General features: G+C 42.4%; 8 protein-coding genes across 12 annotated transcripts; 2 read left to right on the top strand and 6 right to left on the bottom strand.

Moving 5' to 3' along the window:
* Positions 1-15,929: 15,929 nt before the first annotated feature.
* tada3l (transcriptional adaptor 3 (NGG1 homolog, yeast)-like) lies at positions 15,930-20,029 on the bottom strand. The gene is made up of 9 exons (XM_041955650.1): positions 19,737-20,029; positions 19,132-19,370; positions 18,697-18,944; positions 18,370-18,475; positions 18,087-18,222; positions 17,872-17,975; positions 17,624-17,730; positions 16,565-16,756; positions 15,930-16,452 (listed from the first exon to the last, which is right to left on the bottom strand). Exons 1-9 carry the CDS (start codon positions 19,750-19,752, stop codon positions 16,260-16,262), a joined length of 1,341 nt encoding a protein of 446 aa, XP_041811584.1. The 5' UTR covers positions 19,753-20,029; the 3' UTR covers positions 15,930-16,259.
* A 202-nt stretch (positions 20,030-20,231) lies between these two features.
* On the top strand, positions 20,232-23,043 carry LOC121619774 (actin-related protein 2/3 complex subunit 4). Its single transcript, XM_041955663.1, has 6 exons — positions 20,232-20,377; positions 21,078-21,196; positions 21,596-21,707; positions 21,817-21,912; positions 22,177-22,347; positions 22,509-23,043. The coding sequence occupies exons 1-6, from the start codon at positions 20,375-20,377 to the stop codon at positions 22,512-22,514; spliced, it is 507 nt and encodes a 168-aa protein (XP_041811597.1). The 5' UTR covers positions 20,232-20,374; the 3' UTR covers positions 22,515-23,043.
* Positions 23,044-23,990: 947 nt separating this feature from the next.
* Positions 23,991-38,984, bottom strand: pfkfb4a (6-phosphofructo-2-kinase/fructose-2,6-biphosphatase 4a). Of its 5 annotated transcripts, none has more exons than XM_041947706.1 (14): positions 38,891-38,984; positions 32,961-33,077; positions 32,686-32,782; positions 32,540-32,606; positions 32,374-32,448; positions 32,224-32,280; positions 32,020-32,141; positions 31,340-31,547; positions 31,085-31,231; positions 30,887-30,991; positions 28,775-28,904; positions 27,842-27,904; positions 27,657-27,721; positions 23,991-24,762 (listed from the first exon to the last, which is right to left on the bottom strand). In XM_041947706.1, exons 2-14 carry the CDS (start codon positions 33,070-33,072, stop codon positions 24,703-24,705), a joined length of 1,308 nt encoding a protein of 435 aa, XP_041803640.1. In that variant the 5' UTR covers positions 33,073-33,077; positions 38,891-38,984; the 3' UTR covers positions 23,991-24,702. The 5 variants fall into 5 exon arrangements, with proteins under 5 accessions (XP_041803640.1, XP_041803622.1, XP_041803607.1 ...); XM_041947688.1 differs by lacking the exon at positions 38,891-38,984 and adding an exon at positions 38,409-38,623; XM_041947673.1 differs by lacking the exon at positions 38,891-38,984 and adding an exon at positions 34,383-34,623.
* A 2,091-nt stretch (positions 38,985-41,075) lies between these two features.
* On the bottom strand, positions 41,076-56,041 carry mapkapk3 (MAPK activated protein kinase 3). The gene is made up of 10 exons (XM_041957772.1): positions 55,310-56,041; positions 49,949-50,088; positions 47,607-47,671; positions 47,362-47,441; positions 47,125-47,251; positions 46,900-46,975; positions 46,635-46,759; positions 44,795-44,880; positions 44,584-44,664; positions 41,076-42,271 (listed from the first exon to the last, which is right to left on the bottom strand). The coding sequence occupies exons 1-10, from the start codon at positions 55,586-55,588 to the stop codon at positions 42,116-42,118; spliced, it is 1,215 nt and encodes a 404-aa protein (XP_041813706.1). The 5' UTR covers positions 55,589-56,041; the 3' UTR covers positions 41,076-42,115.
* Positions 56,042-56,447: 406 nt separating this feature from the next.
* On the bottom strand, positions 56,448-87,993 carry dnah1 (dynein, axonemal, heavy chain 1). The gene is made up of 79 exons (XM_041944978.1): positions 87,955-87,993; positions 87,253-87,429; positions 87,047-87,128; positions 86,706-86,880; positions 86,303-86,453; positions 86,053-86,185; positions 85,792-85,962; positions 85,415-85,670; positions 85,143-85,300; positions 84,822-85,033; positions 84,270-84,568; positions 83,871-84,021; positions 83,502-83,695; positions 83,151-83,376; positions 82,761-82,880; positions 82,580-82,662; positions 82,325-82,466; positions 81,519-81,674; positions 81,161-81,359; positions 80,090-80,343; positions 79,602-79,814; positions 79,322-79,486; positions 79,071-79,192; positions 78,608-78,713; positions 78,326-78,505; positions 78,085-78,225; positions 77,771-77,934; positions 77,523-77,636; positions 77,248-77,436; positions 77,025-77,130; positions 76,112-76,225; positions 75,874-76,023; positions 75,672-75,758; positions 75,357-75,543; positions 75,171-75,262; positions 74,891-75,045; positions 74,624-74,801; positions 74,342-74,536; positions 74,097-74,216; positions 73,583-73,741; positions 73,364-73,465; positions 73,123-73,263; positions 72,827-72,987; positions 72,564-72,721; positions 71,684-71,857; positions 71,532-71,561; positions 71,025-71,203; positions 70,588-70,818; positions 70,201-70,397; positions 69,566-69,701; positions 69,171-69,379; positions 68,880-69,051; positions 67,969-68,160; positions 67,769-67,879; positions 67,391-67,576; positions 67,100-67,291; positions 66,714-66,881; positions 66,401-66,592; positions 65,791-65,922; positions 65,305-65,430; positions 65,032-65,151; positions 64,511-64,660; positions 64,239-64,399; positions 63,890-64,115; positions 63,522-63,717; positions 63,191-63,342; positions 62,886-63,082; positions 62,629-62,773; positions 62,169-62,327; positions 61,345-61,476; positions 61,037-61,207; positions 60,718-60,897; positions 60,156-60,332; positions 59,646-59,816; positions 59,316-59,446; positions 58,171-58,315; positions 57,412-57,618; positions 56,968-57,202; positions 56,448-56,569 (listed from the first exon to the last, which is right to left on the bottom strand). The coding sequence occupies exons 1-79, from the start codon at positions 87,991-87,993 to the stop codon at positions 56,448-56,450; spliced, it is 12,681 nt and encodes a 4,226-aa protein (XP_041800912.1).
* Positions 87,994-95,765: 7,772 nt separating this feature from the next.
* Positions 95,766-100,145, top strand: si:dkey-202e22.2 (netrin-4). Its single transcript, XM_041960398.1, has 10 exons — positions 95,766-95,886; positions 96,388-96,863; positions 96,950-97,270; positions 97,549-97,675; positions 97,926-98,114; positions 98,373-98,589; positions 98,692-98,819; positions 98,972-99,040; positions 99,171-99,341; positions 99,887-100,145. Exons 1-10 carry the CDS (start codon positions 95,766-95,768, stop codon positions 100,021-100,023), a joined length of 1,956 nt encoding a protein of 651 aa, XP_041816332.1. The 3' UTR covers positions 100,024-100,145.
* Positions 100,146-101,030: 885 nt separating this feature from the next.
* On the bottom strand, positions 101,031-103,093 carry chchd4a (coiled-coil-helix-coiled-coil-helix domain containing 4a). Its single transcript, XM_041958916.1, has 3 exons — positions 102,943-103,093; positions 102,351-102,449; positions 101,031-102,240 (listed from the first exon to the last, which is right to left on the bottom strand). The coding sequence occupies exons 1-3, from the start codon at positions 102,962-102,964 to the stop codon at positions 101,885-101,887; spliced, it is 477 nt and encodes a 158-aa protein (XP_041814850.1). The 5' UTR covers positions 102,965-103,093; the 3' UTR covers positions 101,031-101,884.
* A 1,102-nt stretch (positions 103,094-104,195) lies between these two features.
* On the bottom strand, positions 104,196-109,047 carry LOC121612490 (protein transport protein Sec61 subunit alpha-like 1). Its single transcript, XM_041945399.1, has 12 exons — positions 108,938-109,047; positions 107,989-108,056; positions 107,807-107,872; positions 107,612-107,690; positions 107,255-107,386; positions 106,961-107,070; positions 106,375-106,528; positions 106,120-106,280; positions 105,801-105,998; positions 105,446-105,637; positions 105,277-105,353; positions 104,196-105,174 (listed from the first exon to the last, which is right to left on the bottom strand). Exons 1-12 carry the CDS (start codon positions 108,942-108,944, stop codon positions 104,988-104,990), a joined length of 1,431 nt encoding a protein of 476 aa, XP_041801333.1. The 5' UTR covers positions 108,945-109,047; the 3' UTR covers positions 104,196-104,987.
* Positions 109,048-115,203: the final 6,156 nt, after the last annotated feature.

Raw genomic sequence — 115,203 nt, 5'->3', positions numbered from 1 at the left:
CTGGGTGTTCCCTCAGGCCAACACGCTCGCTTTCGTTCTTCCTCGCTGCAAGTTTTTTGTAAGGAAAAAAAACCAGAAGGAAAAGTGGTTTGAAGCCACGTTACACAGAGCTGCAAGCAACACTTTATTCCCCACTCTGTTAAACAAGCTCAGCTACTTCTGTTTCCCAGCAGCGTCTCTACATGTTTGTGCTTACATCAGCTACTTTAGAAGATGTCACTTCTAAACCCCACTTAGGCCTGGAGAACAAAACACAGGCATGGCTGTTAGAAACAAAAACACATGCATTATCTTTTTGTCCTTACACAGGGTGTAATTATTCCACCCAGTAATGATTTACAACATGGGCTTGAGTTCAATAGATGTTTTTGCTCTGCTTTGTTTTGATTGAAATCCATTCAGACCTTATTTACTCAGGAAGTTCTGCGCGTATATATACGAACACCCTGCCTTTTGCATGTTGTTCAGTGAGTTTCAGTTCACAGGATTGTACCCTGATCCCTCATGGCTATGTTCTCGTTCACACATGTCCTAAGTTTATTTCTCCTGCAATTTAGTATCGTGCTTCTACTAAGACGAAGGCAAGTTAGAAGAGAGACTCTACAGTCAAATTAGCGGCTTCCGAGGTTGTACATGGGCACAGCAGTACCTTGAGCTAAATGCTAATGTCAACATGCTAACATGCTCACAATGTCAAAAACAAACATGCTGATGTTTACAAGTATAATCTGTTGAGCAGCTAATATTTGCTAATTACAACTAAATACTCACAGCTGAGGCTAATGGGGGTCGCATTAGTTGGACTGAGTGACCAACATGCTCATCCATAGAGAGTTAGTATGGCTGATAGGAATGTCCTATTTAAAACAGCAGAGGCCAGGATGTCCTGACATTTCTGCCTCCGTGACATAATTTGGGATGGCAGAGATCATAATGATGCCCATGTTTGCAGGCTGATGAGCCTTCATGGCGTGGACAACTCAAAATGAGAAGGATGTTTACTGTTTGGAAATACCACTACAATTCCCACAATGCAACTAGGTGTATTGGTTGCATTGTGGGAATTGTTTTGGAAAGGCTGTCCTGGTAAATGCCCACATCTTTTTAACTCCACACCTCCAGTTTGTCATGCATGCTGTCTTTCAGAGACGCCCTCCAGGACACGATAGAACTGTTCACGCAGGCTGAGTGAGCGTGATGAATGAACTGACTCACACAGAAACTGGTGGAGTGCTCCTTTAACAGATTCAGCCAAAAACATCAGCTTTTTGTTTTTCCAGTGATGACAGCGGGGTGTGTTTGTGTTCAGGGGCTGTGTCTAAGAACATGATGTGGTTACACAGTAAAGTGTAAGCCTTGATAGAAGCCAGTGTGTGAGGAAGTGCAAGCTGTAGTTTGTGTAGTTGAATCATGTGTGTTAAACACACTGGCGCTGAGCTGAACTGATGTCCTTGCTGTTGCTGTGTTTACTGGTTGTTACTGTGGTGCGGCAGCTCTGGTCCTCCTCTCTCCTCCTCACGCTGTCACTGTTTATCTCTCGCTATCTCGCCTCCCTCCTCTCTGTTTGCGATCTCACTCACACGTTTATTTACTCAACTTTTCTGCTTGTCATTCGTGTTTTCGCTTCGCCTAACATGTCCTCTTGTCTTCCCCACTTCAGCCACCGCGGTCCTGTTTCTCCTCACACGCCATTGTTTCTCTCTCCCTTCTTCTTCCTTGCCCCCCCTTCTCTCTATCTTTTCCTCCTTCGCGCTTTCTCCTTGTGAATCACACCAGAGAGGAGCAGAAACGGAGCCGGGTGTCAGCTTGATGAACGAGGTCATACAGGCCCAGCAGACCTTGTTATGCTGAGTCACCATAAGGCCTCTCTCTCTCAGTCTCTCTCTCAGTCTCTCTCTCTCAGTCTCTCTTTCACATGCACATACAAAGTAGAGTCAGTCAAATCTCACTCGTCGCACGCTCCTCACTCTGTCGTGCAACTCTGACGTCAAGGGATTCCTCAGAACTATCAGAAAAACAGCCCCACCTCATCAGACCTCAGCTCAACTTTTAGTGTTTTCAGTCTCAGCAGCATGTAGGACAACCTTTAGTCAGCCTGAGGAAGCATCATGTAAAAAATTTATTCTAGTTACACCTAATCTAATCAAGCATGTGATCAGAAACCAAATGAGTACACAAACTTCAGGACAGCAAAGAAAGAACATGAACCTACATATGGTTGAATCAGCAGCGACGCTTTGTCAGGCAGAAATATTGAACCTACACTGATGCCTGACATTGACACCAAATTGAAAACACTAATTGATTAAATGTGTGTATATAAAGTGAAATATAACAGTGAATTACTCACAGAACTTGGAGAACACTGTTGATTTTTCTGCTAGTCAACCACAGTCACAAAGTGGACAGAATAACTTCAAGCTGTCATCATTTTTAAGCAGCAAACATGAGGACATTTCAAGAGTTAATTCAATAACCAGTTACAACATTAGGCAACTTGAAAAGAATGCAAGGTAATGGCACCAGTTAAGATGATAAAAAAAAAAAAAATTAACTAACAAGACGCTGCAAACAAGCCGGAGAACTCTGCTCTACTAACATGTTGTTGTTGTTGTTGTTGTTATTGTTGGTTTTAATAAGCATACTGTGCCAATGCTTACTTGCTTGCTTCCTGTCAGATCACCATCAAATATTGTAAGTATTACAAATAATGGACCAATTTGCCATCCAGTATTGTAGTTTTGAGTTAATCAAGCGATGTCCTTAATTAATTAAAACACTGGAACTTGGCTCCTTCTCTGCAGGCTGGTGAGAGTTGAATCAACTTCTAGATGTTTTCCTCACCACACTGACATTACTTAGTTTTCTTTATCTTGTTTTGTCTTTCTTTCTTTTCTTTGCTTTATTTTAATTAGATGTGTCCCACACCCTCCTAAAATTGTTGTCCCCCAGTCCCCATTTCATTTAAGATATTTACACATTGAGACAATGTTGATTAAAATATTTCAGTGTTGAAGTCATGGCCCAAATACAATATTCATTCAGCAGATTTTTTTTGTAACATAAATACTTGTGGCTGCTGTTGAAATGTTGATTTAGATTTTTCAGCCTCATCAATATCAATGTTGAATTAGCAACTTCTGCTATCGGGGTATCTTGCTAGCTAGCTAGCTTGGTGGGTAGCTAGCTAAATGTTGCAAGATAAACAGCAGTTAACTAAGCTAGTTGGCTAACTTGATAATTTCAGATAGTTAATGTAGTGCCTTTTAAAAAGGTGTGTCTACATTTAAAGTGAACTGAATCTAGACGTAGATGAAGATGTACTTTTGTATGACAGCATGCAGCACATCATTTGGGATGCTTAGTTGGTTATTAGTGATCAGTAACGTGGCTAAAGGCCACCAAGGCACGATAAATGTCTCTACAAAATACCATCCATTATCTATACACCGCTGAATCCTTTGCAGGGTCACGGGGGGGCTGGAGCCTATCCCAGCCGTCTCTCGGGCGAAGGCAGGGGACACCCTGGGCAGGTCGCCAGCCTACCACAAGGCTACACATATAGACAGACAACCATGCACACCACTCATTCACACCTACGGACAATTTAGAATTATCAGTTAACCTCAGCATGTTTTTGGACTGTGGGAGGAAGCCGGAGAACCCGGTGAAAACCCACGCTGCACAGGGAGAACATGCAAACTCCACACAGAAAGATCACAGGCGGGCTCGAACCGTGGATGTTCTAGCTGTGAGGCGCCGCTGCTAACCACCAAGCCACCTCTACAAAATACCGTAAAAATATAATTTTTATTTTCTATATACATACATGCAAACTGTGGTGCAGCATTTGGTATCATTTCAAGGCTTAACTGGCAAAACTACAATGCTAAATAAAAGCTTTGGACCTTTGCTTTGTTTGTCTTGCTGCAGGCTATACAGCATGATTAATTACCTCTAAACAATGTGGAGTAGTACCATTTAATTTAAGATACATAAAATAGAAGAGATAGTCATGAGCACTCAGGAAGCCCCGCTTGTTTAACCTGTGTTGGAGGTTAGGCCTAATGCTTCACAGAGAATCAGAAATAGCAACTTTATGAGCTCCTAATTTTGTAATGGGCCATGATCAGACATTATTTCACACAAATGCTCGCTTATTAAATGGCCTCTAAAACCCAAGCCAAGTACCTTACACCTGACTGAGCCTGTCTCTAGAGCCGCTCTTCAGAGGCCAGTCCCACATGGGTCTGTTTGGGCCTGGGGAGCGTTGGCCTGGTGGAATCAGATAAGTCTCAGATACTGGCTATATTTACCCAGGCGCTTAGAAAAAGTGACCAGACCACAGAAACCCATCAGATGGTCTTTCCTCTGGCCTTTTTCTTGCACCAGTAACCCATTCAGATAAGACGGTCTGGTCTGGAGAGAGTCAGGTTTGAAAGAGAAGTAGAGACAGACAGTTGAAGGAAAAAGTCCCTGTTAGTGATGTACAGGATGTGGTCATTTGTCATACACCTTACTCAGAGGGGCAATACCTATTGCATAGTCTGCTAGTTTTCACTTGATGTTTTAGTATTGTTTGTATATTACACCTCAGGCTAACTAGGAACAACTGTGTATAAAAGAGATTAACTGTCAGCAAAGGCAACTGGAGCTCAGAGCAGGAGTTGATAGACTCACCAACAAGCCTGTGCTGTGATCAGCTATGATCCCGGCCTGATACGAATAGCTATAGAAGGTATTGTTTACCTTGATGACATGTTGGAGGAAACACAGATGCTACCAACATGAAGAAAGATTTATAAGATGAAGAAGGATGAGGAAATACAGACTGAAAGCAGTCCAACGGGGTGAAAAGCTGCCAGTAACCTCCAACAAGCTGAGAACCTGGTTCAGCCAGTAAGACTGGGCACAAATGCCACAGCTCATTCGAGAACTCAGTCTATGATGTAAAGGCTTGATAATCTGAGTTTGTTGTGAACAACCAACACACCAACACACCCCAAGTGAAAAAAAAACAAATTACAAAAATGAACTTCCACAGATCAAAAGTAAATTAATTTTATGCTGTCATGACTAACTCAAAAGTATATTTTTACTTGCTAATCTGTATATATCTATTAGCCATTCAGTGTAGCACATACAGATACACAAAAGCATGTCCACACAAGGCCGACCTCATACATAAACTTATGTCCCACAGCTGTCACAGCAACAGACAATAATAGTAAGAGTCACATTTTTAAACCTTGTTTTATTCTCATCTTAAGATCAAACATCCAGAAAGCTCTGTAGAAGCCTGTTTGGTGGGTCCAGCAGGGCACAAACTGTGTGCATTAACTTAGCAACGGATGACAAACTGACAGACACAGTGGCAGGACATCCTGTTTAACATGCAAACCCTTAGTGGACAACAATTGTGGACTTGCAGAATTTGTGGAGGGCATTACGAATATGAAAAAAAGTTCACTAGAGCTGTCTCTGCTGACATTTCACGTAGTTGTACTGGTGGAGTTCCCATATATGCCGAGCCCTCACTGGCTGCTTTCCCTTCACTCTGTGGTCCAGTTCATCCCAAACCACCTCATTTGGGTTTAAGTCAGGTGGCTGGAGAGGTCAGGTGATCTGATGCGGCACACCATCACCTTCTTTCTTGGTCAAATAGCTCTTACATAGCCTGGAGGTGTGTTTGGGTCAGTGTCCTGTTGAAAAACAAATATTGGGCTCATGAAGCTGGAAATCAGATGGGATGGCATGTGGATGCAGAATGCTGTGGCAGCCCTGCTGGTTAACTGTGCATTGAATTTTGAATAAATCACTGTCAGTGTGACCAGCAAAGCATCCCCACACCATCACACCTCCTCCTCCTCCATGCTTCACGGGGGAACCACACATGCAGATGCCATTCGTTCACCTTCTCTCTCTTTCCACTAGTTTAATGTCCAGTATGGTCATGAAGACCTCAACGGTTGATGTTGCAATGTGGCTGCTGCTTGATCTCTGTGACGCGAGAGAACTGTAACAAACCAGCATTCAAACTTGATTTTTTCTGGACTGACAGACTTTCATGTATAACAGTAATGATGGGCTGTCATTTGTCTTTACGTAGGTGAGCGGTTCTTGCCATAATATGGATTACTACAGATTAGTACAGTTGTCATGTTGGGCTAATGGTCTCACACACATTAGGAAGTCAAGAAATTCCACTAATCAGCTTTTGACAAGAACACACCTGTTAACTGAAAACCATGCCACCTCATGAAGCTGGTTAAGATGACGCGAGTGTTGTATGAGCTGTCATCAAGGCAAACAGTGGCTGCTTTGAAGAATCTGAAATATAAAACATATTTTGCACAGTCAAACAATTTTTGGTTGACTATGTTATGCCATATGTGTTATTTCATTGATGTGATGTCTTCAGTACTAATGTACAATGTTGAAAACAGTAAGTGATAAAAATAGAGAAAAAACATTGAATTAGTGCTACAGTATTTCCAAACAATTGAAAGTCAAGCTGAACAGTGGCAACTGTAGCCACTGAGCAAAGGTAGGACAATGATTATCTTCTTCCAATGGAGGACAAACACTTTCAGAGCGAGAGAGAGTTTTTCTGGCCATCAAAAGAATGCAGTTGCACTTAATCCCTCATGATGAAGCAATGTGCCTTCGTCTTATATTCAGTGGAGTCAGAAAGTGATGTTGCTGCCAAAACTGAAAAGGTATTCATTAATCTATATAACATTCATCAATATTTATTACTTGCATTGAGAAATGATCTGAAATACTGCACATACTCTATTGACCTAACTTACAATGCCTGCACATTTCAAGGAGCGAGGAGCTCTATAGCTTTTATAAGTCAATAACAGTGTTACTAGAAACTGATGAAAGTGAGCAATCAGGACTGTGAAGTCTGGGTGTGATAAAGACGGAGATATTTCTGGATTTCAGAGTGAGTTTTCAGGGCTGTGGTAAAAACAAGTGCTTATTCAACAGCAGGCCTGTATCATATCAGCCGGTCTGATGGCCCTACATGTCACTCCTCCTGCTCCTTCTGGCACTTCTACCAGGGCTGCGAATAATGAGATGAGCCGGAGGACATAGTCCCATTCAGGACTGATATTTGGGGCAAAGTTTATCAAAGTTTATGGGAATTAAGAGGGCAAGACAGAAAAAGACAGATGCAGCAACAGCTGGAACAGGTTGCACTTTGACTGAAGTGAAGTGATCTCAATGGACTGGGCAGCTGTACATGTGTGGGTTGTAGTTAATATATTTAATCTGTATGCAAGTGTCATAAATGTGTCTCCCATTAGCGCAGCGCTACTTGTCTTCTTCAAGAATCAAGAATCCTTTATTATCATTGAACATGTCAACGAAATTTGCATTGCAACTACTCGGCATCTTTCCTCTGAGCATCCGAGTCTCCAGTTCTGTAATGTGATCGGAGTTTGTCTCAGTCAAACAGGACCTGGGGAGGTCCACCAGAGCTGCGCTGCAATCAAAGCCCCCGCCACCCCCCACACTCCTTTCACCAACAGCCTCCATCCCACCCCCACGTCCCCCAACGGCGCCACAGACGCTCACAGCCTCACATCCTCTCCTCATGTCCATTTCAGGCTACGCCACGCCACGCCAGTCTGGCAGTGTCAGCACGCACACACTCAGAAATTGTTTTTCCGCCACCCAACGTGGAGCGAGCCTTTCAGAGAGAGGCTGTTTGTCCTGTGTCATTCTGCACAAGAGCAGCTAATGTAGCATGAGTAACATCCCGCACGGGGTGAGGCAGAGCGGTGCAAAAAGTGCAAGAAGACAAGTAGGAAAGAAGTGCTAAATCCAGGGGTGAGGCCGGGTCAGAGTTCATAATATCAGTGCCACATACCGCAGGATAAATGCCTTGACCTCCGGCCACAGTATGACTTCTGAGCTGTATGTGTGTGTGTTCCTCGTATGTTCAGCCCACAGGGAGGTTTGTTGGTCCTGTGCCACATTTCCTTATCTCTGGCCAACATGCTCGCACAAACGAGCGCCTCCACCTCGACCTCAAACCCAGACAGCCTCTGTTGGGGGGCAGAAAAGGGGAGGAAGGGAGAAAATGAAAGCCAGGGTGTGAGGGGGGGTTAACTACAACAGGATTAGAAAAGAAAGAGAGAGAAGGAGAGGCCCAGTGCCTGACAGCTACTGACAGCTGAGCTTCCTCTCTCAGCGGGGCTTTCACGACCACAAACTGACACAGTCAAACACACACACACACAGATCGATCCACCTCAGCCGCACACATAGCAACTGAGTGGTCATGCACGAATTATACCCATTTTCTCCCTCATGCAGCCTTTGACATTGACTCTGTCAGACTGTGCAGCGGAGTTGTCTGTCTGGAAGAGGAGCTCTTACGTAACAAGTGCTGAGGTTCAGTGTGTGAGTCTGTGTGTGTGTGATGTTATTCTGGTTTGTCTGTGCTTGCCTTTGGTGCACGGTCTCAGCTCGGGCAGCCGCAGTAAAACCACTTTTTGTGTGCGTGTGTCCACAAGCGCCTCACTGTGTGGCCACAAACGCACACACACCGCAGGGGACAGTAAGCAACAGGTGTAAAAGTGGATCTGAAAACACACACTGAACCTTTTTTCCCGTTTGACTTTTGAACTTTTGCTGTCACCGCTGGCACATGAGGACAGCTGAGAAAATGACCTCTTGTTTGCTTCACACAGAGCGTAGCAAACATCATATCTGTGCCTCTGTGTGAATGAGTGACCTGCTTCTACGTCTCCTGTTGAAACACTTCGGTCTGCTCCCTGTGTCAACCAGGGAATGACCTGTACGTAACGTATGTTGTTATTTAATAGCAGAGGGCAGCTGTCGATGTCACAGACCACAAAAGCAGAAAACAGAAGAGGCCGTCACTGATAACTGCACTTCAGACAGACAGCAGCAGTGTGTGGGATATGGGAGTAAATCACATTAGCTGCTTACACTGATGATGCAGCTGTTGGATCTGTTAATTTGCCACGAGGATGAGGGTCATGAAGGGAGGCGAAGAGGTCACGTTTATGTTGATGACTGCAGCCTGATCATTTACAACTGATGGGGCGCTTTCTCTTTCGAGTGGTGGAGATCTTCAGCTTATTTTCGCATTCACGCATTATTTCAAGATGGTTACTGGTCAGCCTCACTGCTGGCCTTGTAGTCGAATCAATTAAATCACCTAAACAAGCAACTTTTTTCAGTTATTCACTTATATGGGTTCATGAACAAGTGAGACCAGGTACAAACAGTGGATTGCTCCTAATTAGCTAAGTGTTTTCTATTACTGTTAATGTTGGACTTCATTCAAACATAGCAGCTACGGACAGAAGGAGATCACCAAGCAGGAGACATCGCAGCTGTCAGAAATGTTGTAGTTTTGACTCAGAGGCTGACGTAAACTTTTTTACAACTCGGCTGCTCCTAATTACATGACAATATGACATGATTGCTGCAATGTGAAAGGAGAAATAAGACAGCAACCACAACGCTGCAGGCTTGAATCTGACTGAGGACCATCGTTGCATGTAATTTCCCTCATCTCTGTCTACCTTCTCTTCCTTTCATCTCTCTACTGTCATCTCAAATAAAGACATAAAAAATGCCTTAAACATCTATTTTTTTAAAAAACTGAGCTTTGCAGATTCTTGAAAGGGGAATTTGTTACATTTGGAAAGAGCCAGGCTGTTTCCAGCCTTTATGCTAAGCTAAGCTATTTATTTAACCTTTATTTAACCAGGTAAAAGACCCATTGAGATCATGATCTCTTTTACAAGGGGGACCTGACCAAGAGGTCAGCAGCACACGTCACAATGAATAACAGACAGTAATTAAAATGAAAGAGCAGCAATAACTAGGTTAAAAGTAAACATATAAAGTGCAAAGTAATGTGCACTGTTCCTGGGTCTCGCAATGACTATCAGTCAGTAGGGAGCGAAAGTTCTCCAAAGGTATGAGCTCCGACATTTTAAAATCAGACTGGAGGGTATTCCAGGCTGATGGGGCGGCAAATCTGAAGGCTCTTTTCCCCTGTTCAGTCCTGACACGAGGGACAATCAGGTGAATGATATCACTAGAGCGTAAGGCGTAGTGGCTTTTAGCTCTTTGCATAAGTGAACACAAGCTATGTGGCTGCTGGTTGCAGCATCATATTTGCTGTGCAGATGTAAGAGTGGCATTGATTTTCTCTCCTAACTCACAGCAAGAAGGCGAATAAGCATATTTCCCAAAATGTCAAACTATTCCTTTAAAGACAGAGTCAAATTTAGAAGACAGGGCTCTCTTTACAAAAACATAATAACTATAAGTGAGACAGGATTAGTGAAGTAAAAGAGCCAAAAAAGGGGGCATCTTCGGACGGAAGCGTGTGTTGATATAAATTTAAATGTATAATCCATCCTTCAAGATATTTTTGGCCATAAATTCATCTGTATCTTCTTTCCTAATCTCCTTCACCTCCCCCCATCACTCACTTCTCCCATCGTTTCTCTTTGGAGTTTCCTCAAACCTCTCCTATTTTAGTATGTTCCTCCGAACATGATTTGCCCTCTTGTGTAAAGAAAAAAAACCTCAGTAAGCTCCCTGTCCTCTCTCTTTCATAAAACAACGTAGCCCTGTGTGTTTGTGTGCAAGAGTGTGGGTTTCCACGCACCAACAGTTACGGTTCCCATCCTGGAGGGAGAGATCAGCTCTCGGTACAGCGAGGCAGATCGTCCACCCGGATTCACCAGCAGCTCTTTATAAGGACAAGGGAAAAAAGGCATTGCTGCCTCTATATTTAGATGGACTTTATTGGGCCTCTTGTCTTCGTTTTTCTCCCCCCCTCCTCCTGTGCTGCCGCTGTTAGAAATCTCTCACCAAAGCCATGTGGGCGGCAGGCCCTCCTCCCCATCCCAGCGACGGGAGAGTGAGCCTGATAATGATCTGGGTGATAATAACAGAGCAGAGGAAACGAAAGAGAGATGGGGAGAGGATGGAGGGAGGATGGCAGAGAAGTGGTGGGTGGTGAGAGAAGTGTTTTTCATTGTGTCTCCTTCGCTCCTCAATGACTATTATCCGCAGAGCCGGCGATGTCTTCTGCCCACCACCCTACCTTCCCAGGAAAGGGGCATGTTATCCATCCAGCCCCATGGGGAGGAGACTGACGGCCCTGTGATGTCCCACAACCACCTGATGGGTCTCCTCCAGTCTAATTGCTCCTCCACAAAATGGAGAGGCTGTGGTGGCAGACACTGTTGCATTGAATCTGTATGGAAATATGTGTATATGTATATCCATACATAGTCCCCTTGTAGGTCTCCTCTACATACCTCTGCTATCTGCCCTTATCTCCAAAGAGAAGCATATTTCTCAAGAGCTTTGACCTCTGCTGTCCAAACTTACTGCCAATGACAAAACAGCACTCTAACATGGCGCACTCTTATCCACCTACCTCTTTCTGTCTTATCTTGCCTGGTGATTCTAACAAAGTATAGTCAAACACTAAAGGCACCAAGCCAGCTCCCAGGAGACTTTGCTACTGAGGGAGACATGAAAAAGAGAAAAAATGCTTTGGATGAGGGCTGGTTGTGGACTTGGCATGACATGAGACTGTAAAGAGGACTGACTCAAGGCTCATAAAGCCATAAGCAAACATGGGCTGAGAACTGCCCTTGTGAGTATTAACGACTCATTATAGGGAGTTGTAGAGCTTGGGTGTAACAGTAATCGAACCTCGCGCTCGTCTCCAGGTCCCTAATCCTTTTTAGCATAGCAAATTGCTCACAACTTATTGACATTTAAAAGCTGTGATTTCAACCATGGCCACCATCTTAGTTTAGCATGCTAGCATGCTAATATTTACTAATAAGTGTTAAACACACAGCTGAGGCTGATGGGAATGCATTAGTAGTGCATTGTCAACAGTGTGGGACACAGTAAAGTTTTGACTGGATAATGGCGCTAAAGGAAAAGTCTGGGGATCATCAAACTCATGGGGATGCATCCTGCGGGGGACATGAATGGCTGCAGAATTTTATGGAAATCCATCTTATATTTGTCACATTATTTCACTTAGAACATAAATATCATCCTCGTGGTTGATTCTGGCACTATAGGGGTAAAGTCAGGGGTTCAACAAAAGCTGTTGGATTCATCCTCTGGGGACTATGAATGCCTCCACAAAATGTCAAACCACGGAGCATGGCTCATAATGCCCTCACAGCTCACAGACTGCACTTGTCCTGCTGCGTTTGTTGCCGCTAATGCTGTAAGTGAATGGCTTGTCTGCGTCTGATTGTGCTTATCTTGTACAAAATACCCTGGAGGCATGACAGGCTGAAAAGGGGGCCCAAGAATCTTTATCTTCACCTCGTCGATGAGCAAAGCCCAGGCAGGAGGGGCTAAATGAGGCAAAAAGATTTGCATATGAGCTGCCAAATTCGGGAGTCACACAAGAAAAGCATCAACTGCCATGCAAATAGGTAGCAAATGAGATTCAAACCAGTCCAGGGCAAAGGAGGGGTCGAACAGGTGAGAGCACAGGAGAGGTTTTGTGTATGCGATACTTGCGACTGCCTCACCATGCATCTGACTTGCAGGCGAAAAGGTCTGTCAAGTTTCACCACAACAGCAACAGCAGCCCTCTGGGGAAGGACAAACCATGACATCAGAATGGTGGAAGCAGCGCTGAAGACAATAGTTCTCTGTGCGGGAGCAGAGCCGAGGCGTGGCCTGACTGGACAGAGGGTCTTCTCACTGGACCAGCCGTCCTCAGCAGCTGTCTCAACCTCTGTCTGTATCTCTGTCACACACGCAATTTCAATTCAGCATGAAAGCTTACATAGCATTAGGACAAAGGATCGACAGATTTATGTTAAATCCCTGTACCCCTATACGTCTATGCGTGTGTGTGTGTGTGTGTGTGTGTGTGTGTGTGTGTGTCAGCCTCTTTCTGTCCATGCTCAGGAACGCAGAGACGGAGGTGGAGTAGGAGGAGAGCCCCGGAGAAAGAAACACAGTTCGTACAAACTGGCAAAACAAAGAGCCAATGGACAGAGAGGCCCCCACCGACCGGAGATCAGGAGTGATAGTAGCATAGATGAGTGTGTGTGTGTGTGTGTGTGTGCCCATGTAAACACATAACACACAACACACAGCCTGCCCACATGATAGCACTGTATTTACACTCTAATTGTCTTCTCGTAATTGCCTGAGGAGACATAGGAAAAAGCTTCCAGATATGCAGCCGCTGCACATCCTGTGCCACAGCAGTGAAGTTCAAGTTGCCCAGTTACCCAGACCCTCCAGTGGAGAGCCCTCTTCTTAGACGGCTGCAAAGGTTTACAGGCCATGACAGAGAGGAGTGAAGAAGCTCACCACGCAGCTGAATTTCACACGGGGAGAGGAGAGAGAGCTACGTGACCAAGTGGCGCTGAGGCTAACGTTAGATCCTCGCAGATCCCCGAGGGACACGCCACCTGGGTCGTCAAAAGGAGTCTAGCCTTTAATAAACAGCTCAGTGCGTGATGTGCAAACAGCGGGCGAGCATCGTTGAGCGTGTATGAGCAGCCCATGAACAAAACCCACCTGCCCTTCAGTTTAGGTCTAAAGACAACAAATGCAACAAAAGCGGCGTGCGATACGCCCAGCCTCGAGGGGCTGCCACAGCCATCCATTCAGCCTCTCATTCACCTGTGAGGAGGATTCAATAGGTCTGCATGTTATTAAAAGCTTTCATACACATGGGCTGATGGCTTTATGAATTTGCATAGGGCCATGGGGCCATTGTCGGAGCCTCCAGCCTGGCTGTAAGCTCTGAGCTCTGCTCAAGGACACAGAACTCGAGCTTTCTATTTTAAACCAGTCTACTACATTTCTGAAAAGATGTTTAGCTGTATTATTCTTGCCATTACAGCATTTTCTGCATATACACATCTGTATAAAGACATGCAGGGAGTCATACCTGTCTGGCTAGTTAAAAATAACCTTGTTCTTAAGGTTAGTAGTGTCTTAGGTGATATTATCATATTTCAAAGACATGTATTTTCTCAGCAACATGTATGTGACAATAACTAGCATCCTGGTAGCATCCTGTCTCTACACTTCAGTTTGTAATGCCGAAGCCTTGTGATTTAGAAAGTCGCATAATAGTAACACAATGAGATGAAAATCAACTTCTATCCATTATCTATACACCGCTGAATCCTTTGCAGGGTCACGGGGGGGCTGGAGCCTATCCCAGCCGTCTCTCGGGCGAAGGCAGGGGACACCCTGGGCAGGTCGCCAGCCTACCACAAGGCTACACATCTAGACAGACAACCATGCACACCACTCATTCACACCTACGGACAATTTAGAATTATCAGTTAACCTCAGCATGTTTTTGGACTGTGGGAGGAAGCCGGAGAACCCGGTGAAAACCCACGCTGCACAGGGAGAACATGCAAACTCCACACAGAAAGATCACAAGCGGGATCGAAACCAGGGATCTTCTAGCTGTGAGGCGACGCTGCTAACCACCGAGCCACCGTAATCAACTTAACATACAAAAATACTTGTGGGAAAAGATTCTGAAGTACTAACATTGCTGTTAAAACTCTGACATCAGGGATCATGTCCTCTGACCTCTCAGTGCGTTCTGAATGTACATCCTGAATCCAGCGGTGTGCTGGTTGTGATAGCTGGTCGAAGAAGAGTGTGTCTGTCTGTTGTGTTGTGATGTGAAGCCTCGCACAAAGCCGCACGCTGTGAGTCACACAGTCTCCTGCTTTGTCCTGAAATCAGCATCAGGGAGCATATCTACAAGTGGACAATGTGTTGGGCTCATATCGACCACAGGCCCTGTGCTGTGTAAATCCTGTGGGCCTGTTCAGTCAGAAGACAATGACTGCCATCTAGTGGTGACTCAGAGCTTTGCATATATTGCATATTTGCAGATTGAATTTTGTGGTTTTGTAAGTAAAATCACTTGAGGACAACAAAATAGCAATGACAAGTTACAAAATATGTATTGCTGGAAAATGGGTCTAAAATATGCAACACCACCAACAGAAAGTAGGTGTCCACAGATGACAAATACGCTGCATAGCTGAAAGCAGTTGCCTTAGGATTGCATCTCTAGATGCTCCTTCATTTTGCTGTAATAATATATCTGTAATATTAATAGACGTTGTTCTAATGGCAATGAATAAACTGTGGAGCAAGGTGAACATTTGACTCAGTGTTGCCCATATCCACTAATTGAGAAAATTGTTCTCCATGCAACTATAAAAATTATATAGGGTTTGAGATCTTGGTCAAATATAAACATTTAGTGCACATGGCTTTAAATGTAGATACATACGCAGAGAGAAGAGCCAAAATATTTTTGTGGCTCTAAGTTTTTTGTTCATCACTTCTCCTCACATGGCCGTTCCATTAGAGAATTACAAAAGGGTTGAAATCAATTTTCAGTCACATGGACAATGAGTGCAGTGGCGTAGCGCATCAACCCATGTTGCAGAGTTATAAGAAAAGGTCAATTTGTTGTTTATGGTCCAGAAAAAACTGAAACTGTCATTACTGACATTTTAGCAAACACTTGCTCTTATGATGAGCAAATTAGAGTCCAACATTGCGTTGTGTTCAGGAAACAGGACCATGTCACAACCTCACTAATGAAAGACTAAGAGCAAAAAACGTTAGTTAAATCTTACTGTGTGTCTATGCCCTGTGGTAGTTATGGAAAATGCTCAACAATAAACATTGAAACACAAGAAATCATAATATTAATCCATATTTTAACTATCATTTAAATCATCAGCAGCAGCAGCGTATTTTCAGATCTTCTGTTTGTAATGCTGCTAATCGTCTGACCACAGTACACACTGTAATGATGCATCTCCTTTGATCTGTGCATTTCATACACATATACGTACATGTAGGTCTTTAAGTCAGACTGATTTATTCAAACATTCATGTGTATTTTTTCATAACATAACAAAGGTAAACAAAATAAAAAGCAACATAAAAATTCAACTGACAGAAAAAAATCCAACATTAAAAGAGATGACGTCTCTGATGTTACTGATCAGATGAGCTATCTGCTGTACATGATGTGAAAACTACTACAGAAACATCCCTAACTGTATCATACACCATCATGGATACAGCTGTTCACTGACCACGTAACAGCCGTCACAGCTGCTTTAATCCGTGTCAATCTACTTTCTTCCAACAGTTTTTCCTGCATAAAATCCAGACACAAACTGTTTCTTCCACTATCCATCCAGGAGCTTGAGGATGCTTTCCCTTTCCTTCAGTGCTTTCCAGGCCTGGTCCTTCTCCTTCTTAGTCGGAGTGCGTTTCTTCTGCCTGGCTGCCATGATTCGTCGAAATCCCTCCATGACCTCATTGTCAGACACCCTGACTCTCTGCCTCAGCTCCTGCTTGCGCATCTCCTCTTTGGCCAACCTGTGAGGCAGCGGCAAAGTTAACAGCTGATCATGGATCAGAGTTTATTTGTATATGTATATTTGCAGCTTATATCATGGTAAATCTATTAATAGCTGGCCTGTGTCCTCACCGGAGCAGCTCCTGCTTACGGGCTCTGTTGTGAGCACTCAGGGCTTTGAGCTCTGCTTGTCTCTTCTGCAGCTCTGCCAGCACCTCGTCCTCAGAGTCTCCTCCTGGTCCAGGTCGCTCCTCAGAGTCCAGCAGCCCCTGAGCCACCAGCTCCTCTTTGATCCGAGCCTCCAGAGAGCGTGTGTGAGGAACACTGGAGGGGCGACATGTGGCATCGAAAGTCAAAGACGTTCAGGAGCTTGAGAACTACAATAGACTTTAGTTGAGTACTGCTGAGGACATGAATGAACCACACTCACAACCAACGTCCACAATTAAAATAATCATAATTCTGACCAATTTTCGAGCGGTCTGGATTGTTACAAATGAAAGACATATTTATGATACAAGATACTGGATTAAACTAAAAAGTGCTTTATCTTATCTAGATACTAACAGTATCATTTCTTTAAAATAATCATTATGATTAACTTGCCCAATGTGATTCATTTCTAGATATTTTTGTTTTTCTTATTGCATGGAAACACCATCACGTCTTAGTTGTGAAGTTTGGAAACACATTTTGAAATACATGCTAATTTACATTTTAAGTCACACATTATGCATAAAATCTATATCCAGTGCATCAGCAGAGATGTGCTGACTTGCAATGTAACAGTTACAGATTCTGATAGAAGAACTTCACAGTTTGGCTCCAGTCTTATAAATGTATGAGACTGATGCTGATTGTCAGCATCTTACTGATATATGACTTTACTCTTCTAATATCTTTTTTTGTCCTTACCTGACATAAATTAGCTTAATTTAGTATCAGGACAGGAACTTTATGTTATCTTAATTAAAGGATAACTTATTATGATATATCAAATTCATGTTCATAACTTCACCTGTGAAATGTTATTCTCTGTTGGTTGGTTTTGGCATTTCTTTCCTTAGCATCACAAAAACCTGGCATTTTCTACTATTTGAGCTCTGCAAGATGGTGGCTCACAAGCTCAAAGGCAGCATCTACTGTATATATCTACGGGTGGATACCATTAATCAAGTGTTGCACAAATACCTAAAAGCTTTTCCTTGGCTTCGAGGAGAAGTCCCAGCACCATCAGTAGCATCCTTCCCTGAAATGTCGGGTATCGGAGAATCCTCCATGGGGGATATAATGTTCTCCTAGAAGACAACAGAAACATGAATATTTCACATAGCATATCTCACTCATCACTCACGTGCATTTTCAAAAGCCACGATGCATTGTTGCAAGTTTTATCAATGTACATGCTTGACAAAGTTCTAAGTCTCCAACATACTGACCTCTACAAGGGCCTGGAGCAGACGCTGTGTGAGAGGGCCGAAGGGGCATCCATCTTCTGGAGATTCATGCTGAGACTCTGACTTTTTTAACAGGGAGTCCACGTCTACAGCAGTCAAACATGAAGAGGAGTATCAAGGTGGATACATGCTTGAGCAGTAACTACAGTCTGGCCCATGTGCAGTCATATACGTCACAGGCTACAGCCTTCCCTCACCTTTTGCATCCAGCTCAGACAGTGGGCCCCCCATGAGGTTCTTCTTCTTGTCGTTGGCTCGTGCCCCCTCCCTCTGCTCCTCCAGCAGATCCTCCTGAGCCCACCGCTGAGAGTAGTGTTTCCCCAGTGCTGGAGTCTATAGTTAACACAGACACTATCAAAGCTCAGAACACACTTAAAAGGATGCATTTTATTTTACACAATATAAACATTCAGAAGTTTGGCCATTCTTTGAGTGTTTTAGTATAAGACAACAACAAGGAAATGGCTTTTTCTCTCATACTTTGAAATACTCTGCTTCATCCTCCGGGGGTTTCAAAAGCTCCTCTAGCAAACGGATCTCTTCATTTGTGATATCAGCACAATATGGCTCGACTGATGCCCAAAATCTGGAAAAGCAAAACAAAAGCCCAAACATTTCAAATAAAGATACCGTGCCAGAACAAAACTCAAGTTTGCTACCTTAATTCTTACTACAGCACACTTATGTCAGACTAGCCTTACCAATAATTAATAAAGTCTGACTTGACTTGAGGAGCAAAGAGGAACAACACAGAGGCAAAGCAACTACAGTATAACAGAGATATCATGAGGAGCTGTTGCTGCTGACCTGTTGGGTGCATCATTTTTAGGAGTGCGGGGAATGTCTTGTGGATCGCCTGTAAATTCATACTCTTGGACCTTAGGCTGCAGGTTTTTGGACTTGGGCCTGCCAGGTCCGGGACCGGGCCCGTGGCCGCCTTTACCGTCCAACTTCTGCTTCTTTGGTTTGTGGCGAGAAGACGCAGCAGGGTCCGGGTCTTTTCCCATCTTCAGAAAGCGCTTGTCTCCCTTCTTGTCCTGCCAGTCGGTGAGGATCTGACAGGCAGCACAGAGGAGGAGTTACAAATGGCAACCAGCGAGGGAGGTGATGTAAACAGTGGAGTTTGGGGGAATGTGTTTTCATTTGAGGTTCAGTCACAGGCAGCTGACTTGGGATGAAAGCCTGATATCTTGCAAACCAGTTCCATGAAGAAGTGGGGAAGGATCCCAAACTTTTTCCTACCTGTCTCTGCTCCTCCAGGGCTCGGAGGCGGCGGCTGGCTGAGGAAAGGAGCGTCTCCAGCTCCAGCTGCAGGGTGTCCAGCTCCTCAATGCCGATGCCATCGTCCTCTGAGCGGCCGAGCACAGCAGTGTAGCGGGGGCACACTTTCACATGCTCGACGGGCTTGAAGTCGTAGTATTTCAGCGGGGGGCAGTCCTTTAACTCACTCATGATGCTGTGTGGCAGAGACCTGGCAGTGTCTGAATGGCCCGACACATATAGATGGACAGCGTGGATAACAAAAGAAAATGAGACTCACACGCAGTGGTGTCCAGCTGTTATTCTTACTCTTTTTCTGTTCGTGTGTCTCTCTATCGCATTCACAACCTAAACACACACTCGAGCCAGCACGCACGCACCCAAAAGCACGCACACGCAGGTCTGCTTCATAGAGCGCGAGCTCGCTGGGCCCAAACGACTCTTAAACCGTAATAACGTTCGCTATGATTTCATGGTTTTACACACAAACGTTTTACCTCAAGGATTTTTTACATTACAAAAGTTGAATGGTGCAAACCCAAAGCACAGATAAACATCTCTGAACGTTTAAGAGGACCGAAATTTACCGTCAGTGAATGGCATCCATGATGGAAAAAACCACTGTGCTTAGAAGGGGGGTTGCCAAATACATTTAAATTGTATTATGGCCTATTATTGAGAACAAAACCATTCAAAAATAAAATCTGAATTACACAACTTTACAAAAAAAGGCGGAGAATTTTCGAGTCTTTTCCAGTGAAAAAAATTGAAGACTTGGGAATACGTTAACCTTATGCTAGAATGGCATCATCGGAACAAACCATATTATGTCAGGATGCATTAAAAATGATTAACACTAAACCCGAAATTTATCAATCTAACCGGACAATATATTGATTATGACGCTATTGTTTAACATATAGTATTAGAGATACAGGTTGCAAAAGTTTTAATTACTCCTGGACCAAAGTTAACTGAGTAAAATGTCTCCTGTCTCCAGAGAAGAATGGAAGCATCGGAGGGTACGCTCGTTTTGACGAAAATATACTCCGCCTGGGCGGAGTAATCCCCGCAAACAACAGCACTTCTGTTGTGTGTAGAAATCCGCTTCTTCAAACGAAGAGCTACGAAAAATCTAGCGCACCCTAGTTGTACTCGACTATAGAATTTACGGAAGAGGAGTCCCAGGCGTGGCTGAGGAACTTCCGTCTTTTACAGCACTAAAATGGTAAGTCTCTTACACTTATAACTCTTTATATTTTATTATTTAGCCATTTACCTCCGCTAACTATGACTACATTCGAGGCGAGATTAGCTAGCTAGCTCCGCGTTTCTCATAGACGGGGTTTCTGGTTGGCTGCTGTGAAATGAGAGGACGGGCATCCTTGATACCGTTTGCAGAAACTAAAGTGATTGAGCTGAGCTGTCTTTTCCTCTCAGCCCGTTTTCAAACATTCTTGTGTCATTAGACGGTGGGAAAGCTGTCTGTGTACACCTTTGGCACAGGCAGCGCGAATTAGATAGACTGAAATAATTTGGACGAGTTTAAATCTCGGTCACCTGAAAGCATCATATTAAAGCAAAATCATTCATGACCCTCACATCTATATAGAGATAATTTGCATCAAGTGGCAACAGATTACCGCCATGTTTTTTCGTCTAAAATGGATTCTGTCCCAAAAATATAAAAACAGTAAACTGTACGTGGGCTGTAATGCAGCAGTAGCCGCTGCATCCCCGCACACAGCTCATTTTCAGTTCCTGATCAAACATGACCTCATAGGTTAACCCTGCTGGTTGAGTCACTAGACTGGGAGGTTCAGTTTGCCCATGTGCCCCTTATCTAAATAACAAATGCATCATCCAACAAGATCTCCTCTCCCCGTGGGACCCACCCAGACATTGATCTCATTCAATTTCTCCTCTAGACAGCGACTCTGCGCCCCTACTTAAATGCTGTGAGGGCCACCCTGCAGGCGGCCCTCTGTCTGGAGAACTTCTCCTCTCAGGTGGTGGAGCGCCACAACAAGCCAGAGGTGGAGGTCAGGTATGTTCGATGGCATGCGTGTGGAGTCGGCAGTCTCACTTGTTGTCCCCCTACTATGCTTACTCCTGTTTCTCCAGCCCTTGAGCTGTTTGCGGATCATCCACAGCTGTCACACATGTATGGACTTGTGCAAGCTTGCATAAGAAAATGTAGCAGGGAAAAAAAATGACACAAGCAAGGGCAAGCTGTAAAATTGGCCAGCATGGACTTGCAGCCTATTTGCAGGTGTTTTCCCTATACAATGCAAAAAGTTTTTCAACATGTCAGTATAGCTTCTATTGTTACATGCAGAGCTGCAAGCAAAATAATGACTTTCAATATCCCGTAAATACAGTGGTTTAAAACTGAGCAAGCCTGCTTTTATTTGCAATAGATGGACTGATTGTGCTGTGGTTACAGGAGCAGTAAGGAGCTGCTGCTTCAGCCTGTGGTGATCAGCCGTAATGACAAGGAGAAGGTTCTCATCGAGGGATCTATCAACTCTGTCAGAGTCAGCATCGCTGTCAAACAGGTGATTAAAAACAGCAGGACTTTGCCTGGTTTTGGTTACTGAGCTATTCACATTTCCTAACTTTCTCACACGGTAATGTGCATTGAAAAAAAAAACTGATTCACTGCAGGCTGATGAGATTGAGAAGATCCTTTGCCACAAGTTCATGCGCTTCATGATGATGAGAGCAGAGAACTTCTTCATTCTGAGGAGGAAACCAGTAGAGGTAAGAGTGGTGGAGGGGTCATCTGGGTTAAAAAGGAGAACTTAAAAAAAGTGAGTGACAATAGAGGACTCAATATACAGTGACAGACAGTGTGATAAGAAGAATTAAAATGAATAATGAGAAACAGTGTGAACATGTTAAATCTTAAACATCATAGGCTCTTCATGCTCACATTTACAATATTTCCAATGATTATTTTCATGAATACAGTTAAACAAGTGATATTTTTGTCTAATTTGTCTAAAAACGTGTATCTGATTTCAGGGATATGATATTAGCTTCTTGATTACCAACTTCCACACGGAGCAGATGTACAAACACAAGCTGGTGGACTTTGTCATCCACTTCATGGAGGAGATCGACAAGGAGATCAGCGAGATGAAACTGTCTGTTAACGCCAGGGCCCGTATCGTCGCCGAGGAATTCCTCAAGAACGTAAGAAACTTGTTCTCTGCTGTTGGCATGTTATTTTGTGTTGGGTTTTTTCATATAACATATAACAGTCAGGCTCAAGGCTGCAATTGTGTACAAATGTTGTTTCTTATAAAAGACAGAAATAAGCACATGGAAAATAAATTGACTTCTCCTGTCAACAGTTCTGATCACAGTGTTGTCCATGGTCCCACACGAGATGGGATAACGCTGCAAGGGCCAATCAGCACAAGAGTGGAGACCTAAAGGAGTAAACAGCCAATCAGCGAGGAGACGAGGGGAACATGACCAATCTGGCGATAACACTCTTTGCACCCATCTCAAGTATTTCCCTGTAGTCGTGAATATCAATGAGTGTATATAATGAAATATTTACCAGTTTCATTTTCAGCCACTGAGAACAAATCCCCAAACAAAGGCGGGTCCTTAAGTATTAATCAGTTGATATCCATGAATACAGGGGCACTGAGAACGTGTTGTTGCAAATCAAATGGCCAGGTTTTTGTGTATGTGAGTCTGTATGTTCTGTCACTGTTGTTTCAAATTTGTCTCCAAAATTTCTCTGTTCAGGAAACCCATGTTTGAGGAAAATGGTCTGTGTGGGGTTTAATCACGGACATGGAGCGAGAGCAGTCTGTAAAGAAGCCACCAAAGCCCATGTGTTGAAAAAAATGAGATAATAAAGCTCTGTTGTTTATACCTTTGGTGTTCATTCTGTCATTCACGGTGAGCACGCTGTGCCTATAAATGGGTTTGCTCTGCTTGAGAGGAAGTTGTTTTTAGTCAGCACTTTGGCCACATTATGCACAGCTACTGTTATTTCAGCTGTGAGGAAGAGGAAGTCACACCTCGACGCTGCAGATGGTGTGAATAGTTTTTGTTGCACAACTAAATCGAAATAATTGAATCTTAGATTATATAGTCCACAGAGATGAACATGCCGTTTTCAAAATAAGATTAAATGCTTTTTAAATTCACTTCTCTGTCCTTGTGCATATTTGCTGGACATGCAATACATCCCTGTAGTGAAACACCTGCTACACAAGGCCTGTTCTGCTACTTGCTCAACTGCACTGATATAATAATCATTGAAAAAGGGTTTTATTTAAGACACTTTGGAAATTCAGAGAAGCTTTATGACCTAATTTTGGCTGATGAAAATAGCAAGATAGATAATAGTTATCTCCTGGACACTCCCTGCATTTCAGCGTGCCATCCCAGTTCACCGTCCTGATTCTGATCATGCAGCCTCCACCTCCTCGTGCTCCACCAGTCCTGAGTTTCGAGAGGCGAAAGAGTCTGGATTCTGTGGTCTCCATTCAGCTTCAGTGAGCTGACACATGTCAGTTACTGAACATTAAATTAATAGGCAACAACTTTGACACTTTTTATAAAAAAGTAAAAATGCCCTGAATCGACTGGTTCTAGCTTCTCAAATGTGAGTAGTTGCTTGTTTATTGAGTGAACACCTTTGGGTTTTGCTAAGACAAAACAATATTGTTGAACATGTCAACTTGGCCTCAGACAATGTGATGGCCATTTTTGTCACCTATTTTTTATTGACTGAAAATTAAAGGATTAGGTGAGAAAGTACTGACGGATTAATGGAAAATGACAATAATCATCAGTGCAGCCCTTATAAATAATGAAACCCACAATGAGAGAGGTAATGACAGGTTGGTTTATAAAAATAACACATCTTTATTATAGTGAAGCTGGGACGTACATTTTGGAGTCAATACTTCACTTTCACATTTCCAGTAGGCCTACTTCATGTGCTCAGATGTGTTCTTCACAAAACAGTATTAAGGGTGTATTTAAATTTCACTGAAGGTCTGTGTGTAGAATCATCACCTGACAAAAAGTTTAAGTGACCCAGTCCACCCGTCCATTCAGTCATTGAATCACCAGTCCAAATAGTATGCTTTTTAGGTTTGAAACCTTCAAATTGCACATGATCACTGAAGACACCTTCACATAAAGCAATGATTGCACAATACAGTAACACATCAAACATGTAGCAGAAAGTCATATGATCATTGGATGAAACCACGTGAATACTTTAAAATATATACATATACTATGTAGCTTTCAAAGATGAACACTGAGGCCCAAACGTATGATGTGTTCAGGCTGAGCTCCTTCAAATCCCTTAGAAAGACAGATGTGTTTTAGAAAGAGGTGCGTGTGTGTGTGTGTGTGTGTGTGGGGCAGGGGTGTTGAAGGAGGAGGCACATCACCCAGACGGTCACCACTTGCGAGCAGGATATGCAAGGTGGAAAAGTGAAATAACCACAGGAGTCCGTCAAAAGGGAGCGAGCGAACGAGACTGCGGCCTCGCTGGGTGACAGCAGGCGGTCAGAGGTGAGGAGGGACGGTTTGCAGGGCGTCTTCAGGTGTGCGATGGATGTTCACATTCTGGAAAGAGGAACGCATCAGTGTCAGATGCCTTCTGAACAAATACGCCCGCGTACGAACACTTTCACAGGGAGTCACAAGACCAAAGCTTTGCAGTTGTGATTTAGCTGCCACACTGTTCGTCTGTTGTATTTAACTTGTGATAACTTATTGTTGGTGCAGATATATATATGGCAGATCAGTCGGTTTTCAAGAGTTTGCTATATTAGGAAAGTTTAGATTTTTTTTAATAATGCACCCACAGAAGACTTGACCTTGTTAAACCAGTGCTGATGCTTCAAGGTTCCTCTGAAAAGTCATTATAGTGCATTTTACCAGACCTATTTCATAGCTGACATGCTGCCATCAACATAAAATGAGCCATTTGTCATTTACCTCATGATTTGTGCATTTTTTTCATGATGGGTTTATTTTCATGTACACAGAAGCAGGTCTGAAGTGCTCATGTTATTGTTAGTTGTGAATGACATGCGTACATTTTGTTATGACACTGAATCTGGACAGAAAGAAATCTGTGTGACACACTGTGTGTTTTGTGCAGGCTGATGAATGGCAGCACTTTCTTATGCACCCCAGTGCAGCCTTTGCATATGAATGAATGGGGAGATCTCACTCTTCAGTTTGCATGGCAGAGAAAGCAGGAAGGGCACTGCCCCGGACATCTGATCTGTAGATAGTCAGAATAGGAAGGAAGTAGTCGGCCTCTTTTGATCTCCATGTAGCATGAGTACAAATATTCAGCTTTAGCTCAAGATTAACCTTCAAAGTGAAGCATATGACCCAGGATCCTAACTTTCAGAAAACAGTTTTCATGTCAAACTTTCTAAAATGAAGGACAAGAGTGTGGTAAGCATGCGTGAAATAATTGAGTGGAGTTTATTTGGAAACATTAAACAGGAATATCTTCTGAATTCTGACCAGTGATATGAATATAATATACTCATTGAACAAAAACAATAAAACAAACTATGTCTATACTTCCAGGATCTTCATTAGACAGTGTTAGACATTCCAAAAGTAGAGACTAACTATAATAGAGGACATTAAAAAGGTATGCTATGCAGCAGTGTTACTATTATTATTACTGTTTTTCGACACTGTTTCCGTCATTTTTGTAGATTCCTCATTGACACACGCTGCTTACGGTCTGACACCTGGTCGCTACCTTTTCATGAAGTCCCAACCTCACCTGCGCGCTGTTACTGGCTGGGGGTTACATTACGGTTGCCCAAAGGTTGCAGAAACACAGCAAAATAAGAATATAATAAAAACGGGCAGATATAGACACCGCCACACACTTCTAGTAGGGAATTCTTTTGTATGAGTATACATGTTTTTAGGGAAATGCTGCATAGTATACCTTTAATAAGGAGATAGACAGAGTTGATTTCCATGTGCAAAATATAAAAAAGCACAACCTTGTTTTGTGTTGTGCAATGCTGTAAAACTAAGATTAGAGTGTCTTGACTTCTACCAACAGAAATGTAAAGTGATGAGACACTGGAAAATATTAAAACTGTTAAATCAGTTCAACAGATTAAGATCAATGAGGAAAAAAACTACATGTAATCAATGCTTCAACAAAAAAGGTGCTGAGGTTTCATTACTTCACAGTTGAGATCACAGCGTCAGTTCAAAAAGAAAAAACTTTCATCGGCCTTTCATTCATTCATTCTCCAAAAAATTGGAGAACGTGCACGACACAGGATCCATGTCATAGGATTAATAACCAAAATCAGAAACTGGATTCCAGTCAACTACCACCATCATCATGTCGTAGAATACAAGTGGAGGAAATACAGATGATAAGATCGGTGAAGAGTGGAGAGTAATTCAATCGAAGAAGGTGGAGAAGAGAGGCAAGAGGCTGTTGAGTTTTGCAGGTACATTGTGCATCTGAATGGTAGTGTGTGCGTAAGGAAGGGTAAAGGAGGGTGGGGTGGGGGGTGAGGGGTACTGCCTCATTGGTGAGCTGGCACTGTTAGCAAAGCCTCCTCTGACATCCGCGACACTTCTACGTTCTGTTTGATGAAAAAAAAAAAAAAAACACAAAGAGGGGGAGGGATCAAAACACGTGGGAGATCCAAATCCACTGCGCACACACACACTGGGCGAAGACTCGGACAGACGGATTAAATTCAGAGGTACGTTTCCCACATGGTTGAGGTTTTTGTTTGTCTTCATCACCAGTGTCTTCGTCAGTTTTGTGTCAGCAGTGCAAGAACTAGAGAAATTAAACCTCGGCATGCATGCTTTCCTTATGCTCATCTAATGCTTTTTCTTCTGATTTCTCAGCTACACAAACATGAAAAACCTAACATCACACAAAGGAGCTTAATGGGTGATGAACATTAGTAAACTTCACCTGTAAGTGGAGGTTTCTAAGCATTATATCACATCACATTACTTATATGCAGTACATTTATTCACATGATACTTGTCGTACTAATACTTGGTGTATTTCACTCAGAATCATTGTGTGACTACTTTTATCAGTGTTTTTCAGCATCAAACCCTGTAAGAAACTGTAACATCATCCACTCAGAGGCATGTTTATAGAAGGGGTGTGGGGGTGAAAAGCAATACCAGCCTCAGTCACCGTTTCTGCTGTGTCCTGATAACATATAATCCAAACACAATCAAACACAAAAACCTGCTCTGAGCTCATAACCATTTCATGCTGCTGCATATACAAACATGTGCATCAGAATGGACTGCAGATAAAGAAATCTGTGTTGTGTTTCAACACTGTGGTGAAATATCAGGCAACACCGTGACGTTCAGCACATGAGGCTATCAAACGAACCTACGTGTGAACCATCCTACCTTGCAACAAGTGGGTCACTTGTACTGTGTGTGTGTGTGTGTGTGTGATTGCATTTGGTCATACCCACCTCTGGTCTTTCTCGGTGCGTGTTGACTGCGTCCACATTTAAGCTGATGGACTCCACCTTACAGCCTGAGCATGCAGACACAAGTTTGATTACATTAGTTCAAGATGGCAGAAGAATAGTTTTTATTAATATTCATTAGAAATACTTATTATCTGCTTTATATGCTAACAAGAGACCAGTCCTACCATAGGCCACCGGCGTTAGCTTCAGCACAGTATGCAACGGGCACTTCAGGTATGGCAGCTCTTCTGTGGAAGGGCAAATACACAGAACCAACAGTTCATGAAACAACCTGAACAAACAAGGAGCTCAAGTTCCTGTGCATCATTTCCAGATATTATCTTTGAATCATTTATCAGTATCATTTATTCTTTCTTGTGCAATGTAAAGATCTGTCTTGAGTAAGAACCCACCCAGTTCTAAAATCTTAAGAAGCCTGGGATATTTTAAGGTTGATTCTTTTAGCGGTACTTGGACAAGCGGTTCAACAAACAGAAACTGGCAGAAAAGTGTGGTACCTGAGCTGAGTCCCATTCACCACCCATATGTTTAACCAGCGCACTAACTTTGCTACACTGCTGTGCAATTATATTCAAAATATAACCAAATTCTAATCCTGATATAAATTGATTTTTAATAATAATAATTTGTAATAACATTTATTTTTCGTTAGTGATAGAAAATAACCAATAAGCGTATCTATAAAGTTGCTGTGTTATTAGTAAAGCAGTAGTATGAATAAACACTGCCCTGATACCCATCCCTGGTGTTGAAATGTACTGTGTACAGTGTAGTATTGTGAATTATCTGGGAGAAATAGAGTTGATTTTAATCTGACATTTTTGCTACAGTAACCAGCTCTACAACATGAAATCAGGTCAGTCAGTCTGGAGTGAAACACACTTCTAATTTCTGGGCACTATGAAAGTGTGTCACATCTCTACACTGAATGTGTCGCACTGTAAAAAACACTATCCTGTACCTTATTCAGAACCAGAATTTAACTACATAACGAAGAAGAAAAATTCCCCTTCCTTACTGAACCATTACTATCTATAATGCACAGGGGTCTTCAAATAAGGCGCAGAGGATCCCTGAGGTTCAGTTTATGAACTAACCTGCTGTCTTGTCCAGGAAATAAGCCAACAGGCAGCGCATGACAGCCTGGTGACAGATGACCAGCACGTTCTCTTGCCGCTCCAGCTCCATGATGACAGGCTCCAACCGCTGCACCAGGTCCTCATAGGACTGCGTCAGAAGACACACAAAAAGAGGCAAATCAGACAGGCAGGAAGCCTCTGCCAACCAGTCAAGTTGCAGTTTACATCCATGTCTGTCCAATCTCATATATGTAGTGAGGACTCTGACGGAATATAATGGAGGGTATTAAGTGTATTTTTTTGGAAATCGAAGACATCACTTTATTGACAGGTAAGATTGCAGTGAATAATTTCCAGTGAGAAACAAGCTGTCTTCACTGAGAGACTACTTTTAAAGAGGAGCACAGAGGACTGTTAGAGAGTTTCATCACATGGTGCTACAACAATCCCCTGGAGCTCAATATCAGCAGAACCAATGAGTTTGTGCTGACAACAATGGTTTTTATATGGATGTTGCTGCAAAGAAGCTACAAATTGTAAAACACTGATGCTTCACACACATCTTCAACCCAGCAGCACAGAAGATCTATACAATCACCACAGTTTCAAGGTGGATGCCCAAGATTAGTGTCATCAATTCAGTATCTGACCAAATGGGAAACACGGTCACGATGTCCCCTTCTGTTCCTGAGTTATGGCAAAGAATAATAAAGAAAGAAGAATAATGGCCAGAAACATGTTTTTGCAGAACACTTTTCTGCTTCGCGACTGTGTGTTGGATGTGGCAGTTTGGAGCACCGTGGCTCCGCAGAGTACTGTGCTCTCTCCTTTCCTCTTCACACTATACACATCGGTCTTCAGACACAACACTGCCACCTCCAGAAGTTCTCCGATGATACAGCGATCATTGGATCACAGGGGAACATTTGGAATAGAAGGAAGCTGTCACTAGCTTTGTCGACTGGTGGGGACTAAACTGTGGAGTATGTATGACACTGTTGAAAACTTTTTATGACTCTTGCATCTGCAATCATTTATGCATTGATCTGCTGGGACTGTGGAAGCTCTGAGAGGGACACAAAGAGACTCAACAAACTGGGCAGGAGAGCTGGCTCTGTTCTGGACTGCCTCTGACATCTATCACTGCGTCCCCTCTCACACCCTGCATGACACAGTAGAGGCCCTCGGCAGTCCAGTGTGTAAGAAGGAACGCTACCACAGGTCAGCTGTCAGAGTGTTCAACTCCAGCACTGGGCCCATATTCAGACTGCTTTTGCACTGATGTGTGATTTATCATGCACGAATTACCTTGTGCAATATTATTTTCCTACTGCTATTGGCTGCTGCCTGTAACACCCGAATTTCCCCGGATGGGGATTAATAAAGTCTTATCTTAATATTATGTCACAGTGAAGTTGACCTTTGACCTGTTGTCTTCATACAACATCATTTTATTCGATGTGAATTTTGTGAGAAAGTTTGCCATAATTAGCATTATAATTCTTGAGTTAGGGCCGATATTTGTTATGTGTAGTCACGGTGCCCTTTGACCAGCAAAATGTAATTAATTCATCCTTAACTCCATGTGAACATTTGCGCCACATTCTGCTTCAAGCTACCTCGACTAATGCTAGCTTTTACAAGAGCCTACATCAGCACTGTGTGCCCGGGCAGCCAACTAATGTCTATATCAATCTTCCTGTCTTAGATTAATGGAGGGGTAATGGGATGGACTTAAGGTGAGAACAGACTAGCGTGCATTCAGACCCACAGTAAACAACCTGACCCCACATTTTTGGCTCCCACACATATTGACAGGCTAATGTGAAGTCTTTGTTTACTGTCATCTGGTGTTAAGCCAAATCTGTCTGAGGGGCTGCTTGTCTAGGCTCATTAGCAAGTGGCCAGTAGCCATCTGGATGCTGTCTAATGGTGTTTGTGGTTACGTGTGTGTCCTTAAATTCACCAAGAAAGACCAACTCTGCATTGGGTAATGCCAAAATTCAAACAAAGACACACGGTTCACAAGCATGCTACTTCACTGGTAATATACAAAAAACACTTAACCAGTTAGATAACCACATCACATCATTAGACAAAACATAACAACGTAAAATTTTAGCCACTGACCTCTCCTTTTGGGTACCGATAGCGGTATTTGTCCTGGTCCCTCAGAGCAAACTCCAAGGGATAGTGGTCCTGGATCTCCTCATACATCATCTCCTCACAAACGCCCTGAAATTACATCATGCAGGGATTGAATGCCATTAATGCCACACACGTCTACAAACAGCTGTGCAGTCAAGCAGTCAAGAACATAGCACTCACTGCATCAATCTCGTTGAGGACCTTCCACTGTTCGTAGGGCACACTGAGAGCTTCAGCTGTCTGGATGGTTCTCTTCATCTGACTGGTCCACACCTTCAGGTCACTGATGCCCTGTGACTGGATGAACTGGCTCAGCTTCTTTGCAAACTGTATGGAGAACAAAAAAAACAAAAACAAAACAACAACAACCATTATTTACCAACTCATCCTGTCAGGCTCTGTAGAAATGTCTGTTGTTGAAAAAGTCTGACATACCTCTTTGCCTCTGGGTGTGAGTCCCGAGTCTCCTCCGATTCGACCCTTGACATTGAGCTCACTCTCACCGTGGCGGCACAGGTAGATGGAGCGTGGCGTGATGTGAATGTTCATGAGGTAGTAGACGATCCGGCTCTGGATGTGGTCCAACACTCTATTGACCAAGTACCGCTGACCAACGTCCATGATTTTGATATAGGAGAGATCCCTGATGGGAGAGGACAGACACATTAAGCCTTCTATTCAACATTGTGTGATGTGACTGAGCTAAAACCAGTGTATAAATCTAAGGACTGGTTATTTAGGAATATAAATTAACTGCATTAACCTATTAAGATAAAAATATTACTTCTACCAGAAAAAGTGATTAAGCGAAAGGACAGTCTGTGTGCTGCCATGACTTTGTATTTGCCAAATGTTTACTCCTGACCTACTTGAAAAGCCACTGAGCACTGGCACAGAGGACTACACAACAAAATTGATGTCACAACTACCTTAGGAAATATCTGATTTTAAAAAATCTGCAAACATGAGCAAAAGCTGCCGAGGTAATGTTTACAATAAAGTTAAAAATATCAGTGTAGTTGAAACAGCTAACTTACTAAGCTAGTTGTAGCCCTTCTTTTTGCACAGTTAGGAAATCTTTACTATCACACTCTCCACAGCACCTTTCACCTCACCTGTCCAGCACTTCATCCAGTGTCTCGTAGGAGTTTTCATAGCACTTTATCCTCTTCATGAAATCTTCCACTGCTTCTTCTGTATTGCAGTTGGTGTAGTCGGGGCTGCCCAGCTTCACTTGCTAAACAGAGAGACAGCAGAGGAGTGAGTACAAGTTCATTTTGTCTTCGGATAAAATAAATAGGTAAGCTCAAGTCACACACCACTATGTTCTCCTGTATGACATCTGGGTCTTCACACACAGACTCAACGAAGAACACCTGGGAGAAGAGGTGAAGGAGGGACAAATCAAGCTTAAAAGTGAATGCCAACTAATGCAGTGTCGCTCCCAGAACTGTCCCCACACAAGTTACCTTAAAGCCATTCTGCTCTGCAAACTGGATGATAGTTTCCCTCCTTTCTCTCGTGGTGTTTGTTGCATCAAAAACCTGTTTAAAATAGGCAATACAAAAACAGATGAGTTATGTAGCATTTAGCATGGCAGAGACATCAAAAGCAAGCGTTGAATGTTTGACCCACCGCAACTTGGCCTCCTTCTTCTGTGAGATACTGTCGCACATCGTTCAACGCTGCTGAAGCACATTGTCTGTAAAGATCATAGAGACATAAATGTCACTTACTTATTGGCTAAATAAACTGCTATGGCAGCCAGTTGTCTAGCTTACCGTCTGATCTTTAACCCCTCCTCGTTGTCTGGACGGAAGAATTCAAAGGACTTGTAGATCTTCACACACTCTCTCCTGTACTGCCCAACATTGAACTCTATGCAAAGACAGAGGCAAGGACACGAGTTCATCTCTCTCTTTGGCATGAAAGTTGTGATGTGATCCGGGTTTAATTAACTTTATCCTTGAGAACTGGTGTCTCTACAACTGTGCCTTGTTTTATCAGAGTTTCTTAGACTCTGCCAACTGGTGCTAAAGATCCTGAGAAGTCGTACCTCTGGTGGGCACTCCGATCCAGTTAAGGTAGCGGGTCAGCTTCTTGGAGATATAGGTCTTCCCTCTGGCAGGAAGGCCCACTGTCACAATCAGGGTGGGACAGTTGGTCATACATACTGGAATAAAAGAGGAAGAGGGGAAAGACAGCTTCAGTCAGGTGCTGATCACACATAAACCACATGGAAGATGTAAAAGTGATTTCAGTGTAAAATATGTAACACCTCAGTAAAAGCAAATCAGTTTATCTCAAGGTTTTGTTCAACAATTAGTTTCACAGCTCTAAATATGCCCCCATCACTTTCAAAACCTGCACTTACTCTCTTCTCTATCGTGTATGTTATATAATAAAATAAAGATATAAAGATTTAATATTGACATTAGATTGTCCTTATCAGGACGTGTAACCCAGTGTAATCTGCCATGAAGACAAAGCCACATCACACCACCACATGATGTTGTCTGCGAGGGGCAGACGTGTCTGAGACGTTGTGAAACCCAGCACTTGAACTACCCAACACCTCTGGAGAGAACAAACAGCTAGTTTCCACACTCAGCTGCAGTGTGTGCACAGGTGACTGGGCCAGGGAGCGTGACGTTTTGTGCTACTTCGCCACATGCATCTTCTTGTTAGATAATGCCCATGTTTAAAAAACTTCCTGTCTGTTAAAAAAGACATAACAGTTCGCTTTTTCTGGAGATACTGAGTGTTAAAAGAGTATCTTTCACAACTATGCCCTGATATGTGAAAGGTTTGTGCTGTCTGGTTATGCTCTGCATTTCACTGCGAAAAAGACAAACCGATTGACCCACCACGAGCTCATGGTTTCATTGGCATTTTCAAGTGTATTGATTCAAAAATTCTTTCTCAATCAGGCCACAGCGAGAAGACACACACCACAGAGAAGTGACCAACGTGAGCGCTGGTAAACACGCAACAGCACATGCACAGGGGCAAATCACTCACATGACTGCAGGGACACAATTCCTGTTTACCAACAGTTGGTGCTTGACTTGGCACACAGTAACAATGAGATGGACCAGTACCAGTCCTTTCTCCTCGATGCGAGCTGCCTTCATTTGCGTGAGCATCCAGTGAATCCTTAGCTTACATAACTGTGAACCAGATGGCAGCAGCAGCAGCAAGACATCTGAACTCAGCCAACTGTGGTCCCCGCGCTTATAACCACGGTAACGTTAGCTAGAACATCACAACAGATTCAGCTTTAGCTCCCCGCAGGGGGACGGACTAGCATTACTTCTCTCATATACTACAGTGAGTCCGTTTGCGTGCTCCCAAATGACAAAAACATGTAAACAGATAAGGAAATTATAAATTTCGATGATACACATTAAAGGACGGGTGAAATAATGAGCTCTAACTGCTATACAAATGCTAACTGCCGCCACGTTGTCTTACGCACCCTTTCTTTGAGAAATGTGTTTTTCAGGAAGGCCATTTTTACACGGCATCCAGATCTTCTTGAGTGGGTTTTGGGTGAGTTCCCGCGGATTTGACGGTGTTTTGTCCTCCATTCCGTCTTGCGGTGAGGTGGAGGCGGCCGCGGCGGGAACACGGGGCCTTTTCCCGTGATGCTGCTCTGAAGGTGACCGGTGTTTCATCCGCGCTGCTCTGCGGGGATGGAGGCTGCCGTGTCGACCGGTATTTTCTCTGTGCTGGTGTCACGTGCTCCGCTCTGACCGCAGCGCAGGCCAACGGTCGGCCGTAATGACCGCAGTACGGGCGCAGCGCATCTTCTGCTGAGCCGTAAGTGACGCGAGCTGTGCGGAGTGCTCAGGAGGAAAACACGCAAGGATATTTCAGACCAGGATAAAAGATGTAGCGAGACGTGTTTATACGCCACCAACACGTTGTTTTAGGTTTATTTGTGACGGCAACAACAGCACAATTGTTTGGCCATGGCGCTGTTGCTATAACACGGCAGGTACGGTAATATTTCTGTTTTAAAATGTTAAATGCTTAAGGATTTATGCTAGTTTATTAGAGCGCCTTTTCATAAGAGACGCTTCGACATGTCACAGCAGGTAAGCAACAGGTGTAAGTAATAACATGAATGATGCTGCATGGGACTGAGTTGAGTTTCCAGTTTTAGCAACTCTAAATCTTCATGTCTGCTATGAAAAAGGACATTGTATTGGTATACTTTAAAGTGGTATTTATTACTTTTGGGGGCAGCAGGACAGCATAAACACAACTGTTATCACCTTCTGAAGTAGTTATGGCTAATTACACATCCAGCTGACATGGATCAAAATTAGCATTGATTTTATGTTGGCCAATTGATGTATGTCAAAAATTGCATTTTAGCTCTAGTTTGGTTCTCCACCAATTCCTGAGGGAAACACCTGGCTCTTAAGTGCACCACTATGTTTCCCTGGTAAGAGCTCATCTTGTCTGTCTGTCGCCGTTACAATAATTTTTACAGCTTTTCCATTGAAAACAGCTTCCTGCCATGGCTGGAGCTGAGGTTGATGAGAACAGTGAGAGCGATCCTAAACAGTTAAGTTGTAAAAACAGTAGTTCAATGAGCTGTGAGACCCCCCACAGAGCTGAGGGGAACTGCAGCTCAGTGACAATTCTGTGGATTTGTCACAACGAGCAACCCCTCACACTGAGCAGTCATTTGCTCCATTGTTTGTATGTAAAAGTATTGATTAGTGCTACTTTAACACTGGAAAATGTTGTTAGGAATTAGTTTGCTGCATAATTTTTGGCCTATATGCACAATAGTATCAATAGCCTGTATCACTAAGGGAAGCAACAAGACTGCACAACTAGCTTTAGCACATAAAACCATTTTGTTTCAGTCTTTAATTTTTTTTAATTTTTTTTAAAAATTTTATTCACTCTAGTAATCCCAAACTGGGAAATTAGTCTCTGCATTTCACCCATCGCTGATTTACTGAAACACACACATGCACATGCAACATGCAGTGAACCACACAGGAGCAGTGGGCTGCCGCATCAGGCGCCCGGGGAGCATATTGGGGGGTTAAGTGCCTTTACAGTACACACAGTAGAAACAGATTACTGATAAAACACATCAGGTTGCTGTCTAAGAGTTAAGGGGGTCAAGCTGGTGAGTTGGCATTTTAAAATGCAGTCTGTAAGCATTAGTGTACTAACACTCCCTGAAAGTGTATCATTTAAAAGCAATACTATGATCACACCAACTCTGAGAGAGCAGCAAAGAAATGCTGCTTTAAACACACCCATGGTCCACACCAAGGTGTTTTCACTTGATTTGTCTGATTTCACCTCTTCTCAAAACTCACTTACTCTCTGTACCTGTTAAGGTGGGAAATTACACCTTAATCCTTATCAATGCCCCGAGTTCGGCAACCTCACATAATGTGCAGCAAAGCTTCGCCCACCTCCAGTCTGAGCAGAGGTCTAATCAGCCAAAATGACTCCAAACACCTCACAAGTGGGGACGTGCACATTTACCACATGTTCAGTATTGCTTAAAGATTGCATTATGTTTGGCTTTAGCACAATTTCGCGTAGCTGTTTCAGTTTCAGGGTCCTGGTACTGTGCACTCTAGCTCACTTTCACGGCTTACTGGAACACTTGAACAGAGCAGAGCCATTGTTAATGTTATTACTGACATTTGTGCTTTTCCTACAGTGACAAGTCAAAATATCGTCTGTGAAAAGGACCAATTATGACAGTAATGCTGTAAACACTCTCATGATACTGCTAGTTTTTACTGAGAATATCAACAACCAATAAGCGACAGATGTTTCAAATGTCTTATTCCTACTCTCACTAACTAACATCACACAAACTGACTATTAACATTTTCTTACACTTACAAAAGTCACTTTATGCATGAGCTGACATTGTCCATGAGATGGCAGCATTACTCTCCCTCTTTGTGTGTGTGTGTGAACTATAGGACCTGTAAACTACCAGAATATAAGAAACACCTGTAATGCATTCCAGCTGATTCTATATTTCCAATATAGATTTAATGATTCTAATATTCAGATTTGATTGCAGGTAAGGTGTCAGAAAATGTGTACGAAGGTGTTTCCAATATTCTGTCCATATCAAATGAACAGAGTGAATTTCAGGTGACTGCAGTCGAGTACATCACCATGACAATGGCCTAAGAAATTGCCATAGAGATAAATCCGCACAACACTAACATAGTGACAACAAAAACGGAACATTATAAGCTTTCCAAAGACGGGACTCTTTGCAGAAGTGTTGAACTGGATTGAATTACACTGCGCAGGTGTGCCTAATATAGTGGTAAGTCGCTGTACATTTTCAGGTAAGTAGGCCTATTTGTTCCTCTGTTTATGTGGTCTTCATGGACTGACGATGCACTGATTATATGGAGCTTTAGCGTCAGTCTTGGTGGTGGAGTAACAGGGCCTGTGACCTAAATATGGTGAGATGGAGGGTTTCTAATTAAATAGCTCCTCTCTCAAATTCCCTGACTGCTAGTAGACTATAAGTCAGGTTCATCAGGTCTGCAAATAAATGGCACACTAACTCATGCTGGGGATATATTTTTAGCTTTTTCATGCAGGTAATCCAGTTGGACTTCCATACAAATTGTGGCACGAACTGTAAAAGTTGGTCAAGCAGCATGCAATATTTGGTGGACTATTTAAAGTAGCTTATCTTATCTGCGGAAAGCTTTAGTAGCCCCTGTGAGAGCAGCAGCAGGCAGTCACTCTTGTGCATGTGCAGCGTATGCAATATGTCAAATGAGATGTCTTGCATGCTGAACAGTGGGACACGAACAGGAAACAGATCAGTGCTCCTCCTCCCAGCAGCTGCTGTCGGGCTCTGATTGCAGCTAACAGCCTTTAGCCTGTAACACACCGGACAAGTCATTTCCCAATATAGTGTGTCAACGCTACACTCGGCAGGAAAGCAGCACAGACACGGACCGCTGCGGCTCACAGCCAACATTCAGCGCTGATAACTGAGCTGTTCTGCGCCGCAGCGCAGCAGCAGCGCAGTGTGAGCAACAACAACAACCAAAAACACAACAAACAGCCAGAAAGCGCAAACAGCGCCTGAATGACGGTCGCTGTGTGGGGAATTAAAATAATAACAGTATAATAATACAAGAGAGCAGGGGGATCAGCTTCAGTCTACGCGAAGCTATTAGATTTTTATATTTTTTTTCGGCAGTAGCCAAAAACCATCCGCCTGGCTCTTCATCCTCTGTGTGACAGCACAACAGCTGCTGGTACAGATGATTCTGGGTCCTACCAAAAAAAGCAAAGATTGTCGCTCGCGCTCACAATGTAGGGGAAAGGTCTCGGCGGCAGCGCCAGCACACAGACTCTTGTTTACGTCTCGAAGGGCTGCTCGACCTGCCCCTCGCTGCCCGACACTGTCCTCCGCTTAAATATGCACGATTTTAAACAAGTCGGGTAAAGGCGCCACAGCGACGCGTCTTACCCGCTCTGTCCTGGTTCTGTGTGAGCTTGGGTCGGCTGGAGCAGCCTCTCATCATGGGCGTCCGGCTGATGGAGCGCAGCGGCTGGCGGTGTGTACTCGCGTCCAGCAGCAGCTGATGCTCGCTGTGCACACACCCACTGAGTGCGTGCGTGTGGGACCTCAGGTCGACAAGAAGGCTGTCTCCAAAGCTGGATGGAGTGAGGTAGCAGCCCTACCTGCTCCCTGCACCCTCCTACACCCCACCCACCCTTTGACAGCAGGGAGATGTCCCCACCAGTCCTGACAGGGCTGAAGCCAAGCGTTTCCCACGGTTACATTTAAGATAGTCTGCTTCATACATGTTTTTAAAGAAACAGTACAATCACGCTGATTTAACTATACAGGCCTCTCACAGACAAGTCTTCAGTGTTAGCATAATTCACCGATGTTCAACATCAGACAATAACACTGCACAGGACTATTCTGTAGTTTGTTATACTTACCTTAGATTGTACTCCCCTTAATAATACAAGAGTAGCACATGCAATGTTAATAGTTCCGCATATTCACTGTTGAATGTTGATATGAAAAGCTTAGGTCCATATAGGAATATAACAGGAACAGCTTGAAGTTTTCCAGGAACTTGCAGAACTTGTTTTTCTGAAGTGCCGGTCGAAGTATTCACCTTGCTTTGAACTTCTCCATGTTTAATTGCCTCACTTAGTATCACTATTGATTCGTTTGGCTTTTTCAACACAAATAAACACAACAGAGGCTCTATATATGTAAGTGACAGCACAGCTCTACAAATTGATGTGAAGTAATTGCTTAAAAGTACAAATTGATTATCCATGAATACGACACACCCACTGACTGAGCCTGTTGTTTATACAAGTTGTTTTTTATTGTTGAACAGTGATGTCCTTTAGGTAATTACAGCGTGACAAGTTCGAGAAACATTCAAAATTACGATCTGATAAATTGAGTCATGTACCGATCCCAGAAAGGATGCCTTAAAAATACCAAGGCACTGAATATCTGTCAGTGTTACAGTAAGATCAGTCAGATGGCTCAGATATAAATCTGCCAGGTGAGACAGGCATGAATGATAGATGCCTGTTGACAAGAGCTACAGGGTTTCATGAATCAGATTCTTGTGTTCAGTTTAGATCTCTTTGTAAAGACTTGTTTTCATTTCTATTGTCGATTTTCAGTGTCGAAAATCCAACATAATCCAAAATAAAGGGGGAGGCACAGGGTACTCTTGGCATACAGAAAGGGACACAGTGGAGCTCCGAAAGGTTCAGGTGACAGAGAGGAGAAGAAACAGTTGAAAGTCAGATGGCTCTCAACTGACCTTCAACACATTCCTTCCTAAAGGGCAAAGTGATCTACCCCTCCACTCACCAATCCTACACTCCCCCTGCCCACCTCACACCCAAGCCTCAGGCAGAACCTCTGTCACACACACACTAGTCGGACCTGTCTCACTGTGCTTTATCACAGAGGCAAGCAGGAGATAATACATTTTCAACAGTCTTGTGCAGCATAAGATTTCATTTGGTGTGAGGTAGTAGCTAACATGACCTTGCATGGGACCTCCACATAAATTATGTGGCACCTTTTAATGAATTTCTCAGTCTACCATAAATGCAACATTCAATTGCAAATAGCCTCATATGAGCATCTATTGATCAATATTCACGCCTCATTCTGCTCCACGCACCAGGCTATTTCATACCTAGACAACCACCTCTACTGCTCCTATTTCAAAGTTTCGAGGGAGGCATGACGCTGTAGCCGATAACACAGGAGCTGTAGACATAATGAATCAATACTGGGCTGCTGCACAGGCTGGGACTTGCATTTAAGCATTACAGGCAAGAGCAGAACAGTTTTATGAATCAATCTAACTCACTAAACAATATAATTTAACAAAACAGAACTGTTTAAATGACACCCCTTTGTGAGCAGTGCTGAAAAAAATGACTGAACCTAACCACTGACCTGTGACCTAATTAAGAGTTGTTGTATTCAGGCGTTCACTATATGGCAGTTTCTGGTGTTTGTCAACCTCTGAAGGAGGAGGATCAGCAACCTCTGTGGAATCACAAGTGGGAAGTGTACCAGACACTGTTATGTCAACATATTGGTGTTACAGATACGTGCAGTAATTATGACTCGTCTACAAAATGGTTAACAAAGGAAAAATACTCACCACTGCCTCCCTATGAGGAAGTATATCATTTGCAACATGCAGTACTGTAAATTTCCACCCTCAAATACTCTCTTATTTTTATTATCTTAGTTTGACAACTTTTATGCTTTCTTCCTTCAAAGACATGGAGTACCAAACGACAGCTGAGAGGTCATACTCTATTTGGGCCACACCGAAGCATGGCTGACATCCCATATTTACAGCAGGGAAGCCAAGTCATTCTTATGATTAGCTTCCCTGGATCTATCCCCTAAATACTGCATGGGGACCATGTGATCCAAGTGGGGTAAAGGTACATACCATATAATCTAAACATAATAATGTTGACCTTTTCCAGTCTAACACTAAGTCAGATGGCTGCATCCCAAATAACCACTCGACTTCTGCTATTTATAGCAGCCTCACAAAGCCTGAAAGGCGCGATTACAAAAACAATAGTTCCAAGGTCCACAGAAGAAAAAACATCCTGCACATGAACACCCCTGCTTTACTTTAAAACGTTTTATTTACAACCGTATGGACAAATACAATCTCTACATGTACAGGAGGTTTCCATAATTAAAGGCTGCACTGTTTTGCTCATGTTTTCATCAAGTCAAATTGCAGCCCCTATTTACAGGAAGTATTTCACTCAACCCCCATAAACACATATATGCACAGAGACACACACACACAGGACCTTTGTCAAGAAAAGTGTCACAACTCATCCATGTAGCACAACCATTACCCCACTACCGCTTACATAACGCTCTCTGGCCTCACACTGACAGCAGGAAGTAGAGCGCTGGCTCTCATAGCTCCATCAAGAGGACACTGTTGATCAGCAACAGTGACACTGAGTTAAATGTACTGCTGAGTTGTGCTCCGTTTTATTGTTGTTTCAACAAAAAATACTCGCTTGGATTAAAGTGTAAGTCATTCTGGAGGCTTCATTTCATTGACACTCAGACTTTGCTTTAATTCATCAAAGCAAAAGACAGACAAAATTAAGACAACGCAGGTAATTGTGAGTGTTCTCGTTTCACAGTCCATCCACAGTTGGTTTGTCTGTATGTGTGATCTGCACACTAGTGCATAGTTACAAAGGAGACCTCAAATAGGTAACCAAGCATTCAAATACACAAAACATGAACATGATCACTACAAATACTTCATGTCTGCACACAGACACTTTTACAAACAGGCAAAATCTAAAAATTCCGTACATACATACATAGAAAGAATTAAAAACAGACGAGGCCCACAGTGAGCAGAGCTGTTGATGTCTACCACTGACAGGACAAACAGGTGATATCATGTCTTGATATGTCTTATAAATCTCCAGCTCTGACTTTGCCTTTGTTGTCCCTTTATTTCAGAGAGCATTTCTCAACATCCAGTCTCTCAGGAGTCCCAGGCAGCTCTCTAAATGAGCCTCTCCCACACAAATCAACTTTTCCTTTCTCTTCTGAGCTGCTTTTCTTCATCATTGGCAGTTCTGCCTGGATTTACAGCGACAGTCCTCTGTGTCTCACTGACTTTGGCAGACCGTGGACCCACTCTTGGCCCCTGCAGCGGCCTTCTTGCGTCTCTTGTTGAGTAGCGGGTTGCTGGAGGTGTCAAGATCTTTGATCTTCACCTGGTCGTAGTCCACACGCATGGTCGCTAAAGCGCTGGTCATCTCCTCCTGTGAGAGACAGGGCAAAGGGTCAGGTGTAACAGAGTGTGTTAGTTCAGTGACTGAAGACTACTCCAGTTATGGGCACATCTAGAAGTACTCCTTTATAGAGTCCTGTTCTTAACCAGTCTTTTTAAATGTCAAATGAGTTACACTGCTGCTGTAGGAGTTTTAAAATGATACTACTTTCACCCCTCTACATTATCAGTTCATAATGAATATCTTTAAAGCAGATTCGCTTATTCATTGTAGCCAGTGAGCTTAGCTTAGAATAAAGACTGGGATAATGGGGAGAACAGCTAGGCTTGCTCTGTCCAAAGGCAACAAATCTGGCTACCAGCAACTATAAAGCTCACTAATTAACATGTTTTAACTGGTTTGTTTAGTCTGTGCAATTCAGGAAGTTCCTGCTCCCAGCCAAGAAACAGTCCAACATATAACCTCAATAAGTTGAGATACAACAGACAAGACATAGCATGTTAATTAGTGAGCTTTAAAGGTGATGTTAGGTGGTTTTTATAACCTTTGGACAAATCCTGGCAAGCTGTTTCCAGTCTTTATGCTAAGTTAGCTAAAATACACGACTGCTGGCTTTATCCTGATATTTAACATACAGACATGAGAGTGGTATCGATCTTCTTAAACCCTTAACTCTCAGTAAGAAAACAAATAAGCATGTTTCCCAAAATGTCATTTTTTTCGTCATTTTCTATGCCTTCAGTAATTTGTAATGCAGTAAAAATCAACAAATGTTGACAAGGGTAGAGACAAAACTGTCTGGGAAACTTTTTATGATTTGCAGAAAGGTCAAGCCATTACTGGCCAAGGACAAGAGAAGCTGCAGGAAACACAGGCCTCAGACCATAAACAATTGACTAACATGTCACAAGAGCTGAGATCTCTGGAAACATGAGCCATCAACCTCTTCATCCTATGGTTCATGATTTGAGGCCAGTTGTCAGTCATGATCCATACTACCTCTGTAGAAAGAATGAGAAATCTCGTTCTTGAGAAGTGGCTGTGCAATCATCGATATTTTTACGCAATGTAGCATTGCCCGTTGCAGAACTGAGTAGAGTTGCAGTGGCGCATTGTGTGAGTATCATGTTGGAGAAATGCTCTTTTCATACCTTATCGCTTCAAACTTCCTCATTCAACTGCTGTGAAGGAATGTGTTAGTCTACCCATGATTTCTTCTCACATTTACAACCACTGAAAAAATATGCAGTTGCACAACTGAGACACTTCACCACAGTCCTGGGGAATTAACCCCACCGTGACTTGATGGGAGCAAACAGCGTTCTTGTTCTTTAAACATTTCTTTGTGTAAATGAAAAAGAGTAAGGAAGAATGGCGAAGGGACACTGAACTAACTCATGGTACAGGCTACATTGTGACCTCTGCTCCCCCTGGTGGCCATCAGGGGATTTTGTTTGCGACAACCCAAAAAAAACCCCTAAATGAATTAATTTAACTTATTAATTAGTTTCACTCTTTGAAGGGTGTAAATTGTAACTAGACAATGTTCCTTTGCTGGCTTTCATTATATTCATTAAAGGTCCAGTGTCTATTGGCAGAAATGGAATACAGTATTCCTAAGTATGCTTTCATTAGCATATAATCACATGACAACAAGAAATGTTGTGTTGTTGTTACCTTAGAATGAGCTCTTTATATCTACAGAGGGAGCTGGTCTTCCTCTACAGAGATGTGTTGTATGTGTCTACAGTAGCCCAGAACAGACAAACCAAACACTGACGCTAGAGAGCGGCATTCATGTTTTTTGGAAGTTTAACAGCTACTGTAGGTTCTCCTTCAGGCATGTAAAGGGAGGGGTGAGGCAAAGGGTATTCAGTTGGTTGCAATATGGAACCTCACCGCTAGACGCCACTAAATCCTACTCAATGGTCCTTTAAAGTGCCAGTCCACTGATTTTACACATAAAGATCAATTTACTAGTCAGTCAGAGTAGTGTGAGGAATTTCAACAGAAAGCATTATATACTGAGGGAGAGGAGTTTGACAGATAAGGGTATTTACCAGGCATGTGGGGTCTAATGAAAGAGGCTCATGAGCTGCATTATGGGAAATGGAGCATCCAGCCTTTCTGTAGCTTTCTCCATACTGGAGACTTAAAGTCAGGATACCTCAGCCTCTGTTCTACTGATGTTGACATTTTTTTTTATCTGTTGTTTTTTGCTGTTTTTTTATTTATTTTATGGCTGCATAATACTTAATAGTTGGAGTGCCCATGCAACACTGGGTGACAGTTTGTAATGTAAATGAGTGACCAGATGGGGTCAGTGTTGTTGTGCCTCTGACCTTCACATCCTCCCACATCTCTCTGTCTTCAGTAAGAACCCTGGTGGTGTGGAGCGGAGTGGAGGGAACCACCATGGACTGCTGCAGAGTGCAAACACACACACACACACACACATACAGATTAAGAAATGAGCAAAGAGACGGCGGGACAAACAGGAAGCAGTACAGGAAGTATACACTGTCTATCTGTACTCAACACACAGTTACTTACGTTGATCCAGGGGTGGTTCATAAATTGAGTGATTGTCATTCTCTCGTTAGGGTCTGTCTTCAGGAGCTGATGAATCAAATCTTTTGCTGGAAGAGCAAAGGCAATGCAAAAATTATTATATTATTAATAGCAACTCACACATGCAAATCTTATGTCTCATGAATCTTTTCCTGGTCTGAGGGACAGACTGGCCTACTTACACAGCAAATAGGATTACATGAGAGAGAAGAGTGAGACTGAGTTAAAAAAAAAATAGAAAAAGGAGAGTCGTGTACTGTCATGGAGCAGCCAGCCACACTAGCAGCCAGCTGGTGTCCAGTGACACTATGAGTGAGAAGTTTGGTAATAGTATTTGTTCTTAGTGTTGGAAGTATACAGCTCCAGGAAATACATGTCAGCGTGTGTGGGAGATGAACTGGAGTGACCTACAGAGCAGCACTACATTTACAACAAAGGCCAACAGAGACCACTGGTTAACCTAAAGTACAGTATGTTGTCTGTTAGCTGAGAGTGCACTAAGGTAAGGACACACAGCTTAAAGAGGTCCTGCAGCACAAAGAGTTTCAACCAGCTGCAGCTGAGTACTGAGGTTTTCTACATGAGAACGTCTTTGACAAGGTCCTCCAGTAAACCTGTGGAGGAAGGTTGTTTTATGGTTCCATGTTATTGACTGGGATGCTGCAAGCGTAACAACGAGACAATGTCCACACCGATGCAGGTAAATATGACAGTGCTGTTCACATGTCAGACGGGGTTCTCTAATCAATCATTTTCAGATCATTTTGTAAAAGTTCTCTTTGGTGTCCACAAGAAAAATGCCAATTATGAACCGCTTCAAAAACTTTTAGCTTTCAGCTGGAAAAAAACAAACAAAACTGTCTATTGCAACTATCATCTGGCAAAGAGTTGAACTGAGTAGACCATCTTGACTGATAGACTGGTTACTCTGCTTGTCGTCAGCAGGAAAAGTTTAGTGTTTTAACGTCTGACTCTCACATATTTTTTGGGTTGAGTGCAGTTGAAAACAATGCACATGTTGTCATAGAAACATCTTTCTGTTTGTGTCGTTAGACAGTAGCACATATGTAATAGCAATTTAATATTTATATGAAAAATCAAACTTTTCAGAAATGTGAAGTTGGAGATATAGGTTTAATATTCCATGGATGATAATAATAATAATAAAATTTATTTGTGTAGCACCTTTCATACAAGAAATGAAGCTCAAAGTGCTTTACAATAAAGAAGTTACATACACCAAGTGCTTCACTTAAAAAAACACAGAATGGACATGAATACAGGCATAGAAAATTACCATTACCACAAAATAAGATGGAGAATAAAAACAACTTGAATAATAGTAAAGTTAAAAGTAGAGAACATAGAATGCATAAAATCAAGCAAAATGCAACCTTTTAAAAGAAATGCAGCAGTGCATAAATGTGAGGCAAAGTACAAAAGTTTCAGGCTTTTATCAGAAAGTCATTGCTAGTTAAAGGCTAAAGTGAAGAGATAAGTTTTTAACAGAGCAGCTAAAACCAGACTAGTGTGTTTTCTCCTCTTGGTTCTGGTTAATAGCTGAGCTACAGAGTTTTGAATGAGCTGCAGTCTTTGTGTTTTGTTTTATTTTTATTTTTGAGGGGGCGACCAGAAAATAAAGCCTTAATATTAATATTCCATAGAAAGCAGAATTTGTTCTTGTCTGACAGTAAATGTGCCCACTCCGGAGAATGTTTTTTAAAACTTACATTTTCAAGGCTGAAAAATGGAGAGAAAAACAATTTTTTTTCAAATGTGTGACGTATCAGTGTGGACAGGGCGTGTGTGTGGGCTTTCTCACCTTCCTGTGACACCTCAGCCCACTCTGGGTTAGGGAATTCATACTGGCCCATCCTGATCCTCCTCTTCATCCCCGGAGAAATGGCCTGACCCGTGTTGGAGTAAAATGGAGGGAAGCCACACAACCTACAGAGACGAACGTGGTGGGACAGGCCGAAACTTTAAAACCATGAAAAGATTCACCGACACTTTGTTTGAAGGTATCTATAGACAGAATGCATCACACATCTGTGGTGACATCCACCCAACCCCACACCAGTACTCACAAGATGTACATGATGACGCCCAGAGACCACATGTCACATGACTTGTCATATTTCTCTGGGCCCAAAACCTCAGGAGCTCATCATTGACAAAACACAAACACACAGAAATAGATAAGAATTCTAAATGGAGATCAGTAGCAAAAAATGGCAACTAGGATATTGTTTTTCATATTCAGTGAATGTATAAGCAGTTCATCTGTCTGGAAATAACATAAGGCAACTTACCCACATAGTACGGTGTGTAACAGGGGGTCTGTAGAGAGTTGTGTAGCGTGGTCTCCTTAGCAAAGCCAAAGTCTGTCAATTTGAGGACCCCATTTCTTTCTTTAGAGGTGTACAGCAGGTTCTCTGGCTAGTTAGGAGGCAGAGGAAGAAGAAAAAATATGTGACAAGAGTTATTTCAATGACCCACAACTGATTATATTCTTCACCATCTGGGTGGTGATAGTCATCTCTCTGCACCTTGATATCTCTGTGCGCGATGTTAACGTTGTGGAGATAGTCAATGGCCGTGCCGATGTCCCTCATGATCTCAGAAGCCTCTGGGAGGAAAAGAGAAAACACACTCTCTCAAACCAGAAGCAATTTCAGTGTCACATATCATGTTTTCTGTCCAATGTAATCCAAGATGTCTGCCCCAAATCACTCTCCTCTGGGAATAATGGTTCATTCATGTATAAAACAGTCATTCATCTATCAGTGCTCACCTTTCTCAGTGAAGGCCTGGTCTCCTCGAGCCTGGATTCGACTGAACAGCTCTCCACCCTCCATGCTGGAGACACACACACACACACACACACACACACACACACACACACACACACACACACACACACACTTTACAAAATGCACAGATAGACTCTCCAGGATAACTTCAAGGATGCAGAAATAACATTTTGCAATAGTAATAATAATAATAATAATGTTTTCCACATTTGAGTTGAAGTAATTTCTACTTGTGTCAGGCAGTGCAGTGAAGATACTGTGAAACAACAATGATTAGTGGGGAATCAGGGCTGTAACTAATAAATAAATGTACTTTTAGACATCTGCATTTGCACAAAGCAACACAGTTACAGAATAATTCAGGTAAACTCCATAGGTGCAAAGTAGACTGCAAAAAAATGAAAGTCAAAGGCTAATATAACCAAAGACATGACATGATAATGCCCATTCAAAATGGCAGTTCACAACAATAAATCACTACCACTTTAAGTTTGACAAACTGATATATTTCCTGTTTTCTACATTCATCTGCACTATGTTTAACACTGTGACCCCAGGGGTGCATTTCAGTGGAACTCTGTTGAAATATTTTTAAGCTCAAAACACTGCGGTCCTCCACCTGTTTCTCGCAAAAGAGAAATGGTGTGTGAAATTCTAAAAATACTGAGTGAAAGTGTTCTTCGGTAAAACGGGGAAGAAAACTGGATCAAAGACGGAAGAAGGGAAAAGAACCAAAATGTTCTTGTTGAGAAGAAGCGACTGGGTTTCTGTGAAATGAGCCTCCATTTCGCTATTTTGAAAAACACAAACTGACATTTTGTACCTGAGACCTTTGACCTAATTCTTCAAAAGTTCAGGCACTCACAAAAAAAAACGTTTCAGAATGAGCTTCCCACTCTCCACTTTCACAACGGCACATGAAACATCTGCCACTCATGCCTGAAACTCTCCCTTCCAGTCCTCAGAAAAATGTATTTGTGCTTGTTTGTGACGTGGAGATGAGTGTAAGTGTGTTAAGTAAGAGGGTACTTTTTGTGGTGTGTGAGCACACAGATGAACAGATAGCTGCCGGAGAAATGTGAGTGTGTGCTGAGCTGACAGCAGTGGGCTGTACTGCTCTCCTCTTCTGACCCTCGCTCATACAGGAAGCAGCTCGCAGCAGTGAGAGATTACTGAGCGCGCGCACACACACACACACGCAAGGTCAACATCATACAGGACCACACAAACACTTGCTGTATCAATAAATGTGACGATGAGAGCCTGTTAGTCACTGTTTCAAATTCTCTTGAACAGATGATTGTGTCATTTCTCTGCTGTCACACTCTGTGGTTTCTTCTTTTGCCCAGAGGGCAATAAAAAGTACAAAGCTCACTACGTGTATGCACATCAAAGCACCCACCCAATGTTTTATCACTGTCATTGGAGTCACTCAAAGTATTACTGAGGACGGTTTGTTGTGACGTGAAGCCCGGATGGAATTCTGCCTCTCAGGCCCTCGGGCAAACAAAGCTTATGCTCTGACACTGCAGACACACACACACACACGGCTCTATTTTGTGTGAAAATATATGAGCATATAGGGAGAATTAATTTCCTCTATCATCTTCAGGAGAACAGCTTGAGCTGAGCTCTTAATTATGAGATTTATTTTGTTATCCCGTAGCCTTCTCAACATGGCGTAAAAGAACAAATGTTATGAGTTGATGTATTTATAGAGAAACTAATATGGCTCACATAAATCTACTGAATCTACTACTGAAGCAACAGCTTGAGCTCTACACAAATATTATGATTGCGTGACGATTTGTGGAGATGACACTATCCGGAAAGAAACACGTGGTGTTACAGGTTTTTCTTCACTGCAGAGCTTGTGTTCTATGGAAAATTCCAGTGGACACTTGTGGAAACTGAGCAGAGCGACTGTAACTTCCCGTTTTCTGTTCAACTGTTGACATTAGTTCAAAACAGGCTTGTTAGATAAATCCACATCGTCCTTTTGTAAATCTGTGCTCCTACGCAGAGCTGCCACTTTTGAGTCACTGCAGAGTCACTGTAAGCTCTCTTGAAAGCCTGATGATAAAATACCAGGACACATCACTCTCTAATGGAAATCATTTTTCTACTTATTGTCAACTTTTCATTTTCACTTCAACAAGTTATTTATTATTATTATTGATCAGAGAATTAAATCCTTCATTTTATTTAATTAATAAATTAGAAACCAAATACACGAACAGGAAATAGAAGGCTGTGGTGTGAAGTATTCAGACATGTCAGAGAGTGTGATAGGATGAGTACAGTGGTGACATGTGAATCCTACCACTCCATGATGATGAGCAGGCACTTCTTCCCGTGATGCATGTTCTCGTATAGGCTGAGGATGCGAACAATATACGGTCCCCCTGATACTCGCCAGTGGAGCTCCACCTCTCGTCTCGCTTTGGGGCTGTCGTAGAGAATCTGAGAGGCACACCCAGAGACAGCGATGAATACAAAATGTATTAGTGATGCATAGAAAATTAATTTGCAGTGTATGACCGGACTAATGAACTCAATACATTCATTTATTTTGCTAAATCCATGCTGGTTCAACATTTTTGATATTGATCTATTGATTTTTGATCAACAGAAACCTATGGTGAAACCTGATTCCAGTTTCACCATAGAGAGGATTTGGTGCTTTTCTCTGTTTTATACCATTGTAAATTCAGTGTCTTTGGGTTTTGGGCTGTTGGTTGAACAGAACTAACACTATGAAGATGTCACTTTGGGCCTCAGCCTTCATTTTTAAAATATTTTACAGTATAAACAACTGATGGTTTGGTTAGTTTAGTTGCAGCACTGATCAAACAAAATCCTTAATTATACCGCAATGATAATGTCAGCCACATCACCAAGACCTACACAGCTTCTAAGATCTCTCAAATCTACATGTCCATGTCAGATATTACGCTCATCTGGTCAACAACAACAATAATGGTTTAATAACGACATTTTTTGCCTTAGTTGGTGAAAAGTGACCCTTCAATAGTTTAGAGCCAGTAAGAAAGCGAGAGAGAAAAACTTACAGTGATAAAGGACAATAAGACAATCATTGACTACCTTCACTGATCCACTACGTGAGAGCCGAAGACACCTACACAGTCCTTAAGGCACCCTGATCACACGATAGGATGTGTGTTTGACATAAGCACACACACGCACACACAGAGCAGGTGGCGGACCTTGACATAGCACACATCTTCAGTCAGGGTGTATTTTTGGATATGACAGTGATGGAGTGATCTGCTGTTCACAAGGCCGGCCTGGCGACAGACCAAGTCTGAAGAACATAACACACAGACAGGCTGACTCACTGACGTATGACAGACAGACAGACAGACGGACGCACACACACACACACACACACACACCAAACCTGTGCTCTCCAAAAATGTGAAAAGAATATTAATAAAACTTCAAATTCAATTCTATGGGTCAAAATTAAATAATTTCACATTTATTGGAAGCTGCAAATGTCAGAGCTGCTTACAACGTTGTCTTTTAGCTCGCTAATGTCAAAGAGGAAGTGAGGGCCGAGGGTTTCAAGCAGCAGCAGGGTGTTGAAAGTGGAAGTTAAGGGTTTCCGGTGACTTATTTGTGTCATCTACTACTACATGTGTCCCACTTTGTAAAGCAAAGTCATGGGCAGGTTTCTTTCCGCTGTGTCATTTATAGTTTTATGAGTTTAATCAGAGCAGACGGCTTTAATGCTGCTGCTTTAATTTCCTGAAATGAACCAGAATTGGCAACAATAAAAGAGGATTGTGTGGATTAAATACACATCTAAAACACTGAGAGGAGACCGAGAGATGACTGAGAGAATGAGACAGACAGTTAATCTTCTGATGGACTCTTTTCTCACGTCAAGGGACTTTATAGAGACTGAACACACGCTTGTTCCTGATCCTGGCCTAAGCCAATCAGCCACATCCTCACAGTCCTCTAAACCAACCTCTGTCCATAGAGACTGTAACACACACTGCAACACACACCTCTAGCTGATAATGCCAGCAGAGTGTAATGGCACACACACACACAGTCATAATGGCTGTCAGAGCACTGGACTGTATGTCTTGATAAAAAGGTGGGTTTATCTTTACAACTTCTACCAATAAAGCACTGCTCATAAAGTCGATATCAAAGTGGCCTGAGAAGTGGTATACAGTTAATCAATAAATGTCAGTATACACAATTTGTGTGTATATAGTGTGTATATATATGTGTATATATATATATATATATGTGTGTGTGTGTGTGTGTGTATATATACGTATATATATATACGTATACGTATATATGTGTGTATATATATATATATAGGCCACTTTGATATCGACTTTATGAGCAGTGCTTTATTGGTAGAAGTTGTATAAGTTATATATAGTATATATATATATATGTATGTGTATATATATATATGTATATATATACATACATATATATGTATGTGTATATATATATATATATATATATATATATATATATATATATATATATATATATATATACATATATATATAATTATCACCGCTTTTAGGAAACACTAAGAGTCCACAGTCAGACTAGCAGCTCTGTGAGGCTGTACTTAGGCACAGTGGCGCTTTGAGTTAAATGCTAACACTAGCATGGCAACAAGCTCACAGTGACAATGCTAACATGCTGATGTTGGTTTAGTATGTTTGCATACTAACATTTGCTAATAAGCCCTAAACGTACAGCTGAGGCTGTAAAAATCAGTAGGATTCAGATGCACTGCAGGATAGACAGCATGGCTAAAATGACAAGAAATAAGGATGAATTTCTACTAATTCCTGTAAATATTTTTGTCATATTACAATGCAATTTGAAAAACTTTAAATGAATACATTATGTCAATAACAAAAACTCACCCAACATACTCAATACACTCCAGACTAAAGTCTTTTCATGACATCAGGGCTGAACTGCAGTGTACTTTACACAAAACCTTGTGGGTAAAATCCCCAGTGAATGTCCCCACTGGGGAACAATAGTTTCTCTTGTTGTATGAACTAAGCAGACAGCAGGAGTGATCGACACCAACACATCCAGCTCCTTTGTATACTACAAAGATCCTCTACCACAAAGGGTCTCCTGTTGCATTCACTCAATACGACATATTGGACTGTAGCGTCTCCTCTATGCTATAGTCTAAGCAGATAATGAGCATGAATTGCACAACAAGCATCTGAAGCCCGAGAGTCAGTGTAGTCTTATAAGCCCAAACCTCTCAGACTGATTAACTTGTTTAAGAGCACCGGCTGCCTGGAGCGAGCCTGCATAAGCTCCGAATGCAGTTTTCAGCAGTGTCTGACCAAACCATGACAGTTTCTCGACACTCTCTCTGGATCCTAGAGGAATCCCAGATGTGCCACCAGCTTGCAAAAGGCTGACCACAAAGGGGAGCAAACACAAAGACTTTGACCATGAATGGAAGCCTGTACGCAGACCTGCAGCTTGCACCGCTTTGCACATGCTAAGCTGAACGGCGCATCACACGCTAAAATGGAACAATCACTAAAGGACTGCCATGCACCACAGCGATCTCCCAGGTCCCTCTCCTCCCAGGAGTCACACAAATCCAAATTAAAAGAATCCTGATGACTGTAACTGCATTACATTGAAAGGATGGCACTCCTCCAGCTCCAGCTGCAAAGTGGATTAAACCTATACCCATCCATTATGCTGCACGCTTAGAGCAACACTTAATTAAAAAGCCAGTGAGCTGGTCAACTCTCCTCGCTGCCCTCCACATCAAACACTCTCCATTATTTCCTAATGCCTTCAATCTGCCTTCAGATTAACACAATACAGCGGCAGTCGTAAATTAGCTCAAATGGCAACAAAGTAGGATAAAAACACGTATCAGGTTCACTCAAAAAGAGTGTCCCTTGGTCCAGGACAATGCAAAGCAGCACAAATCCCAGTAAGGCATATTGTGATGCCATAAGTGTTTCCTTTATCATCTCTCAAACCTTTTAACAGGGTCTTCAGAGAGCAAAATGGGTTTCAGACGCTGAGAGTGGCCGATTTGAGGTGCGCTCTCTAAGACGGGGGTCACCCTGACCTGCTCTTAGCGTTCTCTGCTGGAAGCTGAACTCTGTCAGGCTGCAGGTGATGCTGTTAAGGATGCTGTCAGCAGTCACATGACTACACAGAAAAACATGTCCCCATTTCAACATGCCAATTTACAGCCAACAAAAAGTTTCTAATGTAAAACACTCTTGTGCTGTGGTACCATGTAAACAGATCAGTGTTTTCTTACAAATTCTGCTTTTTTAAATCACCTCTGACATAAAAAAAAAAGAAAATCTCCCATTGAATACATCAAATAGCCTGAAGATTTTTTCAGCAACGTAGAGTTCACTTCACATCATTCTCCCTGCTCTCTTTCTTTAATTTCCAAGCAGCGATTGTGTTCTTCTATCTTCAGTCTGACATGACGCTATCAAGCATCCTATCCCTTTTGGCCCTTCATCTTTTGTTTTTGTGACTTCCTATTTTCTGCCAGTTTATCTGTCTTCCCCATCTCTCTTTCTATCCCAGGGCCCGGGTCTACAGTTCTGCCTGTGACACTGCTGCTGCCTGCTTTGGCAGCTCAGATCCAGATGGATTACTGTAAGCCAGTAAATCTCTCTGAGTCTGCGGCCCAGTGGTGACAGGTGACAGCCCGACGACCCGTGCTTGTGTGTATCTACACATGTAGGAAGGCCTGCCCACTGAAGTTTCCACTGCTGCCTAGGAAAAGGTGTCATTGTCAAAATCCATGTGCCTCTATGAAGCAGCGTGGCATGTGCTGCATATGGCCGGGTGACCGCGCCCCCCATCTGATCCAGAGATAGGCCGAGGTTCCACGAAACACTGCGCCATGATCACATTCAGCCTGTCCATGTGAAGAGTGTGAGCTCTACATGTACAGTACATGTCAAACCCAATGTGAGCGGCAGGTACAGACACGACATGCAAAAGCATAGCTTAGACATGTATGTACACCAGTTACATTCTTCCTATTACATGCTTCAGTGTTGTCCTGTTTGTCTGCGACAGGAATCTAAACTCAATAAAGGTCAAAGTTTTGGAATCTTAACAACAGGCTAACAAGAGAACCTACGTTATTCTTAGAACAAACAGGCCAAACATGTTTCCACATCAAGATGTATCAAGATGGCACTCATGACCTCGCAAACAAAACCAATTGGATTTTCAGACAAGTATTGATATTTCATTCTGGTATATAACAATTGTTTGCATTTAAATGATCAATTCATGGTCTAAATCTAAACAGATGAGTAGATTCACCACCAGAATAAAAAAAATGAACAGTTAAATTGATTAACAGGTGTGAACACTGGACGGTAACTGAAATCCAGACACTTTCAAAATGTCTAGTATCAAACTTAAGCTTGTAAACAAAGTAAGACAGGTGTTTTCCCAATTATATCATGCGGTGGAAAATGCTTCTAAGTCTTCAGTTATGCTGTAAATTGATTAATCTTGACTGTTGTAGTTAAAAGTAGTGACTGAGCTAACTGAGTGTTACTCATGAGGTGTGGAAAATGAGCTCAGGGGTCTACCCTCCATTGTTAATGACATACTCATCAATGTCAGGTGACTTCAGTACCTTCAGTGCGCACTTCTCTCCAGTCTTCTTGTTGAAGCACTGCATGACTTTGCCATTGATGCCTAAGCCCAGAACCTGACTGGAGATCTTATAATCGTCCGTCACCGCGTTGCGCTTTATCTCCAGTTTGGGATAGACGGGCAGCGGGAAGTGTGTGGACTCGCCGTCAGCAGTGGGGTCAGCGGGCTGCCGTTTCTGGTCATCAGTCGGGGAGTCCGGCTCTGGCTCAGCCTTTGGCGCTCGCAGCGGTTCCTCCTTTTCGTTTCCATTTTGTAGCATGTTCACACCGGCTTGTTGACAGCAGCGGTACGCGGCGGAACAAGGAAGCGTGAGTAATTAACCAGAGTAATGCGACGACTCGTCCACTGCGTCCGGCTCAGAGGAATCCTGGAGCACCGCTGGCGCGTCTGATCGCCCTGCGCACCGCAGCCGCCGCGAGGAGTCCACACAGTTATCCCACTGTGTCTACAGTATGGCTTCTACAGCTAGTGGTATTTGTTTCAACTACACGACAGTGATTTTTTCTCACTCAACTTAAATACCCGTCTATTAAAAAAATAAAAAATCACCCGGTGAAATCTGCCTCTTTAGAGAAATCAAGATGTATGAGAGGACCTGAGTGTCTCAAACATCTAATTCCAACCAGAGGCGTCTTTAACACAGCAGTGGTGAGGATATTCCGCCGGTCCTGGTGATCTCAGGCTCCCGTTGATCTGAAGTGCTTCGGCTGTGCTCACATGGCCCGTCACTGTTTGTTTAAGCACCACCCTCCTACAGTTAAGTCATATTTCTCAACTCGCACGATGTGACCGCCTTAAAGGAGCGGGACGTGTAATCAGTTCAGTATTCAGTGATCAGGGATGGGAAAGACGCTGGCTGATGGCTTATCAAAGTAAATGAAGAGAGAAGAATGAGAGCAAAATTTACATTCAAAACCACTGGAGCAGGAATCATAGTTCTAATGTTCTTATATATAGTTTTACACTAATATGGCATTGTGAATTCTGTTTATTGACCAGAATAAAGGAGAGTTTCAATGGACTTCCCTTCTGTAAAGGCCCACAGCTGTGGGCTGTAAAACAGGTACAGTACAAAGACAGGTGTTGCTTCTTGTGTATGAAAAAGTGTGTGTCTGCATTTAGTAGTCCAGTGCACAGATGAGGGCGACTCCCTGTTTGATCCAGTGCCTCTGACTGTGATCTGTGGGCAGCTCCACAGCAATCACATAGTTGGTGGAATGACCGGTTGTAGACAGAGTCCCTACAAAAGCACACAAAACGGTTCAGTGACATGAAGACATTTGTTTGTATTTTTCCATCCCGGCACTGTGTTTCTGAGGAATCGAACATGCCAGCACAAGGTGTTGGCTATGTGCTGTGGGTGGAAAATACAGAGCTGCACTTTCAGACGCTTCGTGAAACAGGACACTAACTGGAGTCTATTTTGGGTGAGTAATAAAACCGCTGAAAGGAGATGCACACAAACACTCAAGCAAGCAGCCACACACCAAGTCACACTGAAAAACAGGGTTAATAACACTGAGCAGAAGTTTCCGTTCATCCATTTCCTTGACTTAAAAATAATTTCATATTCATTTCCAAATAGCATATAATGTTAGTTTTAAGATAGATGAATCTTGTCAGACTCTGTGCACTAACCAGCACGTGTGAGGGTCTTGTAGATGGGACAGACGTAGACCCCAGAGGTCGGAGGTTTGCGGTTGGGTTTGGGGATCAGCCAGATGACGGCCATTTCTGTGTAGAGTTCCTTGGGCCTGGACTCTGTGAGTTGACCTGCCTCGTTATCCCAGCGAGCCCCCTCCAGAAATAGACCGTGGATGTAGCAGCCCACGTTTGGTTTCTCTGTTATCTGTGACACGGAATTCACTATTACCTGAAGGGGGTTAGAGGGAAAACAAATAATGATCATCGGTATAAAACATTAAATATAAATCAAATCAATCTAACAAGAATTGACGTTGCATGTTGATATTCATGCACGGTTATTATAGAGTAGGTAATATGTAGTGCTGACAAAAATAAATCAGCATGTGTACAGCTCGGGAGGCAGAATGACACAGACTGTCAGGCTTACTGTCTGACCTCAAAGTCAAATCCAATTGTGTCGATGGAGGTGCCGGAGCGACGGGCATAATTTTGGAGGGTTCCAGTGAGGAAAGCCTGGGGAAAAAAGAAGCCGCTAATCCAGAAGACAGGTGGAATGCCATTACAGATCCATCTCTGCAGAAACTTTATCCTCTGAAGCAGGTCTGACACCCAGGAGGCCAGAGGCTTCAGAGAGGGGTAGGCCTGGTGGGATCAATCAAAGAGTTAGGTATTCCTCGAAAGTAGAGCCTGGAATTATTAGAGCAGCGCAGAAATGTCACTAAAGTTCATCTGATGTCTTGTCCTCTGAATCACTCCCAAATGTCCGAGTCTCACCTCCAACTGAATACAATAACACACACAGATGGATGTCATAATATTAGCTCAGTTCAAGGCACACCGGATATTCTGTCATGTGACATTTTGGGTTTCAGTGACCTTAAAACAGCTCTCTAAAAGATGAAGGATTGTGTTTATCTTGTGGCTTAGTGTGTGTGGGTCAAGGTTTCTCCTTAAAATGATACAGGCTGAACCACCGGCCTACAGAACTGCTGAATGTGTTGTACATAAATATAAGGAGGTACATGTTTAAAATGGGTTAGGGTTAGATTCAGAAGAGAATGCATTCATGTAAATACTGAATTAATTTTGTGATGAATCCCTTAGTGGCTTGTATTCAACATGATATGTTTTACAGTGGTTATACTGGGATCCACAAGAGAATCAGAAGAAGAATAACTGCTGAGTGCATCTTGCCTTGGCATTCCACATATCAGGCACCACATTGTTGAACAGGCTGTTGGCCATAAGCTCCAGCTCTGATGACATCACCACCAAACCCTTTAGAGCTTTTACAATATCACTGAGACTCTGAGAGATGACTGCAAGCAACTTGTTATATCTGAAAAACAGGAGATACAAAGACCAATTACAGAAGTGTTAATGATTTAAACTGACGATACCCGATTGAGCACTACCATGATTATAGTCCTTCTTGTATCCTATTGAACTATTACATGAACATGTGCATCACTCGTGTAACGACGCTGACAAATACATAACAATTCTAAGTCATAAAGGGAAGTAGAGATGAACAATGGGGTACAAACTTGGGGTTCCAAAACAATGTAATTAGTAAAATAATTTTCCATTAGCCAAGGGACAAACTGTATACAAGATCAAAATACTAATAAAATAATAATAATAATAATTTACAGACTCACAAACTAACAAAGAAACAAATGCTGGCCACATGGTTATAACACAAAGACATCAACACTTAGCAGAAGAAATAAGAAAATCTTTTACTACCCCATAGTATAAAAGGGAAATAATATATTTTCAAGAGGCTGATAGGACTGTTGACAGCAAAACAATATCAGGTTCTGAAACTTCTGGCTTCCCAACCTCACTCAGGAAACGTTACTGATATCACAAGCTACAGCAGCTCACACACAACCGACAAAGAAGTCGTTATTACTGTGAGACTACAAAGCCATATAATTATGGTTACTGGCTGTGACTTTTGAAGGGTACATTTTCAGCTACTGGTCTCAAATAGAAATATTACATTACTGGTTACACATTTTATTTTTTTTTACGGTATCTTTACCACAAAGTGAGGCAAACTAAATATTGTCAAATATACTTTCAGTGCAGCACAGATGGCACTTTTTCTCTCTGATCTCAAAGCATTACCAAACTGTAGACATTTTTTCTCCTGTTGGATGAGCACTTTCTGTAAATATTTTGAAAGAACTGCTAATTTAAGTAAAAAGCTTAAGGATGGCCTCATTTGCTGATATGAGTAGTTGGGAGTCATCCAAGTAACGTGTTATTATATCAAGGAGACCTGCAGTGTGATTTGTGATGTTATCTTATGGTACTTCCTGTTAGGTTACCTGATGACCTCCTGGATGAGCACTGTGTTCATGGACTCTTCATAGAGCACTGGGTACTTTTCCATCACCTCCTGGACACTGAAAGGTGGGGGAATCTTTTCAACGATGCCTGCCACTATCTCCTCCACTATCTATGATACAGAGAGAGGCACATCTCCCATGAAATATAACACATCTCAGCCAAAGCGTGCATTTACAAAAGATATTGAATCCAACTCTTCACATATCACAACCAAATTCCTGACATGCTACTCAATATATCTCAGTCATACTATAGTATGATGCAAATAGTAAAAGATCAGAGTAAAGAAAAACATTCGATATTTGTACCTCCTCCAGAGTTTTGCCCCCTGCAGATGCAGCTTGAGGCTGGAGACGAACCACGGCTCCCAGCAGGGCGAAGGTCTCATTCTGGGCAAAGCTGATGTTAGCGTTGTCATGGAGACCAAAAATCTCAGGTGTATCATTGATGGGCAAACCACGAATGTATGCCAAGTAACCCTAAGGTCAGAATTGCCATGACAACAGGTTACTGGCTGACACCAACTGTCATCTATTAGTTTGATAGTCAGCAGCACAGTTGATGTGTTTTGATGTATATGTGACATTTTGCAGACCGTAGTATACAGTATACTGTATGCAAAATCATGGATCATAGATGACAGTCTTGCAATGTATAACCTATTGGAGAATTGCCATTACACACAGTGAGCTACCCTGTGTTTCCCAACCCCAGAAAATATTATGCAGTTTTGAGCTATTCTAACTGATGCAGACAAAGGTTAAGACTAATACATAACTTCTATCATGATCTTTTGAATGCCCCTGCATTTATCTAACCTTGATATCCAGATTTGTGTCTATCTGCCGGTAGACTCCAGACGAAGAGTAAACATGATCATCAATAAGCACAGCGGGACAGTAGAAATCCTCCAGCACACTGAGCAGACATCGTCTGTCCCAATCATCTGTCACGCGGCCACCATAATTTATCTCCCCTGCAGTATATTTAAGCACCTGGACAGGTGGAGGACAAAACAGACAGACAGATGAACATGCTCAAACACACACATGTACATGCGCGCGCACACACACACACACACACACTGGCTGAGAGCAAAACCTCTGTTTTTTCCTAAAGGGCATGTAATTCTGTACACTTAAACTTCAACTATACACAGTACACAATACAATACAAAAGTGTAAGCAATGGTCATGTGTAATGCATGACAGGTTAGACTAAGAGGACAGGATTGGAATGATAACAAAAAACCAGAGAGAGGAGAAAAGGACAGCAAGAGACAGACAAAACAATAGAGAAAATGAAGATGCCAGTGATGTGGCTTTGGAAGTAAGGTCTTAACAGGTAGTTAAATAGAGACAGAGGCTTTCTGTGACCCACCTTGTATGGAATGTCCTGGTACTCATCCAGGAACATTTTGAGTTGGCTGATGCAGATGTTCAGGTCCCCGTCAGTGAACTCGTAGGGAATATTAAAGCCCAGTGGACCAAACTTCCTTCGCTCCAGAGCAATTCCATGGAAGAGACACAGAGACAGGAGCAAAGACTTGAAGTGCGTTGTCTGAGGAGAGGAATAAGTTGTAGTTAATACTATATACTTGATATTCTCAATAACAAAGCTGATCCAAAAAGGGAGGTTTCTAATCAAAAGTATAAGAAGGTAAACATAATATGCAGGATGGGGATGAAGATGAGGAGACCTTATTGGAAGATGAGATAAAATCATTGGTGAGCCTCAGGTAGGTTTTCTGTAGATTGGCCTTGATTCCCCTTGGAGGCTCAATGGTCATCTTTGACCCATTTTGGAGAATGAACACTGGGAACTTGTTGCTGGGAAGACTTGTGAGCCATAAACGGAAGTCCTTGTGCACCTGTTTGGGGGTTGTGGGACATGGGTTGCCAGTGGACAGTAAAGGAAGTAATTAACACTGTCAAAGTCAATGAAAGGCTTGTCTAACACATAGTTTAATACTACTATGGTACAGTATATATAAGCATATATTCTGACCTTTACTGGGTCGATGTTCTCAATGAGTCTCTCCAGGGCAGGCATCCAGCTGGGTGCCAGGTGACAGTTCTGAAAGAAGACCCAGTGACCTCTTTCCATGGCAGCATGCAGCATGGTCTCAGCCCAGGGGCCCTGAATAACACGAACAAGATGTAAAGGCAACATGAGTTGTGCCAAAACCAGTAAGCTTAGCATGAGGCTTTAATTTAAGAGAGAACATCAACATTTCGTTGAAGCTTGATCCTTATTTAAAGAGCAGTCAACATAAGGACTATTTTGACTGTGGGATACAGCACATTTCCCTATAGTCAGTTTGACATTCTAGGAGTCTGTCAGGAAGGCTTAAGAACCTTCAGTTCAATGTAGACAGAAATTGAGGACAGGGTGATGCAACAACCCAGCATGCACCCGGATTCTAACTCCTTTAACTGCAAGTAATGTGATAGACACACGCTAACACTGATTTAACAGCCACGGGGGAGGTGTTTTGCTGGGAGAAATATTTGGCCGTTAACTAGGTTTTGGGTTGTGGAGGATGAGTCTGAATTTATCATGAAACCTGCACATGATGTTAATGTGATTGTTTTCTGAGCTCATTTATGGTGTCCTGGAATCTAGCATCTGTCACAGTAATATGGCACATTGTCCTGGCCTATGGTCAGAAATAGAGGAAACAATTAGCGCCGAGGTGGCCACTCTTAAGAAGACAAATGAGAATGGCCTGGTTCTGTGAGAAAGTCATTTACAGTGGCTTTCCTCCAGAGTCAGACAGAGAGACTCCAAGAGAGAGTGAGAGAATTCCCAGGCATCCCCCAGGCCCTGACCTGGCCTTGGCCCAGAGAGATGGCACTCATTTTCTTGGAGAACTGCATGGCGTCAGCAAACTTGTAGAGGTCAGCAGCAGGGTCAGTGCCAGGGGACAGGACAAAGATGAGGGGGGTGGCAGGGGAAGACTCTTTGAAGACCACAAACAGGTCTGACGTCTGAAGGAGAGATGGAAAAATGAGTAACAAGCCATCAACAAGCCATCAATACACAATTTTACACTGTCACATACCACAGAACAAAACAAGCAGGGCTCATTCTCAGCTGAAGTTAAACAATGTTTACTTAGCACTGCTGGAGACTCAACCAAAACAAACGGAACCATCATTGCCTTGTTAATGTTAATATATGTCTAACCTAAGCTCTAAGCTCTGTCACAGATATAGAAACAAAGAATAACTACTGTGTCACAACATACATACTGGTTTTATAGTCAACATTAAGTCAAGAGGAGTCTACCTGAGGTTCTATGAAGCGTTGCCCCAGCTGAGCTGAGACAAAGTCTTGCAGGCCTTGAACGAGACAGTCGGCCCTCAGACAGCGCAGGACCAACAGCTTCTGGAATGAGTCCAGCTCTGTGTCCCATTCACCTGGGAGGGGCTCCCTATAGACAAACACACGCACATGCACACCTTGTTAGATATCGACAGCTTCTGGACAGTACAAATGAAGAAAACAAAACTGTATTTGTTGATACAGTGGTTATCTATGCATGCCTATGAGGCTGGTTGCTGTCAAAAATTCTCTTAAAACCCTGCAGATGTTTGGTGAAGCTCTCTGCCAGGTTGCCAAAGTTATCCAGAGCGCTGAGGCCCAGGATGTCCTGCCAGGCACGCTCAGACAGCCAACTCACTGCCGGGTTGTTTAGCTTTTGGATGGGCATCCCTCCAGATAGCAGGTAGCGCCACTCAGCCTGCCACAAAGAGACAATGCAGATTTTATTAAATCTACTTGAACTAACTGACTTCCTACAGGAAGTTGAAGAGGGCAGGGAGGGACTGCAAACTCCTCTCTTGCTCACCGTATCAATTTTGTTCTCATTCATCATGATGCGAGCAGACAGGAGGAAGGCGAACATGAGTTTGTGCTTCTCAAACAAGCTGCGGCACACGTTGCTGTACAGGCTGAAGGTGAAAAATTCATTGATGTTGGCAATTCTCTTCTCCACTGAGTCTGTGAGACACATGTCAAGAAAAAGTCAATGGAAGCAAAAAAAAAAAAAAAAGCAATTTTTTACGTCTGGTTTCAATGTCGTGAACAAGCCCTAATGTTTTCCCATCTGCACAGGCACAATTCTGTGTATAATCATGCAACCAGAGGGCATAATAATGTACTGTGGAATGTCTCTCTACCTGCTCTCTCAGAGTTGGCAATGCCAGCCATGAAGATGCCAAGGAACCACTCCAGTGAGTACTGGTACATGGGATCAACACTGGACAGGTCCGATACACAGAAGAAGAGGATCTGTGTGCGTACAGCCACTGGCACATACTCCAGACGGGTGGCATCAATGTCCTGCTCTGTCTGCTCTGCTGCCATCACTTTGGCCTGTCAGTAAAACAAGTTTGCGTTAGTAGAAAATCAAACAATAGTAGTTAATGAGATTGATGGCTAAACTATCATATATGAGGTTTCGGGGGGGTGTACATCAGGAAAAAACAGGGAACTTCACATGAGGTCATATTTGAAATTAGAGAAAACAAATCTCCCACTGTCTGACCTTGATCTCTCCAGCTTTGATCTTGGAAGCCTGCAACACTTGGATGAGCTCCTCATTATCCACAGGGTTTCCCTCAGTGGAGCTGAGTCGGGACAGGATCTCATCCTCAATTTCTTTTAGCTCCTGTTTCATCTTGGCGTTGCTGATGATCAGCTGGTTCTTAGCTTCCTCCAGGTCTGGACGTTCCTCAGCCACCACCTGACCTAGCAACTGGTCCTCTAGACCACTGGGAACATGCAAACACAGACAGTAAGACTAAGATACAGTTAATACCCTATATCGACTCTGAAAAATGGTTTTCTATCTGGTACACAGCCACAACCAGTTTAATCTGTTTAAAACGTGTTACCTGGGTGACAGGGTGAAGTTTATGAGTGTGACATTGGTGGAGACCTCTGGAGAGTAGTGTGGGTTAGGCAGCTTGGTGGTGATGTACATCTTGAAGCCTTCATGGTAAGGGATGACTGAATCGCCCAGTTTCAGCACTGTGCTGCCTTGCTGCTTAAATGTCTAAGGGCCAAAAATGACAAGTTAAGCAGGACAGTGCACGGTGGATAGATTGGTGTAACACTGCCATACAGTACAAGGGATATTTGTTGTAATGGATGTGTGTATATTCACCTGCTGCAACAGGACAGGTTCTAGAGTAGGATCTAATTCCTCTCCTACATTCTCCAAGAGGCAGGGTTTACCAAAGCGAATGGCGTTCTCAAGGCTGCGGAGGAAGTCCCGGTCACTTAGCTTCATAGTCTCTAACCCGCTGTCCCGCTCCTTGGTGACATCAGGAAGCAAGACTGAATGAGCAGTGGATCAAATATAACTAGAGACACTAAGAAAAGAAGCTTTCCAGATGACTTGTGGGTGATCGATAAGATGTAACCCCGACAACAAACCCACTGTTTATTGTACAGGCAGAGCAGGTACCTATGTATGTAGTGGGCCTAGTTTAGCAACATATTGAGAAACATATATGATACTCTGCTATGTTAACTCTTTAAACAGGTAAATAAAGCACAATTACAAGCTATACACGTGATGTAGAGGGATAAATTAAAATCCTAATATGGCTACTTTTCAAGTCTTTTTGTCTCACTGGCACCCTCTGCAGTTATGGTTGGATCAGCACACAAAAGTGTCCTCACCATGTTTTTGATCCAAGTGTTGGCTTGTCCCTGAGGATCAATGAACAGAGCCCAGCGCAGAGAGTACTGGGCAATCACACCATTCTCCACTGAAAGATTATCCTTGGGCAAACCTGATATCTGTGCACAGAGAAATTACAAAATAAATCACAGTAAAGGTACTTCAGTTATTCTCAGTGTAAAAGCATGCAAAACACTCAGTGTGATGGTCTGAATTTAATAATTAAGATCTGACTGAAGAGGCTTAGACCCTGAATGTCAGCTGGTTCTGACCTGCCAGGAGCGGATCTTGACTGGATCTCCTAAGGTGTTGATCAGGTTGGGTTCATCAGTGTGGGGAACACTTAGCTCTTTGAAACAACGCAGCCACTCCTCTGCCATGGCTGCCCTGTACTCTCCCTAAACACAAAAAAACAACATGCACATTCTTGTATATCAGGACAACTATATGTATGTATGTGTGTATTGGAACACTCAGAAACACACTAAGGCTAACCTACTAAAAAATACTATTATTATACATGTTTTACATGTAACCGTCATGTTCAAATTTTATGATTGTAATAGGTCTTGATTTTATTTGAGTTAACTGGAACAACAAACACAAAAGTTGTTTGTTTAAGTTCATCATCACAACATTGAATTTGAAAATGCAGTTGATCATGACGGGAAATGTGTCTATATGCAGTATATAATGGGCAATGCAACTTTTCAATATATATTCCCACTCACGTACTCACTGATTTACAACCCACTTACAGTGAAGGGTCCCAGGTATGCTATATATGCTGCAGATAGAAGCACATCGCCTGCCACATTATTGACCATGTAATCCAGATGTTGCACCGTGTCCTTCCAACGCACCTTCTCATCTGCCAGTCCGCCTATAAGCTGGATAACATGAATGCATCTTCATGACATAACTATCAATATTAAAGAAGTTAAGAAGGTAAGAAAAAATGTTCATCTTAATAATACATTGCGTGTACTGTATATATTTTATTATATTTCATATTTATATGTATTATATGAACATATATATCACTGTTATTGTTACTGTTATTGTAAAATGTAGATGTATTGTTTATTTCAATATTTTTATTTGCACTGTATGCTTGACTATATTCATTATGCATACAAACTAATCTACATATATTCCATGTCACGTTTGCCTTGCTTTTTTTAGTTTAGGGTATAGTAGGCTATCTTTATAGCCTTGTAACTTTGATTCATTTGTTATCTGTATGTTTTTGTTTTCTACATTCTACATTTTCTGTATCCTGTTCCTAATGACTTCTCTGCAGCTGCAATGCTGAATATTCCCCTTGAGAATCAGTGAAGCACTGTCATATCCATCCCTCTTTCTGACCTTATCTGCTCGTACAAGGCGGGCTTCACACAGTTGATACTTGTTATCCAGCTCCTCTTTCTTAGCCAGACAGTCCTGGTACTTGGCCTGCAAAGTAGCAATGCCACCCTCTACCGCTGCCAGCTGTTCTTTGGCATCATCTAAAACGCGCTGGGTCACAGCTAAGTCCTCCTGGGCTTTCTGGAGAGATTGCTGTACAAATATTTACATTTTTAATGGTTAGACGACCCTCTTATTTGAAAAGCATCTACGTGCAGTAGTGTCTTACATGGACAACCAAGACAATGTCTCAAAAGTCGACTTCAGTTTTTACCCTTTTAGGTTCCACAGCCTTGGCCACAAAGTGATATGCATGCATGGCTCGCACCCACTGGCAAATGGAGGTACAGGCTTTGGAAACCTTGGCAATGGAGGCTGGCTGGAATTCCTCATTGTCCATGTAGGGCTGGACTAAACTGATCACGTTATCTGGGATATTGTCCTGTAGAAATAATAAGTGGCAGAAAAATCTTCTTGTAATACATCTCACAGATCCCAAACAGGAAATGATGGAATCAGCTTCAAAAACTGAAACTTTGGAAACTTTGGGAGCTTAAACCAAATCTGAAAGAGACAATAATGTCCTGGAAAGACAATGATAACACATATACAATGACATGGAAATAAATCCACTTGATACTGCACATGTTCTTATCATACCTTATCATACTTGAAGAGACTCTCCAGAAACTTGCCAGGGTCTTGTAGCAGACCCTTACCAGGTTCCCAGTAGTCATCCACCTTGGTGCCAGGCTTCTCTCCAGGCACCTTTTTGGGTTTGATGCCCTTCATAATGCACACCGCCTCAATAACCAGCTTGACTCCCTGAGGAGGTCGCTGCATGCCTCGCACCTATAGAAAAAAAATGTAGGAAGTTATATTCTACATATGAACTAAATATGCAGTAGTATTTGAAGGACATCTTGGCCGATCATCAACAAAAACTCTGACCTCAGTGACATCATTCTTGTTGAGTGACTTGAGGCTGTCGAGGGCAGCATCCAGAGCTGGCAGAGCCTCATCCAAGTCCCTCTGTGCGTCTGATGCGATGTCTCCTGCAAACTGAGCTTTTTTTGAAGCCTTGGCTTCCTCTGCCTGCACAGACTTTCGCGTCTCCTCTGCAACCACTGTGTCTTTCTGGCAACACAGAGTATAAATTACACTCAAGGTGAATAGGTTATAAGCTGCTAAGTTTTCCAAAACACAGCTAATGCATATATATTGACAAACACTGTACAGAGAAAAACACTGACACTATATGCAATTAATTGGAGACAATTTCTATAACAATTGGATAGCTCAGACATTTCTACCTCTATTTTCCCTTACTTTGATGGTCTCCATTGTGACTTCAGTATCCTTAGCAGCCTCCTCCAAAAGAGGCCTCATCGTCTCCAACTCCTCCTGCATCTTAATCACATCCTCCGCAGTGTTCAGAAGCTACAGGATCACAAAGCAGTAGGCAGTCACATATCAGTGCTAATCAAGCAAATATACAAATTTCCATTACTGATATTTTTTAGCTTTGCCTTGTCCAGGCCAGTCTTCATGCGCTGACGATCACTACACAGTTCTCGCTTCTTGCGCCCAGTGAGATCTGAGAAGAGTTTGAGTAGTTCCAGGTAGCTCTTGGGCGTGACATAGTTGTACCGAGAAAGCTCAGCCAGGTACTGTTCACATTTCCTGGCTACCGTCTGGTGGATCTTCACACACATCAAAGTCTAAAGAAGGGAGACAATTAAGGAGAGCCTGTGCTTAATGACACTTTTTAAAACAATTTTAGAGTTTTGATTGTAGTTTTTTATTTTTTTTTAGTTTCTATTTACTTACCCAGGATATTATAATACATTTGCAGAGACTTAAAAGTTGCTTAAGTAAGGTAATCCATCATAGTGAGCAGCCTGTTGCAATTACTGCAAAGTTCTGTCATTATTGAATGGTAATGCAGTGAAAACCTTCAGATTAGCCTAAGCATTCAAATGAATGTGCAGCAGAGGTGCAATCAGAGAGGTTACCTTGCCTCTATCTCTATCTCACCTACGTTAATTAAACAGCACATTTTTGATACAGTCATGGGGTTTAGATGAAAAAGATCCTGCATCATTATTAAATGTAATATTGTTAACAAGTATGTTGATGTTGACTGGGTTAGATTGCCTTTTTCAAGCAAGTTTTAAGTCGTTGTGACCCACATGTATATGGTGATGAAATGTAAATATAAAATCATAAGTCTGTCTCAAAGTTACTGTAAGGTTAAGTCTGTTTCTGCATATGGTTATTTAAATTATAGATATTTCTTGATGTACTGTACTTGATTTGCCAAGTAGAGTTAAACCTTACTTCCAAAGCTCACTGACATGCACACACACAAACCCACCTACACACATACATACACATACACACACACACACACACACACACATAAAAATAGCATCCTCACCAGTCCACTCATGGCTTTGGTGCTGGCCTCTAGCTCAGGCAGCTCATTAAGAAACGATGTGGCCACAGCTTGCAGAGCCTCCTCTGGCCAGGCATTGAACCAGTCAATAGTACAACATGTCACAAGCGAGGGAAACTGCCTCAGCCGAGCACGAAACACCTCACCGATAGGACTGTAGAGAAGGAAATGATGAGGACAGGTGTGAGTAGGGGAAAGCAAGAAAATAAGAACAATGATGATGGAGAAACTTTAGCCTTTTGACCAAGAGGACAAAACTTAAAAATGACTAACCTCATGCAGAGTACAGTGTGGATGTTGGTGCGGACCCTCCTGATGTATGCAGCCATAAGGTTGGCTTTAGTTGGCTGCTGGCCCAGGTCTTGCACCACTGGCTTCATGGCTGTCAGGATGCGCTCCTGCTCATCTGCTGCATACAGGTTGGGAACATCCCCAGAGTTTAAAATATTGTTGATATCCTCCAGGAATGACTCACTCTTAATCTGAGGGATACACACAAAGGTACTAATGAGTAAAATGCTTCCTTGTGAGAGATATGTTTATGCTCATCATGTAATGATTCAAATTGACTTAAAATTAGTTAAAGCAGTACAACAGCATTTTAGTGATGCTGTTAAACTACCACACAATCATACTGTAGCAGATGATAAGAGAATGCTACTGCTTACCTGTGTGTCTACAAAGAGGAAGGTGATCTGCTGGTTCTTAAGGCCAGCCTTCAACATGATGCTTTTAATATCTTCTCTCCACTCTGTCTGACCATAGTTCTTAGCCAGCTCAATCTGGAAACACTCATATTCTGACCTGAGTATGGACAAATGCACTATGAGGACTAGGCCAGAAGACGCTTTAAAGGACCATACTGGTGAACCCTGCATGTTTTATCACATTAACAGTAAATCATGTACGCTTGAGCTCATCTCAAAATAAATTTTAAATTCAGTAAATTTTTAAAACGGCCCCTACTTGTCCCTGAACTATCACTCAATAATCATAAAACAAAAGCAACTGAATGTTGATTCTTACATGCTACTGTATCTATCTCATGCTATCTCGTGTCTCAATCTGATTTAATAGTGTGCTGAAATAAATGTAAAAAAACAGCGGCCTATAAAGGACATCAATTCAGTAACGTGTGTCTATGCTTACAAAAGTCAGAAGCAACATAATAGTCTAGAAAACATGCAAAACCCAGCAGTGTGATCCTTCAAAAAAGCAGATATTTGATGAAAAAAAACTTGTGTTTTACAAAATTGTATCCAGCCTGCTGGCATGGGAGTTGTACAAAGAGGTGAAATCTCACATATACGAGGCCAGTTTAGAGAGTGACTGGCGCCCGCTCCCACCCACTCCAAGCAGCAAGGCATTGCCCAGGGGCTGCCGTAGGATGCGACTAATGCGGCATATGTGCTCAATGGCATCCATGAAGAGCACCAGCTTCATCTTGGTGGTACTGTTCTGGTTGTAGTCTTCCATGTATTCCTCCATCACTTTCACCAACTTGATGACATAACATAGGGGTAAAAGAACAACAATTATGGTCAAGTATACAGTTACTCTTTTATGTTGTAGAGTGGAAAAAACAGAATAAGGAGAAGGTGCAATGTAACACACCCTTGAGTCAATTGGTCTGCTGTGAAGCAACAAAAAAACATACCTTAAAATTCCAATATTGGTTGGCACCACTCACTTTTTGCTTGTCTTGTATGAGCGTGTAGACTTTGTGGTCAGCTCCAGGAATCATGAAATCTCCATACAGAACAGGTTGGTAGGGCACAACCTCTTCAAAGCTGCAGTCAAACTCCTGAATGCAGTCCTTTAGGAGCCTGTTGAACCAGTCCCTGTCCTCAGCACACACCAGGCGGTCCTGGAAAACTCGGCAGCTTTCGTGGTACCACAGCTGCAGCAGCTGCAATTTGTCCTAAAATCACCAAAGTAACACAACTTACATATTCGGGATTCTGATAATAAATGTTTCTTTATCTACCTTTCAACTTTTAATTTCTTCATACATGACCATTTTCGGTCATCCATAATATTTCCACTGTGACTACCTAATAGATCAAGTGACTATGTCAAAGCAATGTGATTATGTCAAATTACGTAGATTCTGTTGGATATGACTACCTCTATCATTCCAGCCTCAGCCATGTGGATGCCCTGGAAAACTTTGGACAGGTCTCTGAGGTTGAAGGTGTAATGGGACTTGGCTGGAGTTGGAAGGAGCTGGGAGGTTATGGTAGAGTAGACTCTGATAGTAGCGTCTACAAGAGCCTCATTCAGCGGCTGGATAGCTGGCACAGGTCCTGATGAAAGCAGGATAGAAGAGAGAAGCGATAACATTAAAACATGAAATTCATGTGAAACTCTATTTACTGTTACGATTTTGAGATGATCCTTTATTAGAAGACACTTCCACAAGTTCTGATCAGCATTTGTCTTCTTAAATATGCTCCATATGTACTCTAGGAATAAAATGACTTACATTATTCTTAATTAATTATCAATTATTCAGACCTGTGTTGTATCTTCTTTTAATATATGAGCTATACTAACTTATGCTTATGCAATTAAATGACATTTTACACACTTTGCACTCATTGTCTACTTTGTTCCTCTGTGTCCCTGACTTACTGCCTGGCTCCCTTTTACTCATACTTCCATCTGAAAGAGAACAAAGATTCAGTTATAAACTGCTACTTTTTTCACAAGCTAATTTAAGTATTTTCTACCCTGCAACACCTGTCTCACAAGTAAATTCACAAACATTATCAGTACCAACTCACCCATCCAACTGCCCAGAATGGTGGAGAAAATCTTTTTCTTGCTGGCATCCTCCATTTCAGTGAAAGACAGGAAGTTGAAGTGGTGCGTGAAGCGCTGGGTGATGGGGTTCCGACCACCACCTGGGGGTCCCATGGCACAGGCAAAATTGATGTCCACTATATGCTTGAATGTCCCTGTGGGGAAAGGAAAGGAAAACAAAAGAGAGGCCCAATCCAACTAGATGTTTTGCATTTCTGTGCAAAAATAACAAAATCCAAATCCTTGTGTTAAGAGTAACAATTAATATTTTAAGGCATGAAGAAATGATGTACAATCCTGATTTCAACCAGTTGGAACACTGTGTAAAACATGAATTAAACAGAATATGATTATATGCTAATCCTTATGACATATACTGAATACTTAACAGTTCAAAGACAATATATTTAATGTTTGACCTCATCAACTTTATTGATTTTTATTAACATCTGCCTATTCTGAATTTGACTCCAGGAACACATTTCAAACAAGTTGGGACAGGAACAACAAAAGACTGGAAAAGTTGTGGAACGCTCCAAAAACACCTGTTTGGAACATTCCACAGGTAAACAGGTTGATTGGTAACAGATTATAGTATCATGATTGGGTATGAAAGAAGCATCCTGGAAAGGCTCAGTCATTCATAAGCAAGGGTGGAGCGAGGTTCACTACTTTGTGAACACATGATTGTATAAAGGATATTACTACATGGGCTCGGGGACACTTCATTAAACTGTTGTCTGTAAACACAGTTCATTTGCAAATTACTGCATTCTGTTTTTATTTACGTTTTACACATCGTGCAAATTGTTTTGGAAATGTACTATTGGTGCAATAAACTTAACCCTGCAGTATTCTCACCTATCTGTTTCCTGTCATACCAGCCTCCATGGTCCATCCACTGCCTCAGCAGTTCAATAGGTGGCTGAGCACCATAGGTCTCCAACATGGGCATGTTTAGGTCATCAATGAAGAAGATGAAGTGCTTCCCTATTGGTGGTCCAAACACACCCTTCCGCCTGACACACAGTCACATGCATCATTGAAATGGTGAGTCACAGACATACTGTTCTACTGTAAATAACGTGTGGTTAGATGGACAACACATAGTGGAGCAGACATACCTTTTGTCTAGTTTACTGTCAAAGTAATCTTGTGTCTGGTTGGCTGAGGTGCGGGCAGAGAACATGAGGAAGTGTGTGATGTATTCAGCAGGCATGTTCTTCAGCAGCTTGTCTGACATGGTCAGGGTCTTTCCTGTGCCAGTTGGCCCAATACAGAGCACCTGTATCATACACACAGACAATTATTATCTAGTCTTATGGTACCAATGAATGCATGGACCTTTTTCTAACATTTATTTCAAACAAAAGTATTTGTAGACAGATGTGTGAAGCTCAACTACAATCAAAGTACTCACAGGTTTTTTATTGGTCAGAAGCATATCCATGAGGAAGGACATTCTCACTGTGTCAGCAGTGGGAACGATGATATCAGCATAATTTGTCTCTGGGGTGATTACAACACTCTTTGAAGACTTCATCCAGCTAACCCACTGAACCTAGAGTACAAGCACAATGATGACTGAGTGAAAAGCAAAAACACATCTTATGGTCTTGGTTGCAGGAAAATATCTTTATGAGTATACATCATCTATTTACTTTTTTCCCCTCATCTTCATCGTCATCTTCCAAGTTACTGATCCCGGCATCATCAAGCCTGTAGTCATACACAAGGGCATCCTCTGGAAAACATAACTGAATCTGAAGGATAAACATACTTATGTCAATCAAAATGCACCACTATAATCCAGCTATCAATACAAATTACATTCTTAATAATTTGGTAATGGGATGCTAAAGCAGGGATGCTGACATGACCTTTTCCTCTGTCATCTTGTTCTTCAGCCAAGCACTGAAGCGCTTACAGCTGTCTGCGTCCCCTGTGCTGCCTACACTCCACACCAGAGAGAAAAAGAACCAGGGCTCAATCAGCTCCTGCAGACGGTCCAGTTTCTTTTGGGGCAGTGGCCTCTCACCCTGCAGCACAATAAAAGGATTGGTGAGGAGATAATCAACAACATTCACTATTACAAGAGTACATCTAGGGTTTTTCATCAACTTAAACGCGAACTTCCTGAACATTACTTGACAATCATGACATTGTTGTTGTATTTAATAATAACAATATATAATAGTATATAATAATAATAATACTAAAATTGCAGTTTTAAAGATAAGCTCATGTTTTAAGGTAGCTTGTACAGCTTTAATAAAATAGTCAACATTTCCAGCTGAAACTGTTGCTTATGCCACTTAAAACAGCAAATTTGCACAAAAATTCATATAAATGAATTTAATGGGATTTAGTTCAACACAGGCAAGCTGAACACACCTCTTTAATGTCAAAGGGATTGAAGAAGCAGTCCATAAGTTTAAGCAGACTACAGGTAAGGTTGCTGTCCAGCGATGTGATGACCTCCTTTACTGATGTTCGGACAAATGTGATGGAGTCCTGTGTACCAGTACAGAAAGATGAAAACAAAAGCAGTGCCTTGTTTATACTATCATAATCTACTTTGATGAAAAATCCTTAACATTCCCCGCCAGTCTCTCTCGGTTGCATCTTCCTGCTCTCACCTTCAGGAACCTGGCAAACAGGGAATCCAGCTGCTCCATGTACGGTTTCAGGGCTTCAGGAACCCTCTTCAACCAGCACTCTGTAAATGGGACGAGGCCCAGAATACTGGGCTCCAGATAGACCATACCGCAGCGAGACACTGTGGCTGGAGATGCCACGGCCAAGTCTTGCACCTCAAACATCATGGTCATCACCTGCAGGAGGAAGAGACAAAGCATCGGCAACATGGGACAGAAGACAACACATGGACAAAAATGAAGTCTGTGAAAACTCAACCTTACATCAGTGAGCTTTATGATTTCCCCAGAGCTAAGGCACAGTTTCTTGTTGTCATCCAGCACAGTGTTCATGTTCTCAATCCAAACAGCATCCACTGGCCCATCGAACATGTACCACTTTTTCTCTTTGTCCATAGATGCTGCACCTCCACGGATAAGTGATGAGAGGATACCGTCTGTCCTATAAAGTTACAGAAAAAGGCAAAGTGTGTGTGTATAGATGTTTTTTTTTACTGTTCTGTAGTTTGTATAGAACAAAGCACAACTTACCACTCATGAGTGAGCAAGTCATACTCCCCATAGAGCTGTCCCATGGTGATAGACTTGGGGTTGAGGACATATATCTGAACCGCCTCATACACACCACCACTCACAGAGGGCTGGCCCTTCAGAGCTGTTATTGCCGCACCTAAAATCTCATAACACTAACACACAGTCAACAGTAATACTTATACATACAGGATTCTACAGCGCAAAGCAAAAATCATTATCAACTTTGGAAAAATGTGAATAAAACTTTAAACAATATAATGACAAGTTAAAGACTCACCTTGGTTTTACCTGATCCAGAGGGTCCAACCAACATAAGGCCATGTCTCACCACAGTGGTCTCATACAGCTGAATACACTTGCTAATATATCCTGCAATCACAACAATACTGTCATCTACTCATCCGAAAAATACACATAACTGCATATCTGAAAACATAGGTTTTGTGCTTCCAAAAACACTAACCATCCACATCTTTGAGGTTCTTCTTGACGCAGACATCACGCATGGCCTCCTCAAGTGTGCCATAGTTGATTGGCTCCTGTTTTGTCTTAGGGAAAAGATCGGACACTATACCGTTGAAGAGCTTCAGATCATCCTGTAAAAACTTTGGTATGTTGACATCTTGAATGGCCCGCAGACAGATCAACTCCTGAGAGACAGCGAGCAGGAGAATAAGGTATGAATTGTACAGATAGAATTTTTCAAACAACATTTTAAATTTTTTGTCATGTTTACTTATACTTAAGTCCCATGGTACACAAAAGAAACATTTCTCACCTCATTCATGTTGGAATTTTCTCTCTTCAGGTTTCCAGCAGCAGAGATCACAGTCTTCACAGCTCTCATACCAAAGTCATAATGATCCTTCATGTGAACAAGAGAGTCAGCACACGTTTCTATCTTTGTTATTCTTACATATGGTACAAACACATGCACCAAACTGATTCTAATTGTGACCTCTTCTGAATACATAAAGTACCTGAGAGCTAAGCTGTTCAGAGGAGAGCTTGAAGGTGGTGGTGATCTTCTTGGAGAGCACTTTGGCATCACTGAAGCCAAATGAGTACAATGAGATCTCAGCTATCATAGCATAGTCAGGTACCATCATGGCCACAGGACGAAACAGTGCCTGTGGAAGATATAATCTCGTTTGCTGTACTCCATCTGCTTATCCTCAATGTCATGCAGTTATTTAAAATTCAACCATCATTTCAAACCTTCAGATTGTCGGGCAGTTCAGTGCGTCCAGCGTAACCAGGATTCATAGTGATGAATACAGCGCAAGAAGGGACAAGAGGGATCTCTGTCCCCTCAAACACAAACCGCTCTGCCTAAAGACACAACATACACACACATACATTATTTTAGATATATGTGTGGAATAGAGTGGTCGTAAATAAAAATAAAATTCTAAGCTTATATAAAAACTGGTATACACATACATTTTGCAACTTCATAATAGAAAAGTACTCGAATAAAACTAAAAAAGTTGATTTCAAATTTTACTTGAAGCTAGATTGGTCACTTTCAGAATTAAAATTACTGGCATCATTAGCTTTAATTTAGTAAAATGTATTTCAGTGCAGTAGTTGGCTGACCAGCTTTCCATATTGGTGTGTAGTGTAATCTCTTAAAATTCAACAAAATAGATATTTGAGAGGTTAATCATATATTTTACATATAAAACATTACTCAGTAATTTGACAAATGTGAAAACTAGCAATGCATGGTATTGAACTTTTTTACTAATATTACAGATAATTTACTTTTCAGTGATACATATAAGCAATACTTCATCTTATAGCAATATGACCATGTGTGACGCTTGATTTAGATATGAGTGACATGCTCATATATTGGTAACTGTGTTTGTTTATGTATATATATGCCAATGTATGGCTCCAGGAAGTTTATTGCGCCGAAAAATACAAAGCATGTCGGACTTTTTAAAGCATAACATTTTCAAACACCTTTGGTTTTGAAATACAGTGGGAAAAAGTAAAGTACAACATATTCAAAAGAAATGGAAATACTCACTGTACTTATGCACAGTACTTGTAAAATGTAAGCATTCTGTGGATAAGTACAGTAGGTACCACCGTGTGGATTTCTAGTGAAACAGCCTCTCACCCTTTGCTGTTGGGCTTTTTGTATAGTGGTGATCTGTTGTGCCACCACAGACAACACTTCCACATCAATACGATTAAACTCATCAAAGCATGCCCAGGCCCCAGAGCTGCAAAATGGAAGAAAAGACAAAAAAAAGCAAAATGAATGTAATGATTGATGGAAGATTTGTGAAATTTAACAGCAAAACTAACTTCTATTACACTATATACTAACTGACTCTCACCTGGCCAGTCCTTTGAGAAACTTGCCCATAGCAATGAAGTCCAGCTGATCAGAGCAATTGAAAACAACCGTCTGGATAGCCAGAGCCTTTCCCAAATCTTTAGTGGTTTCTGTCTTTCCTGTCCCTGCTGGACCTGCAGGAGCCCCTCCAAACTTCAGGTGTAGAGCTCCTGTTAGGGTTAGGTAGCATCTGAAAGAGGCAGAAAGTGATGGATTGAAAAGAGTATGTGACATTCAGGAAAAAACAGAGTGGGCAACATTAGACTTGACAACTACCTGTCAGTGAGTGGGGTGATGACCAGACGTCCAGAGTTACCAAGGTACTCGTATCCATACAAAAACTCTGCATTCACTGCACGGATGTACAAGTCCTCTTTTGCCCAGTAATATCTATGAACAGTATCAGATAAGTATCAAACTTGTTCTGTGGCCACAGTTGTTACAGAATGATAGTATACAGTGGACTCAACATGAGGAGTGACAGACAGCAGAAAAATTACAGAGCAACAAGACAAACAGATGACCTGAGCTGGCTGATCCACTCAAAGTCATTGATGCTTGACACCTCCTGCTCCACCAGTTTTGCTGCAACATCCTTAGCATGGACCTCTATGACGATAAGGGCAGACAGCACAGATCGTTGCATCTTAGACAGACGTCCTCTCACCAGCTGCACCAATTCGTCCAGCTTCAGAAACAAAAGAGAAAATGTTAAGTTTGTCAGTCTACAGTATCCTGTAGTGTGCACAATGAGCAATAAATAATGCATGTATTTTTCAAGCAATATGGATATTTGTCATTTAAGCTGAATATTGGCCGGTTTAACTCAAGTGCATACCTGTGTCTGTAGTTGAGGATATAGGCGGTTGGCCAAGTCTCCCTGCTCCAAGGCCTCAGACACTTCCGCAGTCCAGAAGACCTGACAGCCGGCTATCACCACTTGGCCAGGCCATGACAGCACCCACTCTACACGTGGTTGCTGAGGTGTCAAGAGACCACACACAGAGCTTACAAAAATGGACAACTTCAACATGCCTCACTTATAAGAGTGGAAAACACAATGAAAACATGTGACAGACCTCAGGGTAGATTTTGAGTGAATGTTCAATGTTATCCCTCAGTGTGGTCTTCATAGATTTCTCGACATCCCTGAGCCAGTGCTCCACATTTCCAGTAGGCCACACTGGCAGGAACAGCTTCACCTCCTCCCCCTCTCCAGAGTACATATGTGTGATCTGTAGATCTGACTGGAATTGAAGCTGTAAACCAACAGAAGTCTCAGTTGCAAGTAATATACATGTTATACATTCAGTATAATACGAGCAGAGTAATGAGCAGAGAAACAGCGAGTTAGAACAAACCTGTGCAATGTTCTCAAAGCACTTGCGCAGGTGTGGTTGCACAGCCGTAGGATCTTTGGTCTGGGACAGAATCTCCAGGAGCTCATCATCTGACAGGAAGTAAAACCTACAAACAAATATTCAATGTGTCATCATTTAGCATGGAAACTCTTCTTTGGGCAACAAATCAGCCACAGACCACTGGTTGATCTGGCTGTTGTACATAGCATTGTTGATTCAAGTAGCCTTTACTTTTTATAGATATTTTTTTGCTTTCCATTTAGTATCATAGCTTCTCCTATTTATCGCAACCAAAGCAAGTTTCTTTGGCCACTCACTGTTGGTGAGGTGGTGGTATCATATGAAAAAGTGTCATAAAAGTATACCCTCTACAGGGAATGATATGTGGAATCAAAACATCTGTGATAAACACATCAGAAATTGAGAGCAGGGAGAATTTCAGAACACTTTCAGTGAGGCTTACCTGGGGAAGGACCCTCGTTTTGTCTCCAAGTACTCACTGAGACCCTTCTGCACCTGTTCCAAGAGTGTGTTACACTCTTTCAGTTTACCAAGTAGACGAGCATCTGAACACAGCTCAATCACCTAAAGATTAATGCAGAAACACAATTACAGTTCACAACAAACATGAGCACCATCATCTAGGTCAACAATCATCTCTGTACAAAAACAAATCATTTGTCATTTAACACACAGTGTTGTGGAAGCTCTGACCTTTCGATTATTAAAGGCGCTTTTCATGACTCTCCTCCATGTTTGTTCCATTTGCTGGTATCTTTTTCCTTCCACAGGCAGCTGCTGGTTGATATCATCAGAGCTGAAGATGGGCTCCAGGTAGAGCCAAGAGTGCTGGCATGTCAGCCATTCCTCCAGTACATCCTGCAAGCACCAGAGGAGGGCAGTAGCACAGCATAAGACACTGCATGGCAATAGTAGAGGACACAAGAAGAAGAGAAGAAGAAGTGAGTGTGTACGTGTGTGTATGTGCATATACTTGAGTCATTCGAAGCTTGCTCTCCCAGGTGTTGATGCGCCCCTCAAAGGTTTTTTTGAAGGGAGAGAAAGACATGCTCTGCGTCATTACAATGTGGTCATCCAGCAACTGGGACGCCTCATCTGGGCTCCTCAAGATGTAGGTGCCTGTCTCCTTGTAGGGCAACACATCAAAGTCTACTATTGACCACTCTTGCTCCATCTTTTCCAGGGCCTGAGTGAGAAGGTGTAAAAAAAAAAAAAAAAGGAGCGACCACCAATCTTAATACACACATTCATAGACTGACAGTGTGCATCAGCAAAGTAGAGTCACTTAGCCTCTTCCTCACCCTTACTTTGTATGTGTAACGCCCCTCCCATACTCCTATTGTGAAAATTACATTGTAACTTAAATATTTTGCTCACTAAGAGATTAAAAATAATGAGCTCAAATTCTGTCCAAACTTCATAAAACACTGTATCTAGAGTGTGACACCTGTTCAGATGTACCTGTTCAATGGTGTACTCTTTCCCAGCCACCTCAGCCACATAAGCTATGTCATCCACATAGTTCTGTAGGCCAAGCTCCAGGCAGCGGGAGAAGGTCAGGTTGGCTTTGGGCTTGACTTTCATCTGAATGCGTTCTGACAGCATCTCCCAGTGGCGGCTCCTCATCCCAGGATTCCTCAGGCCCTGAATCAGAGGGATGTAAGGACGGAAGTCCTCAATCTTGCCGCGGATTACAGTTGCCACCATCTGGCAGTCTAGTGTCAAAGAAACCAGACATACAAGAAGATATAGATGAAATAGAATGGAATGAGGCTTGTTTAAAGGCACAAAAGCTACTACTATAAATACACTGTTTAGGCTACTTCGGTACAAGTGGCTGATGAGGATGTATATAACCCCTGCAAAACTACATCATATGTCTGATAATATTCCAGATATATGTACTAAATGTCTAAATGAAAAAGGAACTCTTCTTCACTGTTTATGGGAATGCCCAAAGATTCAAAAATTCTGGAAAGATGTTACCAAATGTTTGTCAGAGGTGTTTAACATCAACATTCCCTTAAATGTTAAACTTTGTGTGCCTAGAATCTACCCAGTGGGTCTCACACAAACAAAGAAACAATCTCAATTGCTGGACTTTGGACTTCTACAAGCCAGGAGAGTTATTGCATTACATTGGAAAAGTATGGATGCTCCCTCTATGAAACTGTGGATAAAGGAACTTTCAGAATGTATTGGTCCAGAGAGACTAACATACATTGTCAAAGGAAAACGAAAGGAATTTGTATACCTCTGGGAACCATATATGAATATTAAGAAACTGGGAAGTAGGCCTCATCTGTAAAAATGTGGATTATGTTTTTGATATTTAATTTGTGCATTTGTGTGTGCGCGTGTGTGTTTGAATGTTCAATTGTTTATCTGTGACCTATATTAATGTGGTCCAATTGTTCAGTTAATTTGCTTTTAATGTAATAACAAATAAATGCCAATAAAAATATTGGAGAAAAAAAAAAACAATCACAACCAACTTTGTCAAGTTTGAATGATGGCAGATGTGTCACCTACCAGGAATGTCCTTGAACTGTTTAATACATTTGTGCATTGTCTTGTGGGCATCTGTGACAAGACGCTCAAGCTGCTCAGGGTCGATAGAAGACAGTGGGTCATTGAGCCAGCTCTCATGCCAACGCAGCCAATCAGAGGTGGTGGTCCATAGGTCTTTAAAAGGCTGAAAGTCCTTTGCCAAATTCTGCAGACGGTCATACTGTAATACACATTTACATTTCACTGTCAGAAAACCGTGACAAATTTATATTCCTCCCCAGTTTGTTTAACAGTTCAAAACAAAGGGAGATGATCTGGTATCTGGAATGACAAAATGTATCTCGACATTGTTTTGCTTGAAGGATTTTCTTACACTTACATTTGTGACAGGAATACCAAACAGACGTTCTCTGTTGTTGAAGGTTTGAGCCATTGTCTGGCACTCCTTCAGTTGCTTGCTAGTACGCCTCATCTCGTTGGCCACCTCATGGGCATGATCAATGTCTGCATGGGCTGCAAACCCAGCAACCAGCATCTATAAACACAGTTGTGGTGATTTAGAGCCAAATGTCAACTCACCTTGCTTAAGTTGAATAATAGAATAGAACATGACAGGTAAAATATGCAGGATTTTCCTTAAAAAAACAATGTACAGCCTCATACAAAAGTGATACCACTCAATCATCACTTAAGACCCACTAGAAGTGCATGGTGGTGTATTCATTCATTGTTGTGGTCAGGATGTTTCTGGTTCAGCCAATGACAGTAGCGCCAAAAAACACAAAAATATATCGAGCGAGTTGACCTGTTGGTCAGGTAGGTTCTGGCAGTTAGATCAGTTAGTTTGCTAACATATTTGCTTTCACCATTACAACAAATGTAACATTCCTCCAATAAAAGCTTGCATAGTACATGCAAGCAGTGCATTTCTGGTGGTGTTGAGGTGGGAAAGAGGGGCCAAGTTTGAATGTTGTGTTTACAAAAAGTAACAGCCAATTCCTGCACAGTATACCTTTAAAACATAAAGGACTAATGTCTCTCTAGAGTGGATGATTTTGGAGATTGTTGACACAAGTTAAGGACAGGTCACTTTTAAGATGCATCTAAAAAGCATTTCTGGAAATTTATCTGAAAATCATTTAGTAAGTTGCAGTTGAATTAAAAAACCTAGTTGGCTCAGCTGACCTGTAGAGACTCTAGGTGATCCTCAAAGTTGTTCTGGTCGACCAGCTGAACCGTACGGAAGCACTCCTCATCCTCCAAATGCTGAACAGTTACTGCTTCAATCTGGCTGAATATCCTTTGAGGCCATCCAACAGCTGTCCACCTGCACAGAGTAACAAACTATAGCAATCACTATATAACGATGTATCACTCTTCATCCCACATGAGAACATACAAATTCAGATTAAAAAATCAGCATGATGGTTTTACACTTACTTTTTATTCACGTCCTCATCTGAGAGACAGTAGCAAAATTCTTCTACTAGCTCATAGTCTGACAGGGTCTTACCAATAAGTTCCTGTTGTGGACAGATCAGAAAAAGAATCAGATTTATTGACAAAGTAATCCATCATATGACACAAAACAGAAATAGCCAGTTAATGCCTCAGTGCGCACCTTGTAACTCTTGATCTGCTCTGGGATTTGTTTCATCCAGTCCCTCTTTTCAGTCAGTTCCTCAATGCTGTTGGGCTTCTCTGATAGCTTTCTACTCATTATATTAAACTCTTCACATGCCTACACACACATAAACAAGATCAAAAACTCAGAACGCAAGTTAAAAAGGAAGGAAAAGGTCGTTCTTCAGCTGAAGAAAAAGTAAGTCCTGTATAAAAAAGAAAAAGATCAAAGCACTTAACAATACATAACAACATAATAATAACATAATATCCATATAATACTTTACACTGAAAAATATAGTATAGTACTATATACTGTATATAGTATAGTAATATATACTGTATCATTTAGTACTTAAGTGTTTTCTGGCCTCTAAGCTCGACTTACATGATCAACCTGCTTGCGTAGCTTCAAAATAAGGTGCTCCAGTATTGCATTGGCTAAAGCCTTGCTTTTGTTGGAGAGAGCCTGACGTACAGGTTCCACACGGACACTAAATGGACCAATGACAATGGAGGATGGCAGGGAGTGCTCAAGCCTTTCCTTGTCTTTGAGATGTTGCTCCACCGCTTTCTTCACTTCTTGGGATGTCTGTTCTGCATGTGTATGAGATCTGGCAGAGAAGATATAAATGACTCCATTTAATAAGGAAAGCATGCTGAATGAATAATAGATCTGACTGACCCATGTCCTTAAGTTCATTGGAGAATTTGCATACATAATTTTAAGCAGACTTACTCAACAAAGGTTTCTACGTCCAAGTTGTATAGCTCTAGGTGTTTCTCATATTCAGCAGCATAAGCCCTGAGAGGTATGGCTGCTTGCATCAGAGCATTGTGGATCTTCTCTCTCAGCTCAGTCACCTCTGGTTCCCACAAATTCACTGACTCAAGCAGCGGATTTCCACCGATAAACAACTTCTGCATCACAAACTGGAATGGACAAGAAACAGTTAAATCACTGTCACATAGAGTATTCTTGTCATCATCATCACTCATGGAAAGAGGAGACAACTTATTTATAACATGATGAACATCTTTTAAATCCTTGCATTGCCATCTTTTATTCAATGCTCTGAGATTCAGGTGACTGCAGACTTTATTTTACCTTATCAAGCTGTGGTACATTGTACGTGGCCATAACGCCCTTATCAAACAGATTAATGATAGATGTCTCAAAATTCTCCAGAGGAGTGCTGTAATGAACCCCAGTCTGATCCAGAACCAAGTCCACCAGGAACAGAGGGTTCTTCTTTGGTCTGGTTATGGAAAATAATATTACCAATACAATAACAAAAATTTAGCACAGTAATAGATTATCAAATTCACTGTCAAACACTCATTAAACACTGAACAGAGTAAATAATGTATAAATGACTCCAAGATATCATCATAGAATGAGAAAATAAAGATGCATACGAGAACAAAATTGTGTGTGATGTTTATATAAATGTAAATGTGTGCCTACGTGTGCTTATACTATATGTGCAAGTGCATGTTAGTCTACTTGTAGGGGCTGGTGATGAGGTTGTTCCCCCAGACCAGGTCCTGAGGACATGTCAGCACACTGCAGCAGGAGTCCAACAGCAGCTGAGTCAGGCTGATCAATGAATCCTGCACGAGGAAGCGCAGGGAGTCCTGCTGGTTGAAGCGCACCATAACCATCAGTCTGTACAGCTTGGAAAACTTGTACATCTCCCAGCAAGACTCGTTAATGTTGTACGTTCCAGTACCAATACTCTGCAGGTTGGAACGGAAGCTGTTGCTCAGTGTGACCATCCATGTGTCCCTAAGAAACCAGCTTATCTGGAGAAGGAGGAAAAGAATTGCTGCTTTATATCTATATGAAATTCATCTTTCTCTTTCATCTTTCAGCAAGGAAATTCATCTTTCTCTTTCAGCAAGCCACAATTGCTCTAATAACCCATTGTGATCACCTGCAGTGATTACCAGAAAATCAAACCAAGCATTCAAATTCATACTTAAAAGAAATGAAAGCTACTTTGAAGTCATAGCCAAGTATTGGCAGAAGAAAAAAGATATCCCAGTACTACAATACCTGAGTTTGCATTTGAGACTGAACGAATTCAAACTCCTTGAGTCGCAGTGGTTTGATCGAGGTGACATTGAACAGCCTCATTGTTGCTACTTTGTTACACTCAGACCGTATTTCAGATAGTACACAGATCACCTCTGGTTTTGTTAGGAGTGAACGGAAGACAAAGGCATCTTGGTTCTTCTGAAAGTCAAAGTGAGGAACTGGAACGCACCCTGTACACAAAACAAACCAGTGTTTAGATTCTGAGGATGAATGCCAGGTATTGGGTGGAAATACATTTCTTTAATCTTGACCACATTGACTTATACAAAGCTGTCTTACCTTTTTGCGGTACACACTCAGGATCCTTCTGTGGCAGGATGATGCATGAAAACTCCTCTGGGTGGTTCATTACTACTTTGTCAAAGGTCATGCGGTTCATAGTACGGTCATATTCCAGTTTGACATCCTTCTCCAGGTCCCCTATACACTTCTCCAGACTGTACACATAATATTCACCCGATTCGTTAGTTAACATTTTAGCACAGAAGTATCTACTATAAATAGGAAATACGATAAAATATACTCACTAATAAGAAACTGATGATACTCACATTTTCAGCCTGAGCCCAGGGGCTGAAAGGGCATGTTTTTTGATACGCTGGAGACTGAGGGCATCAAGAGATGGTGTTCCCCTCCAGATGGGCATGCAGTCCACAGACAAGTGGTAGAGAAGCAGAGCTTCTGTGTTCTGCCTCCATTGTAGGGCAAACTGGATCCGTTCAACAAACACACGTGGGTCCTCAGCATTGAATAACAATCTGATCCTGGGTACCCAGTACTTACTACCTACTATCATGGTGTTCGCCCCTGTGCAACGGAGGGAGATGGAAGGCATGCATGGTCAAGATGACAAACAGAGGGTGACAGCTACAAAAGGAAATTATGAGACAATATTGTGTCATTAAAGTGCAAAGACATGAAAACCAACCAAGAGATTTGCACTTTTTGTGTTCTTTGTTGAGAATAGAGTTTCCTTCTTCATCTGTCAGTTTGATGTTTTGGTGAACTTTCTGGACCAGGTACTGGTATTTCTCCTTACTATAGTCAAGAACCCCAACTAAATGCCAGCTGTACTCCAAGGAGGAGCTTTCTGGGTCCTCTTCAAAAGCAAAAGAAGAAAGTAATCGTCAAAGAACAAAAAATAATGTATATCTACTTTTTACAAAGTATATTTCTGAGGACATTTTACCAGAAGGAATCTTGTCATCTGTCGGCAGAAGGGCTTTTGCAGGAATAGGTTTTCGATCAGGTTGTCGTTCAGCATAGCCCAAGGCAAGCCAGTCTTCTGGTATCCGACAGTCATACTCCTCATTGTCAAATATCTAAGCGAAACACAAAGGAAAAATTAGTATGGGGTGCCATGCCCCAAAAATATGGGATGTAATGCTAATTGGGAGCCCAAACGTCACATAAAAAAATTGCATCAGTAACACACTCACCTCCAGAGGAAGATACGGTGAGACAGGATTGCCTGGTGTAGTCATAGGCATATCACTACTGCTCTCATGTCTTGGCATTAGGAGATTAGAGTGTATGCCTTTTTCTGCCAGGAGCTGTTCAAAGTCTAACCTCAAGTATTCCCTTCGACATCTATAGGAAAACAATGTAGATGTGTTGTAACAGCAGGCAGTTAAAATAAACATATTTATGGACCATAAAATCACATAATATGTATTGTAATGAAAGAAATACAATGTCTTACTAACTCACAAGTGACCACTGAATCTGGCCTTACAGTATGTAGAATACACTCAGTACAGTAAATGCAAAGAACAGTGGGCTCCACAACACCAGATCAAGTGTCCTTTTCTGTCATACATGCTGCAAACAAACATTACACACCTCTCTATCTCTAATTTACGAGGGATCTGGCCGGAAATGGTTTCGTAGGGAATCTGGACCTTGGGTGTATCTCCACCCCGGCAGAAGTAAGAAGTTTGTGATTGCTGTGAGTTGAGTCCTGGGTTATCCTTTTCAACAAGTTTACACCGGTCAGATGGAGTCTTGAAGGTTGTATCTGGGAAAACAGCGCAGAAAGGTCAAAGGTTTTACACACAGCATATAATATGTTGTATTTTAGAGGAGCACAATGTGCTCGTCTTATAAATGCGTGGTTGGTGAATCAGAAATAAAGACGTAAAATGCCTACATGCCTAAATGTGTCATGTTGGACAGTATCTCACCTTTTGTTTGGTTGACATCACTGACCACGAGGATGGATTGGCCCTGTGACCTTTGCTGGATCTCATGTCCCACTGTGCAAGACTAACCAATAAACAGTTACTCTTGGTTTATGTCATAGCATAACAGAAGCTCAGTATTTTGTATGAATATATAATAAAATGTCTGTCAGGCTTTTAAGGGTCCTGATTTGAATGAGTGCCTTTACCTGGAACTTGAATGGTGTGATGATATCTGAGTAGATGCCCCTCTGTTGATTCACAGAGCATTTTCTGACTGGAGGGTGTTTGCACCTGTGACTCAGAGCTGGAGGTCTGGGATCTGGAGGTTTGCTGGGGGGGTGAGGTACCAGTACACCGAAACCAGGAAAAGTTTTCCCTTCCATCTTCTAGCAGAATGAAGCAATTCACGTGTGAACAACGAAGCCTGGATTTAATCCTGCCTCCCGCTTCTAAAGTAATCCGGACTGTATTGACTACTGCCTCAACATAGGTAACATGCAAAATGTAGATGAGAATGTAGAGGTATGTTTCTGAAATACAAGCACCTGGTGTAACTATCTTATATTTTGAAAAGGAGAATGGGACATTAAAAACGTCCACCCACTGCTCCTGCTAAAAACTACTAAACCTGCAAAACAAGCATCCCAACTACAGGCTACCAAACCGTAGGTTTAGATAGTCTGTTAGCTAGCGTTAGCTGTTAGCAACAAACAACATTTAACTCATTCCAAATCACTTGTCTGAATGGGTCCCATGAAAAAACAAATACGTAACGCTTGTTTTTGTAAACGGCAGAAAACTCGAATCTTGACATACCTTATTTAAACTTAACTACCATTTGTAGCGTTCCTACCGTGAAGTATCGGCGAGCTGAACTTTGAAATCTCAGCTTCGTTGTGAAAGTTAACTAGCGCTATGTAACTGTTGGACGCGGCAACGGTTGTCATGGAGACGAAGATGTGTCGCTCCGCCCGCACGGCAGAGAGCAGAGGAACAACACTGTGGTTCTGTGTGTGGCTTTTAACATATGTGATCGATGAACACAACTTCTGAAGCAAGAAGAAAAGAAAAGAACAAAAAGACGGGGACATGATGAAAGAGGGGAAGGTAAAACAGGAATGTAAAGTTATCGTTATGGATGAAACCGCCCAATAATGGTTAATTGTTGCTACAGCAACAGCTACACCATGACAATGGTGAAAAATCAATCAGTGTTTTATATAAATAGTGTTGCTTGAGTAATATATATATATATATGTATGTATGTATGTATGTATGTGTGTGTGTGTATATATATATATATATATATATATATATATATATATATATATATATACACACACACACACACATACATACATATACATATACATATATTTTGTACATCCGGTGGAGCTTCTGGGAGACTGGTACTCAAAACTGAGCAAATTTACATAACCACCACTAAAATTTCACATGACACTGCTTCACAGGTAAACACCAGAACACTCACATCCTGTGAAGATAGTGATGGTAATGGCAGTAATGATAAGCTAATGGAATTTGATAGGAATGCATGCTTTCCTGTGTGCAAATTTCTTCCATCTTTTCCTTACACCCATGACATGACAGCTTGAATGTGTCCACAAGGGGGAAAACCCCATTGACCCGTGCGATCCCCACACTCCCGGGTCACAAGGGCATCATAACCTCGTCTGTTTCCCATGGCAGATCACAGGCATCATGCACTGCGGCCCCTGCTCCTTCCCATGGCCTCTTCAGTTGAAACCCATCTGAGCAGCCTGAGATTGGGTAGCCAAGCACAAATGAATGGTCTCATGTGTCTCAACCCTCACGTGTCGCTTTTACAGGACATGCTGCCACACAGATAGGGATAAATTAAGGTCGAGAGGGGACAGCAGAGTAGCAATGAGGTGTAGTCTGTGTGAAAAGGAGTTTGTGGCTGGGACAGGGGCTCGGAGGTGACTGATCACTGTACTCAGCTTTGCGAGAAGGTCATGAACAATATGCTGTCCAGTGGAGCCAAAGTACAAAGGTCAAATGTACAGAGTGCCTTGATATAGATGCTATGGATTCTCCAATTCTGTGCAGCGGTTGTTAGACCTGTTGAAATGTTTGGTAAGGGGACCTTTTGCTTCATTGGCTTCTTCTCAATGGAGCTCAGTCTCAAAGCAATGATCTCATTCAATGAGGGAGGTGAAACCAAATGAAAGACTTCCCCAAGGGTCTAAATAACCCACATCTAATGATGACATTATCATATCAGAGTGGCCTCAGCAGTCAAAGCATCCTGACCACAGCAGTCCATTAATTATTAGCACATGTCTAATGGTATTGATTAAGTGAGTGAGGAGATCCATGCCGGAGTGGTTCCAAAGAAAACCTCACAAGAACCACAAGTCTCTGATGAGGCGGTGGTCCTCAAAACATGGTTGCCTACCAATATTTGGTTGGCAGTGCTGCAGCCATCTCTGAAGCCAGGACCCACCATGGCGATGGCCTTGATTGGACAGATGTGGCCAGTGGCACTGGATAAGTGGAACTGATTAAACCCTAACAAGCTTTGTTACAGCTTTGATCCACCCTGTACTCCTCTATTTCCCACTTCTCTCTCACACAGTCCAGCAGCAAATATATGCTGACATGAAAGATCTGGCTCAACATCAGCCGTTTAAGAACATCAATATTAGTCACTTACATAATCACCCAGATGTATAATCCATCCTCTTCCCTCTTTATCCTAAAATCCTCACATCATTCATCCACTTCTCGTCCTCTGTCTCTCTTACTTTTACAGTACTGGGATGTTGTGAGGGTCATGCCTTTGTGAATACAACTCCCATTTCACGCTAATGACATCAGCATGTGCTGCTAACTTTAGCTCCTCCTGAGGGCCAGATGTTGGCTGATAACATCAAACACTGGCTATACCCCTCTTACTGTCACATTGTTGGGCAAGCCTGGGGGGCTTAGCAGTCACACATATTCCCACATACCTCTTTTCTCCTGCAGAAACCCACAATCCTACCACAAATGTGGGCGCACCCTTAAGTTGCTGTGCGATTTTATTTTTGCGTTTGCACACAGGAATGGAAACTTACAAAGACATGCTGTAGTTTCCAGTAAAATCTCATTAGGCTTCCTTGAGAATAGATTGTAATTTTGCTTAGTTATGTCAAAAAAGTGCATATATATTTTTTACTGTGCACTAGTGAAAATGCTGTATTCACATTATCTGTACCCACCGTGTACGATTTCAATTCATGTGCAAGTTCTGTTAAAACTGAAATTCTCTCCAGCTTTTTGCAGTATATTTTTATGGCAATATTTTTTATAGTTCTTTGCAGCAATATATATTTTTTACACATTTTTTATAGTTCTTTGTATAAAATTTACATATATATAGTCAGTTTTATTTACTATTTAGTATTTTCTCTATTCTTTTGTTATTTTCCTTCTGCTATTACCTGCTGCCTGTATCACCTGAATTTCTCTGGCTGGGGATTAAGAAAGTCGTATCTTATCTCTTATCTTATCTTAAAAGCATACAAGGAGTATTTGCCACTGGGATTTGAAGTCTTCCTCCTGATGTACAAAATGACACTATGGAGCTAGGAGCAAATAGAACTCTTGGACACAAGAATCATTTACACCTACCACTTACAAACTAATACCCATTACTGCACCCCATTGTCAAAGCACCTTTTCTTTTGTAAAGGATCTGATCTGAGCGACAACACCTCTGCTGTCAATTAATGTCACTGGTATCAGTTCATAGATGAAATAGAACCAACATGAGGGCAGCAAGTGTTATGTTAACACCACAGTGTTTTGAGGCAGCGTCTTTTACAAGAGCAAAGCAGATACTGGCAACACTCATACGAGGATGCCTCCATGGAGACTTGATTTTTGACTTTGTCCGGTCATATCAGGTGCTGTTGTTTAACTGTGACCCTTGCGCTTGGCTATACATTGAAGTTGCCGTCATGGCTTGGGTGACTCACAGGTGGACTCCTGGCATGCCAGTAAAGACAGTTTTAATGAGTTGAAGAAGGGCCTCAAAGCAGCAAAGTGGCCAGACATGAGAGACAGACTGGAACCCCCAACCTGTGGCTGAGGACCTCAAACAGCTGCATTTGATTTTTCCTCTCATTTGCTCCATTTCTCAGTGTGACTTTTAGGAGGGGAACCAAAGTCAGACAGCACTGGTCATAAAAAATATTCAACGGAGTGGAAGAATCTCAGTGATGAAGAACTGAAACTGTTTGTTTTCACGTGAGCATAAATATTATGTTTGTGGCGCCCTGCATCTGACTGATCTCCAATCAGTGTCCAATCCCAGCTTCATAGCGATGACCTCTACCCCCAAGCGCACTCGATGCTAGTTTACACATGTCAGTGTCATAAGTGCCAACCTCCAGTTCCTTTGATTCCATTGACGTTCTCGGGGACAGTTTGTTATGTAAGCCAAGTGAGCATGCTTTATCTAAGTGGGTGTGCCAATATGAGCTGGAAGAATAAGAAAGCAGTGAGTGGAATCTGTTGCACATGTCTGTGTGTGTTTTTGTGGTAGAAAACCAGTGTGTGTGCTGGCATTCCAGTTTGTTTATGTGGGTGGGCGATGGAAAGCCAAGAAGAAGTTATCAAGAAGAAGTGTCTGTGCACGGGCTTGTGTGTCAGAGTGACAATGTGTTTATGCGAGTGAGTCTGAGACGCACAAAAGTAAATCTTGAGCTTTTTTAGTTGACAACATCATAAACGGATATGAAGAAGTCAGACAGGGACACGAGACCGTAGTATGAGTGTGTGTTTTGAAAGTGTGCTTGTGGGTGAGGGGTTAATTTCTTTTCCAATATTAAACAGGAGTTTCAGCTATAAATATGTCATCACCACTCAGCTGAAGCCATTCACCCCTCCTTGTTAAGAATGAAAAGAATTGATTGGTTCCACATATTTCCCTGTCACATACACATATGTGAGAGTACGTGACCATAACTCTTCCATGAACAAACACCCACAAATCTACACACTAACACACAGATGCACACATTATTGGTTTGGCAAGCTGCCTGAGTGCTTCACAGAGGCCTTAATTTGTCTCATCTGGCCTCTATCAGTTTCTGGTCTGACAGTTTAATCTGTATCATTCATCCTCTCACATCAAAGAGGCAACATGCAATCTAAACCTATCATGCAAGCACATACTCACACACGAGGTGGGTGTGCGCGTGCACGTGTTAACAGACCAACTTTAAACTGTGTCTTTGAGGGTTCTTAAGGCCCTCCACGACATGAGGATCATAGCAAACATCAGCATTGAGGAGAATTTCTTTGTAAACTGTCTACACCAATTATCATGCTCACAGTGATAATTAATGGAAGCATGGACCAACTCAAACTAGCCTTAAGAAATACAGTTTATTGGTTTTATTGGACTTGAACTATAGACGTTTGCAGCTGACCTATCACCTTGACCTTTTAAGTTCAAACTGTGTTGACTGACAGGCTTCAGGGTAAAGTGTTTCAGAATAATCTCTTGTGTGATTTGAAAGAGTACAACTGTCTTTCTTGGATCTACATAATATATCAGACGTCAGTGCTGTGAACTATTGTAAAAGCTATGAGTCTTTCTTCAAAGGGTCAACAGGATCATTACCTCTGACCCCAGCGCTTAACTCAAGCATACCCTATTAACCATGGCACTTTCTGGTTGCTCTTGTGGCCAGTGGATAACGTCACATGAGCTCCGACTGTGTGTGTGTGTCACTGTCTCCATAACAAAAATGCAATAACAAACGGAGACACATTTGAGTTAAGACTGGCATAAACTTTCCAAAATCCTTTCCAAATCCACATGAATAGATGTATTATTCGGAGAAACAAACCAAGGTCTGATCATGTTGGCATGTGAGGCTTTAAGGGCGTAAAGTCACGTAAGGAAGCGGCTTAATCCTCTTCATCCCTGGAAGAACATATGAGCTGACATGTAGTGAGCAAAAACTGAGGGAAGACATGGAGGGAGAAGGAGATGGCAAAGTGTGGACTGACACTGTGTGCACGGTAGACACATGATATGAGAATCCTGGACAAACACTGAGGATTATAAGGGCAAAGGAAAGGGGGAGTCCCTGTTCGTCTGACCCCAGCTCTCTAACCCCCGGCCCCCATTAAGCCCTGTAAATGAGAGAAAGAGGAGCAATTAGAGAGGCAGCGGTGGGGCAGGTAGGAGATCCTTGCGACCTTTCCTGACTGGTATTTGACCTCTCACAGCTGGGGGCCACGAGGAAGCTACATGCTGAACATTGAGAGAAAGTATTTGCTGAAAGGAACTAGAAGAAGAAAAAAAAAAGAGGTGGACATTTTTCTCCCACCGCTGAGAATGTAACACGTGTTGGGAACTGTGGTTTGGATTCTGCTGTTTATGCTCACGTTCTAAACAAGCACTTTATTGGATGCGGGCGGCTCTGCATTCCTAGGTCACCAAAAATTACCCTTAATTAGAATTTAGCCAATTAAGAATGCAATGTGTTTTGCATTTCGCAGGCAAAATGAGCAACCAAATATACTTCACTTGCACTTGTACGGGCTGCTCTTAAAATGGTTTATGGCTCTGCTGCAAACCTTGACCTCAAACCTCACTGACTTACATTTACTGAAACCTACAGTTTTGCTGCCTATGAAGGAATCAGATATCCGTCCCATACGGTATGAACTTCTACCATAAGCAGCCCGAATCTGTCAGTGAAAGCCAAACCACAGCTGGACCACACTTATGATTTGACTCTATGTTTTATCAACTACCCCTCCTCCTTAAACACACTCGTGCAAACAAGTCATCCCATCCTGTACTTGTGAAGAAAAAAGATGGGAATCGCATTTCCATGTGTCCCAGAACTGACTCTAAATCTGTCCAAAGCAGCCAGAAACTATGTCTGCATGCTACTAACATCACCAGATAACGGCTAATCCCTCATAAACTGCATTACCCTAATCTCTTATAAAGCTATTCTTAGTGTATACTGCGCCACTGGAGTGAGACGAAAGGAGAAACTGTGAGATGAGAGAAGATGGAGCGCCTCTGGGGTTTTATTGTGTGGAGGCCTGCCAGACACTGTAGCTGGTGTTTGAGTGGAGAGCAGGAGGACAGAGAGATAAAAGGAGAGACCAGCGAGGGGTGAACAGAGACAAATGTATAACAGATAGAGATGGAGTGATATATGGATTGAGAGACTGTAGAAAAGGGGATAAAATCTTAAACAGTTAGATAATCAACACAGATGACAAAACGGCAGATTAAGAAGGACTGATGATAGGGACAAACTGGTGTGAGTAATCAATCCTGGCTGCTCTTTATACAACACAAAATCATATTCTCTGTCAGTACAAACAAATAACGCACACCATTATCATTGGCCCATATGTCATTCATTAGTGATTCTGTTTCAGCTCTCCACACTGGGGGAAGCAAGCAGGCGGGTCTGTAAACAATTTGTATGGCATTAAAGACATTTATGGAAACTAATCCAATTCTGTGCGTCTATTCCAATTTTCTGAGTCTCCAGTATTTGAAGTGGAGCCATAAAACTGAAAAGACATGGTGGTGAGTCCAACTCAGAGGGGGGAATACATCAGGCTCAGTGAAGGACCTGACGTGTGTGTGGTTAAGGAGAATTTAACATGGACTGTCGTCAGACCATGTGTTTATTTTCCAGTGTTATAATGAAGAACGGCAGAGTCATCCCTCCACTCAGGCAGACAGATGGGAGAAAGGCTCTCTTCTTGTCAGCGTCATTAGCATGAAACTCCAGGCTGTCAGATTCTTTCGGTGCCACAATGCGCCATCAAGCTGCAAATAACTGCACTGAGGACTATTTTTGTCTCCCTTCTCAGGTTTCTTCCTGCCAGACATCAAAGAGACCTGTAACTTGGAATTACTGCAGTTGAAAAACAGGAGGGCAGAAGCAGATAAACTAATTTCCTCGCCTTATTACGAGGCCCAGGTTAGTGGAGGGACCTGGTCTAGCTGGTATGCGCTGTGCGGCTGGTTCACATTAACTGCGCTGACGAGACCGTGCAAGTCGCAAGTCTCTCCTCAATGCGCGCGATCTTTGGAGAATCCCAGTAGATGAAAGTCGTCCAGTGTGGAGACGAAATACACGTTCTCAGTCCAGGGTAGCTTTGGTTTATTGTTGTTGGCGCAGTACTTTTCACTGTGTGTGTGTAGGCCTATGTGTGTGGGCGGGGAGGACCATGGATAAATAGAGCGCACGCTCCTCTCCTGTGCGTAAACGCGTAGAGCGCTGGACCTAGCAGGGACACGGAGCCCTCGGGTTGGCTGAGAATTAATGGAAACATAATCACTGATTCATTAGCATAGCACCTTTTTATTGCGCAAAATGGATTAAGACAAACATGGATCAAATGGGAACTAGTAACGTTTGGTTATGTCAAATGTGGAGCGTTCATTCTTGGAATAACCAATGATCCATATTTTGCTGCAAAGGGGATCCACGTCAATCAGAGAGACGCCCTGGCTGCTCCCGATGATGCTTTGAACTTTATCAAGGATTTTCTCACCATCGTTCTTTGGAGGACATCAGAAAAATACTCTCGCTAGACGCTTTGCGCATTGCGTAATTGGCAGGGAAATGCGCTTGTCTGTTAGATAGGCTCCACATAATGTTGGGACTAATCTCTGCTGGAAGGCGTTTATCGCACCATGTATGTTGTAAACGCAGCAGAAACGGGGATGAGTGCGTTTAGCATGCTTGGCAAAGGTCGACATCAGCTGCTGGTGGCGCTCTGTTGGCTGTTTTTGGTTTCGACGAGGAGCGGAGCAGGTGAGCTGCATCATCAACTCTGCTGCTTTTGATGCTGTTTCTCTCAAACAGCGTCATTGTGGCTAAACTTCTTGTTTTTCCCATTATCGATTGACCTAATTATGTCATACATGTTTCTTCATTCGCCGGTGACATTTTATTTGCTTAGTTTTTGCTGTCCTGAAAGTAGAAGCCATACCTGCTGCTGATACATCTGATAGCGCGCTGCCTTCTTGCCATTACATGTAACCTGAGAGCGCTGTCCAAGGGAGAAAGAGCAGGATTCTGTGTCACATCAGATCAAGCAGCAGTGGCACCACGGTCAGGCAAATTAAATATTCATGGAAAGCACAATGAGGAGGACTTTGGATTTGTCCATGATGTCAGTGATGGAAAGTGCTTGTTGTATTTTTAGGCTTTTCTGTCACCTGATATGAGAGAAACTGTGAAAGCACAGATCTGAATGCCCATATTATCTGAATACTGTCATAAGACTCTGACTCTCCATCACCTCTGTGTCAGTTTCCAGATGTGTGAACCACGCTTGTAGTCCATCCATAGGGAACCTGGCTAGTGGCAGGACCCTCCTCACGCTCTCAAGCTCCTTTCACCGCAGCCCCTGCCCCCATCATCCTGTGACCCCCGACGTCTGCCCAGAGGACTCTCATCCATCTGCTCACATGACTGACGACCCTTTCTTGCATCCGGATACCTGGTGGGCATCAGGTGCAGGCACTGGCATTCAGGAACAGCAGGATGAGATCCGGTTGGACCTGGAAACACAGTTCTGCCTGACCCATGTGGTTTTGGTGTTCAGGTCACCTCGACCTGCTGCCATGGCCATCGAACGTTCGGCTGACTTTGGAAGGACCTGGGAAGCTCTTAAGCTCTATGCACACAACTGCAGCAAGGAGTTTGGTTTGCCTGATGATGTTATTCAACCAGGTTCTTTGTGTACATCCCGTTACACCGGCGCTACACCCTGCATTGGGGGGGAGGTAAGAGAATATGCAGAAAAATGTCTTATCTTTTAGCAGATCCGCGTTTGATTCAGTGCTGATTCGTGCTCTGTTTCACCTCCCAGGTCATATTGCGGACACTAGACCCCAGCAGAGCTAAAACATTGGACCCTTACAGCCCAGAGGCCCTTGCCCGCCTCACCCTCACTAACCTCCGCATCAGGCTGCTAAAAGCTCAGAGCTGTCCAGCACCTCTAAATCTACCTGCAGAACGGACAAGCCCCACAGCCTCAGCTCTGACCTCCGCATCCACCACAGAAGGACCAGCCTCAGCGCCTTATGCTATTTATACTTTACTGGCCAGAGGGACCTGCCTGTGCCATGGACATGCAGAGCAGTGTGTGCCACACAACAGCAGCCAAGGCACAAAACAGGACAGTAACATGGTGAGTGATTTTTCCCGTGTTTGTAGGCGCATATCAGCAAAGAACAACACTCTACCCGAGTACGAGAGAGTCTGTCAGTTTTTGCTTTGGCCTGTGTTCTATTACAACCTTGTATAACGCATGTGTCAGGATGTTAGGTCCAGATGTAAAATGTACTTACTGATGGAAAATGCCTGTAAATAGCTTGATTTACTCTTTACACCACCTGCCTGGTACTATTTTAAGATTTATGGATCTAGACAGCAGGTGTGTGTAACGTCCGCTAATGTCTCTTCCAGGTGTCTGGCAGGTGTCTATGTACTCACCACACGGCAGGGGATCACTGTGAGAAGTGTGCCCCCCTCTACAATGATCATCCCTGGAGGCCTGCCAACAGCAGCAGCGGGGAGTCCAACCCATGCCAGAGTAAGTGACCACCAGCAGGACTGCACGACTCTTAGATCAGACTCTTTACCTGCCGGTTAAGGAAAAAGGCAGGTGAAAGCTTTAAAGTGTTCAGGGAGTATCAGGAGATATATTCTGACTCTGGTACGCAGGGAGGCAACAAAAATCTAACGAAGGCTTCTGAGTTGCCTGTCATCATGCTCCTTGTCGGCTGTCACTCTCCAGCTCATCCCGATGTCCTCGCTGTGTCTCTCATGTCTCTGCACTTCAGAGTGCCAGTGCCACGGTCACGCAGATAGCTGCCACTTCTCTCAGCGCACATGGCTGTCCTCCGGTGGCACCAGTGGGGGCGTTTGTGATGACTGCAGACACAACACGGTGGGGCGCAGGTGCCAGCGCTGTCGCCACGGCTACCACCGCCACCCCTCCCTGCCCCTCAGCTCCCCTCACGCCTGCACACGTAAGAGACACAGAGTGGTGGACGGGCGTGGGATTGGCTAATGTGCTCTTAACCACTCAGGAAAGCTAAATAAAGGAGATCAAATTTATTTGATCTTGGTGGAATTCATGCAAAGAAGGGGACATTTATGGATAAAATGGAACAAAATCATAATGTATTGTAGCGCCATCTGCTGGCGTACTTCAATAAGAGAAAAATGTAATGTTTCTACATAATACAGAACTGCATGTGTGTCTGTGTGTCTGTGTCTCTTCTCAGGCTGCTGGTGTGATCCACATGGCTCTTTGCCTCCTCGTGCCGGAGAGGAGAGACACTGGTGCCACCCTAGAAGTGGGCAGTGCCACTGCAAGTCTGGTGTCGGGGGCACAGGCTGCAGCCACTGCCTGCCCGGCTATTGGCGTTTTGGAGAGGAGGGGTGTAAACCCTGTGCCTGCCCTCACAGCTGTGATCAAACCACTGGGCAGTGTTTGGACAGGTTAGCTGTATGCTTAATCCATAACCAAGTTCTTCACATCGACATTAATTCAGTGCAGCTAATAGCTAACAGGCTCAACCTTTATTGGTTCTACTGTTGCAGCTACTCCAATAATCAGGTGTTCAATGTGCCCATTGGTGGAAAAATCCCTGATCTGGATCACATGTTCACAATTGAAGAGGAGGTACAGTGGTCGAAGGAGCTTGCAGTTTCTGCTCTGCATTACACAGGTGAGTGTTGTAACAACTTACTCAGAAGTGCTGCTGTGTTGCCCTTCAACTGTGACGTCCATCTGCATTCCAAGGCTTAAAATCGTGGGATTGCGGTGTTTCCTATAGTAAGATAAAAGTGGATCAGAGCATAACTCAGTGTCTGTCAACAGGAAAGTGTAGCTGTAAGGAGAAAAAGCTGCGAAGTGTGTCTGACCTCTGCAAGACCAAACATGATTATGGTAAGATAAAAAGTGCAATTTTCACTTGTTTGATAACCTAAACGTCCAGATTATTTTAATTATAGATTACTTTGGGTGATGCTCCCAGACACCTTCTCAGTCGGCAGTCTTTTTGTGTTGCCCATGACAGTGATCAAGGCCAGTGTGCTGTCTGCTCATGACAAAGGCAGCCACGCAGAAGTGCAGGTCAAAGTTCGCAAGGTCCTTCAATCGGGCCAAGTGACGCTCTACTTGGGGACCATCAGCATCTATCCTCTGTCGTGGACCAGCCGCGGCTGCACCTGTCCTATCCTAAACCCAGGTGAGACCCACTCCAAACATGACACAGAAAATGAATTTGTGATATATTCACAAAGCACTGCTGTTTAGCATCTAGTACACTGTTTCTCAAGCCTGGTCCTGGAGTACCACTGCCCTGCATGTTTTAGATGTATCCCTGCTCCAGCACACCTGATTCAAATGAATGGCTCGTTATCAGGCCTCAGCAGAGCCCAGTAACGAGCTGAGCATTTGAATCACGTGTGTTGGAGTACGGAAACATCGAAAACATGCAGGGCAGTGGTACTCCAGGACCAGGATTGAAAAACACTGATCTAGTATCATGTTTTCTACAAGGTATTTTCCATACATTTGAATGTATTCACACAAAATTCTTTCAGATATTCAGATATGGGGATACACAGTAACAATACTTTTGCCCCTAGTCTGTCTCCATAGATTTTGGGTAATAAAAGACTAATATTTAAGATGACCTAACAATGACACAAGCTGGAAAATATAACACCAAACGGATTAGGTTTAGAATTAGGTTTAAATCAATGAACAATGTCTTACCTTTGTCACCAGGTATGGATTACCTGCTAGCAGGCCCACAGGAGGCCGGGACAGGCCGTCTTCTGGTCACCATGCAGAGTGTGGTGGTCCCATGGACGCCCCGATTAGGTCTCCTTATATCAGAGGGGCTGAGGAATGGATGTCCATGAATCATATGATTCAAAAACGCAGGACATACATAGAAGGATTCCACAAGGTCACATGAGTCAGTGGACAATTCAGAAAAAGGACTGATAATCACTGGACAGCGTGCTGCGTCATCAGGAGGAAATAATAGAAGAGTCACACTCACGATCAGTCGATGTACTCACAGTGTGTGGGTGTGCCACACAAAAGAAAGACTGACATGAATGACTGTGTGGTCACATTTAATAAACTGTACCTGACAAAGGATTGATTTGCATATAAAATTTGTTTTTCCAGCAAAATTAAAATTGATAAGCGGTCACATTTCAGATCCAGTTACAAGTTGGTAAAATAACTGGATTTGTTTATGATCTCAGTCTAACAAATCTCTTGTTCAGTGTTTTAAAATTCAGTGCCTCTTTTTTTACTGGCAAAAAGCAATGTTCAAAAGATTACAATAATCATTTAGCCAGAAAATATACAACTGGCAAAACTTTGAGTTTTAGTTCTTTGAATGTCATATAATATAACAAGTTGAGACAGGAGCAACAGAAGACTGAGAAAGTTGTGGAACGCTCCAAAAACACTTGATCATTCCACAGGTAAACAGGTTGATTGGTAACAGGTGACAGCATCATGATTGGGTATGAAAGGGGCATCCTGGAAAGGCTCAGTCGCTCACAAGCAAGGATGGAGCGAGGTTCACCACTTTGTGAACACGATTGTAAAAAGAATATTACTACATGGGCTCAGGACACTTTGGAAATCTGCTGTCAGTAAACACAGCTTGTTTGCAAATGACTGCATTTTGTTTTTACTTGTATTTCACACAGCGTCCAGACTTTTTTGGAGTCAGGATTGTACACTGTCACATGTTTTTCTCAACTTGTAAATCTTCTTGGAATTTAGTGGGTGAAGCTTACATAAAACTCATCAGACTTTCAATGTGTGAAAAGACAAATCAGTGACATACAGTCAAGTACTGTTGTGTTTTGAGTTGAGAAGGACAAAAGGAAAACGGAAGTTGAAACTGTTCGACCATCATTTTAATCTGGACATTTCTGGACACTGGTTTGAGAAAAACCCATCAAGTCTTTTAAGGCCTAAATGACACTGAATGGTGACCACAGCATCAAAGTGTAGACAGTGTTAAGACAGCAAAAACATTTATGCAGTGACAGTTAAAGGTGACGAACCACTTTGTTCTGGGTCAAATACAGAGTCAGTTAACTAGAGTGACGACCATTGTTCATACGACATCAGAGAGACACAAGATGTCAACAAACACAGAAGCATCTGTTACTACCACTGTGAAGTTCACTGAACAGACAATGTAACAGCAGCTTTGTTCTCTAATGAATGATCTGTGTTTTGGTCTTTTGAGTGATACAAACCAAAAGGATTCAACTGCTGACACAAGTCAGAACTGAGTTAAGGTAAATCCTAATATTTTTATCAAATGTAATTATTAGTGGTAAATCAGTGCTAAGTGATATTCCTGACACGTTGATATTAAAAGGACAACACACATAGTATGCTGTCAAGCAACTCTCCTGCTTGACATGAGAACACGCAAATTAAATTAAATTCCTATTGCATATAAAGTGAGTCTTTCAGCTAATGTCCCTGCAGCCCATAGCTCGTCATTAAATCATATTCATCAATGATTTTTGAGTGTTCAGCAAACAAAGCAGCCTATACTTTTGTACTAGATTTCTCTGCATTTACAAAGTCCTTGTCCATGAGGGTCAGGGCTATGTCAGTCAACCCTCTATGTACACTTAAACAGGACAGGAGACCAATCAGAGGTCCTCGTGGATAGTCATTTACGCAGGGCAGTGCTTGCACTCAGAGAACAAGAACCTGGATGACAAATGATTGAGTTTAGCTGGCAGTCTGGTTGTCTGTAGGTGATGTGCTGTCAGATGAGGCAGTGGCCTCAGGTGTTGAAGTGGCTGAGGTAGAGTCACTTTCAGGGAGTAAGGCAGAGCCAGAACCAGAGTTGGACTCTGCTTCGGGGGAGCTCTCTTTATCTTCCTCCTGAGGATAGAGCTCAGGGTACCTCTGCATGCACTCCTGCATGTTACGGAAGTTGTCGATGCACTCTGAGCCCTTCACCTCTTCCTTACTGTAGTGAAAGCAGGAGAAGGCCTCCTTGAACTGAGAACCACATGGTCCGCTGGCCATGCCGCCCAGACACGGGCAGTTCCAGTTGATGTCTCCATTTGGCAGGATCAGACCTGAAGAAACAGGAAACCAGACAGAAGCAAGTTAACAGTCTAGCTTTACGAAGTAAGTGTAGCTTTAAGAAGTCAGGTCGACTGTTTTCCACACAGACTTGACAACTAACCCTGTTCCTCATATGGATCATCCGGGTCTTCTGCAATGAGCTCAGCGTTGCTAGGTATCTCATGGTCTTCCTTGGTCACAAATATGATGCGATCTTTACCTTATATGACAAAAAACAAAACAGGGATTACGATAAATTCTCAAACCAGAAAACCTGGTCCTGCATAATGCCAAATTACTGCCAAATGACTTCCATTACCACAAATAAATGGCGTAGGTACACCATTTGGTTGGCAGCGACCCCTGAGGGCGCACTATACCGGTAGCTTTGAATTGAGTTAAGCTGCTCTGCCGTTTGCTAGCCCTGACAGTATCATCAGCTAGCCGTTTTACAGTGCTCCCCATTTGTCACTCAATACGCGTCAAAATACTGCAGCTAATAAGTTCCTACATTTCCCAACGCTATTACACAGATATGATAACTATTGCTGAAGGCTTAGCTTTCCGCTCACCTAGTCAGGTAACTAGCCTTCTGCAATCTACGTAGCTAAGTTAACGCTGTTTCTAGAAAGTTAGCTAGCCTAGCATGGTGGCACGCTCGATGACATTGCCCTGCCGTGGAATGAAAATGAATGAAAAAAAGATGGATTTACCCTCTTGCCTGCAGTACGACATTTCTGCCGGTGTGTTCGTCTATCGAGCCTCGTCCTCCGTGGTAAAAGGTGACCAATATGAGAGAAATGACTCAACGACTGCGAGAATTTCATTTGACAAGCTACCCGGTGTCCAACGGCCCCGTCACCCCCTCTGACCTGTCCACATGTGGGCGCACGATAATGACGTCATCATATCTTTTTAAATAATGAATAAATAAAAAACAAGAGAAATATCATCAACGCCTTCAAAGTAAATGTTATAAATGCTTTCTATATAATTAAACGTTAACATTTATACAACAGTTTTCACTGTGAAAACTAGCCTAAGAATATCCATACATCTTCACATGCAGATATTCTTAGAAACGTTCAATTATAAGTTATGAATTGTTTGAAATAAACTGAGCGTACACGTACACGTAATGTAACAATTAATAACTATTTTAATTTTGACAAAGTTTCCTCCTGTTTGGTAGTTCTATATATAGAACTATAGAATCTATCCCATTCATATGATCTTTTGGGGCCATAATTTGTTACAAATAACCTGAACACCTGTACAATACACCGTTTTACACATCCTGGAAATTTTAACTCTACCAAAGCGTTCAGGGGACATGGGTGTGTGTTTGTTTGTTTGTTTGTTTGTTTTTTTGTCTGTCCCATCCGTCAGGAGGTGATTGATTTCTGCCACACTAGAGAGCACGACAAACAACCAATGTCTGCTCACACACCACCGTCTGAAAGCTATAAGACCCCAGAAAAGTGAGCCTGTACTGGACCTCTGATTGATCTTGAAGACATCTGTCTTATTACCTCCTTTGCAGGCAACATTTGCTATAAACATTGAATGTTCAGTGAGATGGTTGCTGCTTTGGCACATGGAGTATGAACAGCAAAATCTCCCCTCCAGATTTACACTTATTTCACATGTGTATAAAGTGTATCTTAAAACTCAGTGATACAGTGACCTCTAGTGGAAGTTAAGTGATTTGTACAGGTACAGCGACTGAACTAAACCACAGCTGAGACATAAACTTTTCCTAACTCCAGAGGCTAATGTCAGTGCAACAGCCCTTATAAGTTGATAACTATGTCCAAGCTTGTTGTTTGTTGCTGTAAGTTTGTTTTCAACCATTTGGCTGTGGTTGCTTTTGCTGCTATGCGTTATTCATCATTACTCAACCCACAAATAGCATTCCATATGCCAGGAAAGCACAAGCAGACAACACAAATCAAAACCCAGTGTGTTGGAAAACAAAATCCTGTTTTTTTTAATAACACAATCATGTCTGTTACATAAAGTAAAAACCAAAATGAAAACCCTTTTTGTCCCTATCAAACCCCCCCTCATCCCGACCATCTCGGCAGTATTGTGCAGCGATTCAGTCCGGAAATAACAGAGCGTGATGACACAGACAAACAGTTTCATTTGAGGGCCCAGAAACAGTGGACATACACTGTGCCCTACATAAGACCAGAGTGAATATAAACATAGTCCGTCATTTAAAATATCAAAATAAAGGTAAATAAAAACCACCAACGGCATGTCTGAGATTACCAGAAATCTGATCAGGATTTATTTCACATCCTACTATAGGTCCCTACAAACCTCAAGCATGATCGCTACCTGTGATGAACCTGACATGGTTTCCTTTCAACTCCCCCAAAATGTCCAGGCACAGTGCTTTCAGCTTGAAATAAGCACTAACATGTTGTTGCTGTCCTTGTGTTCCTTGAACATGCTGCAATGAACAATGCCTGAGGTAAGTCGAAGACAACACCTCACACCTGTGTGCTTTTAGGCATTCTTCAGCTGATAAGACAGTCATTGGGGACGTAGGCAGCCTGCAGAGAGATGGGTAATAGCTATTGGAGTAAAAGGACTGAAGAGACACAATACTACGCGCAACCCTGGGAGTAACTCAAACCGTTTTCTCAGCATTGACATGCTCGAGATGCATGGTGGAAAACAAAGGTGGTGAAAAAATAATGGGGGGTGGATGCTTTGTGTCTGATGTGTGTCAGAAGGTTGGTGTTTTCTAGAAGAGCAGTGCTCCCATGCTGCCCACTTCACTTTGCTCCTTCACAAAGATTTCAAAGTACTGGTAGATGATGGTCACAGCCAAGAGGATTCCCGTACCCGAACCAATCGCACCCAAGAAGTCAGCCATGACAGACAGCCCTCCTATACAGAGGCCACCAAAGGCAGCAGCTGTGGGGATGTACCTGCAAATAGTAAATCAATTAGAAATGCATAGATATTCTGAGGAGGGCTTTCGATATGCTGGAAGTAACCAACATGGAACCTGAGACTCTGTTGCTTTTTACCTGTTGAGCTCGTGCACCATAGAGGTCTCTCTGTGTCCCCTCATTACCATCTGCTGCTCCTTCAGCTGCTTTGCCACCTGTGACACACAAAGTGATATACGTATAAGTTAATTTTGCATTGAACCAACACGAAGCAAGTTGCAAATTTATTGTGCAAACACAGACTTACATCTTTGGCGGAGGATCCCGAGACCTCAATCCAGGTCTTGGAGAAGAAGGCGCAGGAGCCAAGCATGAAGACAATGTAGATCACGGCATGAACCGGGTCATCCAGAACAGAACCAAATGACTCTGGTGGAGAAAGGTAGTAGCAGAGGCCGCCTACTGGGTAGGCCCGAGCGGGTCCGCCACTCGTGGTGTCCTAAAGAGAAAAGATTTTGTTTGTAAGACGCTGCTTGTCCATGACAGAATCAGACTGTGTCACCTTAATGAAAAGATTCCTTAATAGAATCGCCTCATCTATAAACGTGCTGCAAAGAATGAAACTGGATGCGCTGGAGTCGAAGCACCCATCATATACTTACAGACCAGGTTCCCAGGAGGTTGACGAGGAAGTTGCCACTGAAACGCGTTGAGAGCATCTGAGAAATGACGTAGAGATTGGAGACCAGGGCAGACTGCAGGATGATGGGGATGTTGGAGGTGTAGAAGAGTTTGATGGGGTAGGTGTTGTACTGACCACGGTAGCGTGCTGATTTGATGGGCAGGTCCACCCTGAAGCCCTGGTGAGGTGAGAAAGTGTACCAATCAGTAAGCTGATATTTGTTTCAAAACCTGCAGTCCAAATTCCTTTAGTGCAATAAAAGCAGGTGAGACAATGGACTGTAGATGCTAACGGCTCACCTGGAAGTATATAACCACTGCAAACACGAAGACGGTGGCGATGAGGTTCATGAGGTTGGGCAGGTTTTGTCTGTAGAAGGCCTCTCTCAGGGCGCGCACCTTATCCGTGCGGGTGGCCAGGAGATGAAAGAGAGCAATGATGGCTCCCTCAAACTCAGTACCTGGATAAACAACAGCAGTCACAGGGTTAGCCATCATAACACAGACAAAGATTTATAATCTGCTTTACAGCATGTTCGTTGCCAGTTCACATACCTCTGCCAGTGTTGACAGTGGTGGGGCTGAAGGCCTTCCAGACGATTGTCTCACAGATGTTGGTCGCAATGAAGAGGGAGATACCTGAGCCCAGACCATAGCCCTTCTGGAGCAGCTCATCCAGCAGCAGGACAATCAGACCTGCAACAAACAGCTGAAGAAGCAGACAAGAGGTTTGTATTGAGCCAATCTGGGCAGACAACCAGCTATTCAGAAGAACTGTGTACAACAAAACATTATGATAGCCACAATGAATCAGTCAGCGTTTGAATTTTCTGATCCCTGCTTATCCCATGAAGGGAGATGATCGCAATTTCATACTCATATAATGCACAAGAGTTAACATGTTTTATATTCAATCTCTTAGTGCTTCACACAATAAGTAATTCTATATTTGGCACCATTAAAACCTGGTTAGATTACAAACTACTATCCAATACACAGTATACTACTGTAAAGATTGTGAATTAAATGTTTTGGCTGACAAATAACAAGTAATTTAGCAGATAAGATCAAAACACTGTTTTCAAATACAGACATTTCCAACATTTAAGCAAGAGAGCAGCAGTGAGAGTTTTTGATTAACCTGGATGATGATGAGCAAGCATATCCCAGCACCCATCTCTGAAGGGTCTCCATACATGCCAGTCATAACATACACAATGGCCTGGCCAATGGTGATGATCATTCCAAACACTGCAAACAGACAAAAAAAAAAGATTTGCAATTTGCAGTCTTGCAGAGACAGCGACAACTGATGTTACTGAAAACTGAAGAGTGTATTATATCCGCCATCTTCAAAGCAAATAAAAAATATTCACAGCTTCAAAGGTATGTGAAAGGTTCTAAAAATAGCAAATGCAGTGAGTAAAAGACCTACATTTCTGCGCTCCATTGAAGAGGGCTCTGTCCTTGGGAGTGTCTCCCACTTCAATGATCTTGGCACCGGCCAGCAGCTGCATGATAAGGCCTGAGGTGACAATGGGTGAGATGCCCAGCTCCATCAGAGTGCCTGGAGGTACAAAGTAAACAGCATTAGTGTCACTGTAATAGCAGCAGTACCTGAAATGATGCGAGAAGGTCTACGACTGTTGACCTTTGACTTATCACATGTGATAATGAGATTTTGTCAGGCCTGATAACAACACTGGACTCAGACTTTTTCTCCTTGTTGGAGCTGCACGACACATGAAGGAACTCTGTTATTAAGCCTGTGTAACATGCACAATTCAAGCACCTCTGTTGGAAGCCAGGATTACTCTCATCCAGTAGAAGGGATCTGCTGAATCTGACGACATGATGCCAAAGAGAGGAATCTGAAAAAAAAAGAGAGAGAAGACAAAGCTATGAAACAGTGTCACATACAACTATTGCCAAAAACAGAACCAGTGAGTTGGCTCTCTGTAAGGTCTCTTCATCAACAGACACTAACCTGGCAGCACACCAGAAAGATGAATAGTGTGATGGCAGTCCATAGCACTTTTTCTCTAAATTGAATCTGTGAGGAGTAAAAAAGGAGCAGAATGTCATGCATATCCATTCATACATGCATAGTGCAGAAACAATACAACTTAATGCAACTGCAATAAAATGTGCTTGAAGACCAAAGCATACCTTTCTTTCTGGTTTCTGAATTTCTGGCAAGACCGCACAGAACGGCTTGATGACCTCCAAAAACTTAACTGCAGAGAGAGATTGGCAGGTTAAAAAAAAAAAAGTAACATTGCATTCACAGCACACGTCATGTCTGCAGCTCTCCTCAGCAATATGTTATCTGGAGTTACTGGTCTTCTGAAGCCAGGTTAGCTTAGATGGTACGTCATCACTAACCACCAGCCAAACAGCTGCCAGTGGTCAACTGGTCCGTGCAGAAACAAGCAGAGTACTTTCCTGGCAATATATGGATATACGGACGTAAATTTGAGCAAGGTTGAGACCTATAATAATAATCTGCAAGTAGTCCTTTTAAAAGCGCCCTCAGCCTGAATGTTTTGTCTCGGTGTTGATCAGCTGTGTCAGTCACTGAAACTGACTCTGACAGCAAGCGATTTAAAGCCACCTGAATTATTGTGCAGCACTCGACTAGTCAGTTTGTCGAACTGAAAATCTATCAACGTACTCACAGAGACAGTGAGAAGAAACCACTTTCAACTGTCTTCACAGTAAACTCTCTTAGACGAGCAGTTCATACAGCTAGCGGTGACCGTTACCGTTAGCGCGATGCTAACCAGCGTTCAATCACAAACCGAGTGAGCAATCGCTTTAAAAACAGGAAGCTTTGACGACTATGAGAGAAACGAAGCAACGTGTTAGAGATGGCCTCTGATTGTGAAACAAATCTCGGTAACGTCACTTAATCCCCGTTAGCCAAAATTTCATTAGAACAGAAACTTCAAATTAGCCCCCGTTACAAGCTAGCTACAACTTGCCACCTAACCTAACCAAGGTTAGCTAATTAGCTTGCCGACGAACGATTTCTGTCCATTATTGCTCGAGACTGAAAAGACAGCAAGTATTTTAGGTCACCCTCGATACGCGTATACAAGACAAGAATGTCACGTACTTCCCATGGTGTCCTTAGGCCGACTCCTGCCGTGTTACTGGTACCAGTTTGAGTGCTCAGTGGAGTCAGTGTGGCTCCATCCAGCCTCTCCGTAAGAAAAGAGCGAGCAGTAGAGACACGTCACCAGACAAGCCGCTAACACACGTCACTTCTCTGAGACACGCGCACAGACGGCTCATCCTGCACCCTGCAGGTCGTGCACAGTCCTGTCTATGAAGACTCTTTATCCAAGCTGACCAACACATCCCGACAACTCAGAAAATGCACGTTTTGAATTTTTATCACTTATAATTTAACGTCCTGCAACGCGGAGGTCTCCCATCCTCCAGAGGGCGCCCTGCTCCAGACTCATCAGTAGCTCTCACCAGCAGGCTACACACTCCTCCATGTTTGACTCCTCCTTCCGTCTGAGTGAGAACCAGGAGTATGACCCATGGACGTATTGATATGACATGGAGCAGTGCAGGGATGGATGAAAACAAGTGACAAGTGTATACTGAAGAACTTGCAGAAGACAGATTATCCATAAAATAACCAACAGTGTCCTGCAGGGGTTCTCATACTACTTCCCTTCTAAGGGAAGCTGAACTCAGTGGTGGGTCACAGGCCAAGCAAACATATAAGCAAACATTTATTGTATTGTGTTGTGAAGATGCCAAATGCTACTAGGATCCCATGTTCCCTTAGTTGACTGACTCTGCATAAAGTGTCACTCTGCTGTGCTCAGATTCTGAAAAATACTTAATAATTAGGCATCCTACATATTTAGTGAGCATTTTTACTAAACAAAAGTAAAACAGCTTGAACAATGATTCATATTCTAATTTTTAAAATGAATCTTCCATTTTTTTTTCTCTAGAAACATCTAACAGGCTAATTGAACCCTGTTGCAGGCCAGCTTTGGCCCACAGGGCCCACATTGGGCAGTCCTGCCCTAGATGATTTGATCAAGATATAGCTTGTAATCTCATTATGCATGTGTTTTTAATGATTACACAGGGTCTTGTTCCATGGGGTAATTGGTTTTCTCAGTAACAACCTTATCTCAGCTCTCCAACTGTGGACACAACAGAAACATTGTGGAATAATGCTGCTACACTAGACTGACATGTCTGCGCATCTTACCAAGTCAGCTAGCACAGTTAAACTGTGGAGGTGTAGTAATTGAGTAAGTAGGTCTGATATAATTATAGCAAAAGCCTTCCTGCACACTTGCACAATGAAATGTAGCCAAGTACATTTATGCAAGTACAAAACTTAAGAACAGTTTGGAATATTGCAATTTTCTGCTGCTTTATGACATCTCAGAGGTATTTATTTGTCACTTATTTATTTGTTATTTATTTGACATCTGTTGATACTATTTGAAATTTTACTTGTTAAAATACTGCTATATACAGTGGTTCCCAACCTTTTCTGTACCATGGCCCAATTTTAATGTCTGCAATATTTTCACGGCCCAGTCTAAAGGTGTAGCAGATAAAACAAAATAAAATGATAAGATCGGCATTAAAAACTGTGGTATTTTCTCTTTAATAATAGTAATAACAATAATAATGAACGTAAATCCCCTTTTTAATCATGTCAAGAGGACCTGGCTGCAGACTGGCACTGTCAGGCACCTCCACTGTCAGTACGGGAAATCACGTGATACATTTCAAAATAAAATTGCAAAAAAATAAAAAAAACAAATTATGTGAAAAAACAAAATAATGGAAATTATTTTTTCTTTCTGTGCGGCCCAGTACCAAATGACCCACGGCCCACTAGTGGGCCATGGCCCATGGGTTGGGGATCAATGTTTTAAGCAATTGATGCAGGACTTTTACTTTTACTATTAGTAATACAAAATCGTTTACGTCTTTCATCACTTCACAGAAACAAGAAAACCTCTGGACAAACCAACACTGTCTGGTGTCACATGTGGAAAACAGCAGACAGGATGTGCTTGAGAGCTTCAGTGATGCAATTTCCTGTTTGCTTCACTAAATATGTTTTCTTTTTTTTTCTTTCAGGTTGCACCAGGATTGTAGACATACATATTATGCATACAAAAATGCACCATTGCAATTACTTAGAATAAGTGTGGCATAGTATAATATATATATATGACAAATATTTACTGTAAAAAGGTTTAGCAGTGCACTATTAAACTTCGATGTGAAAGGATATCAACTATTTAGTGGATTTTTTCAAGTGTGCAGAACTTCGCAATGCAATTATGCATGAAGCATTCTCAGTTTTTTTCTCATGCTATTATCTCACCACCAGAGGTCAGTGTTGTTCCAGTGATGATATTCACCATGCTTCCATTCCACCATTCTATCAGATGAAAACAAAGAAAAACAAATTCGGCTCAGCTGCCATAGACTCAGTGAGGAGAGGCTGAATTAAATGTGTGTGATTAGAAGATTTCATCACTTCATTAGAGTTGTCTAATTCTGGGTCAGTGTTTGTGGTATTGAATGCTGGTGAGTGTATTTGTCAGCACTGTGCTGGTGGCACACTTAGCCACTGACCCATAATAATCAAACAATAGCGTGACGGTGACAGGGGCTTTCAGCCATCTGTACAGTGCAGCTGATCAGTCTAAACTCTCTGGATCGACTGTCATCTATCATCTGATTTGTTTTTCAGCAGAAATCACACACAGACACACACGCAGAGGTAGTGGAGGATGGTTGGGAGCCTGCTCATCTGCCCTCAGATAAAGAGATATTTGTTCATGTGGTTACATAATGACCACAGAGCTGTGAGCTAACGCTGAGGTGAGGACAAGCAAATACCACACAGGCCTCCTCCAGTCGCTGCCTTTCACCCGGTTTTGAATAGCTGCTTATATTGAAGCTCTTGTGTTCATCAGAAGGAAACTGCGGTCGACTTTTCCTTTGATATGTTAAACAGAAGTTATTATTAGTTGGAGGGAATTTATTTCTGAATGACTCATGTTTTAATGAATACTGAGCGATCCAGAAATGATTGTTAAATGAAGCTTTTTAATGATGCAACAAAGATAACATAGTCAAAAACACCACGTACAATCAGCCCCTTAGTGCCAGATAACATAAAATAGTCTGTGGCAATGCAAAAATACCTATTATCTTTTTATACTTAAGAAAAATCCACAAATAAACCATGAATGCTGATCCAATTTTCTGATAACTTAGTCATGTTTGCCCTCCAGTACTGCAGTCCCAGTGTGGAGGACATTGTATCAGTCTGCAACCTTCAGTTATGTAAACTCACCAAACAATCAGTGTACAGCTAATACATGGAACCCCGGGTCATGGAAATAGACCCAGGACAACAATATTTACATTCTAGATTTGCATATGGAGACAAAGGGAATGTTGTGCCTCAGGCTTGGCTGCTTTAAGACAAAACTATTTGTCCTAATATGTACCCAGGAATCACCACTGAATCCTTTCATATGTGGAGGTTTCCTCCTTGGCTAACTCTAAAGATCCCATCAGCTTAAGTAAATCTATACAAACTTTATTGATATATCAACACAATGTACAGGTGACATCAGTCACGGGGTGAGAATTTTTCATGCTATAAGAGAATTATGACAAGGTAATTATTCAGTGACACTGTAGCACATTATCAGTGTGGAACTGAGATAAATATCTAATAACATGTTTGTCTGTGAAAGTGACCTGAGTGAAACAAAGCAGAGTCCCCAGTCCAAGCTGTAGAAATAAACCGAGCAACATTTTACTTGGCTTAAAGTGGCAAAGTGTTGTTCCTAGTTTGTTCTGTTATGCACGTCAGTATGGATCTAACATGGTATGAGGAACAAGAATCTTAAAATGAATTTATTTTCACATATATAGAAAAAGTACGTAATTCTTTCAACTGGGCTAAAATAAATCAGGTCAGGCCTTATTGTGCACAGGACTTTAAGTCATGTTCAGGCCCTTTATTTAAAACATGACACAATGTTACTGCTGCAGCATAGTTTCTTTTCATTATCAGTCTTTCTGCTGTTATTTTGCCAACTGATCAATTGATTGTTTTATCTAGAAAGTGTCAAAATTATTTTAAAAAATGGCCATTGAAAAGTGAAGTTGTTGAAGTGTTCTGCCAGTGTTCTGCCAGCAGTCCAAGATCAGCCGTTAACTCGAAGAAAAGTGGCAGATTTTTACATTTAAGAGTAGCCAGCCAATGTTTGGTATTTAAAAAAAAGACTCAAACATTGAATTTATGATCAAAATAATTGGAGATTAATTTTCCATTGAACTGTATCTGCTTACTAATATTTGGAATCAGCTCTACACAGTATTTCTTAATAGTCACATTTTATAAAGCAAAGCAAAACAGTAGTTGAAATGTTTGTTCTCTGTATCTCAGTAAGGCTTCAGACACAGAGATAATTCTTTTAACAACTATGAACACTAACAGATGATTAAGAGACTGGAGTTATGATTGAAACTTGTATTAAACTGAATGACACTCTTCGTTGACACCACTGCTTTCTTCTCATAAGTGGCTGACACAGTATTTTAATGGATATTATCTCAATAACCTCTCTCTAAATGAAAGCAACAGCTTGGCCTCTTTGATCACACGCTCCATTTCCAGAAAAAGAGGATCTATGAAGCAGGACTCTCTTGATGTGCTAATGACCTCGTGCCACTTCTCCCCACAAACTGCTGCTGTCATAAAATACATCACGCATCAGTCCATCCAACCACATGTGCTCGGACCTCATTTTCAGACAAAAACACTGATTTTCACCTCCACATATTGATGCTGTGCAGGAGTGACACAGACACGCAGTCTGCCCGAGGTGTGGGAAGCTGATATGTGAACAAGAACATGCACACACCAACACACACACACACACACACACAGTGATGTCGGGACACGGCTAGTCGGCCAGTTTGCGTCCGTTCCAGATGAGTCAGACTTTTTCTTCCTTATTTTTAGAGATGAGTAAATGTAAACAGTGGAGTGCTCCTGTGGGTGTGGAGGCATGAGTGAGTTCAGTCAGCCACGTTCATCAGCAGATTATGGATCAGTATGTCAAAAACAAAACTCCATAAATTACTTATTGCACACTTTCTTCTAAAATGTTCGCCGATCTATCAGCAGTGAGCGATTAATGTACATATGCATGCACAGCTTGTGTACATTTATAGACGTGCGTGTGTGTGTGTGTGTGTGTGTATGAAAACTCTCTGATAATCATATCACGTTCCTGCCCATCAGCGTTTTCAGGGTTACGTGAGTCCTGAGCTGTTCAGCAGCTGGGGATGAGCATTAACACACATGTAAAACACACACACAAATGCGTATGAAGGGCTTATGTAAACCCACCAATGACGACAGAGGTGTGGCCACGAGCAGCAGGGGACGGGGACAGAGGTATCCTGAGCTCTACTGTTTGAATTTCATAACAAATAAATGAAATTAATAAATTTATCACTGAAACCATGTCAGACTGTGGACAGCAGAGGATCTGTTAGGAAGACACACAGCCAGACTGTTTCACAATGGTTTTATTTACTCACTGTATTTATCTCTTTTATAACCCAAAACCCAAATTGATGTAATCCCAACTAATCCAATTGAGGCCTGGCAGTGTAACGCGAGCCAGAGAAACACCCATGGGCCGATTCAAGGGGGCAAAAAGTCTTCCTTCATTTGACCTTCATGGATGAGCTTGAATAAAGAGTGTGTTTAGTGTTAATCTGTGCCTCTGGTGGTTCATTATAGTAATTAAGAGGTCAGTGTAAACGAGTTTGACAGAGTGGGCCAGTGTGCTGTGGGTGCGACAGGGGCCTCGGGCCAGCTCGAGGCCCGACGCCTGGTCGTCAGCGTCCCTGCCACCGTTATATAACACTCTAATTACATCTTGGCTCCATTGTGCTTCTCCTCTCTTGCCTTTGCCATCCATTCCTCAGCCTCTCCCTGTTTCTGAGACTGGCCGAGCAGACACAGCCTCCGTGCGCTGTGCAGTCATTGGATGTCCTCATGAGCAGTCAGTTTGATTCTATGTAATAGTGAAAACCTGCTGGACGTGGGTCCTGTTAGCATTAACAGGGTTTAACTGCGGAGGCTGCAGCCTGTGCATGTGTGAGAGCAGAGATCAAGAGAGATGGGAATTTATGAATTGAGAGGTTTAGTTTGGAACGAGGTTATGGCATGATTTTATCTTCCACTAATGACTAATCACTGCTTTCTGTTAAATCATGTAATATTTGCTTGCTTATTTCATAAATAATTCCTGGAAGCTTTGTAAGTCTGTTATGATTGAGGAT

The sequence above is a fragment of the Chelmon rostratus genome, chromosome 2, assembly GCF_017976325.1.
Source record: "Chelmon rostratus isolate fCheRos1 chromosome 2, fCheRos1.pri, whole genome shotgun sequence".
Lineage (NCBI taxonomy): Eukaryota > Metazoa > Chordata > Actinopteri > Chaetodontiformes > Chaetodontidae > Chelmon > Chelmon rostratus.
The sequence above is the reverse complement of the archived record's forward strand: the minus strand, read 5'-3'. Positions and strand labels throughout refer to the sequence as shown.

What these genes read in the sequence shown, in the direction of transcription:
- tada3l (XM_041955650.1), bottom strand. An exon ending in CCCTGGAGGAGCAGAGACAG is followed by an intron (nt 18,945 to 19,131) that starts GTAGGAAAAAGT and finishes GCTGCCTGTCAG; the next exon opens with ATCCTCACCGACTGGCAGGA. An exon ending in AGCCAAGGAAAAGCTTTTAG is followed by an intron (nt 16,757 to 17,623) that starts GTATTTGTGCAA and finishes TCGCCCCTCCAG; the next exon opens with TGTTCCTCACACACGCTCTC.
- LOC121619774 (XM_041955663.1), top strand. An exon ending in AAGCCAGAGGTGGAGGTCAG is followed by an intron (nt 21,197 to 21,595) that starts GTATGTTCGATG and finishes CTGTGGTTACAG; the next exon opens with GAGCAGTAAGGAGCTGCTGC. An exon ending in TCAGCATCGCTGTCAAACAG is followed by an intron (nt 21,708 to 21,816) that starts GTGATTAAAAAC and finishes GATTCACTGCAG; the next exon opens with GCTGATGAGATTGAGAAGAT.
- pfkfb4a (XM_041947673.1), bottom strand. Translation starts at nt 34,581, where the DNA reads ATGAAACACCGGTCACCTTCAGAGCAGCATCACGGGAAAAGGCCCCGT. An exon ending in GCTAACGCCGGTGGCCTATG is followed by an intron (nt 27,722 to 27,841) that starts GTAGGACTGGTC and finishes CTGCATGCTCAG; the next exon opens with GCTGTAAGGTGGAGTCCATC. An exon ending in CGCACCGAGAAAGACCAGAG is followed by an intron (nt 24,763 to 27,656) that starts GTGGGTATGACC and finishes TCCTCTTTCCAG; the next exon opens with AATGTGAACATCCATCGCAC.
- mapkapk3 (XM_041957772.1), bottom strand. Translation starts at nt 55,588, where the DNA reads ATGCTACAAAATGGAAACGAAAAGGAGGAACCGCTGCGAGCGCCAAAG. An exon ending in GAGAGAAGTGCGCACTGAAG is followed by an intron (nt 50,089 to 55,309) that starts GTACTGAAGTCA and finishes TGTGCCTCTCAG; the next exon opens with ATTCTCTACGACAGCCCCAA. An exon ending in AGATGTGGGAGGATGTGAAG is followed by an intron (nt 42,272 to 44,583) that starts GTCAGAGGCACA and finishes TGTCTCTCACAG; the next exon opens with GAGGAGATGACCAGCGCTTT.
- dnah1 (XM_041944978.1), bottom strand. Translation starts at nt 87,993, where the DNA reads ATGACAACCGTTGCCGCGTCCAACAGTTACATAGCGCTA. An exon ending in AGTCTCAAATGCAAACTCAG is followed by an intron (nt 84,569 to 84,821) that starts GTATTGTAGTAC and finishes CTCCTTCTCCAG; the next exon opens with ATAAGCTGGTTTCTTAGGGA. An exon ending in ACAAGATGACAGAGGAAAAG is followed by an intron (nt 73,466 to 73,582) that starts GTCATGTCAGCA and finishes TTTATCCTTCAG; the next exon opens with ATTCAGTTATGTTTTCCAGA.
- si:dkey-202e22.2 (XM_041960398.1), top strand. Translation starts at nt 95,766, where the DNA reads ATGTATGTTGTAAACGCAGCAGAAACGGGGATGAGTGCGTTTAGCATG. An exon ending in CTCCCCTCACGCCTGCACAC is followed by an intron (nt 98,115 to 98,372) that starts GTAAGAGACACA and finishes GTCTCTTCTCAG; the next exon opens with GCTGCTGGTGTGATCCACAT. An exon ending in ACTGGGCAGTGTTTGGACAG is followed by an intron (nt 98,590 to 98,691) that starts GTTAGCTGTATG and finishes CTACTGTTGCAG; the next exon opens with CTACTCCAATAATCAGGTGT.
- chchd4a (XM_041958916.1), bottom strand. Translation starts at nt 102,964, where the DNA reads ATGTCGTACTGCAGGCAAGAGG. An exon ending in GTCGTACTGCAGGCAAGAGG is followed by an intron (nt 102,450 to 102,942) that starts GTAAATCCATCT and finishes TTGTCATATAAG; the next exon opens with GTAAAGATCGCATCATATTT. An exon ending in TGATCCATATGAGGAACAGG is followed by an intron (nt 102,241 to 102,350) that starts GTTAGTTGTCAA and finishes CTGTTTCTTCAG; the next exon opens with GTCTGATCCTGCCAAATGGA.
- LOC121612490 (XM_041945399.1), bottom strand. An exon ending in TTCAGAAACCAGAAAGAAAG is followed by an intron (nt 107,873 to 107,988) that starts GTATGCTTTGGT and finishes TACTCCTCACAG; the next exon opens with ATTCAATTTAGAGAAAAAGT. An exon ending in CTTCAATGGAGCGCAGAAAT is followed by an intron (nt 107,071 to 107,254) that starts GTAGGTCTTTTA and finishes GTCTGTTTGCAG; the next exon opens with TGTTTGGAATGATCATCACC.